Source organism: Rhinatrema bivittatum, chromosome 6, assembly GCF_901001135.1.
Source record: "Rhinatrema bivittatum chromosome 6, aRhiBiv1.1, whole genome shotgun sequence".
In the NCBI taxonomy this organism is placed as follows: domain Eukaryota; kingdom Metazoa; phylum Chordata; class Amphibia; order Gymnophiona; family Rhinatrematidae; genus Rhinatrema; species Rhinatrema bivittatum.
In genome coordinates, this window is record NC_042620.1 from 352,220,032 (window position 1) to 352,364,210 (window position 144,179).

Below are 144,179 nucleotides of genomic sequence, written 5' to 3' on the forward strand. Positions count from 1 at the left end.
TCTCACTCTGAAATGATGAAAACCTACTTCAGGCATGTTAGAAACAAGTTTTCAACTATTTTGGACATTTCTGAGGTGAAAATGCAAGTTTTAAGTGAAACCTTAGAAAAGTGATTTTCTCACTCTGAAATGATGAAAACCTACTTCAAGCATGTTAGAAACAAGTTTTCAACTATTTTGGACATCTCTGAGGTGAAAATGCAAGTTTTAAGTGAAACCTTAGAAAAGTGATTTTCTCACTCTGAAATGATGAAAACCTACTTCAGGCATGTTAGAAACAAGTTTTCAACTATTTTGGACATTTCTGAGGTGAAAATGCAAGTTTTAAGTGAAACCTTAGAAAAGTGATTTTCTCACTCTGAAATGATGAAAACCTACTTCAGGCATGTTAGAAACAAGTTTTCAACTATTTTGGACATTTCTGAGGTGAAAATGCAAGTTTTAAGTGAAACCTTAGAAAAGTGATTTTCTCACTCTGAAATGATGAAAACCTACTTCAGGCATGTTAGAAACAAGTTTTCAACTATTTTGGACATTTCTGAGGTGAAAATGCAAGTTTTAAGTGAAACCTTAGAAAAGTGATTTTCTCACTCTGAAATGATGAAAACCTACTTCAGGCATGTTAGAAACAAGTTTTCAACTATTTTGGACATTTCTGAGGTGAAAATGCAAGTTTTAAGTGAAACCTTAGAAAAGTGATTTTCTCACTCTGAAATGATGAAAACCTACTTCAGGCATGTTAGAAACAAGTTTTCAACTATTTTGGACATTTCTGAGGTGAAAATGCAAGTTTTAAGTGAAACCTTAGAAAAGTGATTTTCTCACTCTGAAATGATGAAAACCTACTTCAGGCATGTTAGAAACAAGTTTTCAACTATTTTGGACATTTCTGAGGTGAAAATGCAAGTTTTAAGTGAAACCTTAGAAAAGTGATTTTCTCACTCTGAAATGATGAAAACCTACTTCAGGCATGTTAGAAACAAGTTTTCAACTATTTTGGACATTTCTGAGGTGAAAATGCAAGTTTTAAGTGAAACCTTAGAAAAGTGATTTTCTCACTCTGAAATGATGAAAACCTACTTCAAGCATGTTAGAAACAAGTTTTCAACTATTTTGGACATCTCTGAGGTGAAAATGCAAGTTTTAAGTGAAACCTTAGAAAAGTGATTTTCTCACTCTGAAATGATGAAAACCTACTTCAGGCATGTTAGAAACAAGTTTTCAACTATTTTGGACATTTCTGAGGTGAAAATGCAAGTTTTAAGTGAAACCTTAGAAAAGTGATTTTCTCACTCTGAAATGATGAAAACCTACTTCAAGCATGTTAGAAACAAGTTTTCAACTATTTTGGACATTTCTGAGGTGAAAATGCAAGTTTTAAGTGAAACCTTAGAAAAGTGATTTTCTCACTCTGAAATGATGAAAACCTACTTCAGGCATGTTAGAAACAAGTTTTCAACTATTTTGGACATTTCTGAGGTGAAAATGCAAGTTTTAAGTGAAACCTTAGAAAAGTGATTTTCTCACTCTGAAATGATGAAAACCTACTTCAGGCATGTTAGAAACAAGTTTTCAACTATTTTGGACATTTCTGAGGTGAAAATGCAAGTTTTAAGTGAAACCTTAGAAAAGTGATTTTCTCACTCTGAAATGATGAAAACCTACTTCAGGCATGTTAGAAACAAGTTTTCAACTATTTTGGACATTTCTGAGGTGAAAATGCAAGTTTTAAGTGAAACCTTAGAAAAGTGATTTTCTCACTCTGAAATGATGAAAACCTACTTCAAGCATGTTAGAAACAAGTTTTCAACTATTTTGGACATTTCTGAGGTGAAAATGCAAGTTTTAAGTGAAACCTTAGAAAAGTGATTTTCTCACTCTGAAATGATGAAAACCTACTTCAGGCATGTTAGAAACAAGTTTTCAACTATTTTGGACATTTCTGAGGTGAAAATGCAAGTTTTAAGTGAAACCTTAGAAAAGTGATTTTCTCACTCTGAAATGATGAAAACCTACTTCAGGCATGTTAGAAACAAGTTTTCAACTATTTTGGACATTTCTGAAGTGAAAATGCAAGTTTTAAGTGAAACCTTAGAAAAGTGATTTTCTCACTCTGAAATGATGAAAACCTACTTCAGGCATGTTAGAAACAAGTTTTCAACTATTTTGGACATTTCTGAGGTGAAAATGCAAGTTTTAAGTGAAACCTTAGAAAAGTGATTTTCCAATCCATCTAGAAATGTTAATTTTCCAATCCATCTCAGAGACATCTATGTTAATTTTCCAATCCATCTAGTCTATTTTGCAGATATCTTATTCATACTGATTCTTTTAAATCGCCTGTATATAACATGTCTATTACTACTGTTGTTTTTAATGTTATTTGTTATTAGTATTTATTCAATTTTCTCCAAGTTCATTTTCCTGTTCCATGTAAGACTCGCATGTTAAGTCACTCCAATGTTACATGTAAACCGAAATGATTAGCAACATTGTTGCTAGAATTTCGGTATATAAAAAATGTTAAATAAAATAAAATAAATGTCATCATTCACTACTATACATTCTAATTCTCCCATTTTACTTCTTAGACTTCTGGCATTAGCATACAAACATTTCAAAGTGTGTTTTTTGTTTGTATTTTCATTTTGCTTTTTAATTGATAGGGATAATTTAGAATTTTTTAGCTCAGGTGAGTTTTTAGTTACAGGCAGTTGGACTACTTTTCCTATTATTGGAACCTGACTGCCGGGATGCCCTAATTCTAATGCATCATTAGTATCCTTTGAAGATATCTCCCTCCTAACCATGCACTGCTGAGCGACTGTCGGCTTTCCCCTTTGATTTATAGTTTAAAAGCTGCTCTATCTCCTTTTTAAAGGTTAGCGCCAGCAGTCTGGTTCCACCCTGGTTAAGGTGGAGCCCATCCCTTCGGAAGAGACTACCCCTCCCCCAAAAGATTCCCCAGCTCCTTACAAAACTGAATCCCTCTTCCTTGCACCATCATCTCGTCCACGCATTGAGACTCTGGAGCTCTACCTGCCTCTGGGGACCTGCGCGTGGGATCATTTCAGAGAATACTACCCTGGAGGTTCTGGATTTAAGCTTTCTACCTAAGAGCCTAAATTTGGCTTCCAGAACTTCCCTCCCACATTTTCCTATGTCATTGGTGCCCACATGTACCACGACTGCCGGCTCCTCCCCAGCACTGTCTAAAATCCTATCTAGGTGACACGTGAGGTCCGCCACCTTCGCACCAGGTAGGCAAGTTACCAACACTAACTTCTGTTTATTAGCTGCCTTACTGACTATTAAAAGCACAAACACACTAAACAATGTACCCCAATAGTTTAGTTCTCCCCAACACTTAAAAAAAAAAATAATTCCCAAGGAAAACTTACTGATTCCTTTCAGCCACCAGCAAGGTGATCCTCTCCTCTCAGTGCTCCCACTGGATTGTAGAGAACAGGCTAGCAGAGGCCAGAGGAGGGGAGGAAAGAAGAGCCATTTGGGAGGGATGGAGTTCCCTTGTGAGCGCGCAGTAGGAGAGAAGTTAATAGTAAAACCATACTAATAAAAATGGAGAAATTACTTACCTGATAATTTCGTTTTCCTTAGTGTAGACAGATGGACTCAGGACCAATGGATATAGTGTGCTCCTGATAGCAGTTGGAGACGGATCAAATTTCAATCTGACGTCAGCCCTAGTACATATACCCCTGCAGGACGCCATGCTCTTCAGTATTCTCTTTGAAAAGCAATTGTGGATATATGTGTGACTGAATAACTTGATTAACTTGGTTAACTTTGATTAACTTGCATAACTTGGTTAACTTGATTAACTTGAACTGGTGGTTATAGCTGGAGACTGCCAGTGCACTCAGCCGAGAAATGCTGACACCCGGTAGGTATGGGAGTCCTAATTAGAGGGAAACTTGGCTTACCCGTGTTTGTCTTGTTCTCGGGGATTGTCACCCAAGGTTTCCGTGATTGTCGGCAGCCGTGGGCAGGATGGTGAGTCCATCTGTCTACACTAAGGAAAACGAAATTATCAGGTAAGTAATTTCTCCATTTCCTAGAGTGTAGCAGATGGACTCAGGACCAATGGGATGAACAAAAGCTACTCCCGAACCGGGTGAGAGGCTGCCCGTGGCCCACTCAGTACTGCCCTTGCGAATGCTGTGTCCTCCCGAGGCTGAACATCCAGGCGGTAGAACCTAGAGAAGGAGTGGATAGAGGACCATGTCGCCGCCCGACAAATCTCGGTGGGTGATATCCACTTGGTTTCCGCCCAGGATACTGCCTGAGCTCTAGTGGAATGGGCCTTGACTTGTAGAGGTGGCGGCTTGCCTGCCTCTACATAGGCCGCCTTGATTATTTCTTTGATCCAGCAGGGTATGGTTGCCCGCGAGGCCACTTCCCCTTGTTTCTTCCTGCTGTGAAGGATGAATAGGTGGTCCGTTTTTCATTAAGATTCCGCCCTTTCCAGGTATCGGACTAGGAGTCTGCCGACGTTAAGGTGGCGAAGGCGGCGAGATTTTTCTGAGTCCTTATGCTCTTCTGGCGATGGCAGCAAGACGGCTTGGTTTAGATGGAAGTGAGAAACCACTTTTAGGAGGAAAGAGGGGACCGTGCATAACTGTATGGATGCCAGTGTGAACCTGAGGAACGGTTCTTGACAGGACAGTGCTTGAAGCTCGGAGATGCGACGGGCCGAACAGACTGCCACTAGAAATGCAGTCTTTAATGTTAATAGTCGGAGGGACAGACCGCGGATGGGTCTGAAGGAGGTTCCCGCTAGGAAGTCTAGGACTAGATTGAGGTTCCATAGATGTACCGGCCACTTTAGGAGTGGTCGGATCTGTTTGACCCCATTCAGGAAGCGGGAGACGTCCGGGTGAGAGGCTAGGCTGCTGCCCTCCACCTTGGCTCTGTAGCATGCTAACACGGCCACCTGCACCTTGATGGAGTTGAGAGACAACCCCTTCTGTAAGCTGTTCTGCAGGAATTCCAGAATTGTGGGAATATTGACTGTCCGCGGGAGGATGTTGCATTCTTCATACCAGGCTTCGAATATTCTCCATATCCTTATGATTGTTAGAGATGTGGAAATCTTGCGTGCTCGGAGCAGGGTGTCAATCACTGCCCCCGAGTATCCGCTCTTCTTCATGCAAGTCCTCTCAATGGCCAGACCATAAGAGAGAATCGAGTTGGGTGTTCGTGGAGGATTGGGCCTTGCTGGAGCAGGTCCCTGTGCGAAGGTAGAGGGAGAGGGCTCCCTGTCAGTAGTCTTCGCATGTCTGCATACCACGGCCTTCTTGGCCAGTCTGGGGCCACTAGAAGTACTGGTCCCTTGTGGTGTTCTACCTTGCGGGCTGATCCTGCCCAGTAGCGGCCACGGAGGGAAGGAGTATAGCAGGGTTTCCTGTGGCCAGGCCTGGACGAGGGCATCGATCCCTTGGGATTGTGGTTCCTGTCTGCGACTGAAGAAGTTGGGAACTTGTGTGTTGGACCAGGTTGCCAGGAGGTCCATGGCTGGTGTTCCCCAGTGGTTTACTATAACCTGGAAGGCTGAGGCTGACAGCTTCCATTCCCCTGGGTCTAGACTTTCCCTGCTGAGGTAGTCCGCAGTGACGTTGTCTTTTCCCGCGATGTGGGCGGCTGAGATCTCTCGTAGGTTTGATTCTGCCCACGCCATTAGGGGATCTATTTCTAGGGACACCTGTTGGCTCCTGGTTCCTCCCTGGTGGTTGATGTAGGCCACTGTTGTGGCGTTGTCCAACATGACTCTGACTGATATGCCCCGGAGTCTGTAGCTGAACTGTAGGCAGGCTAGTCTTGACTGCCCGTGCTTCCAGCCAGTTGATGTTCCATCCCGATTCTTCCTTGTCCCATTGTTCCTGGGCGGTCAGTTCCTGCAGTGGGCTCCCCACCCTCGTAGGCTAGCATTCATGGTGAGAAGGATCCAGGTCGGCGGGGATAGCCTTACTCCCTTGCTCAGATGGTCTTCTTGTAGCCACCATTGTAGCTGGATTCGAACTTCCTCCGGGAGCTGGAGGCGGACAGAGTAGTTCTGGGACATCAGATTCCATCGAGACACTAGGGAACGCTATAGGAGCTCTTGCCCATGGAATCACTTCCAGTTTGGATGACATGAGACCGAGGACTTGGAGGTAGTCCCACACCTTGGGGCGAAGGCTGCTTAACAGGTTTCGCAATTGGTTCATCAGTTTTGTTCTCTTGTAGGAGTTAGGATGACCTTGTCTGGTATCGAACTGGACTCCCAGGTATTCCAGAGATTTGGAGGGCTGCAGACAGCTCTTGTTCATGTTGACCACCCTCCCAAGGTTCTCCAATAGAGTTTATCTCTGGTGGTCGCCTGATGACTTTCCTCTAGGGATTTTGCCCTGATCAGCCAATCGTCCAGATATGGGTGTACAAGGATTCCTTCTTTCCTCAGTATCTCAGCCACTACCACCATGATTTTGATGAATGTTCGGGGCGCTGTGGCTAGCCCGAAGGGTAGTGCCTGGAACTGGTAGTGGTGGTCCAGGATCGCGAAACATAGAAAACGCTGATACTCATGGTGGACCAGGATGTGCAGGTAGGCTTCTGACAGATCCAGGGATGTGAGGAATTCTCCCGGCTGTATCGCTCTTATGACCGAGCATAGGTTTTCCATGCGGAAGTGAGGGACCCTCAGGTGGTGGTTGACGGACTTGAGGTCCAGGATGGGTCGGAATGTACCCTCTTTCTTGGGAACGATAAAATAGATGGAATAGTGCCCAGTATGTTGTTGATGCGTGGGCACCAGCGTTATGGCCTTTAAGGCAAGCAATTTGGTCAGCATGGTTTCCACTGCCATCCTCTTGGAGGGGTCATGGCAGGGAGATTTCACAAATTTGTCTGGAGGGATGTTGTGGAAGTCCAGATAATATCCCTCTCAAATGATGGTTAGTACCCACTTGTCCGAAGCTATCTTGACCCATCTTTGGTAGAATAGGGCAAGCCTGCCCCCTATGTCTTCTTCCTGTGGATGGGCCAGCTGATTTTCATTGCGGGGTGCTGCTGGGGCCTGGACCAGAGCCGGCTCCCCCTTTTGTTGTGCTTGTTCCGAAAGGACTGGTCCCTGCCTGCGGGGCAAGGTGTTTGATATGTACTTTTGTATGGTTTGAAGCGCTGTGATCCCCTGCCCTTAGATGTTTGGGGAGAGGGGTGCTGGCTTCTCTTGTTCTTGTCCTCCGGTAGCCACAGTAGTGGGGATTCGCTCCATTTGTCGGCTAACTTCTCCAGTTCGCTTCCGAACAGGAGGGTTCCCTTAAAAGGCATTCTCATGAGTCTCGTCTTGGATGTCGCGTCGGCTGACCAGCTTCGGAGCCAGAGTTGTCTTCTGGCTGCCACAACAAACAAAACGCCCCTGGCTGAGGTGCGTACCAGGTCGGAGGTCGCATCCGTGAGGAATGATACTGCTGGTTCTAGTGCTTCGATGGGCGTGGAGGCGCCCGTCGAAGCACTAGAACCTTCTTAGATAAGCAGGCGCATGTCATCACGGCACAGCAGGCCATGATCTGTAGTGACATAGCTGAAATGTTGAATGACAGGATGGAGTCCAGATGTCTGTCCTGGCATCCTTGAGTGCTGCTCCTCCCTCGACTGGGATGGTAGTGCACTTTGCGACCGCGCAGACCATGGCATCTACTTTGGGGAATGCCAGGAGATCTTTGGCAGCGGGGTCCAGGGGGTTACATGGCTATCAGGGTCCGCCCCCCTTTGAACGTGGCCTCCGGAGACTCCCATTCCAAGTCGATCAGCTGTTGGACAGCTTGTAGCAAAGTAAAATGGCGGGAGGCTTGGCGGAGTCCCTCTAGGAGGGGTTCATCTTAAGTTCCCCTGTGGCACTTGTGCCTGGGATAGCGAGCTCCTTCAAGCTGTGCGCCACGAGGTCTGAAAGCTCATCTTTGGCAAAGAACCGCCTCATGGTTTGGTAAGGTTCTGTCCCTGGAGGGATTTTTCCTTCCTCCAGGGAGTCTTGATCCTCGTCCGAGGTGTCCGTGTCCCCAATGCTGGGGCTTTTGGGCGGGCGAGGCACTTCTCTGGATTTAGAGGGTCCCGGGATGTTAGGGTCCTCTGGGGGAGGCTGTGGCATCGGGGGCGCCGGTTGCATGTGGTCAAAGGTATGTAAGCCTTTGAAGAATTCTACCCAGGAGAAAGATGCTGGGTCTAAATTGAGAGGCGCTGCATCCCCGGGGAGCCCCATTTGAAGGAGGCTCCCGCTGGGGGTAGTGAGGTCCGGTGTACTGTCGGTGGATCCGGATCCCAGTGGATCCGGATCCCAGTAGGGGAGGACCTTGGGCTGGATCACCCAGAGCCTCCTCGCACTGTATATACAGGGTCGTGGCCTCTTCGTGCTGCGCAGCTCGCATGTGGCATGCTGGGCAGAGGCCCTGAGCTTCTTGTCTGGTGGTGCCATGGCTTGTGTGTAGGATTGCACAAACCTCCGATTTGTGCATTCAAGACTACGCCGGGAGGCTTAGTTGTGTGCTCGAATTTGTGCGTGTAGGTCGAATGCATGCTCAAGAAGATGCGCGTGCTGCTGTGCGCACGGGGTTTACTTATGCTCCCGGCACAGTAAAGCATGTGGCTGTGCGCCCGGCGCCCTCGTGCAGGTCGCTGTGCACACGGCACTTATGCGTGTGCCGGTGTGCGCACAAGAGATTTTGTGCGCATGGCTCGCCTGTGTGCGCATGGATTGAATCAGCGGACAGGGCAGCGATCAAACAAAAATGGTGACAGCGACCAAGCAAGCAATATGGCGACCACCCTGGTCCGATATGGGAGGACCCTCATATCGGACCAGGGTCTAGCCCGTAAAAGGCTGATCAACCAGCTGCCGGACCGAGGCCTACCTCTGAAGGATCACGGAAATCACCTCAGGAATCTTGACTGGGAGAGGGACCCGTAGGAATCAACACAGGAGAGCGGGGCTCGTCTGTAGAAGTAAGATTTCTTCTTGTTTTGGATTTCTTTGGTTAGAATACTCTAATGCTGTGCGTGTCTAGAGTCCCAAACTGTTATGGAGACGGAAAATACTGAAGAGCATGGCGTCCTGCAGGGGTATATGTACTAGGACCGACGTCAGATTGAAATCTGATCCGTCTCCAACTGCTATCAGGAGCACACTATACCCATTGGTCCTGAGTCCATCTGCTACACACTAGGAAAGAATGGAGAAATTACTTACCTGATAATTTCATTTTCCTTAGTGTAGACAGATGGACTCAGGACCAATGGGTATAGTGTGCTCCTGATAGCAGTTGCAGATGGAGTCAGATTTCAATCTGACGTCAGCACTACATATACCCGTGAATGAGGCTCTGTTCTTCAGTTTTCTCCTCGAAAAGCAATTATGGATATATGTGTGTTTGGATAATTGATTAATTTGGTTAACTTGATTAACTTGAAACTTGATTACTCGGATTGGATGACGAGGTTTCTAGCTGGAGACCGCTAGGGCATTCAACCAAGAAGCGCCGACACCTGGTAATATGGGTATCTGAACTAGAAATAAGGTTTGGCTTACCCATGCTTGTGTTGCACTCGGGGGGGGGGGGGGGGGGGGGGGGGAGGTTCCCCCGGGACTTCTTGATTGCGAGGCAGCCATGGGCGGGGTGCTGAGTCCATCTGTCTACACTAAGGAAAATGAAATTATCAGGTAAGTAATTTCTCCATTTCCTAGCGTGTAGCAGAAGGACTCAGTACCAATGGGATGTACAAAAGCTACTCCTGAACCGGGCAGGAGGCTGCCCGTGGCCCATTTAGTACTGCCTTTGCGAATGCTGTGTCCTCCTTGGCCTGAACATCCAGGGGATAGAATCTCGAGAAGGTGTGGATGGAGGACCACGTTGCCGCCCAACCGATCTCTGCGGGTGACAGCATCTTGGTTTCTGCCCAGGACACTGTCTGGGCTCTTGTGGAATGGGCCTTGACTTGTAGGGGCGGGGGCTTGCCTGCCTCTACGTAGGCCGCCTTGATTACCTCTTTGATCCAGCGGGTGCTGGTTGCCCGCGAGGCCACTTCCCCTTGCTTCTTTCTGCTGTGAAGAACGACAGATGGTCCGTCTTTCGTTCAGGCTCCGATCTTTCTAGGTATCAGACTAGGAGTCTGCTGACGTTCAGGTGGCGAAGAAGGCGTGAGTCTTCTGAGCCCTTATACTCATCTGGAGATGGCAGTGAGATGGTTTGGTTTAAATGGAAGTGAGAAACCACCTTTGGCAGGAAGGAGGGTACAGTACGCAGCTGTATGGATCCCGGCGTGAATCTGAGGAATGGCTCCCGGCATGATAGTGCTTGAAGTTCGGAGATTCGTTGGGCTGAGCAAATTGCCATGAGGAACGCCGTCTTAAAGGTCAGGAGCCATAGGGACAGACCGCGAGTTGGTCTGAATGAGGCTCCCGCTAGGAAGTCTAACACTAGATTGAGATTCCATAGGGGTATCGGCCACTTTAGAGGTGGTCGAATGTGCTTGACCCCTTTTAAGAAGCGGGAGACGTCTGGGTGGGCTGCTAGACTGTTGCCGTCCACCCAGGATCTGAAGCTGGCCAGGGCGGCCAGCTTCAGATCCAGGGTGATGGAGATGAGAGACAACCCTTTGTTCACGCCATCCTGCAGAAATTCCAGGATCATGGGGATTTTGACTGTTCGTGGAAGGATGTCGTAGTCCTTGCACCACGCTTCGAATATTCTCCATACTCGTATGTATGTTAAGGAGGTGGAGAACTTGCGGGCTTGGAGCAGTGTGTCAATCACTGGTCCTGAGTATCCATTCTTTTTCAGGCGAGACCTCTCAATGGCCAGACTGTAAGCGAGAATCTTGTTGGGTCTTCGTGGAGGATCAGTCCTTGCTGGAGTAGATCTCTGTGTGGAGGTAGGTGTAGAAGGTTTCCCGCCAGAAGTCTTCGCATATCCGCCTACCACAGCCTTCTTGGCCAGCCCTCTGTGGTGTTCTATCTTGCGGATGATTCCACTCAGTAGTGGCCATGGAGGGAAGGCGTACAGTAGATCCTCCTGAGGCCAGGTCTGGATGAGGGCGTCAATTCCCTGGGACATCAGTTCCTATCTTTGGCTGAAGAACTTGGGAACCCGGGCGTTGGACCCGGTTGCCAGAAGATCCATTGCTGGTGTTCCCCAGTGGTTTACTATCTGCTGTTGTTGACAGTGTCCATTCCCCTGGATCCAGACTCTCTGCTGAGGTAGTCTGCCGTGACGTTGTCTTTTCCCGCAATGTGGGCGACTGATATCCCTTGTAGGTTTGATTCTGCCCACATCATTAGGGGTTCTATTTTCTGGGACACCTGCTGGCTCCTGGTTCCCCCCTGGCGGTTGATGTAGGCCACTGTTGTGGCGTTGTCTGACATGACTCTGACTGATTTGCCCCGGAGTCTGTGGCTGAACCGTAGGCAGGCTAGTCTGATTGCTCGGTCTTCCAGTCGGTTTATGTTCCATGCCGACTCTTCTTCGTTCCATTGCCCTTAAGCCGTTAGCTCCTGGCAGTGGGCTCCTCATCCCCGCAGGCTTGCGTCCGTGGTGAGCAAGGTCCATTCCGGTGGGGATAGGCTTGTTTCCTCGCTCAGGTGGTCTTCTTGTAGCCACCATTGTAGTTGGTTCCGAACCTTTGCCGGTAGCCGGAGGGGGGCAGAGTAGTTTTGAGACATCTGGTTCCATCGAGACAGTAGGGAGTGTTGTAGGGGCCACATGTGGGCCCATGCCCTCGGGGCGACTTCTATGGTTGATGCCATGAGTCCGAGGACTTGGAGATAGCCCCATGCCGTGGGGAGATTGGAATTCAACAATGTTCATAGTTGTTCCATCAACCTCCTTCTCCTTGTGGGGGGAAGGGTGACTCTGTTCCCTTTTGGTGTCAAACCGGACTCCCAGGTATTCCAGGCATTGGGAAGGCTGCAGGTGGCTCTTGGGTGTGTTGACGACCCACCCGAGGTTCTGCAGTAGTTTGTTGACTCTGGTGGTTGCCTGCTGGTTTTCCTCTGGTGATTTTGCTCTGATCAGCCAATCGTCCAGGTGTGGATGCACAAGGATTCCCTTCTTTCCTCAGTGCTGCCGCTACTTCCACCATGATCTTGGTGAATGTTCGGGGAGCCATGGCCAGCCCGAATGGTAGGACCTGGAACTGGTAGTGATGGCCCAATATCGCGAAGCGTAGGAAATGCTGGTGGGCGCGATGGATCAGTATGTGGAGATAGACTTCTGACAGATCCAGGGAGGTCAGGAATTATCCCAGTTGTTCTCCCTTTATGACCCTTTATTCTCCCGGTTGTTCTCCCTTTATAACCGCACGCAGGGTTTCCATGCGGAAGCAGAGTACCTTCAGGTAGCGATTGACAATCTTGAGGTCCAGTATGGGCCAAAAAGTTCCCTCTTTCTTGGGCACGATGAAGTAGATGGAATAGTGCCCCGAATTTTGTTGGTGCAGAGGCACCGGTGTTATTGCCTTTAGGGTGAGTAATTTTATTAGTGTGGTTTCCACTGCCTTCCTCTTGGAGGGGTCGTGGCACAGAGAAATCACAAACTTGTCCGGTGTAGCAGCAGAGACCGGGAGTGAAGTGCTGTTTGCAGAAGCATTGCTGACAGTAATTGACTGTACATCGGATGAGAAATACACTACTGAGATTTTTTCATAACTGTGGAGTGTTGAAGCCCCTGAGGCAGCAGTTTTTGAACCGCGAAACTTGGCCTGAGTTGGGCGATTTTTTAACACGTCTCTGCTTAATAAACATTTGGAAAAAGATCAGGCATCTATTGTTTGTGTTTACCATCGCCAGGCAGGCGCGTGATACCACGGCACAGCAAGCAGCGATCTGTAGGGTCATAGCTGATACATCGTAAGACTGCTTGAGGATGGATTCCTGCCATCTGTCATTGGCATCCTTGAGGGAAGCTCCACCCTCGACTGGTATGGTGGTGCGCTTTGTGGTGGCGCAGACCAAGGCGTCAACCTTGGGAAACATCAGGAGTTCCTTCGTCGCAGGGTCCAAGGGGTAGAGAGCTTCTAGGGCTCGACACCCCTTGAAGGTGGCCTCTGGGGCGTCCTATTCCAGGTTGATCAGTTGTTGTGCGGCCTGTAGCGTAGGGAAATGGCGTGAGGTTTGGCAGAGCCTGACCAGGAAGGGGCTCGCCTTGGACTCTGCTATGTTGCATGTGTCTGGAATGGCCAATGCCTTCAGGCTCGTGGCTACGAGATCTGATAATTCATCTTTTGGGAAGAAGCGCGTCATGGTGCGATGCGGTTCCGTTCCTGGAGGGAGTTCCACTTCTTCCAGGGGTTCTGGTTCCTCCTCTGAATCATCTGTGTCCCCTAAGGGGAGGTATTTGTCCAGGGGCGGCTCATTTGGTGGAGGCTGGGAGGGCCCTGGGAGGTTCTGGGCCACTGGTGGGGGTTGTGGTTGTGCCGCTGGTGGTCCTGTCTGTGCGTGGATGTAGGATTGTAGTTCCGTGAAGGATCCCGCCTAGGTGAAGTTGCCTGAGACTGCATTGGGTCCGGCGGCGCTCCCTGAGGGGCCCCACTGAGGGGAGGCCAAGTCGGGAATAGAGAGGTCCGGGGTAGTCTCGCTGGTAGATCCGGAGTCCTCTACAGGCTGAGGTGGACCTTGTCTTGGTTCCCCCTGAGCTTCTTCGCACAACAGGCACAGGGCGGAGGTCACCTCGGGCTGTGCCGCTCTCAAGTGGCATGCCGGGCAGAGGACTGGGCCTTTAGCTGTCTTGGACGGCGGTGCCATGATTTGTGTGTGTATCTTGTACAGATGCACATGCCGAGAGGCCTGGTTATGTATTCCGGGTGCATGGGCCTAGTTGTGCACTCAGTCCCCTTTATGCGCGGCGCTGTGCGCACAAGAATTTTATGTGCCCGGCTCGCTGCTGTGCGCACGGCTCAATTGTGCGGACAAGCATCGACTAAGGGGGGGAAATGGCGCCGGCGACCACGCGGGCAAGATGGCGTCCCCCCCCCGAGGGTCTCCATGTGGGAAGACCCTCGAGCTGGATTGGGGTCTAGCCCGGACGGGGCTGCTCAACCCGATTAGACAGAAGCCGGCGGGGCAATCTGTGCGGTTATCCGAGCCTCGGAGACCAGAGACTTAGAGAAAAGTTCTCTACCTTACGTTGTCTCGGCGCTTCCCAATCTCTTGCCGGGTGGTCTCCGGCTGCGGGAGGAGAGGGGAATACCTTCATCGCCGCGCTCGGTCTTGCACCCGCTGCCTCTCAGCTGCTCCCTTTTCAGGGGGCTAAGTCCATGCCGGGTCAGCGATCGGACTGAGGCTGCCTCTCAGCCGCTCCCTTCACCGGGGGTTAAGTCCACGCCGTGACCGAGGCTTACCTCTGAGGGATCTCGGAAATCACCTCAGGAATTCTCAACTGGGGGAGGGACCCTTAGGTATCACCACAAGAGAGCGGGGCTCGTCTGTAGGTAAGATTCTTTCTTTCTTCTTTGAATTTGGAGTTTGGTTGTCTAATGCTGTGCAAGCATGTGTGAAGTCCTGAACTGCTATGGAGACGGAAAAAACTGAGGAACAGAGCCTCGTGCACGGGTATATGTAGTGCTGACGTCAGATTGAAATCTGACTCCGTCTCCAACTGCTATCAGAAGCACACTATACCCATTGGTCCTGCTACATGCTAGGAAATAAATATTTCAAAACAGTAGACATCAAACACCACTCAATAATTAGAACCAATAAGGATAAAAATAAAGTTCCCCACTCCTCATACCTGGGAACTTTTGATTTCTAATTACCCTGTGATTAGTGCAGGGGAGGAGGTGGAGAAGGTACACAGACCTTCTCCTCTCTTTCTCATATACACATACATTTGTTCTCTCGCACACACAAGCTCGCATTCAGGCCCAGCCGCTTCCTCTCTTTGGTTGCAGACATAAAGAGCTCCGCCAGCAGCCGCAGAGCCTCTTCCGCTCTTCTTTGGCTACCAGTGGCCTCAGGGCCTCTCCTATTCATCAGCTGCAAGTGGGCTGGGCTCTGTCTGACAGACCCTGGGGCCTCTTCCTACTCTTCGGTCTCCGTGTGCCAGGCTGCCAACCTCCTCTGAGCCACCGCCCGGGACAAGTACACGGTTTGTACAGTGGATCCCGCCGGCCCTAGGCAGCGACCAGATTATAATGTAGGTGGGAATGACCAATGCAGGAGGGTCGAGGCAGCAAAACTGAGTCTGCGGGTCAGCAGCTTGGTAAAAGTCTTTACATTAGTAGAAGGAAGTAAACCCAACTGACATTACTCTACTAATACTGGACTGTCCCGCTTACAAGGATCAAGGAAGCTCAGAAAAGAGCCATTAAACCATGGGGCCTTTGGTATGGGAAGGCTTTGTGTCTTATGCTACTAATGAGTGCATCCACAGTTCACGAACAGAACAAGACTGTGCCACAGCCGATAGTCTACTTTATGACCTGCTTACTAAATCAGGAGTCCAAATCAGCTCTGTAACCTCTTCCGTTATCTGGAGCCCTTTGGGGATTCTCCAGCCAAGCATTTGGGACACAGCATGCAAGAAGCCTATAGCCTAAATGGTCACCTCAGTGGGTTTGCCAGTGTGGGCTACTGCTTTTGTGGACTTTCCTGGAATTGGGTTGAGGTAGTTTGAGCTTTGTATGAATCTTCAAGTACTCCTTGTGGAGGTTATCCTTGGAGGCAGAGTTGGGGAGTGGTTGCCATTTGCACATCTACTTTTGCATTTTATTTAAAAAAGCACACAGGTAATTTCTTCTGGAAAATTTCTGCCCACAAATGAATCAGTGTAATTATGGGCAGGTATGTTTGGTGGGGTCATTTTCAAAGCAGATTAGGCACAGTCTGCTTTGAAAATGTGTATTATTAATGCATAATGTTACAAAATCCCAACCCTCCCCCCAGATATATGTGAACAATCTTGCACATAAGAAACTGCAAGGCTCCTCCTTTTGCATCCATGTAACACAATGATGGCAGAAAAAGATTAATGGAGTCCAGAGCTATTTAAACCCAGACATTCGCTTACTTATTAAGGCTGGTTACAAGGCTCCGAGATTAGAGCATATGAAAAACAGTTGCTGCCCGCTGAATAAAGTTGGTTTATTAATAGTGCAGCTCTGACTATCTCTATCTACATCCACATACAGGCCTGGGAAAATGCCTGTAGCCAGGTATCTAATATTCAGAAGCACAAAACATAAAAGTAAAGGAAAAGAAGCAAAATATTTAAAAAAAATGTAAAAAAAACCCCCCCAAACCCCAGAAAAAAATGACAGAAGTCAGGAAAATGAAGTCCCTGGCTCTTAACGATCTTTGCTTGGGACCTAAGCTTCCTAAATCTATTTCTAGCCAGGACTACAAAGTCCTTTTGTTAAAAAGCCCTGGTCCTGCTCACTCCCACACAAGCTGACAGCGATAGAGAGCATGCATGCTGAAGGAGGATGGGACCGCTCCATGTCACGCCGCCTGTGAAACCTGCAAAGCAGAGCAGAAGAGTCTTCGAATTTATTTAGTTATTTATTTATTTATTAAAAACATACAGAAAGATAGGGAGACAGTGCTGGTTCTCTCACGACATGTAAATATATATATTATTGTCATTCACACTTTCATTTGTAAAAAGGAAGATAAATAAATACAGGGATTGAAAAACATGTAAGCAATGTTTAAATTAGAAGTTAAGAGGGAAAAGGAAAGCTATAACCAAATGCCAGAATGGGCTTTTATTATCCTCACATTGTAGCTCCCTGTCTTGTAAATATACCTACATGCAATCGCTGGCTAAAAAGTTTAAAAAAAAAAAAAGCAAGCAAGGAATGGTTTATTGATGCGAGAGCTGCAGGTTCCCCTGCCAGAAGTGGTGCCTCAGTTGCAGCCCCGTCCCCTTCCCGCTAGCCAGGGCTGACCTTAAGAGGACGCCGAGCCCCCGGGCCAGTGAAATTGAGGGTGTGGGGGGATTGCGCCCTCTCTACCACCCCCTACGGGCCGCCCTACCCCTAGCAGCACGGACAGCTCTCGCTCTGCAAGTGCCAAAGGAAAGCAGAGACCCTTGGCCACGCTGCACGTGCCCCGGGGAATCAGCAAGGGCCACCCCCCAGCCCATATTCTGGCATGAGGCAGCTCTCAGTTTATTTCTTTTAACAGACAGAAGGCACTGCACAATGCAGGGAGCTTCCCTGTAATAAAATAAGGAGGTACAGGAACTTGCAGTGTCTCTTTAAAAGGACAGAGGACCTTGCATGGTATTTTGATGGGTTTTTTAATATATATTTTATTTATTTATTTATTTTAGTGGCATTAAGATTGCTCCCCAGCATCTGAACACTGTCACTTTGTGTTAAGTGCTGTGTAACGCACAGGGTGAAGGCAGATGCAATTTCACCTTTCGCTTTAGTGTTAAAAGGCATTTCTTAGTCAACTGAAAAATCAACTAATCTATAGTATAGCATCCTACATTCCCTAAAGGAGAAGGTACAGTGCCTTGCTAAAGTCTTCATTCTGCTGCTAAAAATATACCAAGAAAAAGGCATTGGAGGAGGAGTCTGTTTCACCTATCTGCACAGCATACTCTTAAGCTTTCATGGTGAAAGAACAATTACCGAAATATTCCAAAAGGTAATTAAGAATACAAACAGAAAACTTCTGACTGTGTTAAGTCTTCACAGTCCTTAAATGGAATACTTAGTGGAAGCCCATTCTGCAGCGGCAGGAAGCATTGCAATACCGTGTGCAGCAGCTAGCCCACGGCTTAACACGCAATTGGATGTGCGTCCATAACCCCTGATGCAACACGGGGGATTAGTGCGTCCAAACCAACACATCGCTAATAGCGCTCATCACCTGTAATTCCATGAGGAAGTTGGGGGGGGGGGGGGGGGGGGGAGAGAGAGAGAATTCTGGATGCCCAATAGACACACACAAGATACATGGCCAGGACTTGTGTGTGTATCTATGCCGGTAGAAGAAGAACACTGACAGTCGTAGATTCAGTGTCCGTTTTCCTAACCCCTATTTACAGCCGTCTCCTATGCACCACATGCAGAGGAGGCACTAGGGATACGTAATTTTCCCTGGTGCCCCCTTTTCAGAGACACCCCTCATTTAAATATTGCATTGCTTACTGGCTGGACCAGTATTAGGAAAATGGGTGCTCAACAGTGAACGCTCATTTTCTGCACACAAATATTGCATTGGCTGCTTTGGGCATTCTTTTTGGCAAAATAACTGGATTTTTTTCCTCTGGCTGGGGATTGTCTGTGGTTTGGAGTCTTCAAATCCTGCCACGGATTTTCTATTTGATTCAGGCCTGGGCCATTCCATTGCTGCCTTTGCTTTGTGCTTAGGATCACTGAGTTGCCAAAAGGCGACTCTTCTCCTAAGGCCCTGGTCTATGGCAGACTGGAACGGGTTTTCCTCCAGGCTGTACTTGGATTTTGCACCATCTACCTTTCCCTTGATCTTCACAAGTGTTGCCATCCCCGCCACCGTGTTTTAGTGTAGGGATGGTGTTAGCAGGCCATCATACAGAGTTTGTTTTTCATCACACAGATCGCTTAGGATTAAGACCAGAAAGTTCCACATTGGCCTCATCAAACCTCAAAATCTTCTCCCACCATGCATGCAGTGTCCCTAAGTGTTTCTTTGCAAATGCTATGCGGCACATCCCATGGCTTTTCTTCAGCAGTGGCTGCCTTGTTTAGGGAGTAACTCTGAAACTGTTAACTGTCAGCCAGAGACATTCAAAGTTCTTCTAAAGTAATCTTAGGCCTCACAGGGATCTGCATATTAAGAACATAAGAACTTGCCATACTGGGTCAGACCAAGGGTCCATCAAGCCCAGCATCCTGTTTCCAACAGTAGCCAATCCAGGCCATAAGAACCTGGCAAGTACCCAAAAACTAAGTCTATTCCATGTTACCGTTGCTAGTAATCTTATCCTAATTGTAACTACTGTATATAGCTCCTTCTGTAAATAAGTTCCTCCTATTTCTTATTTTGACGGTTGTTCTTTACTCTCTCTCACACTACCTATCTTTCCCTCTCTTCTCCTGTCTCCCTTACCCCCCCCCCCTTTTTTCTGGCCTGCTCCCATCCCCTGCCCCCTGTTTATTGTAATTTCCTCCTTTAATTGAGTTACTTGTAAACCGGTGTGATGTGCTATACGAACGTCGGTATATTAAAAGTTGTTAAATAAATAAATAGTAATAGCAGTGGCTATTTTCTAAGTCAACTTAATTAATAGCAGGTAATGGACTTCTCCTCCAAGAACTTATCCAATCCTTTTTTAAACACAGCTATACTAACTGCACTAACCACATCCTCTGGCAACAAATTCCAGAGTTTAATTGTGCATGGAGTAAAAAAGAACTTTCTCCGATTAGTTTTAAATGTGCCACACGCTAACTTCATGGAGTACCCCCTAGTCCTTCTATTATCCGAAAGAGTAAATAACCAATTCACATCTACCCGTTCTAGACCTCTCATGATTTTGAACACCTCTATCATCTGGATATCCTGACAACCCGAGTGGCTGTGAGGCACAGGTTTGGGAAATCCTGGTGCAGAGTATGCTGTATAGCTCAGTGAAACAAACTCCTACTTTAAGAGATTTTGATTTGTAGTTTTAGACAGCAGAGGGTGTGAAGACTTATAAAGCCTTGTAACTTATTAAACTTGATTTTCGTTTTATTTGAGGCACTCAAGATCAGAGCACCCTGTAACTGTGCAGCCTTCGGACATGCTTAAAGAGGTGTTAAGCACTACTGCAGACAGACCGAGGACTCCCTTGAGAAGACCCAGTCCCAAATCATGGCAAAAAAGCTTATGTAAAGAAAAAATAAATAAAATCTTCTTCTCCTTTTGGAGATTGCATAGTGATATAATTCAAACACCACACTATGCCAGGAGTAGGCAACAGCCCTGGAGGGCCACAACCAGGACCCCCACCATGAATATGCATGAGAGAGATTAGCATGCACTGCCTCCACTGTATGTAAGTATCTCATGCATATTCATCGTGGATATCCTGAAGACTGGACCTGTTTGTGGCACTCGAGGAACGGAGTTGCCTATCCCTGCACTGTATCTTATGCATGGTTAGGAAAACATATTGGTGCTATAAACTCATAGGATGGCTGTTTTACCATTGCTGCGCTGAAGATGCCTCTAAACACCCCCTGACCAGAAAGTACCCAAGAATTATATGCTGCAATTTAATTTTTCTAGTTTATTAATATGCATTAGATGGTAGAAACCAACATGATCACAAGAACTGACAGCATTTGACATCCACATAAACAGCTGGAAATGAACCAATGAGAAAACTGTAGCGGGGGGCTCAGATTTCAGAGGTTTGACTCTGGACACAAAACCTAGGACCCATCACATTCACGTCAGGAACCTGGAAAGTCACCGCCCTATTATTCAGGGGCTACCAGGGTTGAAGGAAAAAAAAAAAAAAAATCAAAGTCAACCCAAGGCTGTGTAAATAAGCAATATCGCTAACGAAAAGCCAGGTGCGATTTCCTTGTGCTCTTCCTCAGTGCCATCCATAATAGAACTAGTCTTGTTGTAGAAATATAAAAACACCATCACTTAACACACATCATGCCAGCTGGACACAAAACTGCTTTCCAAGGCCTTAACTTTGCACTAAAGGCTTTTTTCTCTCTCTCTCTCGTTTGAGTCAGACAAAATTCAAAACCCACCCCCCACCTCACCCCCATTCCCCTTCTTCTACAAGTTGCTGTCCTCTCGTTCAGATACAGTGCAGCAGGCGAGGAGACATTAAAAGAAGCTAAAGAAAGAGAGAAAACATGGAATTATCAAAAAGGTGAAACAGACACAGAAGCAGAGGAAAAAAGACAGAGCACAGTGAACCCCAGCAACAGGGAGCAAACGTTAACCGCACCAGAGCGAAGGTGCCTGGAGCACTTTAAGAAAACCACACGAGGTAGAAAAGCTTTTAAAAACGGCTTTTAATAGCTTTTATAGGATCAGACCAGCAAATGAATATTCTTTAATATGGCAAGTGAAAGGCGGGCTTTACTCCTACTGCACAGGTAACAGCTGACAAAATGACACAGGCATTTTCCAAGACATACTCGGCAATTTAACCACAGCAACATCTGTACATTCTTTACTCTGAAGATAGGATTTTTTTCACCCGTTATGCCCTTCATTTAAATAGGCTTCCTGAGAAACTCCATAAATATGACTAATACTTTAAACACCTCCATGAAGCCGGGCCTCTGTGGAGGACTGGCTGACCCTAGCCACCCCCTCCTCCCCCCCCCCCCCAGAGTCATTGATATTTGCACCCCCAGACCAACCGTGCTCTGGGCAAACATCTTGGGGCCTGCGACAGGCGACTCCGGCAGTTCTACAAGGTTTAACATTCTGGGTCAGGATTGATTTGTACAAGTTGAAGGATCCTCATCCCAAAATTCACATCCTGAGCTCGGCTTCTCTGTAGCTTGGAGTACAGCGAGGAAAGAGTCTATATGCTTTTGGGGTGCTGGATTAGCTTGTCAGGTCTCTGTAAATGTGCTTACCCCAGCTCCTTGAAACTCCTCACATGATGGGGCGCTGTGCTGTACCCACCTAGAATGTAAGCTCTCTAGGGAAGGGACTTGTAAGTATCTGAATTATTAATGATTCTATAAACCACTCTGAGCATCATTTAGAAAGGCAGGCTAAAAATGCAAAAATTAAAAATATGTAAAATAATGACACTGCTGCTTAAAACATCACTGCAGACATGTCAGTTTTACTTTCTTTTTTTAGGTATCAAAACATGATCGCATTATATTCTTCTCTGATTAAGCCTTAAACTTCGGCATGAGCTTGGCTGGTTTTGATTTCCAAGGAAATCAGTTTACTTCGAAATCCATCTGCAGCCAAGCAGTTGTTTGTACCCTACATTTTGATTTTAAACTAGAAATGAAACCTATCTGGGAATAGGTCAAGGTGTGTGCTGTTTCAGAAAGCTGGAGGTCAGGATAATGAACTTTTCTAAGTGACCCACAGTATGCTTCACAGTGTTCAGAAATCATTTGAAACAATATTTTTCAGCAAACCTCCATTAATCCATAATTAAAAACAAAAAGGTACTGTTGTCTTTATAAATCCTCTAAATAAATATATCTTTTGCAATGCATCATCATTTTGCCAGCAAAAAATAAAAGTAGTAAATATTAACATTTTCACATTAAATTGCTAAAAAACAAAAAAAAAATGACAATAAGAGAAAAATGCTGGAGAAAACAAAATAAGAACGAGACCTTCATTGATACACAGTGAAAAACAGTTTCAAAGGGAAGGGGGAAAAAATAAACTGGTTGGTACGGACAAATCACTGCTGTAAAAGACCGCTCAGCTGAAAAGCCAGCAGACAGCTGGAAAAATTAGCAAAAAGCAGGTCTGTCCCATCACACTGCGGCAAGGGAAATATTATTCAGTACACAGCCAGGGGTTACTGAAAAGAAAAGTGCAAAAAAAAACAAACCAAAAAAAACAAAACACAACAGAAAACAAAATAAAATGTTAACAATACATCTGGAGCAAACAAAAAAAAGTAAACAAAAAAAAAACAGGCAGAAAACATGCAGCTGTACCCTCTCATAATGCCAGTGCACTTCAGAGCTCCTGAAATATATATGTCTTACACTAAACAAACCTCGAAAACCCAAGGAGAGTAAAACAGCAGAAACACGTGTTTATTTTTAGTACATTTTAATAAGCTTTCTATAATGCTTCTGTATCAGCAATATAAAAGATTTTTAAAAAATTATAAAAAATATTTGGTAAGAAATACTCAGAAGAAATTATTGAATTTAAGCAGTGAAAAATCCATCTGACTGCACCAATGCCAGACAGGCCAAAATTGGACAATGCAAATCAGATCTGAACTCCAAAATAGCGCTGCGTTAACAACTTGTATGAGTACATGGAAAAAAAAATGTTTAAAAAAAAAACAAAAAAAAAAAAAACCCATGAAAGTTGTAAGATCTCTGCCCATCTCCTGAACAGTTTCGTTCACCGCAGGCACAAGTGATGGATTTCACAAGCCCTTAACCATGCAGCCGTGCTACCAATGAAAAGGCCATTGTGAGGGACCCAGTGGGAACAGTTAGTTCTGCAAACCAATCGCACCGCCGGCATGCTGGGGATGAAATGTAAGATGGCATAGCAGCTCTTGCCAGTTCCATGAAAGGTTATTGCTGGTTTCTTCACCAGAAGGCTGCCAGGATTTGCAGGATCTGAATGCCTTTAGTGCATGGTGAGGGGAGGGAAAGGCAGGAAGAGGGCAGGGGAGCAAGCACAGTGGCACAGGCTACATTAAGGGGGATGTGGGGGAAATTCATTTCAGACGTGCCAAAGGAAGGGTCTACAGGAAACCAGAACTGAAAAATGAAAGAAAAAAAAAAAAGGGTGGATTAATGATTTCATGGACCCATTCAAAGCAAAACATCTATGGTAGTGCTATTTACTTTTGGCCCTGGAGGGACAGGGTACCCCTAATGCATATGCATGAGAGAGATCTGCATGCCAATCCCTTTCCTGCATATTCATTAAGGATGGTCTGAAAACCCAACCCATTTACAGCCCTCGAGGACCGTCAGTAAACACCACTGATCTATGGTCACAAATGCATCAAGAAACAGAAATAGTCGCCATCTTGGTTAGTAAAGCTGGGCTGAAATGACTGCACAGCGATGGTGAGGTTACACATATGCATGGGCACACACACACACACACACACTTGGCAGGACTGGCCAGAAAAACTTTCCTAAATTTCTACACTACTGGCTCCAAAGCCTGTCCAGAGGGACACCCAGCCAGCCGGGATTTTCAAAATAGCCACAATCAAAAACGCACAAGAGAAACTTGCATGCAGTTGAGGCTATGAATGCAACTCTCTCCTGTACCTTCACTGTGGCTATCCTGAAAATCCAACCAGCTGAGGGGTCATCCGTCCCCGCCCCAAGGACAGGTTTGAGAAACACGATTCTAAAATGTTTAGAACTCGCGTGCACGCTCTCCCCTGGGGACCAGCTCGGTCTGAATTTTCAAGAAGGCTCATCACCCAGTAAGAGAAACATGGGGGTAACCTGCACGGCACGGCAGATACTACCATAAGGCTTTAGGCCAGAAACGGAAACGAGGCTCCACTACATCAGGGTAGATTTTCAGGCTAAAGGGGTGGCACTTTTTTTGTCCCATTTTAAAAAGGGAAACTTTACATACTTTGCAGACAATGGTTACACCTTTAATAGCATCATAGGAATAAGTGGCAGTAAACATGAAGATGCAAACATGTGCATTTTTCAAGATGAGCAGATAGACAGAGATGGAAGCTCAGATTACATCAAGCCATCAAGAGCTTTGGAATTAGCATTAGATGCCTTTCAATAGCACTTTCCTAAAATGACGTGATTCACAAGGGTGCGAAACCCTTAGGGGGCCCCAATGCAAGAATACCAATTAACGGGGAAAGTTAATTCTCAGTAATGACATTTTATATAGAAATAAAGTACAGATTCTAAAAGTTAAAAGGGGAAAAAATGTTACTTGAAGTGATAAAGAGCTGCCCTGAGTTCCCAGGACGTGCCCTCCAGCCTCGCAGCGTAGCGAGCAGCTAAGGCCGCGCAGACCAGAGATGCGCCACGAGCCAGAGGGAGGATCCGGACGCACGTACTTCCCCTTGGGCTGGGCTCCCGTAGCTCCAGCTTTTTTGCTGTTGGAAAGCGGACTGAGGGGGTTTGCAGACATTCGCCAGTCCTGCCTCTGCCTTCTCCTCGCTGCAAAGATCACAGCTCAGGGCCCCAAGAATCACAACACCAAAAGCCACGCCACAGAGCCCAGTGCACGCTTACAATGAATGCTTACTTTGAATTAAAGGATATGCACAGCAAACATTTATGTTCTGAGAACCTTTAGGCAGATATCTATGACCTGCAACAAGCATCTCTTGCATTCCATGAAGATGTAGGATCGTTCGGACTGCCCAATTGGAAGTAGTTAATGAAGCTTACCAGGACAATGTACCCCATGCAGCATGCAGTTAAGAGCAGTGTTAGCTGTAAAACAGTACATAGGAAATGCAAATGAAGATGACATGAACCATTAAGATCCCAATCACCATGAGCAGCGCCAGGGGCAGAACTAAAAAAAATAAATAAAAACCAAACATCGCAAGTGTTCTCCGAACACAAATTGTGTAGGGTTTAAAGGCATGGTTTGCAGACATAGAATTATAGACATACCCGCTTAGCCGAGAGGACGTACATACCGAAATGCGCACACACACGTTCACGGAGCGTGCGCGGACACACAAAAACACATCTTGCCAGGGTGAACAGCACCAATTTGGATGAAGACTTTTACAAGGTCTCATCTCTTCTCGAGGTCACCATTGCTCCCAGCCTCCTTCTCCCCGTCAGGCATGCGGAAGGCTGGGACCCAAACCCAGCCCTCTTGTGACTGCTACATGCACTGTCTCTTTGTGGTCCCTTCTCCCCCGTCCCAAGACACTGCACGCATTTTGATTGGAATCTCTTCAGGGAAAACATGATTGCCCAATTTATTCTCCCCTCTCCTTGCCTGTGAGGAAACCCTCTGATAAAAACCTTAGTAAAATGGACCCAAACAAACAGGAGCCAGGTTTTGCTTTGTTTAAGAGTCCTCTCCTGAACGCTGAGGGCCAGTCAGATTCTCTGTCACCAACAGTGCCTGTAGGACGTTTTGTCTCCAGGACATTCTGCATATTTTGGGGGATTTATTTCTTCCCCTACTCTCCTCCTCTGCTGTATGATCTTAAAGATCCCTTGGACCAACAAGCAATCTTCTTCCCTGGCTCTCTAATTCCCCTCTCCCCACATACAATCTCTAAGATCTGGAAACCTCTCAGATGTTATTTTGCACTTATGAAAAATATGGTACAGAGAGCATTCAGAAGACGCTCTCTCTCTCATGGTTCTATATTCCAGATGCTAATCATGAAAAAAAAAAAAAGCAGGCATGTTTTGGGGGGGGGGGGGGGTTCCTAACAGTTCAAATATTACGGCAGAGATGAGAGCTTCCTGTTGATTTGGCTCATTGCAGGGTCCCTAAGAAACCAGGCCTACTCAGCACAAAATTAAAGACCGCTTTGGTGCTTTCATTTAAGACACTCGTCAGCGGTGATTAAACCCCTGAGCCTGTGACAAATCGTCTGTTCTCCCCACCCCCAATAATCATAAATTCTTAATTTCTCAGGCAAGTGCACGAACACCACTAAGCGGAATGTACTTAACATGCCAGGCCCGTAAAAAAAAAAAAAAAAAAAAAATTTCAGAGGATGGGCCCAAGGGCACGGGCTTGCTTGCCTACTTACTTTTTCCTCTCTTTCTCTCTCTTTAGAGTCTGCGAGCCCCCGGCCTGCTGGGCTTGGGACTGAAGTAGCTCGGCCGCTGTTCTCCTCTGCTTGAAAGCATTTAACTCATCGTCAAGAGATTTCTTCTTCTCCTCCAGCTTCTTTTTCTCATCCTGGTGCAATTTCTTCAGCCGATCAAATTTTTCGTGCAGCTGAAAGAAGGGGGGGAGGGGGGAGGGCGAGGGCAGACACAGAAGCCGTAACGACACTGCACCTTTAACCCTGGGCAGATCAGCTCAGCGATTCAACTCCTCCAGGGATGGACTCAGCGGCAGCCAAGTCTGGTTTAAAACTTCCGGGTCTGTGCAGTTACAAGACGGGGGTGGGATATGAGAGAGAGCGCTGAGAGGGTGTAAGGGGTCTGAACCCCCACAACACACACACAGAAGGTGGCACCCACTCTGGAAAGGTTTTGTTCACCTCCCAAAGCTCTGGTGGCCAGGCTTCCACTTCTCCACTAAACGCCACAGTCGTGAAAGTTTATTTACCATTCTGTGCGCACCCGGAAAATCCTTACAGCTGGGGCCTTGAGTTAGTCATCATGATACACTGGGCCCTACCTTAAAAGTGAGTTTACATCTTGCTCGTAAGCAAGGAATACGTTCAGCGAGAAGCACATCTGAAATTTCCAGCTGCACACACAAGCTCCAAACCTTCCCCCAGCCCCTTATACCTGACTGCGTTAGCTAAAGAGCCTCCTGATCCCAACATGAGTTCCCCAAACCTGACAGTACTCTGTCCCTCGGCCGGGCTTCCTCACTGCGGCCCACCCACCCTTGCAAACCTGGAGCAGCCACACCTTTAAATCGCTTACACAGCCCTGATGAGCAAATTCTAAGAGCTAGCAGAGCCCCGCTCCCCTGTCCAGAGACCTCCAGCGCAGCTGCACCCGTGCCCCGCACGCCCACTCCTCTGGGGGTGCCACCAGCAGTACACCCCCACCCTCCCGCTTACAGGCCCACAGCAGCAGCGCAGCCCCATTTCTCACCCTCCGGTCCTGCCGCCCCCGCCCACCCAGGTGCCACCGGCCATGCTCGCTCCGCTCTTACCTCTTTCTCTGCTTCCTTCAGCTCGGCTTCTTTCTCTTTGACCCTCTGAACAAACATCTGCCTCATCTCCTCCTCTTTCTTCTGCAGTTCGCCCAGAAACTCATTCCTTTTGGCCTCATACGTCTCTTGCAAGCTACAGGAGGTTAAAAGCCACTGGTAAACGGCCGCCAACCCAAGAAGCGACTGCGGCACGCAGCCGCCGATAGCCATTTTATTCCCCTGTCTGACCCGCTTGGCATCAGAACCAAGCACAGCAGGCAGCCTCCAAAAGGGGAAGTTTAGAAGGGGTTTTGTTTTTTTTAATTCTCTAGTTTTCCCAGCTCAGTGATGCTCATGCACGTACCTGAAAGGTTTGCTGTCCGGATCAGTATCCTTAAAGCCCATTTCTTCCAGTTTGCACCGGCGATACAGCTCGTAGTGGCGCGTGTGTGTCTGCTCACGCAGATCCTCCATATTCACCCGAATCAGCATCTCTCGGAGCTTCACAAAGTCACAGTGATTTTCGTTTTCAACTAAGTAAAACAAAATTGACAAAACCTATGGCTGGAACAAGAGCACGTGGAGGGTGGGAAGCCTCAACAGACCATTTCCATAAATCAGCACTGTAGAGATCGCAATCAATTAAGTAACCGCTAGGCCTATTTAGTAAGATTTATTTTTTTTATTTTAAGATGCGATTAGAAGTAGAAATCGGCACTCAATGCGCATTAAACACACATCATCATACGATATTGGTATTTCTACATTAATAATCGCGTAGGAAAAATCGGAAGCAACACGCGCCAAATGCATGCAGAGCAGCTCATTAATATGCAAACAGGTTAAACGTGGATCATGAAAAATATGTTGCGGTACACATTAAGCTGGGCTTACCACCACCACAAATGGTCCAGCTAGCCCTGCTTCTGCTGACATTTAAATTCACATCCAAACTACCCCAGCACTACCACTCCTCTTTCAAAATCCACCGCAGGCCTCCCCTTCACCACAGCCCTACCCCCAACCAAAATGTAAACCGCCCCCCCCCTCCTTCCTGAACTCTACCCCTACCTGCAAGTGCCCCCAGGTTGATAATGGGGTAGAAGTGATGCCCAGCTGTTCCTGCCCCATTGATGCATTTGTCCAAAATGACAGCAGCTCACCTTACACTTCCTTTGCTCTTCATAGGAGTTTTGAAAAGGGGGGCGGTGTGCGTTTAAATATTGGGGGTGATTTGGAACTCGGGGCTTCAGGTCCCTATAAGCATAACCAGGTTACAGGGCATGCCCAAGAACATCTGCAGGCACATTAGCTTGATCTTAAGATGTCTGGTTAGCCCTGCCAGGGCTCTTGGTGGAAGCTAACTACACATCAGGAGATCTAGTTAGCTTCAGTTTAATGTACACTGTGACGTTTATCATGATCTGTTTTAACTCCTTTTACATATTATTGAGTTCTTTTGCACGCATTGCCATGTAATGCAACTCATTCACTTTTGTTTCTGCTGGCAGCATCCACACTTTCCTGACCATGGTATTCACTAAACCATGGTACTCGACTGCTGCAGTTAAGACAACACCACGGGAACAAACCTGCATTAAAACTGGGCATCAACGCAGTTTAGTGAATGGGCCTCTTATGATTCAAATCCGTGATTACCACAAATATCAGTCCAATAACTACAAACAGCAGCAGCGGAGAATGCCACAGAGCACCTAAATTTTATTTCCAAAGTTCAACCGTAACTAAGAGCCGCATTAAAGACATAAAAGGTCAAATCTGCACACGACAGGCAATGAAAAATGGACATGAGTCTGCAGTGCTCCCGGTAACAAGCTGCACACCTCCAGCTGAGAAGGAAACCATGACCGAACCTTCAGTTACATGTTCAAGAGATCCAAAGGAATACAAATTTACTGGCAATGTTTATTTTTTGCCCATTCTATTAATCGCACGGCGCTACATCACACACAAACAATATAAGCAGGTTCCAAGAGAAAGCTACCACAACCTTCAATCTGCATTTTGTATTATTTGTATTGCTCCTCTGACTCAGTTTCTGATGCTGCACTCCACAATAAACAGAGAAGACAGAGCAAATCCACAAAAAGCACGTGTACGATCCTTATTTAGTACTGAATTCCAAGTACAGGAGCCTTCTTTGAGCTTACTGCGCTAACTCAGGAGAAGTCCGTTCACTTATGCTATATCACTACCCTCCCTGCTCCATCAAATTAAAAAAAAAGGTGAGCCACTAACTGCACAAAAGCACCGAGACACAGGGCGGTGATCAGCAGCCCCGCAGCTACGTTACCACAACAAGGCACAGCTCGCAGGAGGGCTGCAGGAGCCCACTCTGCCACAGCCTTGGGGCAGAGCGAGGCACAGGGAAACAGGCGAAGGCCGGAGCTTGCTACTGCGCCTCCGACCTCGGGCAAGTCACTTTGCGCCCTCCACTGCCTCAGGTACAGACTTGTGGGCCGATGCAGCAAGCCATGCGTAAAAACGAGTGCACAGCCACATTCCCTGGGCGCCCAATGCAGTATGTAAATGAGGGGCTGCGTCTTTAAAAAAAAAAAAAAAAAAAGAAGGACGCACTAGGGGAGAACAGATCTTTCCTGTACCTCCAATACATTGGGCGGGCACTCAATACGAGCGTCCGTTTTTATCCCACTTCTGGCCAATTCTGCAGAGGTTCTTGGATGCCCCCTAGCTAAGCACCCCTTGCTATTGTGCTGTAAATTGTGCGTCCAGAATATATATATATTTTTTTTTTTTTAATGAAGCCCGTATACCTTTATTTTTCCACACTGCAAGCAGTAAATTTAAGTGTCACAACAATAGTAACTAGGAGGAACAACAAAGGACTGTATTTTTAAATTTCTCATGAGCCCTTGACTCGCGGATTGACTTTACGCCTCCTCCGGGGATGCAGTTAAATTTGAAGCATTAAAAAGTGCGCGTTGGGTGCCCAACAATTTTCTGCATCGGGGGGGTAATAGCAGCCTCATCTGCATGGAATTTACATGTGATGAGCGCTATCGGCCACGATTTTGTTTGGGTGCACGTTTTGGACGCACTAATCTCCTTATTGCATCGGGTCCTAGTCTAGTGTGTCCAAAACGCGCCTCTAACCACCCGTAAACCTGGGCGCACTTCACTGCATCGGCCCCTTAGATTGTACACTGTCCTGGGCAGGGATCTCTACTCAACCGTACCCGAGTTTGTAACTTGTCTTGAGCTTGGATTTGGAAAGGTTGGTAATTAAATCCAAGCTTAAAGATAATTTCTCTCTCTAAAAGTTCATCTCTGATATAACACAAACTTCAAACCAACACAGAAAACTGGTTTTTGTTGGGTTGTTTTTTTTTTTAAAGCTGTAAAAGTTTTGCTGCATATTTGCAGTACAATAGAGAGAAGACGAGCAATCTCAACGGGCAAGACCAAGGGACCCTGGGTTCACGAGGCTGTGCGCTCTCAGCCAGTACCCCCGCGCGCTCTTGGAGCATCGTCGTCACAGTTGCCAAGCAAAGGAAGCCAGGGTAGAAGCGGCTGAACCACCAGACCAAGCTCTCCACCTGTTAGGACTCACCCTGCACGGTTCCCCAGGGATACTGACGGGCTTTCATCATCTTGTTTCCTATCTTAAGCTCCTCCGTGCTGCCGACCACAGCAAAGGGCAGGTGCGCCTGAAAGAGAGAGAGTTCAGGAAATCCAGGTCATTCTCCGGTCTTACACAGCTTCTTCTGACTTAACTACAAGGGCTCTCGAGTATCAACCCTTCCTTCCAGCAGGGACGGCCATCGCTGGCTCCCAGGAGCTGCAAAGTAAGCTGGGGCAGCAAGATACCCAGAATGAATATTTATGAGACGGATTTGCATACGTTTGTGGTCTGAGCACCTGCTTCATTTGCATAGGTTGGCTATGCTGAAAGCAAGCGCCATCTGTTCTGTACATAGCGCGCAAAAAAAAAAGTGCTGTATGATCACAGGAAGTAAAATGTGGCTTTTCATTAAAATTTAGTAGGGTATAGTGTGCTACATGAACAACCTGTACTGGCAGCAGCCCTGGCTGAGATCTAAGTGTAGGGTTAGCCTATGAGCTGCCCTTTGGGCAGAGACTGAGAACCTGTACAATGTGAGGGGGTTAATATCCTGCTACCTGACTGCACTCAGGGCTGGCTCTAAGGCACATGGTGCCTTGGGTTAAAATGACTGGTGGTGCCCCTCCCCTCCCCCCCCCCCCAAACTGAGTAAGCATGAGAGTGAGAGCCTCTGTGTGTATGTGTGTGAGCCTGTGACATACAGGCTCTCGCACACCCACACAAATTGAGCCGCCACTGGGCCTCCCTGTTGCCGTGGGCTGGGTGATGCTGGCAGTGCCCAGGACACCCCTCAGCTCATGTCAGCCCAGGTGACCGCCCGACTCGCCCACCCCAAAGACCAGCTCTGATGGCATTATGACCTCCTGCTAAAAGTCAGAACAGTGCTATACATCCTGAGGAAAAAAAGCCAACCTTGCTGAGTCACATTAGAAACATGATGGCAGAAAAAGACTGTATGGCCGCCTGAGCCTGCCCATCTGCCCAATTAGTTGAGCTTTACAATTCCCATCATCCCCTCTAAGAGGAAGCTTCAATGGCAGTTAAGCAATGTACACTGAACAGTGCCACATTGGCCTCGATATGTTGTTATTAACCAGATATAGTGAGCAGGGGGAGGGGAAACCTCGCAGGCTTTTTTTTTTTAATTTACAAAATTTACATAATGAAGACCTTGAAAAAGAAATAGCACATGGAACACCAAATCAATAAGTTGAAACAAAACGGCAACCCTAAACACCTTGCTGAGCTGACAGGATGGATGTTCTTTGTTCTTCATCTGCCATCATTTACTATGTTTTACTACAAAAAAAAAATTTACCACTGTCTATTACACCTCAAATTTGGAGGGATCCAAAAGTAAAATATTAACAGTGTTCTATCCATAGCATACAAGCAGACTCAAGATCTTCTAAACAGCCAAACCAACAACTGGCATCAATATGGACTTCCAAGTTGTCAGACCTAGTCCTACCCTGCAAAAATCTATGATGCTGATCTGACTCATAGAACCCACAATTGCTGCCTCTAGCTTAATTTCACATTTCCGAGGGAATCTAAGCATAAAGGAGGCGCCAAGAGCAACCAACTCATATTTTCTATCACCACCTTTGTGGTGTTGATCTAGATAGATCATCATCGTTTGTTTATTACACGCCAACAGGGAGTTCAAAGGGAGTTACAAATTGGGTTGACAAATCAGGTACACAACATAATTAAACTGTTTAGTGGCATCCAATGTGGTGTTGAAGAGTTTGTTTAATTTGAATAGTAGGGGTAAAGTACAACATAGTTGGTTAAGATGAGGAAACAACATAGCCACCTCACGACCACGAAACATGTTTTATTTTGTTGTGCAAATCTAAATTTTTTAAATTCAATTTTTATCTGGCTCCAGAGTAAAGGCAACAAGTAGACCTGGAAGTCACCTGAATAAGAGTTTTGCAAAAGGCCAATAAGATCTAAAGTATCAGTAGAGCGTTTAGCTCTTTCAAGTGTATCCTGTTCATGTCCCCCTCCTCCTCCCCTAGAGTCTACTAGGCAGGTAACATATTTTGATAAGAGAAGATACAAAGTTTAAGGGAACTTTCAGACTTTGATAACGTTACTTTAGCATGTCCATTGTCGTCATCAGTGGAGATCTTGGGAGCAAAGGTTGAACCCCTTGTTTCGATTCTCAAGAATCTCCAATTTACGATGGACATGTTTCTTTGATCAGTGCAACATTGCATCTCTGCAAATCTTTACACAGATTTTCAAACCCATCTAATCTAATCCCATAGTCTCCAAATCACCTGTTCTTAACTGCTCCCTTTGTATAATTTAGCAGGTGTGGTGACACACAGTCAAGGCCTTCTCCACACAAACAGCAGCACTCCATGAAGTGTTTAGTGTTTCTAGGAGGGCCATAGCCTCTTGTTCTTGTGCAACCTGATGGGGGGCAACAAACTACCTCTCTCCAAACACAGTGCCAGGGGCTCCAAAGGTATTTCCTTGTCATTCGATAAAAGAGGAGAAACTTCAATTGGATCCTTCACTTGATATCAGAGGTCCTGGACTGAAACATCCTACCAACCCTGGAGGGACACAGCTGTCAGAACTAAGCAGAGCCTTGGCCTCACTAAGAGCAGCTGCTCCAATGCTCAGCCCATATATTCCCAACAAAACTCCTTGAACTGAAGGCATCACAATGTTCTCTCTAATTCTGGACAGGCTATGAGCACAAAAATGTTTTATAAACCAAGTTCAAATGTATGCACTACAAGCCAGTATAATCAAACATCATCAGAATTTCTTATGCACTGGATTCATGACCTGTGGGGATGTGCACAGCTTAAAGGAAATAGTGGTCACAAAACTATCAAGTGACGTCTACCTACCCCAGTTAGTGAGATAGAATGGACTGACGGCTGGGTCCGAACATGCCCTTTCCTCCTCTTACCCATGCCAGGTATCACAACTGACAACCTTGCAAAGACTCGCCTCATACCACCACTTTGGAAGCTCGGGATGCCTCAGGGGTCCAAAATCAAGGGCCCTCACATCTCAACCCACACGCCAAGCTCGAATTCCTCAGCTCTGCCTCCGTGCTACCAAGGAGCATGCACCTTTTGCTGCCCGCTGCTAGCGGTAGCAAGCAGTGCTGAGCAGGCTCAAGCTGACTGCATCATCCAGGATTGGGGTGAAGCTTTGGGCCCTGCCTCCCTCCCTCCCTAGCTGAAGGAGCAGAGCAGGACAGCAGCTGCAGGATATGGCATTTCTGGGTCCCGCCTCTCCTCTCTGGATCCTTGACTGTAGCACTTCCATTAGCTTTTTAAGATGGGGACACACCAGACTCGTGATTTTTTTTTTTGTTGCCACGGTATTCTGAACTTCCACAGTTTTTTGCAAGAGGATGCAATCAGACCCAATCTCTGGCTGGAGATTTTCGGCCAGTCCTTGTTGACCTTATATCCCAGGGTATTCTGGTTTTTGTAGTCCTGGTTGCCGCATCTCAAAAAAGATAGTTGCGATGGAGAAGGTACAGAGAAGGGCAACCAAAATGATAAGGGGAATGGAACAGCTCCCCTATGAGGAAAGACTAAAGAGGTTAGGGCTGTTCAGCTTGGAGAAGAGATGCCTGAGGGGGGATATGATAGAGGTCTTTAAAATCATGAGAGGTCTAGAACGGGTAAATGTGAATCTGTTATTTACTCTTTCAGATAGGGGGACCTCCATGAAATTAGCATGTGGCACATTTAAAACTAATCGGAGAAAATTCTTTCATTCAACGCACAATTAAACTCTGGAATTCGTTGCCAGGGGATGTGGATGGTGCAGTTAGTGTAGCTGGGTTTAAAAAAGGTCTGGATAAATTCTTGGAGAAGTCCATTACCTGCTATTATTTATTTATTTTATTTAACACTTTTCTATACCGACCTTCATGGTAGAGACCATATCAGGTCGGTTCACATCGAACAGGGGAACTGAACCAAAGAACAGTAACCAAAAACAAAAGGTTGAACATGAAAAAGCAAAGTTACATTCAACAGGGAAACCAAACTTGGAGGCATAGACTGCTGGAAGGAAGGAAAGGCTAGAGATAGCGGAGACATTATTAGTATAAACAGAGCAGTCAGGAGGCTCTTATTCTGGTCTTAGGGGTAAAATGGAAATCCATTGCTCCTAAAGGAAGTTCTGTCGACTATTGTGTATTAATCAAGTTAATCTGTCGACTATTGTGTATTAATCAAGTTGACTTAGAAAATAGCCACTAGCATCAGCAGCATTGGATAGACTTAGCTTTTGGGTACTTGCCAGGTATTTATAGCCTGGATTGGCCACTGTTGGAAACAGGATGCTGGGCTTGATGGACCCTTGGTCTGACCCAGTATGGCATGTTCTTATATGCTTCTTCCAATTTTTTGCAGTGCAAAAAGGGCCAGAACTCAGGCGTGGTCACTAGCATCCCACCAGAGACTGGTCACGTTACCCCTGCTAATGTGCTACCCACAGGCAAGAAATCTACCTTGCTGTTTGCATGGTCCGATTTAATTTTGTCTCAGCTGTTAATCACCCATAGCAGTTGTTAAAGAAAGAAAAAAAAGCTCAAGAGCACATTTGGTTTCATGTGGCTCTTCATGCAAAATTCTCATTCTTCAACTCCAACAGAGCTCAAGACAGTATTTGCCTTTTTTTTTTTTTTTTTTAAACTTCCCAGTAAGATTTCCCATTGCTATTCAAGGACAAAGCACACATTCCCATTCCTAGGAAGAACGTAAGGGCTCGTGCTGCCGGAGGTGGGGCGGGAGGGGGGTTCATGTAGGCACCACAGTATAGCAACGGTCTTCAATTATTCCTTATTGTTCTGTCATCATTCTAATCTCAGTTCTGGTGTGACTGCACCACTTCCTCTTGCTACAGGCTCCCATAGTGCTTTGGTGCCCATTAACCAGTAATGATGACAATGATCGATGTAAGAGTCTCGTCCTCGAGTCTGTCCCAGGCTGTAGCTGTTCTGCTTGCAGAGCCAGGAGGAAGAGAAGGGGCACAGGGTCCTGGGTTTGTCAAATCCAGGCTAGATTTCTATTGGACAAAAATTCAAGGACCCCCTTTTCTTTTGATACAAAAACTTACTTTGGTCTCTCACGTGATACCACTGCACCGCAGTAATGATTTTCTAATTATAAAATATAGCAGCGTGCTGTGCTAAAAGGGCTGGGCTAGTTGAGTTTAGTAGGAAAAGCCCCAGGATTCTGAACTGGGATCACTGCTTTAACATTTACAAATGACCTAGAGATGGGCATAACGAGTGAGCTGATCAAATTTGCTGGCGATGCAAAATTATTCAAAGTTGTTAAACCACAAAAGGTTTGTGAGAAATTGGAGGAGGAGATTGGGAGACTGAGCATCCATTTAATGTGGGCAAGTGCAAAGTGATGCACTCAGGGAAGAGTAACCCAAATTATAGCTGAATAATGCAAGGCTCAACATTAGGAATCACCACTCAGGAAAAGGATCTAGGTGTCATCGTGGATAACACTGAAATCCTCTGCTCAGTGTGCAGCGGCAGCCAAGAAAGCAAAACAGAATGGTGGGGGATTATTAGGAACGGAACTGAGAATGAAACAGAGACTATCATAATGCCTCTGTACCGCTCCATGGTGCCACCTCATCTTGAAGATTGTGCGCGGTTCTGCTCACAACATGTCAAGCAAGGTATAGCAGAATTAGAAAAGATACAGAGAAGGGCTACCAAGTATGGTAAATCTTCTGTTAATTATTTACTTCTTGCATTTATTTGGGAGTGAGAGAGGAGGAGGGAAGATGAATAAGGAGTACCAGAGTGTGAAGGAAAGGGAGAGGAGGACAGAGCTAAAAATGGGGAGTGAGAGGAGAAGAAGATGGTTGGAGTGTTAGGGAAAGAGTGCAAATACTCTACCACCTTCACACACACACACACCCCATCCCTGCATCCTCCCAAACACACCCATACCCACACCCTCCCCTCCAGCATCTTTATCTGGTGGAAATTTAAACCAGATCGTCAACGCAATTAAAGAAGTAAGGACGGACTCTCAAGTGGATGCTACCGTCCACCTGGGACCAATGACCTTTCCAGAGACGGCATCCAAACAGCACAGAGAAGGAGGAGATTGGGCGCATTGCGAAGACTCTTGCATTTTCAGAAGTGTTACATGTTCATGGAAAGGGGGTAGAAAGGATAAGCCATATAGACAACTTCAATACATGGCTCAAAACCTGGTGTAAGTCAGAAGGTTTGGATCTATTGGGAGCTGGGGCCTTGAATGGAATGATAAAAAGCTATGTGGTAAGGAAGGCTTACATTTGTCTGTGGCAGGATAAAGGAAGCTAAGGGAGAAATTTATATCATATGTCATAAGACATTTAAAGCAGAGTATGGGGATAGCAGAAGGACGTTGGAAGGTCACCCCTTACAGAGTTAGATTAAAGGGCAGGTCAACCAGGCAACCGACTGGGACGCCTATCAGCAGGGTCCTGAAATCTGATCGTCTCCCGCAGTCTGCTCTTGTTGCACAGAGCCTGTGATGCTTACCTACCGTTGTCATCAGGAACAGTGCTGCCCCACTAGAATCTACAGCAGGACTGGTGGGGCCTTAAAAGGAGGAATAGTACCACAGCCCTGCCAGAACCACCCGTGAGGCTTTCAGAAGAAAAGGCACGCCATGGCTTGCTCTGCAGAAAGAAGCGCTAGGCCAGAGCTGGGTCGGCCCTGTGGCCCAAGAAGGAGTAATCCCATTGGCCACAGGAGCTGAAGGAGACTGCTGCTATTTCAAGAGGGGGAAAAGTAAGAGAGATGTGTGTGCAGGGGCAGATTGGCCTATAGAAGCTTCGGGAATGCTCTAGTGGGTCGGTCAGCCTAATCACTTACGGGCAGATACAGTACAGTGTGCTCCTGTTAACCCGCCATTGGACGCGCGTTTGACGCGCTAGCGATACCCCTTATTCCAGTAAGGGGCCGAAAACGCGCGTCTAATCCCCCGAACCTAATAGCGCCTGCAACATGCAAATGCATGTTGATGGCCCTATTAGGTATTCCCGCGCGATTCAGAAAACAAAATGTGCAGCCAAGCCGCACATTTTGCTTTCAGAAATTAGCGCCTACCCAAAAGTAGGTGCTAATTTCTTCGGGCACCGGGAAAGTGCACAGAAAAGCAGTAAAAACTACTTTTCTGTGCACCCTCTGACTAATATCATGGCGATATTAAGTCGGAAGTCCCAAAGGGTAAAAAAAGTAGAAAAAAAAAATTTGAAGTCGGCCCGCGGCTGTCGGGTCGAAAACCAGACGCTCAATTTTGCCGGCGTCCGGTTTCCAAGCCCGTGGCTGTCAGCGGGCTCGAGAACAGACGCCAGCAAATTGAGTGTCGGCTGTCAAACCTGCTGACAGCCACCGCTCCGGTCCAAAAAGGAGGCGCTAGGGACGCGCTAGTGTCCCCAGCACCTCTTTTTGCCTGTTTTTACCGCCGGGCCTCATTTAAATTCAGAATCGCCCGCTCTCCCGCGGACTTTACCGTATCGGCCCGATGGTTGGTGTTTTGTCACAGTGGCCCCACGCCTGCGGACTCACTGTGCCTACCACCACCCTGTAGGAACTCTTCTTTCAGCACAGAGGCAGCACGGGCCTGGATATGCTCCCTGCGTTCCTCCCCCACCACAGCACTGCGGCAGTGGGAACTACTCTGGCCGCTTCTTCCTGCGGCCTGCCTCTGCCTTCCACGCCATTGTGGCTGAAGAAAAGAGCTGCTCTGCTGTGAGCTGCCAGGACTGAAGGCAGTTGCTACAGGCTGCCACAGGAGACTAGGCCAACTGGGCTGAAGCATGGGAGCTGCTCAACTGGGGGGCTGCTGGCAGGCCCCGCACCAGTTTTCTGTGTTTTGTTTTTTCAGCTCCCCGAGGCTCTCATTTTTTGGATTCACGAGGTAGAAATAAGGTGGCTACATGGGCCTGCGCTTGCTTCTCTTCTTTCCTCCCACTGCCTCCCTCACAGCTGCCTTGCTTTCTGTCGCTTGCCAGAGACAGAAATGCACAAACCTCCCAGGACTTCCTCACCGGGGACTGAGCACTTCCTGCTGCTCCCAGACGTGACTGCCTTCATGCTCAGCCCGCTACAAAAAAAAAAAAAAAAAAAAGAAGTTACTAGCACCCTCCTTGCCAGCATCTGGGCCTTCCAGCCTGCCCCTACCTACAGGGATCACTACCTACTGGAGTAACAGGGCGCCTACCTAGACCTATTCTTTTGAAGCCCTGCCTGAATATCCCCTGACCACCAATGTAAAAAGTCAAATATAAAAAAAAACAAAAAACCCCACTTATTCACAGGCAGAGTGAGAGCGAGTCAGTGAGCGCATAAGACAGTATGTATGAGAATGAAGATGTGTGTTAGAGTGTGTGTGTGTATAAGTAAGAGAGAAGAGTTTGTGTGCACCCCTGCGTCTGCCTGATCCACGACAATCTCAGGATGATAGGAATCAAAAGTTCCCAGGTATAAAAAGTGCGGGATTTTTAATCATTAAATTATTAAATGTTATTAAACGTGTCTGCTTTTTAAAAATATTTTATTGGATGTTCCATTTCTTAGTTGTTTTGAAATGTGTGATATGTCAGATCGAACGTCTGTATATAAAAATAAATAAAATGTTCTTTTTTTTAGTATGGTTTTACTATTATGGTTGAAGTTATATTTTTTCTGATTTTGTTTGATATTTTATGAGGAAAGATGGTGATTCTGTTTTCCTATTGTTGCACTAGCTTGTTGTGGTTTCCCATTTAGTTTTTGTCTGGATGTTTCTCTTTATACCTTACGGGGTTTTTTTATGTGTTTGAAGGTCTGTTTGTGTTCTGCACATGTAACAGAGGTGAAGTATTCTGCTAGCATGTAGATTTTCCTTAGGGTTCTGTAACAGCTTGACTTGTTTTAGTTTCCCAGAACGAGGTGTATCGGTGTTTTAGAGTCTGGGGTAATATTTACTGTGTTGCCTTTTTATATGTATGGCTGTAACTGATTGCGTGCTGGCAGTTAGGGCTGTTTTGGAATGGAGATTTACTGCATTGTAATTGTAATTCAGTTTACCCAAGGCTTTCTGAGGTCTAGGCCCGCACCCAGCATGCATTACAATAGGCTTTAATGCCATAAGAAGTGCCCTGCTGGCTCAGACCAAGGTCCATGAACAGTCTCCTGTCCCTAAAAGATTCAATGTCTTGCTGCTACCTCCCTGTGACAAATGGTGGTCTCTGAGTCACCTGGTTAATAATTATGGACTTTTCTTCCATGAACTTGTCCAAACTCTTTTTAAATTCAGTTATGCTCGCTGTTGTGATCCCATAACTGGATTGTGCATAGAGTGGAAAAAAAAAAAAGAGAATTGAGGCAGGATATGATTGGAGGTCTACAAAATTGAGAGTGGAGTAGAACAGGTAAATAAGGAACAGCCATTACCCTTTCAAATAACACTAGAACTAGGGGGATACTCGCTGAAACTAACAATGGTGGTTTTTCATAATGCAGAATCCATCACTGTGTATGCAAAGTTAGGGTTATTTTTCCCTATGTGCATTGTTTTGCTTTTGTCCACATTAAAGTTCATCTGCCATTTAGATGCCCAATTCTCCAGTCTTGCAAAGTCCTTCTGTAGTTCCTTATAATCTGCCTGTGTTTTATTTATCCTGAATATTTGTATTAATCTGTAACTTGGTTCACCTCACTCGTCACTCCCTTTTCTAGATCACTAATAAAATGTTGACCAGCCTGGTCCTAGGACAGATCTTTGGGGCACGCCACGATTCACCTTTTCTCCACTGAGAAAACTGACCATTTAGTCCTCCGCTGTTTCCTGTCTTTTAAGCAGTTACCGATCCACATCAAGACAACACCTCCTATCCCAAGACTTTTTAGTTTATTGAGGAGAAATATGGGTTCCATGTCTTTTTGTTTTCTGTTTTTGGCGGGGTTTATTGGTTGGCACTACAGCAGCACGTGTAAACATAACATACATGCTGTGATATTTTTACCTCTGGAGGCTATACTTTGGATGTCCTTCATGTAAAATTATTTATAAATGCATAAATATTAATGGTGTATGGGGAGGGTGGGGCTGGAGGGGGTGTAAGGCTGTGAAGTTTATCTATGGTGCCTAATATTCTTACACCAGCCCTGACTGCACTGGCTCCACATGGGAAGGCATGAGTCCATCTGGAGCTGGGCTACTCTGGGTGTGAGTCTAACACAGACACATACACTCTCTGTCGCTCAGACACACTCACATACTGAGAACAACAGAATGTATAATGTATGTGTCTTTGTTTCAGAGCAAGAGAGAGTGTATGTGTATGCCTGCCACTGGCTGGCAGTGTGGTTGTCTCAACTGGCAACTGACTCAAGAGCTGATTGGTTAGCAAGTGACTAACACCAGACCAGGAAACCAGGATGGATTTATATATATATATATATATATATATATATATATATATATTATATCCAGAAAAAAAAATTGAACCACGGGAAAACGAAATTTCCCGCAGCGAGCCGAATCCGAAGCCCGAAACAAATATTTTACCCGATGCACTTCTCTACCAAGTAGTAAGCACTTTGGCTGTTTAGGGAGAGGGAGGAGGGGAAGTGGGACTGCAACACTGGAGGTCTGGCATTGTCACTGGTGGGGGGGCAGGACTGGAAACGCTGCAGGTACTTTGGCCCACACTGGCTCCAGCACTTACTAGCAAGCCTTGAGATGCTGCAATTCAAACTCTGGAGCCGCTGGGTTTTTTTATTTTTTTTTTAGTTTAACATTACAAAGCCGTATTAAATGACAAAGCAAAGGTTAATCAAATAAAAATATTTCTACAATAGAAATACTTAAAAAGAAAAAAAAAAGAAATACTGTATTTTTCGGACTATAAGGCACACATAAAATCCTATGATTTTCTCAGAAATCGAAAGTGCGCCTTATAATCCAGTGCGCCTTATATATGAACCTAGACGCCTTAGCAGGCACTCATTGATAATGCGCCTTATAATCCAGTGCGTCTTATGGTCCGCAAAATACGGTACATAGCCTTAGCCCACAATGTCAGGAGGAACTGAGTACAGGCAGAGGGAGCATAACAGAAAGATCTGTAAAAGGAAACAGTCTAAGTTCTTAATAGTTTAAACACCTACTAAGGGTGCTGAAGTTAGAGATTTCTTCTGATCTAAGGAAAAAATAAATCATATCTATTACCAGCAGAAGTGAATGCATTTACACGGGTATCTGAGCAAAAAGGTAGCTCCCAAAGACCAAACTTTGACACATAGCAAGGAATAGCTTCCTTCTCCCTAAGTAGATTTAACAACATCTGGATAAATCCAGGTGCATTTCCCATAAAAGAGAGCATGAGCTTTGCAGAAATAAAATTTCAAAATCATATTTAGATCTTGCTCTAAAATAAAAGAAACCAAAAAAGAGTTTCTCTTTCTTCAACGGAGCTCTCTAGAACAGCGGCCACATCCGATTGCAAATCAGAAGCCAAGAGTCGGCCATTTCCCTCTCTTCTGCAGGAGGACAGAAAAAGTATATCGATAGATGCTGTTCAATTTTCTTATGAATAGCATTTTTATCTTGTATTAAAGCAGCATGGACACTTGGGATATCTTGCACTTGCTTTTTTACGATAGCCACCTTTAACTCAAATCCTTGGAGTCTTTGTGAGTGGACTTCTCGGAGCTCAGAATTTGATTTCACCAACAAACCAACATCCGAGACACAGTTAGTTATAGCAGAGTCCACCCGCCCCAAAACAGATCATAAGGTGTCCAAAGAGACTTCAGCAAGTCTTACCAAGGGCTGTAAAAGGCGACTCAGGAGAGAAGAAGATCCATCTCGAGCTGCAGTGCTCCGTGGAGAGCCGTTCAACTGCAACATCTCTCCATTCCCTCCAGAACTGCTGTTGTCTACGACCCCTCCTGCCACCGTAGCAACAGCTGCATCATTTTCCTGCAATGGCACCTCGCTCTCACCAACTGGGGTGGAGGAAGGTGCTCAGGGGAGCTAAGAGTTACGTTCAGCACATCCAACACACCCTTGGTGGAAACCGCAACGGACCGCTCTCCCCCATCTACCATTGACCGGCCAAAAACCGAGACCAGGGATAACCACAGGCTCTGAGGGGAATTGCCTGGTTTCCTGTAGGAGGCATAATGAAAAGAAGGAAACTGCAGAGGTAAGGTACCAGCACCCACGGAGCCTAGCAAGCTGCCATCTTGGCTCCTCCCCCAAGATTTGCTGTCTGGAGCTGCTCTTTAATCATCCTAAAATTAGGGGGAAAATCGGTTTAAACCAATTGTCACTTTTGGAAAAATCCGGGAATTTATGGGTGAAAATCTGTTTAAACTGAAAACAAGAGACCCTACAAATAGTGCAATCACATTTTTGAATATAGCTGGCTAACTTAACTCTTCCTAGCTACGCCCCAGGAATGCTCCCAACTTAACTGGCTAAATTTTAGTACCTAGCCTATTAGCTGGATAAGTTCCCAAATCTTCATTTAGTTGGATAACTTCCAAGTTATCAAGCTAAATGCTTTTGAATATGAACTTCTACATTTCTTGATTTTTGTTGTTTTATGAAGAATGGTGAGGTTTCTATTTTTCCATTGTTGCACCGCATACAGAATTTGGCTTGTAGCAGTTTCCAGTTTAGTTTTTGTCTTGCACATTGAGATTTATATTTTATGGTCTCTTTATTCTGTTTTTGAGGGTCTGTCTGTCCGTGCAACTAAAGTGAGGTATTCTGCTAACGTGTAGTTTCTCTGCAAGGATCTATAACAGGCTGGCTTGTTCTGTTTTCTTAATAGGAGGTGTACTGGTGTTTTCTGGCCTGTTGTAAGATTTGCAGTTCTGTCTTTTCATAGGTGGGGGTTGTTATTTTGAGTGCTGATTTGATATAGAAAGTTGATTGCATTGTAATTCCGTTTTCTCATGGCTTTCTGAGGGTCAAGCCCATGCCCTGTAGTAGTAATTCTAATACCATAGTGTCTCGCTGCTTTTTTATTGCAGGTTTCTGGTTGACACCACATCTGTAAATGATCTTTTAATTATTAAAATATTTATAGGCCACATTTTTTACCTCAGAAGGCTGTACTTTAGGTTTTACATGAAAAAGGCCACCTATTATAAATGCAGAATTTTGAAATGGGAGTAGGGAGGGATGAGCGAGGTGGCTGCAGATGTTTTCCTTCTCCTCCACACTTCCCTACTCTATTAAAAGAATGGATCACAATTCTCATCTCTTTGGGGTTTTTTGGTGTGGGGGGGAGATTTTTAAGTATTCAGATTGTACCTGTTGTAACTTTTTTTTTAATTTTTATTTTGGAGTGCTGTTTTAGGAGGGCGCCAAATTACTAGCCTGCCCTGAGCGCCAACATGCCTCAATCTGGCCCTGCCCATGCCACTAGATCCCTACCCCAGTGTTGATTGAACGGGAAGCCCAAAACAAGCAGGAAGAAACTGCTGGACACCCCCATCCCCCCCCCCCCCCCGGCAAAAAAAATTATATAGTTACATGGCCTTTTCACATTGTCAAATTAACACTTGCTAGTAAAAGCCATCAAGTTGTCCTAATCCCTGAGTAATTAAAGCTGCCTCAGGAGACCAGTTATATCAATCCGGTCAACGACTGACTTTCCTCTTACCCCTGGATTCATCATTCCGCTATAAATATAACGGTATGGTGAGCCACGAGGAAAAAAAAGGGGGCAATAGCAGGCGGGCACATCGCCCCCATAGCACCAATGAAATATCTGTAGCTATTTCCGGCGCTAATGCGGGCAATAATGTGAAATACATTATCGCCCAAAGTGCTACAGGCCCCTAATTTTCCTAAGCCTCGCCTAAACTCCTCCCCTTTCCCTAATTTACATTTTCGACTCATGATGCGGTAGTTATCGCGATTTGAAGAATGACCCTCTTAGTGCTTTACGCCAATCAGAACATGCAAGAACGAACAAAAAGCATTCCAGGGCTTCTGGATTTCATGTGTCAATTTTGACTTTAAAAGATTTTTTTTTAACTAAGAATTACTTCAAACTATGTAATTCTCCCATTATTAGTAAGAAAATGCTTCCAGTATAATGATGTTATATCGATGGTGCTTGATCAAGTCATTCCTGGAGCATCGCGCTCCAGCAGCATCAGGCACTGAATTCTGAATTGCGCGATTCTGGGGTAATGTCGGGAGCACCTGAAGCCAGAAACGCTCTGTGCAAGATGCCCTCTTCCAGAATTCGATCCTCAACACGCTGAGCATACAACGTATGGGAGCCAGAGCCAACGCAACCAAACCAAGCCAACAAGCCTTTTGTCCTCCCACCCAAGCCATTCAGCAACGAAGGCAGGGAGTTAAGGAAATGCTGCTGACAGAGACCAAATCCTGATGCCTTTACTGTTTTTAAATCAATAGTCTGATCTGAACAGACGTTTCAAGATTTCTGAATTATAGTCTGCTCCGTATAATCAGTTGGACATTTACATATCTCCTTACGAGAAAAGCTTCTATGACACGGGAGATCTCTTTGAACTCTGAGATGGTATTGACCAAGTGCAGAAGACGACTTACGTTCATGGTACCGTTGATCTCCGCCACCGTCTCATCATCTGTGGGGAACTGATAGATCTGCACACCATTGCTCACGAGCTCACTTGTGATCTTAATCTTAAATTTTGTCAGTTCGCTTTTGGAAATGGCATCCGACTTGGCGATAACAGGAATGATGTTAACCTGGTTGGGGAAAATCAGCAATTAAGTTTGCAAGGGAAAAGGACTGCAGTATGATTGTTTTTTTCCCACTTAGAAAAGACAGAGGCAAGATACGGTGGGCTGAGAATATCTAAATATTGTTCTAGTAAACAGTCTGTTCAAAATACATACAAGGCCGCCCACAAGCACATAACCTTGCCATCAAGAATCCAGCACGGTTGTCCTTGAATAGTAAATTATGTCTGTATTTACTAACTGTGGTGGACGTTGATAAAATATTTGATCCTAGATTGTGCCTCTCTGCCCAATGCAGCCTACATTAGCAAACATACTTTTTTTTTTTTTTTTTAAGGTCACACACTAGACTGCTTGATAAATATTTATAAGAACCAAAATTAGTAGGAACAGGAGAAGGAGCCTGAGACAAGGCCTCAAAAATTAGCTAAGGAAGTGTATAGGCTCGCTCATCTCACCAGATATGATGCGACGAAACATTTTATTGCCTGCTTACAGAAGCAAAAACATGACATAGCCAGACATAGCCTTCTGTGTGTGAAAACCAGTACAAAGGTCTTGATACTCGTAATATACTCCAGAATGCTGTTGTAAGCCTGCTCATAAACTAGACCATCTCACAATATAGTATGTTCTCTGAAACAGTACTGATATGCATTAAACCAGCTTTTAAGATTTTACATGTAATGGTCTCCCTTTGAATTCACTGGCAATAAAGCTGAACTACATTATTCTGCCATCTCTGTGTCCTGTGTCTGGTTTTATCAGGGCAGCGAGGGAGGGCCTAGCAGTTCTGGGTCTAACATTGTGTACCCTCTTCTGCAATACCTCTCTTGCCCTACTCAGCGAGTTTCACTAAGAAGTCAGCGCAGTGCGCTCTATGGTACATTTAAATTCTTCCAAACTACACCAGTCAGTTCCCCCATATCAGACAGCTGCCCACATCCATCCATCAGGATACCAACTGCCAGGCGAGAGAGTTTAAAATACATGGTGGGGGGGGGGGGGGGGAACGGACGGATGGACGGACATGATTCGTTGTCTGCAAAAGATTAGAACAGTCAAAATTCCCAAAATGGACGGAGATGTAAATGTGTGACCAGGAGGAGACATCCAGACCCAAGGAGTAGGCTCTGGCATGAAAGACTCATGTCAGAGTAATAATCACAAGCAAAGAGCTCAAATTTATCAACGCCTTCCTCCTCCCCCCGCCAGGCTGCATCACAACTGAAAAGCACATTCAAGCAAATTATTTGGAGAATGGGCTGCAGGATGGTGTAGGCGCCTAAGACAAGGGAAGATCAATCAAAACCCAGAATGTAGACTGCTGACCAGATTCCAAAAAGAAGTCGTGAGTGTAAATAGTCCACACCACCATCCACAATTAACTGAAAAATGAAAAGCAGGCACACCCTAAAACTAACGAATAATCCTTTGTGAACCCGCACCCACTGTTTCACTGTCTAGATTGTGAGGTTGGTCCTGTTGGTAACATTGTAAAAAGCCTTTTCCAACCTCTCTCATCTATCTCCAGAGAGAAAGCACCGCTGCCTCGATACTCGGTCACAAACCGAGCATCTATTTCTTCACCTGGGGATTATTCGCCAGGTTATGCACGGGGCAGCTCCTACGATCCAAGCAAACGCTACCTGTCCGCTGGTCACCGTCTTGCTCTTTCAGGGATGTGAAGCCCTTACCTTGCTGTCCAGCTTCTTCATGGTCACCAGATCCAGGGACTTCAGCGAGTGACCTGTGGGAGCTATGAAGTACAAGCAGGCGTGGATCCGAGAGTCATGGTAATTATGCAACACCCGCTTTATCTTCAGCTCCTCCTGCAGATAGGACTCAAACTGGGCATCAATGAACTCAACGATGGACGTGTAGCTTTGAGGGATGGAAAAGAATCTCTGTAAGATGTAACATTATCTGTGACCTTAAAGATTAACCATCTTTACACAAAGCCCATCTAGCCGGTCCACCTTCCCTTCTGTGGTAATCTTGCTGACTCCACGTTCTCTCCAGTTTCACTTATTTTCCCCGTACTAAGACCCTCTGGGTTTCCCTCGTGCTTGCTTGAATTCAGTTTCAGTTTTTGCCTCCACTGGGAAGCTGCTCTATGCGGATTTTGTATTTTGTTTTAATCCTGTTTTTAGTGCATTGCTCTTTTCTAATCATTATCAGGTCTATCCAGTACCAAGCGGTAGGAAGAGCTGCGTTAGTGCCCGGCGCACCCGCGGTTGCCGCACGCACAGTGCAGCTCACCTACCGCTCGATCCTGTATGTAAATAGCTTGCAAATGCAAGCTGCGTCTAAGAAGCGTCCATGAAGCGTTAGGCCTGCGCAACCCATTTTACTGGATAGAGTGCCTATACAGTATCCTGGGTGCGCGGGCCTAACGCTTCACAGCCACGCTGGTATCTCATTTCAAATGTCATTTGAAATGACAGATACCAGGAAGTCGTGAAAAGCAGCCTTGCTCCGGGAGGAGGGAAGAAGGGACTGGCAGTGTAAAGCGACGAAGCGACTTACTTTTTGCACCCCCCTCCGGACATCGGACGACCTCTCCTGCCTCCAGCTGCTCGCGAAGATGGACGCCTGCACGGCCGCTGAAGACGTGACGTCACGACGTTTGGCGTCACGGCATGTGATGTCACGTCTTCAGTGGCCGTGCAGGCGTCCATCTTCGCGAGCAGCTGGAGGCAGGAGAGGTCGTCCGATGTCCGGAGGGGGCTGCAAAAAGTAAGTCGCTTCGTCGCTTTACACTGCCAGTCCCTTCTTCCCTCCTCCCGGAGCAAGGCTGCTTTTCGCGCCCTGCTTCGGGAGGAGGAGAGAGGGGACTGGCACGGGGGAAGCCACGATGTCCGGAGGGGAGCTGCAAAAGTAAGTCGCCGAGCGTAGGATTGCCCGTCCTCTCCCCTCTCTCTCTTGCAATTTTTTTTTTCGCTTTTTTTTTTGCTTCGGGAGGAGGGGAGAGGACTGGGGCTGCCCCGGAGCCAGCATCCATGGACGCAGCCAGGGCAGGTGAGCGGGGGCTGGGGGAAAGCTTACCGCCTACCCTTACCCCTGCCTCTAACACAGGGGTAAGGGTAGGCGGTAAGTTAGCAGGTTAAACGCGCGGCAAAACAGCAGGGTAAAATAGCGATAGTCGGGGCGCGGGTTACTGGATGCTAGGGAATAGCTAATTCGCTCGTTTGCATGCAATATACATGCCGCGTGCGGAAGGGGTTGCCCGGGGATTTTAGGACGCGGTAAGGGTAGGTTAAAGGGAGTTGTGGATCGCAGGAAGGGCTAACGCGGCCGGAAAGTGAGTAGAATGCAGGTTAGGAGCGGGGTAAACGCGGCTGCACTTTAAGTTTTAACATACAGGTCTATCCAGTAAATTCGCACTGAACACTGCGGAAGCTGCGGACTATAAGAACTTTTAATAAATAAATCACAATTTTTAGGAAGAAATGCTTCCTTATTTAAGCCTCAAGACTACCCCCTTTACATCACCGAGTGGACCCCAATCCAGGCCTACAAGACCCCACTGGTGTGGTTTCAGGATATCCACAATGAATATGCCCAAGATAGATTTGCATACAATGGAGGCAGTGCCAGTGGATCCCTCTCATGCATATTCATTGTGGATACCTTGAAAAAGACAACTGGCTAAGGGGATCTTCTAGAACCGGGCCGAGGATCACTTGTTCTAGAACTTTCTTTCCATTGAAAATGCTTGCCTCTTGTGCACAATTTATGCATTTGAGGTGTTTCAATTGATTTATAGAACCACAAGTCACGACTAGGACATTTCTCAGTGTAACATCATTAACCTCACATTTAAATGAACATTCCCACTCTATAATCCAGTGGTCCCCAAACCTGTCCTGGAGGGCCACCAGCCAGTCGGGTTTTTGGGATATGCACAATGAATATGCATGAGAGAAAATTTGCATGTTATGGAGGCAGTGCATGAAAATTCTCTTTCATGCATTTTCATTGAGGATTTCCCAAAAACCCGACTGGCTGGTGGCCCTCCAGGACAGGTTTGGGGACCACTGCTATAATCCATACACTTCCCTTTGTTCCCTTCTCACTATTTCCCAGTAACATCTCTTCTTGAGAGTCAAAGAAAACATGGTGCACATCTTAATGTGCTCCAAATTATAAAAGAGAAACAAACAAACAAACAAAAAAAAAGCATCAATTCTGCGCTTAAAGGGGACTTTGGCTGGGCGATTTGTACAGCCTCATGTGTGTTTCAGAGCAGCAGCTGCTGGCTACCTGTCGTCTTTATTGATCTGGTCCCCGAAGCCCACACTGTTCACGATGGTCAGCTTCAGGTGCACGTTGCTCTCCTGGAGGTCATAAGAGCTGGACTTCAACTGAACCCCGGGCTGTGAATGCAATGTGGGGTCCCCTTCAAACTTGGTGTTGAACAGGGTGTCCATCAGAGTGGATTTGCCCAGCCCTGTTTCTCCTGAGAAAACAAAAAAAAACACAAGACAGAGTGCTCAAACAATTTACTTGTAACTGAGATACTAGATGGATTTGCTCCTTGCCAGGTCCCCCCAGCAGTAGAAGTCCTAGTGCCAAGGAGAGCAGAACCGGTGGGAACACACAGGGGGAAAGAATCCTGGGAGGAGGAAGCGGCAGATGTGGCCAGAGGGAAAAAGAGCAAAGAGATAAACGCAAGAATTGGGACAGAAAACAGGCAAGGGACAAGGAAAAGTCTAGGAGACCAGCCCCTCCCAGTCAGCAGCAGTGTGGAACAGAGAGACGCCTCGGTAGATAACTCGTTACAAGCCATGCCAGCTCAAATCTGTTCTCGTTCCGGCCTTCTGCCTCCATTCACAGTCCTGAAGGTCTGCGTTATTACAGGCAGCAGATTCGCTGTGACACGCGAGTATTCATGGGACCTCTCTTCCAGAGGTCAAACCTCTTATGAATCCTCAGGCATGTGAAAAATAAGACTGTCTATACAGTTTAGTCTCAACGGGGAAAAAAACCCCAAATCCTTTCCATCCATGGCATTCAGATTATGCACGGGGGTCAGTACCTTTCAGATTTCCTAAGAACGAGGCCGTTATCCAAACCTACGTTTCCCACTCAAACCCAGGAGAGACTATAGACTCCTTTTACATTAACATGGTCACTGCCATTCTCATCTCTTTAGCTTTCTTGCAATAAAGCAAATTTTTAGTTTTACTGAAGATTTACATTGAATAATGCTATTCAACTGTCCAAAATGTTGATGATTTGAACTGAACAGATAGTTTGATGAACAATCTTCATTAGGAAGCTCTTTATCTCTATTTATAAAGTGAGAGGAGTGATTTTAAAAAAAAATAGTACTGCAGAAAGAAGACAGTCGTTTAGAGGGCCACAGAGGTTTCATTTTGGTTTATTCTATTTTTTTCACACATGAAAATTCACAAACCCCGGCACATGCTGTAGGGTATGCAGTGAAAGGAATGCAAACAGTAGAGACACGTGGTCAGAGGGCTCTCCCTCCCGTCCATCAGGGAGGGCAGAATTTCTCAACAAAGCAGTCACAGATTAATTACCCTTGGGTGCTTTGCCTCCTAATTACTGTTACGTCTGCCACTACTGCTCCTTGATATTACTGACGGCCACCTCCTTTCCTGACAAGGCTTCTAATCTGCTATGCTGCTTTCCCCATCTACAGATTTACCCGCTAATATAACGGCCAAGAGTTGTATGGGGTAACTTTCATTCACTACCCACTTCTGAGATAATGAATATTTTGATCACTTTAATACCTGCAGCCAGTGATTTTTTTTTTTTTTAACTTTAAAAATAAAAGATTGTGCTAAGAGGTTTGGACAAATTCCTGGAGGAAACATCCCTAGCACATTATTAGCCACAGAGACTAAAGAAAGCCCTTGCTGTCCCTGGGAGTGAGCAGCAGGAATGAGATGTGCCGGGTGCGTGTGACCTGGATTGGCCCCCGTCAGACACAGGATGCTGGGCTCGTTGGACCTTGCTCTGACCCAGCATGGCTTGTCTTATCTTCCTTGCCAATCTGGGTTTCGCTAAGCACATGATACAGAAACTTTACTTCTTTCAACTCTGGATTTTTTATGGCAAGGCTTAGACTACGGGAAAGTCTAATGATTTTTCTTAATATTTGAGCAACTTTTGATTTTACTAATTTTACTTACACTGTTAGCTGAATTAGTACTACCCATTCTTAATTTTTTTTAAACCATTCACAACAAACTAGAATGGCCTCTTCCTGTTCTGCTTTATTTGCTGATCTTTTTAATTTTTACACATACATACATGAGAGTTGGTGGGTACACGGGGATAGCTTGGACAGGAGAGGTGGGCACTATGGAAGCTATGGTGTGTACTTCAGAGTGTGATATGGGTCAGGTGGGTGTACGCGGCAGCCCAGGCCTCCTTTCATCTTCGGTCGCTCGTGGGTGGAGCACCCCACCCTGTCCACAACCCTATAAAAGGGACGGGAGGGAGTGGCAGCTGGATACGGCTTATGCCCCCCCCCCCCGCCCCCCGACCACAGAGAGAGAATATTCGGTGGCACAAGCACATAAGATAGAAGAGAGATGCTTCCTCTTGTGAAACCGCTTGCTGTTCGGGATCCACTGCAGTTTGCATGCAGCTGATACCCAGCTCGTTTGGTTGCTCTGCCTTTGATGTTCAATTGCTTGGTGCTTGCATGCAGTTAATCTTAGCTGTCTGAGAATAAACTGGCTCTTAATCCAGATAGGTTGAACTCCAGTTCTTCTAGATGACTAGCTGAACATCGGGCAGTATTACCATTCATACTTACCAAGGCAGTTATTATACTTGATGCACAGCTATTGATGAAATTGCAGATAAAAGCAGTTGCTAAGAATGTTTCTCCAAGATAAGGCTGCTCTGGCATGTTGTACCTTTCCTTCTTTGTTCATGACTTTTGGACTATAGCCACTCTTTATTCTGTCTCAAAGGGACTACTTTAACTCTCTCCTTTTGCAGTTAGCGCACATCGCTGCAGCGCCACATCATGACCATATCACCCCCAGCTTACAATGCTTTACACCGACTGCCCATCACCTGGATCACTTGCTCGGAGATTCTTCCCTTGGTTCTCCAGTGCGATGTTCCTGTCCATCTGTCCTCTCTTTACACTCCTGCCTCCAACAGGAACGCGGCCTCTCACTGTGACCATTCCCAAGGCCCTCCATTTAGCAGAGGCCAGAGCTGGATCGTTTGCTGTAGCCTCTCTGACACCGTCAAACTCTCTTCCAGTTGAAGTACACCTTCAGGGGTGGTTTTTGACCTTTCAGACACTATTTAAAGGCCTGGTTTTTCAAACAGGCCTTCCCTTAATTCCATTAGGTGAGATCCTTGCTAATTTTTAAATAAGGAGGTTTTTAATTTTTATGTCTGTCTATACCAAGAACTTACTTATGAATTGGCAAAATACGAAGGTTACATAAAGAAAGAAAGTGTGGAAGAAAGGCTGTTATCACACCCGGGCAGCAGAGCAGCAGCCTATGCACACCGCGAGGAGCTTCCTTGCGCGCCATGATGCACGTTGAAGAGTTCTTTCTGCCTCTGGGGTGGGTCGGCTAGCCAGGACACCCAGACTGGCCCGGGGAGATTATCCCAGAGAGTGGGAGAGATCATGATGTGGGGAGAATGGCAAGCAGAGAACATAAGAACACGCCATACTGGGTCAGACCAAGGATCCATCAAGCCCAGCAACCTGTTTCCAACAGAGGCCAATCCAGGCCATAAGAACCTGGCAAGTACCCAAAATTTAAGTCTATTCCATGTTACCATTGCTAATGGCAGTGGCTATTCTCTAGGTGAACTTAATAGCAGGTAATGGACTTCTCCTCCAAGAACTTATCCAAACCTTTTTTGAACCCAGCTATACTAACTGCACTAACCACATCCTCTGGCAACAAATTCCAGAGTTTAATTGTGCGTTGAGTGAAAAAGAACTTTCTCCGATTAGTTTTAAATGTGCCCCATGCTAACTTCATGAAATGCCCCCTAGTCCTTCTATTATCCGAAAGAGTAAATAACCGAATCACATCTACCCATTCTAGACCTCTCATGATTTTAAACACCTCTATCATATCCCCCCTCAGCCTTCTCTTCTCCAAGCTGAAAAGTCCTTAGTTAAAAAACCAGAAGAACAGAAAATACTTCTACACAAAGGGGCTGGAGGAGAGAGACACTGATTCCAGAATCTCGTGCCAGCAAAGTTCACGTAACTTCCTGACATTCAATTTTCTTCTAACACCACGTCCGTGGAGTGAAACTCCTGTTATCCAATTTCCTGCTGAATGATTGCTGGATAACACTTGCCAAACTCCTCTCATATGTTTCACAGTCCATTTTTTGAAAATGCAAAAGAAACCAAAAATTATTCAGAACTGGACCACTAGTGCTAGAAATGCCTGGTGCTACCCCTTGTGTCTTGCAGCACGAAGCAGTTCCGTCTCACCCACGTCCGGCAGAGAGTACTGCAGGAGCTGCCTTCTCTAAAGGACTTTTAAATGCAGAAGAGAAATAAAATGCCTAAGAAACACACTGGCAGCACTAAGAAAAAGGAAGAAAAACTGAAGGCTTGCACTGATGGCGCATCAGCTTGCAAGCAGGGTTACTAAGTTGGCAGAACGGCACTTGTAGTGAGGGCAGCTTTAGATTCAGCGCAGAAGCCTCACTTCTTTATACTAAAGCTGGCTGGCAGAGCTTTCAGCGCTGCAACTGCTCATCAGAAGGCAGGGCGCTACCCAGACCACCTACCGTACAGCTCTTACTATTTCCTGCACGCATGTATGGAGGAAGCGTGTGACCCGACAGTGCCCTGAATTGAAAAGGCTGGAAAAAAGTGTTCATGGATTTGGCTCTTTCCCCTGGTTATACGTTGCCCACACCGAGAAACGTGCCTCTTATCCTGCAGAAAGCTGCTGGCCGTACAGGAACCACCATTGGCTTTTTGCCTTGAATTTGTATTCAGATTCTCAGCTGGTCCAGACCAGCCCCGGCCTCGCTTGTGCCTGGAACCCTCCAGCCCCGTTATCTTCTCATCCTTAGTGAATCATTCTTTGGGAAACAAAGAGGGTTACTGTTTTCTCACCGAACAGACCCAGCCACTTTATCTTTCCAGATAATAGAGAACAGCAATACAATGCTTCACCACCCTGAGAAGCTCTCAAAACAAATACAGGGGACCAATACAGACTCAAGTCTGGATGCAGGGAATACCCACGTGGGGGAGGGGAGGAGAGGAGTTTCTTCCAAGGGGGGGGGGGAATCATATTTTCTAGAGTTAATTTTTTATTCAGGATCCTCACCACTGAAGAGCTATGGATTTGATGCATCAATCTGATGGCTCAGTTATTACAGCAAAAGGTCAGCTGTTCGGAATTACCTTCTGCACTCACCCAGTCCTCATCCTGGGAAGCATCTGGTGTAGACAGAATGAGAGAAGGGCCAGGACAGGATATGATTCAGGAGCTTTCTTTGGAAGGGACGCAGTCAGAGATGACAGAATGAGCAGGTGAGCACCATGGATATTCGGCTCAAAGTGAGGCAACACTGAACCAGTCCCACCCCAGCTGCTCCAGAGCCCCTCCCCCATGTCGACCTGCATTGCTCTGCTGCTGCGCCACAGCTGGAAACGCACCAGAAATTCATTAAGCTCTTTGCAGGATCCAGCTCACCGGTTCCATACAGTTTCACTAATCCGATGATTACTGTGCTTTCACTTTTTCTTGATTGTTCTATTTTAAGTTTCTTGGCTTACTGTCTGTGCAGAACGCTTTGTAAGGAGAGGCTGAAAGCCACTCACATGGCTAAAAGATGGGTCATACATAAATTAGATGGCAACAATTAAAGCGGATAATATGCAAAGAGATCAAACTGCAATTTTGGTAACCACCAGCCACTCTAAGCCGAGCTCTCATACAGAAAACTCAAGAGCCAAAGCCTGCTGATGTCATTTGCTGCTGTGCCCACAAAGAGACTTCCATATGTTCAATAAAAAACAATTTTCCAGCAATAAAAAAATCTCTCTGCAGCTACATATTTGGCCCAGGACACAGAGAATTCAAAAAAATTCCAAGGAAAATCCTTAGTACTGGCTGGAGCGCTTCAGAATGAGAAGAAAAGCCAGGGTTCAAACATGGTGGCTCGGCATTTTCCCCAACTGAGATCACCAAACCATCAAACCCCATTTACATTCTCTTCACAATTCACATGCATGACTTATCTTCCTCCAGTGTTATCCCAACCACGAAGCCTCTCTTTAAAGTCACTGCAGTGGCTTCCCCCATACACAGCTCAATCTTATCCACAAGTGCCTGCATTCTTCAACTCATTCTCTCTCCTCTAGCTCTCCCTACATCCCTCCTCCTGACTCCATTCATCAAGAAAGCTGCTCTGATCACCAGTTCCAGAGTCTGTGCTCTCCACCTTGCTGCACTGCGCACCTGGGACAGCTTTACTGAATTGGTGAGTCAGGCTCCCTCTCTGGCCATATTCAAATCCCACCTAAAACCTCATCTTTACTCATGCTTTTAGATCTTAAGAACATGGCCCTTCCTTATCATAACCTTCTAGATTTTAATCATGTGCAGATGACGACCATATGGCCCATCCACATCCTCCACTTAGCTTTGTGGTCCAGTCCCTTCCTTTCCCTCAAAGATTCTCTGTGCTTGCTCCATTTCCTTGAATTCTGACACAATCCTCATCTCCACCACCTTCCCAGGAGGGCTGTTCCATGTGTTACACCATCCTCTCTGTAAATAAAATATTTTCTTCAGTTATATCCAAGGCTATGCCCTTTCACTCTCATCCCACGACACACAATGTTTTTATTCCATTATTTCTATAAACCGCCAGGAACGAGCAGGTGAAAAGAATTGTATAAATGAATAATTGCCACAAGCTGGCAGACTCTGTTACATGGAGGGGGCTTTCATTTTCCTTTTGACCCAGCAAATTTCTTCCTACTCCTTTGGACTTCCAGCTCATTCGGAACCAGTACAAACATGGTACCATAAGCCTTCATTCAAAAATTGAACGGGAAACACCAAGAAGCCGGACTCTGCATGCTGTGCAACACCAGAGAAATAAAATCAAATACATTTCTTCCTGTATTGTGCAAAATAAAAGATATCATGAGCTGCACATTCCCAAAGTTGACACAGCCTATTTACTAAACTGAATGTAGCAAGCTACTAAAAAACCAGGTCCCTGCCCCCATGAGCTTATGTGTTGGAGCCTTACAATGTGGACCAAGCTGTGTCTGTATCAGAGTGATGCGTTTTCAACCTGTCAAAAATGGTTTTTCAGCTCTGCAGAGAATGCAAGCTGCCGCAGCCAAGATGAAGGAATATAAAAATACATCAAAACCCCCTGTGTGCTCTCCTGTGAATGACAAATGTTCTAAAAGAACCAGCATCCAGCACTCACAGAGTTAATAAGTTGGGGAAAAGGGCTGTACTGTTTAGCCTGCCCAGAGAACAGCACCACACAGCCAACAGAGGAGGAAGCCAAATAAATACTGGGAGACCATTTAAGGTAGAAAAGGCACAATTTGGCTGGCTGTGTGCGGGGTGGGGATAGCCAGGAGTTGGAGAGGAGTGCATATAGCAGCCCTGCAATCAGTTCTTCTCTTGAAGACCTAATTATCGAGAGGGAGAGACAGAAGCCTGTGCTCTGAGGAAATAGACAGACAGCTGTTCTTGTTTCATAACCAAGCTACATGTAAAATCCCAACAAGGGACAGAGGAGCCAGGAGCTGAGAGACTTCCTTTCCAGAGATATCCAGGCCCAGGAACACATGGATGGATCATCCTCCTAAGAGACTGAGATAAGTAAACTTTGCACAGAGTATCTTAGAGGAGGGAGAAGGTTTATTTCTTTACTTTTTGTCCCCAAATTCAGTATCTCATCTTAACTGCTTCAGCCTTTCAGTTAAAGTCAAGCATAAACCCTTGCCACAGCCTCACAAGATAGGGCTGGGACAGAGGAGCTGATGGACAGTGGTCTCTCTGTAAGAGACTGAAACCAGACCAGCTTTCTGTTTAGTACCAAGTAAACCTTTAGGGGAAGCTCCCCAGGAGAGAAAGACCTTTCACATCTGCTTCAGTTTGGTTTGTAATCCAGCCAGCTCCATCAAGAGGGACGACTTCATTTTCTTGATTTTTTTTTTCACACAATTTTGTTTGTGACAGGGGATGCTCTTTACAAACTGGTGACATTGGGGTGAATACGTTCCCCTTCCCCCTCTTGAGTACTCAGTGGTAAAGAATTTTTTTTAAAGCTGTGCACTTCACTGCTTTTCCCTCCAACCTCTATTAGCATTCCTTGTTTTGTTTTTTTTACTGTCCATATGAGTATGTTGGCTGCCCTGGCTATCAGGCCATCCCCAGTGTTATTTCTGCATTGCCTGATATAAAATAAGAAAACTGCAAGTTTATATTATACTTCACTACTATACTTTATTTATTTAAAACATTTTATATACCGACTTTCACAGACAAAGTCTGACCAAGACGGTTCACAACTTCAAAATATAAGAAAAACTAAAGATAATTAAACAAAAAAACTACATAATAAAGTAAAAGATGGAAAAAAAATACAATGTATAATTATAATCCCTAATTCTTTAACATAACTTATGCAAAAATTTATAACTAAGAAAACAAGAAAAGTCAGAAAAGGTTAAGAAACCAGAGACCAGTGTTATCCCATTTAATGTTCTGTCTAATTACACAATACTAGTAAAAGGGTTAATTACTGTTTTACTCTGGTGTGATGATTTTATCTGGTCTGTGGTACCACAAGTGAGAGATTGTTTGGGAAGGGAACAGGCTTGTGGTATCAGGGTGACCGGGACCCTGTCTCATCCTCCACACAGGCTACGAACCCGAAGATAAATCGTATTTGTCAATATAATTTCTCATGTGGTACTCCCCACCCCAAGCATAGGGGTAATTCACAGTCCCAACCAAGGGAGGGGCCAGGAATATAAAATGCTTTTTTCTACCCCTGCTGTCTGGGCATTTTATTTTTCTAATCACGTTGGTCCTCATCTCTTTATACTGCTTTCCTTTTCTTGGTCTCCTAACTCCTTTACAGGGTCTCCTGTTCATTTTCTATTTCATCTCTCTCCTGTCTTCTTCAGTTCCTTGCCTACATCTCTTGTCTAATAATATTCTTTCCTTTCTCTTCATTGTCTTTATCTCTGCCTCTCTATCCACTCATCTAGATTCCATTCCCCCCCCCCCTTCTCTGTGCCAATCCTACATCTCCCCAACTCTCCCTATTGCCCCCCTCTCAGTCCTCCATCTCCCCCTCAGGGAGTTGATTTTACCTCCAGCTATCAGGCCGCCTTGTCCTTCCCTCTCAACTTCAGCTTCATCCTCTTGTTCTCTTCAAAACTCCTCACCCCCAAATCCTCCTTCTCCCTCTTCACCCTTTATCACCTTCCAGCTAATCACACTTTCCACCCCTTCCCTAGGGCCAGTGTATGGGTATCAGCAGTGGCGTAGCCACGGGTGGGCCTGGGTGGGCAGGTGCCCACCCAACTTAGACCCAGGCCCACCCAACTAGCACCGGAACTGCAAGGCTGTCGCGGGATCCCATCCCCGCGACAGCGAACAAGAGAACCCACGCCTCGCGCGCCATCACGGCACACGTGGGGAAGCGCTGCTGCGGCCGTATGGCCAACCGGTCTTCCTGTATGGGGGGGGGGGGGAGCGGAAGCGCCGCGCGCAGCTTCCGCTTCCTCCCCCCAATGCAGGAAGATCAGCTGGCCTCTCCTGCTGCCACCCGTTCCTCCTGCTATCTTCGGGTCAAACGGCCCGCCGAACTTCCTGTTTGGGGGAGCGGAAGCGCTGCGCACAGCTTCCGCTTTCTCCCCCAAAGCAGGAAGATCAGCTGCCTCTCCTGCTGCCACCGGCCTCCTGCTATCTTCTTTGGGCGTCAGGCCGTATGGTCCGCCAATCTTCCTGCTTGGGGGGGGGAGGAAGCGGACGTTGTGCGCTGCGCTTCCGCTCCCCCCTCCCCCCCCCGACAGGAAGTTCGGCGGGCAGTACGGCCCGACGCCCGAAGATAGCAGGAGGCCGGTGGCAGCAGGAGAGGCAGCTGATCTTCCTGCTCTGGGGGAGAAAGCGGAAGCTGTGCACGTGCTTGAATGTGTATGTGTGGATGAGAATGGGAGTGTGTGTGGGTGAAAACTGGAGCCTGGGTGTGTATGTGGGTGAGAATGGAAGCTTGAATATGTGGGTGAATGGGAGCTCGAATGTGTGTATGTGTGGTTGAGAATGGGAGCCTGGGTTTGTGGGTGGGTGAGAATGGGAGCTTGAATGTGTGTATATATGGGTGAGAATGAGAGCCTGGGTTTGTGTGGGTGGGTGAGAATGGAAGCTTGAATATGTGGATAAGAATGGGTGCTTGAATGTGTGTATGTGTGGGTGAGAACAGTACCTTAAATGTGTATATGTATGGATGAGAATGGGAGCTTGAATATGTGTGGGTGAGACTGGGAGCATGGGTGCCTGGATGTGCGTCTGTGTGTGCAAAAGAATATAAGCCTGGGGAGGGGTGAGAAAGTGAGAACTTGAATGTGAGCTTGTGGGGGGGGGGGGGGGGGGAGAGCATATGAGAGTGACAGCTTGAGTGTGTGAGAGGGAGTCTGTGAGAGAAAGCGTGTATGTGTGTGTGTGTGTGGAGGGAAGAAGACAGTAATAGAAGAAAGACACTGAAAAGGAATTAGGAAATGAGCTATAAGGGAAAAAATGGGAAAGAGAGACCAGGACCAACTGATTAGAAAAATACAAAGGTCAGACAACAAAGGTAAAAATATATATCTATATTTTGAGATGTTAGCAATTTAAATATAAGCAACACAACCGCTCTCTCAAAATTTATGGACAGGTAGGAGCCGTGTATAAAATCGTAATAATAAGAAGGCTAAAGTACCACAAATCACCATGAATTATGTTTGTATCATTAAGTAAGCCTCATACTTAGGCGTAGATGTGAATGCTATGCTGCATAATTTGGCATTATTTATCAGTAAAAAAACAACTAGTAGACCTGCATGCCTACAGCCCACCCATGTTAACCTTGTGCCCACCCAAAAAATCAATTCTGGCTACGCCACTGGGTATCAGGCACTCTAGGTAAATCTTACAGACCTGCATCCCTCTCCTCCCTAGTTGCCCCCTACACACACACACACTTAAAAATTATGCATTTATAATATTTATTTATTTTATTTATTTAAGGGTTTTTATATACCGCAGTACGTAAAGAGATACATCACCGCGGTTTACATTTAACAATAACTTAGCAACAGGCTTTACATTGACATTATTAATAGGTATTACATATACTAGATATGTAATATAATACATATAATAGATTTTACCTGAACAAGGACTTTGAGGTAAAAATATCAATTACAGCATGTATACTGTATTTATATGCACTGCTATAGTGCCAACCATAAAACGCTGCAAAACAAAACATTTGGAACCCATATGGTATTAGGCCTGTGGTAGTGTGTGTTCAGTGTCGGCTTGGCCCTGGGAATGCCATGAGTAAACTAAATTACAGATGGAAAAAAGTAAAACCTCCCATACCAAAAACAGCACTAACTGCCAGCACTCAAACAGTAACAGTAACTACCTATGAAAAGTCAACACTGCAAATGTTACACCAGTCCCTAAAACACCAATACACCAGAACAAGTCAATCTGCTAGACTCATACACAGAAGCTATACACTAGCAGAATGCCTCACCTCAATCACACATGCAGAACACAGACAGACCCTCACCAAATAAAGAATAAAGAGACTATAAAGTATAATTAGAAACATGCAGACAAAAACTGAAATGGATCTGTATGCAGTGTAACAAGGGAAAACAGAAATATAACCAATCCTTATGAAATAAAGAGATGTGAATCATTTTTTGTGTTTGTGTTATTCTTTGGCTGCCGCGGGAAATTTCATTTTTTTGTGGATTGGAGGGTTTTTTTGGGTTAGCCCGCACTAAGAAAAAACGTTAGATTTTGTTACTTTTTGTTAGTGCGCACTAATGGGAGTTAGCGCGCGCTAACCCGAAAAACGATTTTTCACGAAAAAACAGGAAAATCCCGATCGTTTTTAGGGCTCCCCGAAACATGCCGAATTGGACAATTTTGTTTAAATTTTCCAATTCGGCAAAAACGAATGCACATCTCAGAAACTATATAAAACATCAATTATTAATAGTACAACCAAACTAAAAGGAAATATTTCAAGATAGCATCATATAAAACTTTTCCAAATGGCATTAAAATGTTTGAAAGCAGCAAACACAAATAACTCCCAATAATTAAAACTAACCCTTTCCATACCTGGGAACTTCTGATTTCAAGATGCTCTGTCATGGATTAGCAGGGATAGGGGAGGGGTTGTTGCATACCAACTTTTTCTTCTCTAAACACACATGCTTATTTGCACTCTGTAATTCAATTATTTCTGATTACTTTGGCTGAAGATTATTTAGGTTGTATGGATTTAGATTTCTCACCCGACCACAGGCCTTCAAACTGAGTGAACTCAGTTACAGTTTTGCACTCTGAAATGTTTACGAGTAGGCAAGAATTTGAGAACTTAGAGCCAGTAACTCTATGGTAAGAAAGTAAGCAATTAACTGATACTAAACTCAGAGAGTGAAGGCCACAAACCTGCACCTGAAACTGATAAGAGCACAGAGAGCAGGAACACTGCAGCTCTCCCAAGCATTTAGTGTATAAGAAGAAATAACAAGAGAAGGAGAGAGTGTTTCCGGATTTGATAGCACAGACTGATCCTTTGGAAGCATGTAAGCTTTATAAAGAAGTAGTAATTGTTATCTGCAACTAATTCTTCTGTTTGATCTGATTTTATTTGTTCTAACCTCTGATTGCTCAAACTTACTTTCCTAAATATCTGGAACCGTGATTATATTAAGTCAAAGTTTGTGTGGGGAATAAGCTCCTGGGTATAATCCCAGTAATTGTGGGTGTTTACATTGGGTAAGCCCCGGAAGCAATCCTGTGTGCATGTAGGTGGCAAGCCCCTCAGGTAACTCCCAGTGTAGACCCCAGTGAGATTAGTCCCCAGGTCAGAACCCCTGGGACGAATGCCAGTGTGCACGGTCTGAACCCAGAATACACACACACACACCCCCACTTGTCCCCTCACTCGCTCACACACACACATCCCCTCACTCGCTCACACACACACACGTCCCCTCACTCGCTCAATTCAGTCTCACATACACAATGACATGCTCATTTGCTCTGTCTCATAGGCACAATCATACACAGACATGTTCACACATGCACACACTCATTTGCTTTCTGTCTCACTTGCACAATCACATACTTGGGCTCATTTACTCTCTCACATACTTTTCCTCTCTCTCTTTTTCACACTCATGCTCAGTCATACACACCTACGTTTGTTCATACTCTCTCTCTCTCTCTCTCTGTGGTCTGTGCTCCTCCTAACAGCCAGTGAAGGGAGGGGGGGGGGGTCATGGGAGGCCAGTGTTTTTCTTTAGTCTCTGCTATTCCTAACTGCCGAACAGTGGAGGAGGCTGACGCTGCTCCGCAGGCTGAGGTCCTCCTGAATTCCAGGGGTGGGAGGCCAACGTTTAGGCCCCGCTATTCCTAAATGCCAGGGTGTGGAGGAGGCCAGCGCTGCTCCATGTGCCGTGCTACTCCTGACTTCCGGGGGTGGGAGGTGGATGATGCTGCCTGCAGCTCCACGGCCGCACTTCTGACTGCAGAGTTGGAGGCAGAGGCTTCTGCTTTCGGCCCCATGGGTCGCCCTTCTCTTGACTGCAGAGGGGGAGCGCGGCCTCATTTGGCCTGCTGTCCCCCCCCCCCCGAGACAGCTCTAAGGGTAGGTGAGACACCAGGAGCAGGCTCAGTCGCTTCTTGTACTGGATGGTGTGGAGGTGAGATGGATCTTCCAGGACGTTATAAGAGAAATGCTCCCCTGGTGGATGGCGCCTTTGGCCTCAGCCATAAGCTAGCTACGGCTCTGGCCTTTTGACAGGCAAAGTCCCCGGCTCTGTGGGTCAAGAGGGAGCCATGTGCCTCTTTGCTCCGTCCAAGAGGAGAGAAAAAAAAGTGTCTTAATCTGAGATTTAGATGTTCACCAAAAGGGAAGGAAGGTGTTTTTCTGCCACCCTTCCTTGCCTGAAGCTGGAAGCATTGCTTTCGGTGGCCGACATTTCCTCCCAGAAGGCTGCATTTGCATCTGTTTTGACGAGGGGTTCAGACGGGGAAAATAGGAGGACATCCAGAGACCCACAACAATGTTTCCACCCCGAGACGCAGGACACTGCCAGGTTGGAGTGCAGAATTCTCCATGCCCCTCCGGTACTGGGTGGGTGTCCATCGTGGTTAGGACATCCCAGCGCACTTACTTGTTCCATGCATTGCAGGATAAGCAGGTTTCAAGCCCCTGCCTGAAAGGACACATCCACAGGAGGTAGAGATCAATTAAATCCTGGCTCTTGTAAACTTAAGGACCCTGGATGTAACTGGACATTTTATTTGCTGCACCTCTTGATTATTCTGAACACAATCCAAGTAAACTTTAAGTTGAACACCCAGCCAGAGAGTCCAGCCAGGTTTGTAAGTGTCCATGTCCCAAAGAGGAAGGGTAACACACAGCTTTGGGATTCTACACAACCCCTGCCTGGGCCAAGGATTTCCTTCACCCTTGGGAAAAAAAGATGTGGGCAAGAGCCTGAGGAGCGAGCCACGGTTAATAAATTCTTTTATGGCCCTTTAGGATTTGTGCCGTCCGCCACGCACACCTCAGACTCCAAGCCCACAGTATCTTAGAGGCCAAGGCTGGCCGGGAGACCTTGAGAAGTCTGGGTGCTGCGGATTATGTTGTTGCTGGCTTAACAGTGGGGATATTTTTTCCCCCTTCTCCTGTGGCATTAGGAGGCACTTTGCCGAGGCTGCAGCCTTTCCGAGGAACGAGGACGGAGGGTCCTGCGCATCTCAAAAATCCCACTGCACTTTATGCAGCGCTAGGGACGTTACACTGGCTTTCCACACATGCTGTGAACACTAGCACCAGCCCCATCCCCCACCCCCTAACCTGAAAAGAGCAGAGGTACGGGCACAGAGCTATCACCTTTCCTGCCCATACCCTTCATTAGCTAATCATGTGGCACTACTGAGGAGCCAGTGATCCAGAAACAGCTAACGAGGACTGGGGGGGGGGGGGGGGGGCGTCACTAAATGAAAATGCAATGAAAAGTTAAAAAAAAAAAGAGAACCAGGAAGACAGGTGATGGGTGCAGTGTCCCAGTAACACCTGGTTTGCTTTGAGAGCTGCTAAAACATCTAGGAAACATTTTGTAATTGTAAACACCAAAGGTGGCTTTCCAAAGCTCAGATGGGATGTGAAACAGGATCTGGCTAGCTGACATCCCCTCAGCCCCCCTGCTGAGGGGATGCTGCGTAAGAAAACGTCAAGGGGGGGTGGGGGGGGGGGGTAAAGGCAGAAATACGCGCACAGCGCCACAATCTGGACTCTATCCGGCCCTTACTGTAATGCATTCACAAGCTCGTTCTCAAGCTTTCAGCTCATGCTTTTTATTTGCAGCTTCAAAGGTGTTCCCGCCTGCCCGCCTCGCCCCCCTACATTTCCCACACGCCCAGCCGCCGCCGCCACAGTGATGATTCTCCAAGAGGCCAGCCTCCAGTTTCTGGTGGAGCCGCGTGCAGGCAGGCTCCATGGCCTACCAGAAGGCATCGGTGTGGCGAGGCGATTCGGCCTCTCTCCCAGGGGCTGCAGACGCCGCCTCCGCAGCCCAAGGATCAAGAGCCGGGCAGTGCAAGATGCTGCTGGTCCCTTCCCCCCCTCGCTGTAATCACCCATATCAGCATTTACTTTGTATCAAAAATTTCTGTGATCAACCCCCATATGTTTAAATATGACAACCTGTGCACGACTCACCTTCTCAGCGAGGAGCAGTGAGCTACAGTGCGATGAGCAGCGAACATTAACCAGACCTTAGATAACTTTGTGGTGTCCAATAGACCAAACCCAATTTGTTAGCTACCAGACTATGCTGCTGTAAAAATACTCACCCACACACAGGATGTTGAAACAAAAGCCATGATTAATGGATTTATTAACCAGCTGGTCGGGCATGCTGTCAAACCCTACATGCCCCAAGAGGGGGACAGTGCGGCAGCCATCACCCTGTAAGAAAAACAAAGCAAAAAGAATCTGAATCCGGGACCTCAGACCACACAGGCAGGAGGTGCAACTTCCTCATTCTGCTAAACCGGCCCAAATAGGGACCTCGGCAGTATCGTGTTTATCTCTTCCCTCTCCTCGCTGCGCACTTCCCCCGGCATCACAATCGTCTTCAGACCCAATGGCGTCAAGCCGATGCAGACAAAACCTGGTGCTCCATTTGGCAAAGCTGCATCATGGCAAACGAACCTTTAGCTCGGCTTCAAAAAAAAAAAAAAAATCCCTTTTGTAAACACTCTGTGCTCTTGCCAGGCCTAGGGAGCTCGAATCCACCACAAACAGCGGAGAGACAGTTTAATTCCAAGTAACTGCAGCATCCACATTCACCTTTAAAATAAACAAGCTCTCACCAGCTCTAAGGGAAGGGTTTTAAACATCCACCATGCCCCCCTATTGCATCTCCTCTCTCACTGCAGTGGGCAACCATCAGAGCTGGGATCGCTCTGGCACGCACACAGTCCACCTTCCCACGCTGGATGCAAACACTTCACAAAAATGGATATTTACTTGTTTGAGTGTAATGTTATACTACACTGCTAGCTATATTAGTATTCTACATTTAATAAACAATTTCTTTTTTTTTTTTTTTTTTAAAGAGAGAAAAATCAGTGGATTCTTTTACCCCACTGATTTTCTTCCAGTTTTGTTTGTTATATTAAAAAAAATGATAAATCCCCAGGAAATAAAAAAAAATAAAACCGAAAAACAAAGTTATTGGTATTCCTCACCATCAGTGCATGAGAGAGACGCACCACAAACACAGATGAAGCACTGTGGAGGGTTAAGGGCCAAGCACTAAGCATTGAATCACCTGAAGACAGATTCTCCTAATCCCTCAAGACAGAGGAGCACAAACTCTGTCCTGCAGGATCAGAAATGGGTTTTGTTTTCCCCAAGTTAAAAAAAGAGAAAGAAAGAAACACTATGTAAATTAACCCCATCCTCAAGCCAACTGTATGCAAATATGCTCAATGAATATTCATCATGGCTATCCTGAATATCAGACCAGGACTGTGCGCCTGTCGCTTGCACTAGTCTGTGCGATCTCATCGAATGGCATTGCCCCTCCACCCACCCACCCCCGTTTCTCTCTCCAGTTATTTCACCACTAGCAGAGAAAGAGCGAGCCCCCCCAAGAACTGATCTATAAAAGCAATATACAGCAGCCCTCCACTGCAAATCTTACAGGGACAGAACAATATCGTCTGCCACCAGACTCGAGGCAATCTGGATCTGTCATGTGCCAGCTAAGATAGACACATAAGAAGTGCCATGCTGGATCAGACCAAAGGCCTTCGAGCCCGGCATCCTGTTTCCGACAAGTACCTGGCAGATCATGTAAAGCAGATCTATTGCCTTGTCCTCTCTCCCAGCGAGCGCAATAGCTTTCTTTACTCTACCTGGCTAATACTACATTGAAATTACCTAGTGGCATGGGTTTAACATGCCCTATTTGAATGATTCAAGAAGTAGCTTTGGGGTTGCCAGAATGAATGGCATGTAAAGAAGTCCTAGTGGAAACGCAGGCACGTATGCAGCTGTCTCTGCCCAAAAGACTACACGGGAAACCTAAGAGGCCAGCACAGTCAACAGCCATGCTAATATCGGCCTTTAGATCGCAGAGCCTTGCAGTTAGATGTGGGAAGAGAGGGCTGCTGGGTGTGAAGTGTGTGGGGAGGTGGGGAGAGAGCGAGAGAGTGAGATATCTGGTGTGTGCATCGGCCCACAGTAGCAGAATACCAAGAACAGCAATATAACGAGAGACATCAGGCAGTGTGGCTGGCAGCTGGGGTATATCCGTGGCAGAGGGGACAGAAACCCAGGGACAGACTGGATGGATCTACTGTGTTAGGACGCCACGTCGATGCTCAGGTAAAACACCAGCAGGTGCCTTCTGCTGCAGCCTCCAGGCTGATACTTTTCCCAGAGATTACACACAGCGAGAAACCAAAAGAAAAAAAGGCAAAATAAGAGGGAAGGGGGCCATCTTTAGAAAGGGAAAGAAAGAACGCAAACAGCAGTTTTTCTTCGATCGAAAACTAACCCACTGCGAACGCCGATACAGATTTCATTCAGTAAGAAGCGCAGAGTAGTATTTCAGCAGAAGCACGCTCCTTGCGGCATACATGATCCCATCGCTTCCTCGCGGGCCCTCTGGATTCTGCCCCCTTCGCTGGAAAGGCTCCGAATAAGAACAGGAGCAGCCGCACATGGCAGGAGCAAGGTTTCCAGCACTGCAGAATGAATTTGGCAGCTCACTTCCTGCTGCTTCCTTTTCAAGTCACCTGTGGTTTTGAGATGCTGTTAGGCCGCAATTCTCCTCCTCGGCAGGCAGGCAGGCATGCATCTGCACTCTACCATCACCAGCACACCACTTTAGATCAATACCGCTACGTAGGCCTGATCAAGGATTAGGTTTAAAAACCTGCTCCCCCAACAAGTCTGTAGCTGCAATAGTTCCTAGGTTGCGATATCTTTTAATGCTGATCCAATTATAGGTATTACATTCCCAGGGCTTTTGAGGGCATGCAAGTTTTCTTCAGACCTCTGGCTTCTGTACTCCTGGAAAGCCGGCACAGTACTAAAACCCATCAAAAAAAAAAAAGAGCAGCTTACACCTAACACAATCAATTACTTGTTATGCAAGCTAACTGGGACAGCCCATCACTGGTTCTAATGATATAGCATTCACCAGACCGGGAAGCTTTTAAAAAAAAAAAAGGCTGCATCTCATATCATGCATACACGAACAAGCTGGTCCCTTGTCAGACCGCCTAAGAAACAGGAGGATAATCTCTGCAGCTACCTACCACCCTTAACATCGAATAATTCTTCCCTACAGAGGCAGAAGGAAGGCTGGCCAATGTGAATTTTGGAATGATCGCCACTTCCTTGCAGGTCTCTTCTAAGTAAAGCCTCAGTGGAGTTTTAACTTTAGATCCACAGCAGGGGTGCCAGACAGCCAGAAATGGCTTTCAGTCAAGTTCTAAGAATACTAGGGGTGAGGAGGAGGAGGAGTCGCCGCATTAAGGGATTTCATATATGCATCTAGCCAGACTGGATGGCCCATTTTGGTCTGTAATCATTTACTATGGTAGCATATGATTCACAATAATCGTAAAAGCTACCCAGCACAAAAAGATTACAAATACTCGGTACACACAACCAACAATTTAATCCCATCACCTCCAGGATGGCCTCCAACTTCTTGTGCAGCAGGGCAGAGTAACCTAGTACCTCAAAACATATTGGATGCCATTTCCAAATATATTAATGGGCAGAAATGTAATGGTTCAGTTGAATATGTCAATAAGATATACTTTTAAGAAAAAAATTAGAAAATCTCAAAAATAAAAGAAAAAAACTACATAAACAAAGCTACATGATCCATGATAAAAGGAGATGCCATTCCCATCAACCAACAATACACCCCCAACTTCCAGAAACATTCTCCCTAGAAGGCCCTCTTCCCAAACACAAACTGGCTGAAAAGCCACATTTTCAAGGCCCTGCAAAGCTGCAGATAATAGAAACATAGAAATGATGGCAGAAAAAGACCAGTCTGCCCATCCAGTCTGCCCATCAAGCTCCCACACTTATTTTCCCATACTTATCTGTTTCAACGACCACCAAGTTCAGGGCCCTTGTTGGTAACTGTTTGATTCAAATTTCCTGCCATTCATGCAGAGAGTAACGTTGGAGTTGCATCAAAAGGTGAGCATAAGGCGTAATGGTTACGGGTAGTAACCACCGCATCAACCAAATTACCCCAATGTTTGTTTCCCCAGACTGCACAGATCCATGCCTTGTTGGATGTTGTCTGAATGTAAATCCTCTTTTCCACATTTCTCCCTGGAGCAACGCTGTATTTGCAAAGTGAAGTATCAGTCTTAATTGGTTTAGTGTAGTAACCGCTGCAATAAGCAAGCTACCCCCACACTTGTTTACCCAGACTGTGTAGTTCAGTTCTTGTTGGTTGTTGTCTGAATGCAAATCCTCTTTCCCACATTTCTCCTTGCCATTGAAGCAGAGAGCAATGTTGGAGTTGCGAAGGCTTATTGAGTAAGGGTAGTAAATCAACAGGTAGAAGTCTCCATTCCAGCAAGCCATCCCCATAGCTCTTCTCTTCATTCCCATCTTCTAGCCTTTATGGATTCACAGTGTTTATCCCATGCCCCTTTGAAATCCTTCACAGTTTTAGTCTTCACCACTTCCCCGGGAAGGGCATTCCAGGCATCCACCACTTCTCCAGCTTCCAGAATATTAAGGAACAGTTGATTCCACAATAATGGAGCCATACGAGTAATGATCAAGCCCATAGTCTGGAACCCTGAGTATTCTGACTACAGGACAAGCGACCATTTTTCTGCATGAAACGCAATGGTCTGGCTGGAATGCAGCATCCCAATTTACAAGCAAGCTAAGAGGGACCCACCAGTTTCTAAGCCTCAAAGGTCAAAATGTAACAGCTTAAAATGTATATGCAACTTAAATGGGAGCCAATGAAGGGTAAGAAGCAAAGGGTCACTCTCTCCCACGGATTCTTTCCTTCAGGATCCTTGCTGCAGAATTCTGAACAATCTGAAGTTACAATAAATCAAGATATTGCAAAACAACCAACTGTATAATCACTCAAATCAGATGAAACCAACAGTGGCTGAAACCCGTCTTACTGGCTGCAATTTCACCCGTGCCTTCCTGACATCGTGCGGGCTGAATCCAGTATCACCCCCAAACTTTGGACCTATAGGAAAACAGCCTAGTGCAGAGGGCAATTCACAAAAATAGAGGGACTTGAATCTCAGTGTCCCGGATAAATTCCACTCTCTCACACTCCTCTTCTGTATCAATTCAGAAAAAGATGTGACCTGATTACACCCACTGGAGTGGCTGCTCATTTCAGTGGTCACTGTTTTGAATTTTTATGAGGAGAAGAGGAACACCTCCGATCCCAAATATTATCCTTCCTCCCAAGAAAAGCAGCGTGGCTGGCCTGCAAATCCACTAGGATAGAAAGAAACGTGTTGACTTTTCTGCATATTCAAAATGAAAAGAAAACCTGCGAGTCACGGCGATTGCTGCCCTAGACATTATTGCACGACCAGCCCAGAGCAGAAGCATTTCAATATTTATTTATTTATTTATTTATTTCTTTCTTTTATATACCGACGTTCGATCGAGTATATAAAACAATATTGCACCTGCCCGGAGAGCTCTCATGGAAGTGATTGCAAGCATCCGCCCAGCTCCTCCTCAGCCATCAGCTCTGCCAAGGACAGTGCCCAGGAACCCCAATGCCCGAGAGAAGAGGGCCTGGGACTTCCGTCTGATGCAAACCACCATTAGAAGGGGCTTCACCTCCCATGGCCATTCATTCACTGACATTGGGAAACCGCACTATTGCAAAGCCCCTGGAATCTGGCTTTAAATCCAGTGAACCTGCCTGTGTATGTCTGCAAATGTAACGGAAACAAAGTGACACGAGCAGACCGAGCTGGGGGAGGACGGAAACATGGTAGCCAGGTAATGCCAGGCCGGATCAGGCAGGGATGGGAGGTCAGCAACGCCCAGTCTCTAAGTCCAAGCCAGGCCACAACCGCCAGGAGCCCCCACAGCCCCTTGCCCTGCCCAGGAAAAGCTCTCCGGACACCCTGCCCTAGAAGAGCAAATGCATCCAAGCCCGGGCAATGGCACGGCCCGTCCTCTCCCCCCTCACATGCACGCCAGTCTCCCCGAAACGTATCTGCACCCTAAGACAAAGACCCCCACCCAATCCCCCAAAAGGAAAGTCAACCCACCCCCCAGCCAGTTAAACCCCAGCCCTCGCCGCCGATCGCACACCCCTTGCACCCTGGCACGAAACCCAAGCGTTCCTGGCCGAGCCCCCGGTCCCCCTGCTCTGTGACTCCCGCCGCCCTGCCCCGGGGAGCTGCCCGCACACTCACCATCTGGCGTGCAATCTCGGTGGCCGCCATGCTCACTGCTCCGCGGCCAGAGACTCAGCCCAGGAAGCGGCCGCGCGCCGCCGACAAAGGGAGCGGGCTGGATGCTGGGCGCGACCAAGTCCAGAGAAAAGGGGGGGGGGGGGGGATAGAGTGCCTTACAACCCTTCAGTCTGTACCCTCCGCCCCTCTCTGTAAGGCGTTTCAGATCGAGTGGCTCTATACAGGCCAAAGGCCGGTTGCTGCCTTTCGGTTTTATTCACCCAAAAATGGAGCATTAGAAAGGCGCTCCTCTGAAAGGAAGTGAGACGGTCTTTAGCTACCCCCGCCCATCCTCCACCATTGCCGGGTCTGGTGGCGGGGATCGAGAACTGCAGAGGTTTTATTGTCAGCCGAAGGGCCGGTGTTAGCTTTTTTTTTTACTGCCCTGTGCGAACAATTATTGTACTGCCCCCCCCCCAATTCATTCAGTCTCTGTCCTGGGCCCATCAAAAAAAAGCACAGCTCCCTCCAGTAAGCTTTATTTTTTAAAATTGACACCCCCTGTCCAAATGGAGCCCATGCTCAAGGGAAACCCTGTAGATACCCTAGGCAAACCTTACAGCCTTACACACACTTACACACCCTCTACAGATGCACACACACACACAAATTATGAATTTATAACAGATTTTACATGAAAAAAAGGACATTCAAAAGCACAGTTTTCTGATGCACAAGTATCACTTATAACATGCAGATTATATTTACATGCACTTCTGTAGTGCCAACCAGAAAATCCTACAAAAAAGATACTTGGACTTCCTATGGAATTAGACTTTTTGTAATGCTTGTGTGTGGGCTTGGCCCTCAAAGCCAGGAATAAATGGAATTGCCATTACAATATAATAAATCTCCCATACCAAAACAACCCCAACAACTTTATCTGTGAATAGGCAACACTGTACCAGGTCCAAGAACACCAATATACTTCCTATTAGGAAAACAGAACAAATCAGACTGTTATAGATCCCTACAGATAAATTACATGGTAGCAGAATACCTCACCTTAGTTATACAAGGAGAACACAGACAGACCCTGACCAAATACAGAATAGAGACCAGAAAGTATAAATAGAAAGATGCTGACAAGAATTGTACTGGAACCCACAACTAGCCAGCCTCAATATGCAGAGCAACAATGGGAAAACAGAAACATTATCATTTTTCATTTTTCATAATTCATTAAATAATAAAATCATAATAGTAAAATCATATTCATAAAAAGAATAAATATTTCAAACCAGTTAATAAATAGAACATAAAAAATTTCCCAAACACCAATAAAGTATTTCAATACATCCAATGAATTAAAAATAATACAATAATTAAAAAAGTTCTATTTCCCCCAAAAAAGTATTTCAAAACAACAGAAACATCAAATTACATCCAATAATTAAAACTAGTAATGATTAAAAAAATCTCCTGCTCTCCATATCTGGGATCTTTTGATTTCCAATCACTCTGAGATTGCCATGGATTGGGGAAGGTAGGGCCGCACAAACTTCATCTCCTCATACACACAAACAATAACACATTCATTCACTCACATACTCCCTCTCTCATTTATTTATTTATACAATTTTATATACCTTCGTTTAGAAAGGTTCCATCACAACGGTCTACAAATATCATAATAATAAACATAAAATCAGTAGAGCAAAAGTAAAAAACTTAAAGAAGCAGATATTAACTATTGTTATACTTCAAATCAAAAAAAGACATTAAAACATGTTAATAAAATATCTACCAATAACAATGCATCAAAAAAGTAAAAAATAAATAGTTAAAAAAACCCTAAAATATAACATAATAAAAAAAAAAAGATTAATATACAGTTGTAACTGGCTAAACCATCTGATTCTGCTAGTTGTGTCCATTGTAGGCTTTGCAGAAAAGCCATGTTTTCAGATCTTTTTAAAAGTTTTTTTCATTTTGCTGCATTCTAAGGTTGTCAGGTAGCGCATTCCATATCTTTGGTCCTGCGAGAGAGATGACTCTATTTCTGACTTGCGTTAATTGTGCTGATTTTACTGAGGGATTGGATAGAAGAGCCTTATTACTTGATCTTAGATTTCTTTGGGGGATATGTAATCTGATAGAGGCTTTTAGCCATTCAGTGCCTTCACCATAGATTGTTCTGTGTAGGATGCAGAGGGTTTTATATTCTATGCAATATTGTATTGGGATTCAATGTAGTGAGATTAAAACCGGTGTGATATGATCATATTTTTTTGTATTGGTTAGTATATGTGCTGCAGTGTTTTGAAGAACTTGTAATGGTCGGATTGTGCATTGTGGTAGAACTAAGAATAGAGCATTACAGTAGTCTATACTGAGAACAGTAAAACTTGAAGAACTGTTCTAAAGTTATTGTGATCCAGTAAAGGTTTTAAACGTTTAAGAGTTTGTAGCTTATTGTAACCTTTAAGTTTCAAATTAATATGTTTATTTAGACTGAGTTCAGAGACAATTATCACTCCTAAATTGCGTGCATTACTTCTAATTTCAATACCTAAGCTCTAACACACACTCCCTTTCTCTCACAGACACATTATGGGCCGGATTTTAAAAGCTCTGGGGCGGATTTTAAAAGGCCCACGCGTGTAAATCCTTCCGGATTTACGCGCGCAGGGCCCTCGCGCGCCGGCACGCCTATTTTGCATAGGCCGCCGGCGCGTAAAGCCCCGGGACGCGCGTAAATCCCGGGGCTTTCGAAAAGGGGCGGGAGGGGGCGTGTCTGGGGCGTTCCCGAAATGACGGCGTTTCGGGGGCGTGCCCCGGCGTTTCAGGGGCAGGCCCGGGGGCGTGGCACCGGCCCGGGGGCGTGGTCGAGGTCTCCGGACCAGCCCCCGGGACCGGGGCTGCCGGCGACGTGCGCAAAGTTACGCCTGCTTTCAGCAGGCGTAACTTTGCCGACAAAGGTAGGGGGGGGTTTAGATAGGGCCGGAGGGGTGGGTTAGGTAGGGGAAGGGAGGGGAAGGTGGGGGGAGGGCGAAATCGGAGCGGCCTCGGAGGGAACATGCAGCTCACGCTGGGCTCGGCGCGCGCAGGTTGCACAAATGTGCACCCCCTTGCGCGCGCCGACCCCGGATTTTATAAGATACGCACGGCTACGCGCGTATCTTATAAAATCCAGCATACTTTTGTTCGCGCCTGGTGTGCGAACAAAAGTACGCGCTCGTGTATTTTTTAAAAATCTGCCCCTCTATGCGCATAGAGTACCTTGCATACACCGGGCCTATTTTCAAAAGGCCTGGCGATGTGCATAAAGCCCCGGAACGCGTGTAAGTCCGAGGGCTTGCAAAAAGGGGTGGGGAGGGGGCGGGGTCAGAGGTTCCCGGCACAGCGGCCATTTGCTGCTCGGCCGGCACACGCAACTTACTTCAGCCCCAGGGCTGAAGAAATGTTTTAAAACAAGAAAAAAAACCCGAAAAAGGTAGGGGGAAAGGGCAGGGGAGGGAGGGGAAGGGAAGAGAAGGTAGGGTGGGGGGTAGGGAACGGGGGAAGGCAACACGGCCTGGCATGGGCTCGGTGCACGCAAGGTGCACAATTGTGCACCCCTTGCGCGTGCCGACCCCAGATTTTATAACATGCGCACGCCTGTGCACACATGTTATAAAATCACGTGTCCATGTGTGCACGCCGGGTAGCACACGCACATGGACGCGCTCGCGCAGGTTTAAAAATCTACCCCTATGTGTGTGTGTGCATGCCTGTGAGAGCCTATATATATGTGATACATAGGCTCTCACAGGCACACACACTCACACATGCTGTCACGTAAACACACACACACACAAGCTCTGATACAGACACGCATACACATCACACAGACTCACACAGACACACTCACACATGCACATGGCCCCTCTTTTCTTCAGACCACGGTGGGATGAGCTCTACCACAGCCCGCGGGCTTGTTTTGCTTCAGCTCTGCTGGTCTTCCTGCAATGGGATGGGAAGTAGTCCATGCACATGCACAGTGAAGAAGGAACACTGCTGCAGCCTTTCCCCATTTTTGGCCACCGGTGGGTTGAGCTCTGCAGGCAACTTGCCTCTCTGCAGCCTTTGCCTATTTTTTGTCACCGGTGGATTGAGCTCCGCTGGGGCCCTGCAGCCTCTCCTGCTGCTGCAGCCCCCCCCCCAGATATGTCGCCCCATGCAAATGCATTGGGCCTGGAAGGGAGGCAGCTCTTGGTTCAGGGGGGGCATGTGTTCATTTTTGGATTATTATAATTTATTAAGTTTACATTATGATACATTTATTGTATGATTATATATAATACTGTATTTTTTTGTATTCTGCTGATGTAATTGATTCCGTATATTGTTGGTGTATTTTATTGATGTATTTTATTGTTACTGTAATACACATTGGGTATAATCTAAAGACTGTAGAAAGGGTGACCCAAACCAATAATAGAACAGAAGAGATCCTGGCATGCCCTGTGCCCGAACCTGGCTGCTTTTTCTGTCCAAGCTCCATGATGTGCTTTCAAGCTCTCATCCCTTCAAATAAGGGAAGGACCCTGCTGCTTAAATCAGGGGTGGGCAATTCTGGTCCTCCTGGGCTGCAAACCAGTTGGGTTTTCATGAGAGGAGGCTGGAATCTACAGGCCAGTTAGCCTCCTCTCAGTGGTGGGAAAATTAATGTAGACAATGCTGAAAGAAAGGATACTGAACTATCTACAGTCTGGTAAGTTGCTGGACTCGAGGCCACATGGATTCACCAGAGGAAAGTTCTGTCAGACAAATCTGATTGATTTTTTTTGATTGGGTGATTAGAGAATTGGATAGAGGAAGAGCTCTCGAAGTCAAGGAAAGACTTCAGTAACCCACAATCCAGTGGGAGCACTGAGAGGAGAGGATCATCTTGCTGGTGGCTGAAAGGAATCAATTAAGTTTTTGCTTGGGAAATTTTCTTTTTTTAAATTATTGGGGCAACGTTAACTATTTCGGAATATTATTTAGTGTATTTGTGTGTTTGTGCTTTTAATAGTCAGTAAGGCAGAAAATAAACAGAAATTAGACTGTTTGTATTTTTAAATAATCAGTCAGTAAGGCAGCTAATAAACAGTAGTTAGTGTGTTTGTATATTAAAAACAACAACAACAAAAAAAGTAACCAGAAGCTAGAAATAAGCTAGGAGCAGTATGTACCTAAGTAAAAAAGTTGAATAGTTCAGCTCAGTTACTCACCTTGGAAAGGTGTTAAGGTAGTGTGATTTGGTTTGATTAGGTACCAACATTTGTTAATCAAGAGAGCAGTGAGTCACTCTGGCTGACTAACTGAAGTTAGACTGTTTCTGTTTCCCAACCCTCCCATCCTTCACCCACCCACCCTAGCTCATCATTTAATTTATAGGCAGGTGCCACTTTCACAAAAAAAAAAACAAAACCTTATTGAAAGTTTGATCATTCCCCTATAGGCCATTACCAGACATATAGGGGCAGATTTTCAAAGGGTTACGCGCGTAACCCCCGAAAAGCTGCCCCTTCCACCCCTTGAACGCGCCGAGCCTATCTTGCATAGGCTCTGCGGCGCGCGCAAGCCCCAGGATGCACGTAAGTCCTGGGGCTTTCCTGGGGAGGCGTGTCGGGGGTGTGTTGCGGCCGGCGCGTCATCAGGGGTGTTCCGGGGGCAGGGCCCTGGGCGTGGTTCCGGCCCAGGGGCGTTCTGGGGGCATGGCCGTGGCCTCCAGACCAGCCCCTGGACCGGAACATGGCATGCTGGCAGCGGGCAGGCGTAACTTGTAAAATAAAGGTAGGGGGGAATTAGTTAGGGCTGGGGGATGGGTTAGATAGGGGAAGGGAGGGGAAGGTGGGGGGGCCGGAAGGAAAGTTCCCTCCCAGGCCGCTCTGATTTTGGAGCGGTCTCGGAGAGAACGGAGGATGGCTGCGCGACTCGGTGCACGCAGGCTGCCAATTTTGCACAGCCTTGCACATGCTGACCCTGTATTTTATAACATGCGTGCGCGGTAGCGCACGCATGTTATAAAATCGGGAGTAGATTTGTTCGTGCCAGGTTGCGCGAATAAATCTACTCCCGCGCGCACCTTTTAAAATCTACCCCATAGTGAATTCACTAATACATTTAAAGGACATTAATTAAACAAATTCCTGCTCCCATAGCAACCTAAAACTTAAGTAGGAATTGAACAAATTTATAATGAACTCAGCAGTCCAGCAGCAAGAGGGAGGGTTCCCAGTCTTTTGCATCGAGTGTCACATGTATGATTTTTTGCTCGCCGGTGAGAAATTGTACATGTGCATGCGATGCAGAGCTCCTGGCTCTCAGAGAACGAGTCCGATCTCTGGAGGCTAGAATGGCAGACCTGGAGGAGCTGAGGCAGACAGAGAGGTATATAGATGAGACCTTCAGGGACATAGTAGTCCAGTCCCAACTTCAGACTGGCAGCTCTGGTGCTGCCTTGGAGGAAAAGGTCTCATGATTGGAGAGCATCAACCAGGTGCAGCAGGAAAGGATCCTGTAGCAAGGACCTGCTCTCCAGGTGGTGCATTGTCCTTTCGCACCGAGGATATCTCCCCAAGGCCTACTGCCCAGGAGGGAAGGATTAGGTTGGCCGTCATAGTTGGTGATTCGATTATTAGGAATGTAGATAGCTGGGTGGCAGGTGGGCGTGAGGATCGCCTGGTAACATGCCTACCTGGTGCGAAGGTGGCGGACCTCACGCGTCACCTAGATAGGATTTTAGACAGTGCTGGGGAGGAGCCGGCAGTTGTGGTACATGTGAGCACCAACGACATAGGAAAATGTGGGAGGGAGGATCTGGAAGCCAAATTTAGACTCTTAGGTAGAAAGCGTAAATCCAGAACCTCCAGGGTAGCATTCTCTGAAATGCTCCCTGTTCCACGTGCAGGCCCCCAGAGGCAGGCAGAGCTCCGGAGTCCCAATGCGTGGATGAGACGATGGGGCAAGGAAGAAGGATTCAGTTTTGTAAGGAACTGGGGAACCTTTGGGGAAGGGGGAGTCTCTTCGAAAGGGATGGGCTCCACCTTAACCTTTAAAAAGGAGAGAGAGCAGCTTTAAAAAGGAGATAGAGCAGCTTTTAAACTAGAACAAAGGGGAAAGCCGACATTCGCTCAGCAGCTCATGGTTCGGAGGGAGGTATCTTCAAAGGATACTAATGATGCATTAGAATTAGGGCATCCCGACAGTGAGGTTCCAATAATAAGAAAAGTAGTCCAAGTGCCTGTAACTAAAAACTCACCTGAGCTAAAAAAAAATTCTAAATTATCCCTATCAATTAAAAAGCAGAATGAAAATACAAACAAAAAACAAACTTTGAAATCTTTGTATGCTAATGCCAGAAGTCTAAGAAGTAAGATGGGAGAATTAGAATGTATAGCAGTGAATGATGACATAGACTTAATTGGCATCTCAGAGACATGGTGGAAGGAGGACAACCAATAGGACAGTGCTATATCAGGGTACAAATTATATTGCAATGATAGAGAGGAGCACCTGGGAGGTGGTGTAGCGCTTTATGTTCAGGATGGGATAGAGTCCAACAGGATAAACATCCTGCATGAGACTAAATGCACAATCGAATCTTTATGGGTAGAAATCCCTTGTGTGTCGGGGAAGACTATAGTGATAGGAGTATACTACCGTCCACCTGGTCAAGATGGTGAAACAGACAGTGAAATGCTAAGAGAAATTAGGGAAGTTAACCAAATTGGTAGTTGTTGGGTTTATAGCATATTTGTGGACTCTTGGTCAAAGTGGTGATGACTCCTCCCATGAGGAGGGGCCCTGTGGGGAACCACAATGATTGGCTAGACTCTAGTAAGCAGACACTGAGGAAAGAAAGCTTTATTATACTGCTGTTGATAATCTTGCCCAAGGAATGGACAGTGCTGTAGTCCAGCGATATCACAGTAGGCTCAGACAGTCTCTGTAGATGAAGGTCTCACCCAGATGTAGCAAAGGTCAGGTAGTGTGCCGCAGCGTGGGATAAGCCGTGAATCTGAAGGGTGGAATAGGAAGAATTGGAGCGTAGTGATACTCACAGAGTGGCAGTGCTGATAAACTTCCTTTGGTAGTAGAATGAAGAGAAGGACCCATGGTCTGAGGTGCAGGATACCCTGAGCAGAATAGGCCCTTGAGGAGCAAGTACCTAGGAGCACCGAGGGTTCCTGAAAGAAAGCAGACAGGACCCCCGAGGAGCGGGTGTCCTTAAGGTTAGGCAGTTGAACCCCGAAGGGCAGGTAGAAGCGAGAGGCTCCTGAGGAGTGGTTACCCAGAGCTTCCATAGGAGTGAGATACCCCGGAGGGTAGATAGGAATCCAAGTGAGCAGCTTAGAAGCGGTCAGAGTAGCAAAACCGAAGTCCCTGCTAACTCGTTGTATTGGAGCAGAGCGGAGGTTTAAATACCCGGAAGTACTGATGTCATGTGGTGGAACTGGCCCCGAGGTTCCCGCCATGACACATTCAAAAACGTAGGCAGCATGCGCACGCGTGCATGCCCTAGGAGGCCTCAGGAAGAAGCATGGCGGACGGGGACCCCCATGCTGACTCTGAGAGGCTGAGGATTTCGGCAACCAGCAGCGGAGGCAGCCATCCTTCCAAGGGAGGAAGAAAAGAGTAGAAGAGAGGTGAGGCAGAGCAGTCGCAGCCGTCTGTCTGCGACCAACGGACACAACACTAGTGCGATAATAATGGGAGATTTCAATTACCCCAATATTGACTGGGTAAATGTATCATCGGGACATGCTAGAGAGATAAAGTTCCTGGATGGAATAAATGACAGTTTTATGGAGCAATTGGTTCAGGAACTGACAAAAGAGGAAGCAATTTTAGATCTAATTCTCAGTGGAGCACAGGGTTTGGTGAGAGAGGTAACTGTGGTGGGGCCGCTTGGCAATAGTGATCATAATATGATCAAATTTGAATTAATGACTGGAAGGGGGACAGTAAGCAAATCCACGGCTCTAGTGCTAAACTTTCAAAAGAGAAACTTTGATAAAATGAGAAAAATAGTTATAAAAAAACTGAAAGGAGCAGCTACAAAGGTAAAAAGTGTGCAAGAGGCGTGGTCATTGTTAAAAAAATAGCATCCTAGAAGCACAGACCAGGTGTATTCCACACATTAAGAAAGGTGGAAAGAAGGCAAAACGATTACCGGCATGGATAAAAGCGGAGGTGAAAGAAGCTATTTTAGCCAAAAGATCTTCATTCAAAAATTAGAAGAATCCAACAGAAGAAAATAGGATAGGGGTAGATTTTAAAAGGAGCACGCGCGGCCTACATGTGCGCGTGCTCCTTTTAAATTGGGTGTACATCTGCTCCAGCGTGTGCACATGTACACCCAATTTTATAACTTGCACGCGCACATTTCTTTCCAAGAGATGCTTAAAGTAGTGTCATCTTATGCTCACTGGAATTTTAACCTGAACAAGAGAGTTTTAGTTCTGGAAAGTGGGTCAAGAAATGCATTAAGTACAACTAATGCCCAGAGGTTAACTGAGATCATAGCATTAGCTAGGCAAGAGAAGAGGAAGGGCCTGATGGTAGCCTTGCATGAGGAGAAGGCTTTTGATAGATTGAGTTGGCCTTTCCTGTTTAAAGTACTGGAAAACGTAGGGTTTCCAGAGGAGTTCAGATCTTGGGTTGGGGCCCTGTGCTCACACCCCCGAGCAAGAGTATTGACTAATGGAGTGGACTCAGATCCCTTCCCGGTGCTCCGGGGTACTCGGCAGGGGTATCTCCTGTCACCCTGGCTGTTTGATTTGGCTATAGAGGTGCTGGCAGCTAAGATACACTCAGTCTCAGAGATTTCTGGATTTAAGACGGGAGGAGTAGAACATACTATCTCTTTGTGTACGGATGATATTCTTCTCTTTCAGACATCTCCAAAAACATCAGGCCCATAGCTGCTGGCTGCTTTAAAAGCCCATAGTCGATTCTCGGGATACAAGATCAACTATATAAAATCAGAGGTGTTTCCTATTGGGGCATATACAGCAGATGCTATACCCCCATGGTTTTTCAAATTTCAAAATGGCGCGAGACGGGATTGAATATTTAGGTATCTGGGTAACAAAAAAGCCTTCAGACTTGTATAGACATAATTATGCAGTAGTGGTGGACCAGATTCAGAGAATTTTGGGGACTTGGGCTGACAAATTTCTTTCTTGGTCCGGAAGAATTAATGTTCTTAAGATGAATATACTTCTTAGGCTGATATATTTATTTCAGCATGTTCCGTGTTACTTTCCGGATGGGGTCTTCAAATCTCTGGAAGGGGTATTAGGGAAGAAGAAGGCGTGCATTAAATCGAGTATGCTTTGGAGGCCAAATGAGGCAGGGAGGGATGGGATTTCCCTGCTTGCAGGGATATTGCTGGGCAGCAGGGTTAATGGGTGCCTTGCCCCAATTCCACCTGGTATTCACTGGAGGTTCAGTTGATGGGTGGGCAGGACCTCTCAATGCTCTGGTTGCAGGCAGAGTTGAGGGATGGTGGAGGTTGGATTCCTTCAGGAAATCCTCATGTTTCGCACACTATTAAGGTCTGGCATACCTTGCATAGGAGCTTGGTCCCACGTCCAAGCTGCCAGGTGCTTCTTTGTATAGAGGAGCAGCTGAAGGGTGGAAGCTGGGGGTCAAAGTTTCGGGGGCAGCTTTGGGAGCAGGAGGATGCGTAGCTGCGATCATTCCAAGATCTTCGAAAGGATTATGAAGTGTCAGGGGAATCAGAGTCTCTTTACCGGGAGGCTGGTGGAGGAATTGGAAGCACATAGGAGAAAGGGGTGAGAGTGGAGGATGTTCAACCCAGTGGAAAAAGTTATTGTTCATGAAGATATGCCACAGAGAAGTAGTTCTAAGTTTTATAAAGCTCTGTTTGAGTGTCAAATGGAGAGAGATCCCCCTCTTAGACTGGAAGAGCAATGGAATAGGAATCTGCACCTAAACTTGTCTGCAGAAAATAGGAAAAATATTTGACAAAAGGCACATAAGATTTCTGTGTGTAATAAGAGGGTAGAACTAATGATAAAACTCATTCCTAGGGTATACAGGTTCCCAGTATACTATACTAAGTTTCTAGCTAGTCATCCGATCTCTGCTGGAGGAGATGTGTGCAAGTGGGTACATACCTGCACGTGTGGTGGGAATGCCCTATGGTGACAGATTTCTGGAAGCAGGTGGGACATGAGATGGGGTGCATTTTGGGTGGGAGAGTTAACTTGGAACCTCCCTTATGTTTGCTGGGAAGATGGGGTGATCATAACTTAAGCACGCCTAAGACGCAACTTGCGGGTCATTTGATTCATGCAAGGTGATTTACAATTGCGACCCCATGGAAGGCTGCCCCTGCAGTTGCGTGTTGGCGCCGACAGGTGCATGATATTAATTTGGTAGAAAAGCTTACATATATGCTTAGAAGGCAGTCCCTCCTTTATGATAAGGTGAAGGCTCCTTATTGGTCATATTGGGTAGCTCCGAGCTGACTGGAGGGAAACCTATTTGTAGGGTAATAGATATTTGTTGAAATGCCTGATCTTAGAATCTTGTGGGAGAGGGATAATTTTGATGTCTCTATGATGGTAACCCCATGAGATAAAAATGTTATTGCTTGGCGGTTGATGCGGGATATGTTGTATTTGTTTGTTTTTATGGAAAAATGTCAATAAATCGAAAGTTACAAATAAAAGAAATGTATTAAGTTACTTCAATAAAAAGGTATCTCCTGATATATATATATATATATATATATATATATATATATGTTTTGTTTTATTAGTTAGCCTTTATTTCAAAGGGTGCTTAAGGTACCTGTGGCACTCAAGTGATCAGTGGTGAGGATACAGCCAGAGGAAAGCACACGGAAACTCTGGCTGTGCCTAAAGTGCTCTTTATTTGCAGTGATCTCAAAGACACACAAGTGGCAGCAGATAATAGAACAGACTCCTCGAACTCAGGCAGTGTAAGCTTTAAGTACAAGTCGTTTACCAGCCTTACAGAGAAGGCCTCAGTCGGTACACTGGAACTCCATCAGCTTCCCGAGGCCTGTCTACTCTGTCTACGCCCTTGGATTTTATGCTCGGATTGGACTCCTCCCTCCTCCCAGGACACCTCAGGGAGCTCAAGCTTAAGGCAGACCGGGCGGGATATCTGAGCCTGGTCCTTCAAGGTAGATTGAGGGAGACTCCTATATACTCCCTCACAGCAACTTATAGCAAATAAAGTGACGTCCCTGCTGCTTAAATAATAATAGTTTGAATCTTTATTCCAATGAATACTTAAGGCAGCTTTTAGCATTACTACAATTCACTTAAAAAGAACATACAGTCTAAATGGAAAACTGAAGCAAGGGGAGATAAAGTGCATGGCCCAAGGGATTTGAGCTCTGGTTTCCCCTAACTCTCAGTTCATTGCCGTAAGCACTAGGCTGCTCCTTCTCTCTTATACTATATAAAGCAATAGAGCTGAAGGGGCATGAGAGCCCTAAGGGACAAAAGCACACCACCCTACCCCATAGGCCAATTATAATTCTGGCTGTTTGCTACCAACATTCAGGCTGATACAGTAAAAGTCGCGGGACAGCAGGCAAACGCCCGCTCTCCCGGCACGCACACAGGCCACTCTCCTGTGCACACGATTTTGTATTCAAATGAGGGCCCACGGCAAAAGGAGGCACTAGGGACACTAGCGCGTCCCTAGCGCCTCTTTTTGGACAAGATCGGCGGCTGTCAGCGGGTTTGACAGCCGACGCTCAATCTTGCCGGCATCGGTTCTCAAGCCCGCTGACAGCCACGGGTTCGGAAACCGGATGCCGGCAAAATTGAGCGTCTGGTTTTCAAGCCGCGAGCCGATTTCAAATTTTTTTTTTAACTTTTTTAAACTTTCGGGACCTCCGACTTAATATCGCCATTATATTAAGTCGGAGGGTGCACTTTCCTGGTGCCCGGAGAAATTAATGCCTATCTTTGGGAAGGCACTAATTTCTGAAAGTAAAATATGCGGCTTGGCTGCCCATTTTGCTTTCTGAATCGCGCGAGAATATCTAATAGGGCCATCAACATGCATTTGCATGTTGCGGACGCTATTAGGTTCGGGGGAGTTGGATGTGCGTTTTCAATGCACTATTGCCCCTTACTGAATAAGGGGTAAAGCTAGCACGTCGAAAACGCGCGTCCAATCGCGGGTTAACAGTGTGCTCCACCGGAGCGCACTGTACTGTATCAGCCTGATTGCTAGATAGTTTTACTTCTTCTAGTGACTCGGCGCACCATAAGGACACATACAAATTAATGAATAGACCTTGCTCATATTTTATATGTTCTTGGGTAGTGACGAGGGTTGGAGTACTTTTTACAGTTTCTATGTGCAACATCCCTATTTCCAACACCGAAGAATGTAAAATTATTCTCATGACCAGCACAAAAGCCTCTTTCATCCCCACCAACCCCGCCCTACACCCCTCTTTTCTGGGATTCATTGGAGGGAAGCCTAATCCATGTGTTGGAGTGCCATGCACCTCATTAATCAAGCCCTTCACATTTTTATTGAAGACGAAGAACAATTACAATCCAAAGAGGTCTTAGAAATATGTAATATTAAACTAAGCATCTATGGCAAAGATAAATCTATCCAATAATGATTTTTATGTCCTTTAGCAGGCTTAATTCTCCTGCTTTGTCCTGGGCTATAACATCATTGAGTGTCCCGTGGATTCAGGTGGAAGGACACTAAACCCCCATACTGTAAAGGTCTCAGCCAAAAGGCCAAGAAGGGATTATCCTTAGCTCACAGCTCAGCCCCTGCACTTGGGCTTCAGCCAAAAAAAAAAAGGCTGAGAAGGGTTCATGGTACTAGCTCTGAAATGACAGTTTTGACTGCTTTATGACAGAAAAAGACCTTACAGCCCATCCAGTCTGCTCATCCACATCGTTCACTCAGCTTTACAATCCCTTCCTCTTTCTCAGAAATCCCTGGTGCTTGTCGCAAGCTTTCTTCAATTCTGACACTACCCTTGTTTCCACCACCACCACCACCACAGGGAGGCTGTTCCATGCGTCTACCATGATTTCTGTAAAGAGATATTTCTTTAGATTATCCCCTTTAGTCTATCCCCTTTCACCATCATCCTCCCATTACAGAGCCCCCTTTCCACTGAAAGAAGCCCACCTTGTATACTTTGATTCCTTGGAGGTATTTAAATGCCCCTACCATATCTCCCTTTCCCTCCTTTCCTCCAGGATATACGTTTAGATCCTTTTAGTAGTGATCCTCTGGACCATCTCTGTCTAGTTTATATCCTGCACTCTCCAGAACTGTACACATACTCCGAATGAGGTCTCACCAGAGATTTATACAGAGGCAAAATCACTTTAATTTTTCTTCTGGCTAGTCCTCTCCCTATGCACCCAAACATCCTTCTGGCTTTTGCCGTCGCTTTGCCTGCTTGGCCACCTTAAGATCTTCAGATATGACCACCCTCAGATCCCGCTCTTGCCCTGTGCAGATAAGAACTTCACCCCCTAGACTGAACCACTCCCTTGGGTTTTTGCAACCCAAATGCATGGCCCTGCATTTTTCAGCATTGAATCTTAGCTGCCAGATTCTAGACCATTCTTCAAGCTTCACTAGATCCTTCTACCTTCCAGGGTGTCTACCTTATTATAGATTTTGGTATCATCTACAAAAAGGTAAATCTTTCCTGATAACCCTTCTTCAATATCGCTAATGAAAATGTTGAACAGAGCAGGACCGGGGACCCATCCCTGTGATGCACCAGAGTGAACTCCGTTTACCCAAACCTTTTGCCGCCTTCTACTTAATCTGTTTCTAGCTCAGTCAGCCACTTTAGGGCCAGACCTAGGGTGCTAAGTTTGTTTATAAGTTGCTTTGGCGGAACCGTGTCACAGGCCTTACAAAAATCCCATCTAGTTCTCTCCCATGATCTAACTCTGGTTATTAGGCATAGAGATCGATAAGATCAATCTGACAAGACCTACCTCTGGTAAAACCATGTTGCCTTGGGTTGTGTAATGCGCTGGATTCCAGAAACTGCACTGTCCTCCATTGATTTTACTCCCTACCAAGCTCAGACTAACTGGCCCTGTGGTTCTCAGACTCCTTCCTACTTCCACTTTGGTGAAGAGAGACCACATCTGCCTGTCCTCCCGTTATTTGGAACCAGTCCTCCTGACTCTGCAGAAGCGCTGTAAAGTTTACCCAACAGCGCTGCGAGAACTTCCCAAAGTTCGGACGTAAACCGTCAAGCCCTATTGCTTTTTATCTGCTTTCAGTTTTGCTCAGCTTCTCGCAAATGCAGAAATGAAAATTCAGTGAGGTCTACGTCCCTTCCATTGCTATTTGTGCTCCTATCCCAGCCTCTTCCTCAGTGAATGCTGAACAGAATTGTTTGTTAAGTAATTCCAGTTTATCTCCTTGTCAGTCTCTCCATATTCCCCCGTCACCTTTCGGCCTTACTATCCCAATTTTGCACTTCCTCCAGTCACTGATATATCTGATAAAAAAAAAAAGTCTCGTCTCTCTCTTTTACTGCATTACTGTTGCGCTTCCCGACCGCGTCTGCTCTGCGGCCGGGCCTGCTCTCCTCTCTCTCCCGTCCACAAGCTCCGGGCTGTCCTCAGCCACAGCTGCAGCCAGTTCACGGTGTCCCTGGCTCCCCCGCTCACCATCTCCGATGCCGGCCTCACAGCGCTGAAATGCCTTTGTTGCAGGAAGCAGAAGCTGATGCTGGTACTGTGACCACAACACTCAAAGATGTGGGGGACACGGCACTGTCAAGATCTTAAATGCCAATATTGAAATGTTGAAAGTGCAGCCCAATTTAATAGGTAACCAATGGAGCTTCAGAAGATGTGGGGGTCGCTGGTGTCCACCTTGGGTAACCCCAAATAACCCTGGCAGCTATGTTCTGAATCCCTTGTAGGAGCCGGATAATAAAGTCCAATGAATTGGATTGCAATAGTCAATTAAAGCTAATACCAAGGCCTAGGACACAGATTTTAAGGCCTGAAAATTCAGAAAAGGTTGTAACTGCCTAACTAATCTGATGCAAATATAAGACATCTTAACGACTGCCGATATTTGTTGTTTTAAGTTCAAGTGGCCATCCAGCCTGACACCCAAAGACTTTACAACATCAGCTGCTGTTACACTGGATCCCTCAGTAGACGATGCTGCACGGCTGCACGGCTGCACGGCTCACCTTTCCAAAGGTGAGCCGTGCAGAGGAGACGCAATTGGGAAAGCCAATTCACAATTAAATTCAGAGAACAGAAGGGAAAGGCCAGACGCCGTGAAGGGAAGCCTCCTACACCACGCGGTGAGTTAACCGCGCCCCCGGCAAGGCTCAGGCCTATCAGAAGGCTCGCTGAAGCCCTTTAAATATAAGCTACTCACGGCGGCCTTCCTCTTTACGCTGCTCCTTCGCCCGACGTCTCCAGCTCCTCTCCCCTCCTCTGCCGGGGCTCGCGCAATCGGCGCCGCCCATTTGGGGCAAGAGCCCGCTCACCTTTCCAAAGGTGAGCTGTGCAGAGGAGACGCAATCGGGAAAGCCAATTCACAATTAAATTCAGAGAACAGAAGGGAAAGGCCAGACGCCGTGCAGGGAAGCCTCCTACACCACGCGGTGAGTTAACCGTGCCCCCCGGCAAGGCTCAGGCCTATCAGAAGGCTCGCTGAAGCCCTTTAAATATAAGCTACTCACGGCGGCCTTCCTCTTTACGCTGCTCCTTCGCCCGACGTCTCCAGCTCCTCTCCCCTCCTCTGCCGGGGCTCGCGCGATCTGCGCCGCCCATTCGGGGCAAGAGCCCGCTCACCTTTCCAAAGGTGAGCCGTGCAGAGGAGACGCAATCGGGAAAGCCAATTCACAATTAAATTCAGAGAACAGAAGGGAAAGGCCAGACGCCGTGAAGGGAAGCCTCCTACACCACGCGGTGAGTTAACCGCGCCCCCGGCAAGGCTCAGGCCTATCAGAAGGCTCGCTGAAGCCCTTTAAATATAAGCTACTCACAGCGGCGTCGCGCGCCCGAAGGAGCGCGACCTAAGGGGCCTGCCCCTTAGCGCGCCCCTTGGAGTGCCCCAGGTCCAGGGCCCACCCTTTTAGAATTGGAACAACTTAAGATCTTCTCACCTCCGACTAACCCACCGGCCTCTCACGCGGCGTTACACCTGAAGGATGACCCGCTAAGGGAGCTGAAGGGAAGAGCCTCGCAGCCGACGCTAAGCACATCGGGGTAAGGCGCCCTCGCTAGGCTCTTTTTACTCTCACCCCAACCCCGACGGGCCACGTTAGCCCCCTCTCTTACACCCGGGAAGTACACACAATCTACAACCGACGGCTCAGACAACCACAGACTCTGACATTTCACCAGGACTATAACATTCACTCAACAACTCCAGACTCAGACAATCAAACTTCACAGACGACTTAACACTCTGACAACTCACCAGGACTCCAGCATCCACTCAACAACTCCAGACTCAGACAATCAAACTTCACAGACGACTCGACACTCTGACAACTCACCAGGACTCCAGCATCCACTCAACAACTCCAGACTCAGACAATCAAACTTCACAGACGACTCCACACTCTGACAACTCACCAGGACTCCAGCATCCACTCAACAACTCCAGACTCAGACAATCAAACTTCACAGACGACTCGACACTCTGACAACTCACCAGGACTCCAGCATCCACTCAACAACTCCAGACTCAGACAATCAAACTTCACAGACGACTCCACACTCTGACAACTCACCAGGACTCCAGCATCCACTCAACAACTCCAGACTCAGACAATCAAACTTCACAGACGACTCCACACTCTGACAACTCACCAGGACTCCAGCATCCACTCAACAACTCCAGACTCAGACAATCAAACTTCACAGACGACTCCACACTGACAACTCACCAGGACTCCAGCATCCACTCAACAAATCCAGACTCAGACAATCAAACTTCACAGACGACTCCACACTCTGACAACTCACCAGGACTCCAGCATCCACTCAACATCTCCAGTCTCACCAGGATTCCAGCATCCATTCAACAACTCCACTCTCAGACAACCAAACTTCTCAGACGAATCCAGCATCCTCGCTGACGACACCTACAATTAAAATGGATCAAGCCTCTAAAATGCATCCAACCTTCCCAATCCCAATCCTACAACACTGTTTCTCACAGAAAAGAAATCTAAGCAGACAAGCATACCATCGCAACCTAAAAACACTCACACCAATCCTAATAGCTCCGATAACCCAGCTACTAGGCCTCACCCTATTTACCCTATCGCTATTCAATGCGCAATCTATAACCAAAAAATCACTAATCCTCAATGACTACCTCACTGACGCTAAGCCAGATATTTGCGCAATAACAGAAACCTGGCTGAAACCCTCAGATACTGCAATAATAAACCAACTACCGACGCTAACTTATGACATCTTCTCCCTTCCTAGACTGAAAAAGAGGGGAGGGGGAATCCTCCTTGCAACGAAAAAAGACCTCAGATTCTCACACCATCCGGTCCACTCTGATACCAAACTTGAAATTGGCTTCTTCACATCACACCAACTTCAAATCCTTCTCGTCTATGCTCCCCCGGGACTCTTAGAATCTGATGTCTCACCCATCATCGAAATAACCACAACACTCCTCAACCTGGACACCCCAGCAATAATATTAGGAGATTTCAATCTACACATAGACAACCCTTCTATCTCCCCCAGCTGCCAAACACTACTCCTAGCCTTCTCAGCGATGGGTTTTTTCCAAATAGTCAATAATCCTACACATAAAGCAGGTCATACGTTGGACCTGATCTTTATCAACAAAGGCATAAAATCGTCTTCCCCACCGAAAAATATGAAGGTACCCTGATCGGATCACTCCCTGATCTCTACCGCATTCTTGCTGGAAAAATCTAGGGCCCCTCACACACCCTCTCCCTCCTTTACCTACAGGAAATCTTGCCACCCTGATGACCTCACCAATCATTTGACCAAACTCCTGCCCGCTATAGTTCTCACCGATCCCAACACTGCCCTCCGCTCCTGGAATACAATCACAGAAACCATAGCCAACAAGCTCTGCCCTCTATCAACAAAAAAATCCCACCCAGATGCCTCCAAAAAACAACCCTGGTTCACCAACGATCTAAGAAGGCTCAAACAAAATTTAAGACAAAAGGAATCTAACTGGCAGAAAACTCCAAGTGCAAGCACACTCTCAGCCTACAAACTCACGCTACAACAGTACAAGGCCTGCACCTCCAAATCAAAAAGAGACATTTTTGCTTCCAAAATTCACAACTTGGTCTTTGACGTGAAAGCTCTATTCACCTATGTTTCCACCCTCACCCAAGTACCCTCACCAGAATGCCCTAGTAATCAAGCTCAAGCTAAAGCAGAAGAACTCGCTCTCTTTTTTCATGGTGAAACCGCACCTTGAATACTGTGTACAATTCTGGTCGCCGCATCTCAAAAAAGATATAATTGCGATGGAGAAGGTACAGAGAAGGGCTACCAAAATGATAAGGGGAATGGAACAACTCCCCTATGAGGAAAGACTAAAGAGGTTAGGACTTTTCAGCTTGGAGAAGAGACAACTGAGGGGGGATATGATAGAGGTGTTTAAAATCATGAGAGGTCTAGAACGGGTAGATGTGAATCGGTTATTTACTCTTTCGGATAGTAGAAAGACTAGGGGGCACTCCATGAAGTTAGCATGGGGCACATTTAAAACTAATCAGAGAAAGTTCTTTTTTACTCAACGCACAATTAAACTCTGGAATTTGTTGCCAGAGAATGTGGTTCGTGCAGTTAGTATAGCTGTGTTTAAAAAAGGATTGGATAAGTTCTTGGAGGAGAAGTCCATTACCTGCTATTAAGTTCACTTAGAGAATAGCCACTGCCATTAGCAATGGTTACATGGAATAGACTTAGTTTTTGGGTACTTGCCAGGTTCTTATGGCCTGGATTGGCCACTGTTGGAAACAGGATGCTGGGCTTGATGGACCCTTGGTCTGACCCAGTATGGCATTTTCTTATGTTCTTATGTTCTTAAACAAAATCACAAATCTTCTTACTCAGCTTCCCTCTAAGATCGCCCCCCTACCATCGGCTCTAATGCCTCACATCAAAAACATTCAACTCGAAATGTTTGAACCTACCTCTTCCTCTGAAATCCAAACCATCCTTAAAAGAATGAAACCATCTTCGCACCCAGCGGACCATATTCCCACAAAACTTCTCCTCTCAATCCCAGACACCATCTCCAAAACATTGGCGGACATCATCAACTGTTCGCTCTCCCACGGTTCCTTCCCAGAAGACCTCAAACAGGCCTCACTCAAACCACTTTTAAAAAAACCCAACTTGGAACTAAAAGACCCCAACAATTACCGTCCAATAGCCAATCTCCCTATCATAGCTAAGATTATGGAAAGGCTTGTGAACTCCCAACTATCGGACTACATTGAAGATAACAAACTCCTATCCGCCTCACAACATGGATTCCGCAAAAATCGGGGCACAGAATCCCTACTTACCTCCCTAACAGACCTCCTCATCCTAGGTACAGACAAAGGCCAATCCTTTCTATTGGTCCTTCTGGATCTTTCAGCAGCTTTCGATACCGTCAATCATGCTATCCTCATCAACCAGTTAGCTGCGATAGGAATCTCTGGATTGGCGCTCTCCTGGTTCAAATCGTTTCTAACCAACAGAGGTTATAAGGTAAAAATCCAGAACAAAGAATCATCAAGCCACGAAGCGGCCATTGGAGTCCCACAAGGTTCCTCTTTATCCCCTACACTCTTTAATATTTACCTCCTACCACTCTGCCAACTCCTTACCAACCTCAATTTAATACACTTTCTCTTTGCAGACGACATCCAGATCTTGATCCCCATCAAAGAATCATACTCAAAAACCCTCGACTACTGGGAATCTTGTCACCTAGAAATCAAAAGCCTCCTCAATAGCCTAAATCTGGTACTAAACTCCTCCAAAACTGAAGTATTACTCATAACCCCAGATAACAATCTCACAGCTTGTCTTCCAACCAACCTACAAACCACTCATGTGAGGGATCTAGGTGTGCTAATCGACAATAAACTGAACTTCAAAGCCCACATCAATAAAACTACCAAAGACTGCTTCTATAAACTGCAAGTTTTAAAAAGGATAAGACCACTCTTCCATACCAAAGACTTCAGAACCATCCTCCAAGCCCTCATTTTCTCTAAATTAGACTACTGCAACTCTACTTTACTTGGCCTCCCTTCCTCATATACAAAACCGCTCCAAATGGTTCAAAACGCAGCGGCCCGTCTACTAACAAACACCAGGAAAAGAGACCACATCTCCCCAGTCCTAAAAGACCTCCACTGGTTACCAATACATTTCAGAGTCATTTACAAATCCATCACCTTGATATACAAAATCATTCACCAACATACCGTAATCGACCTACAAATTCCTCTCCGTTTACACAAATCTACAAGACCGACCAGAGAAGCCTACAGAGGATGCCTCCTTGTTCCACCCACCAAAACCACTAATCACAGCACCTTAAAAGACCGGGCCCTTTCCACAGCAGGCCCACCTTTATGGAACTCCATCCCCCCAGATCTCAGAAATGAGCCATGCCTCCTAACCTTTAGGAAAAGACTCAAGACATGGCTATTCAGGCAAGCCTTCCCGAACGCCACCTAACACGCACCATCAATAAATTCTCTACACAGAAGCTGTATATATTGGACTCCATATATATATTGTACACTTGTATATAATTAACCTCCTCTATCTCTCTTTATTTCCTCCAACCCCAGTTCATTAGCCCCTGTTAATTGTAACTGCATCTCTTCATCACGTTTATTTATGTTCTTGGTTGTATTCTTCGCACCCCTGTTTTTTATGTAAACCGACATGATGTGAACGATTTCATGAATGCCGGTATAAAAAAAAACCTTAAATAAAATAAATAAAAATTTCTAATGCCTCTCTAGTCTGTAACACTTCAGTCTTCTTAGAATTTAGAATTCATTTACTTCTCTTCAACCAAGCACTTACAGGGCTCGTACACAATGTAAATTGCTGTGAACTCACAGAGGTCTCCTTACCCAAAGGTATCAATATCTGTACATCATCTGTGTGAATATACGCAGCAAGGCTAACGGAGCAAATGAATTTCCCTAAAAGGGTAAAAAGTACTGATGAAAGGGAGGAATTGGGAGGGACCCCCCCCCCCCACCCATTTCCACCTTCCAAGATGAGGGGCATAACCCCTCAAATTTTCGCTGTCTGCGACCGATCTTTCAAAGAATGAGACCCCCGTTGTAAGGCAGGGCTGGTAACTTTCAAACCGGCGTGCAGGCATGCGTGCATGCATTTGTGGGCCCGCACCCCGGGACGCGGCCATTTTATAACGTGCACACATGTATGCACCAGGTTGTGAAATAGCCCGGCCATGCGCACATGGACGTGCAAATCCCACTGCTACCACACAAGTGGGGGGATTTCTGAAGGAGAAGGCTGTCACAGAAGACTGAATATTCTTTTTCATGCAAAATCTATTATAAGTGCATCATTTTTAACCATGTACGTGAAGAGAGCAGGAGGCAGGGTGCAAGGGTATAAGATTTGATTAGGGTACCTAATACTCTTGCACCAGCGATGGGCTCCGGGGCAGGGGGCTGAAGACCCGGAGGGTAGAGGGTGACAGTTTTAAAGTTTAGGTTGCTGGAAGGAGCTGGGCTTTTTTTGGCAGGTCCGAGACAGAGAATGAATGACATGTGGTGGGGGGGGGTGAGCACAATAATTGTTCGCACATGGTAGCAAAAAAGCTAGTACCGGCCTTGAACTCACCATACAAAAAAAAAGATATTCTGATTCTGGCGGCCATCTCAATAACAGCATCCAAACCCCCTCTACTACTAGGTGCCTTGTAAAATAATACAAACAAAACCCCACTCTGTACTCGTCTAGCAAACCTGCCATACCTCAGCAGCACTAACGCCAAGAAATGAAACAGCAATAGCCCTACCCATGAAAGGCAGCAGTTATAATATTGAGAAAATACAACAAATAAGGCTGATACATCTCAGTCACACACATACAGAATACAGACAGACCTACCTTCACCTAACATAGAATAAAATACCACAAATTACAAATGCAGAGACAAAAACTGGAATGGAAACACCAAGACTCCTTCTGCATGCTCTGCAAAACTGGAGAACTAGAACTAGAAATATATTTCCTCCTACAGTAAGCAAAGTTCAGAGAGAGAGAAGAAATGCATATTCTGAAAACTGACATAGGGGCCGATGAAATCATTTTTGCGGAAACTTTCTTAAATGCACGCATGGCGCCCGCAAGGGGGGGCGCCATGCAATAGGCAAATTAGGGGGTCACGCTAGCAAGGAGGTGCTTGGGTCGCTTGCGCGACCTTACCACCTCTTTGCTAACACGACCCCGCGGCGGTTGCCGGTTATGAACACCGACGCCGAGTTTACCGGCGTCGGTCTTCAATATCTCAGTGGTCTGCCAAGGTATTTTTTGTTTGTTTGTTTTTTTACTGAAGAAGTACAGAAAAAGCAGTTTTTTTCTGCTTTTCTGTACTTCTTTTACATGCGCTCAGCTTTTAATGCCTGCTTCAGGCAGGTGTTAATATCTGAGCGATAAATGTGCATCTGAGACGCACATTTATTTTTTTGAATGCGGAGTGAATGAGTAATAGCCTCATTCATAGGCATTTGCATGTGATGCGCGCTCTCTCATTCACTCCACGTTGGACGAGGGTTAAATAGGCACTAATCCCCCTATTGCATTAGGGGGTGGATTAGCGCCTATTTAACCCGCGTCCGACAGCGGGTTAAACAGTGCGCTCGAGTGAGCGCACTGTATTGCATCGGCCCCATAGTATGGCCCTTGTACCCAGTCACTCCTCTCCATGCCCCCCTCATTTCTCCCAACTACTCAGTCGTCCCTTCACAAGCTCATATCCCTGTCCAACATTTCAGACACCCCCACCCCACATCCTCTTCCCCGTGCTCAACTCTCCCTGCCCTTCCCTCTCCCCTTCCCTACCCAGCAAACCTCTGACCATCTCTTATCCACCCTTTCCTACTTAGCACCCCCTGACCTCCCTTCTCCTCCAACCTGGCAGGCCCCACACCTCCATCTCTGCCTCCACTTCCATCTCTCCTCCCTGCCCAGCAGCCCCCAGCTCCTCCTTTCTCCACATCTCCCTACCCAGCAAACCCAACCTCCTTTCCCCCCACCTCTTCCTATCTAGCAAACTCCTGACTCCCTAACTCCCAAGGCCTTCCTGCCCAGCACATTTCCCCCTCCTCCTGATTCCCAGCCAGCATAAAAGTCTTCACTCCAATCCAGAGTCTCCCTCCTGCTTTACCAGCAGCAGATGAAAGCAAGAAGCACTGAGGAGAGGAAGAAGATGAGGCAGCAGGAGCGGAAGTCAGCAGTGGATCTATAGAGCATTCACCTCTCTCCCTCATGCTCCTGCTTTCATGTGCAGGCCCCATGGTGTGAACTGAAGACAGCATCAGCAGCCTCACTGCCAGGCCAGGCAGAGGAAGATAAAGTTGGTGTCCTGCCGGGCCGATATGAACAGGAGTTGGTGATATCTCACTCTGATCTGATGAAAGAGAAGGGAACAACAACCTCCAACTGGGTCAGGAAGAGGAGAAGGAAGCAAGAGCAGCTTCCTGTCATACCCAATAAAGGAGAAATCAGACAACTCCTGCCCAGACTGATGAGGAAAGAGCAGCCATCTGCTGCGTCTGCGACACACCTTCCAAGACCTCACGGCACACTAGTGTGTCCCGACACACCTATTGAGAACCGCTGACCTAGGGGATACAATTTGTGCTAATTTTTGTTTTAATCTGTTTATAATTTTTAAATAAACATCAAACAGAACATTTTGATACCAGAAAAAGAAACACCATCTTTAAAAGGAAAACTGAAGGAAGAGAGCAGAGAAAACCAATTAAAATGTCAAATCACTAATTAGCTCGGCGATTCCCTATGAGAATGGATAGAAGCTGGAGAAAACATTTTAGATTGAAGTAATGATTCAAGCTGCTTAGGATCAAAGAACATAAATCTGTCATTCCCAGCCCTTATTAGACATTTACAAGGGAATCTTAACAAAAAAGAAAATCCTAAAGAAATCACCCTACTTCTATATGTCAAAAAAGCTTTCCATCTTTGTTAGGTAACTCTTGAGATATCTGGAAATAAAGCCATCCTATCACCCATAAAAAAACATTATTCTGGAGATGAAAAAATTGTTTCAATGTCCAATCCCTGTCTAATTCTAAAACAAAAACAACCAAAAGCATAGCTTTGGAATCAGTCCCAGAATTCTGCAGGAAACAGGTCACATCTAAACCTTCTAGCTGGTTTCCCTCTTCTTAAACTCTGCTCAGAAACAAAAGATGCAACAGGAAGATAATAGGAAAAGACTGAGCTGGAATTTGTAATACTTCAGAATAATATTTTCTAAGGAACTCCAATGGGGAAATTAAACAGGATTGAGGAAAGTTAATAAACCTCAAATTAAGTCTCCCAAGATGGTTTTCATAATTTTCCAATCCTTGAGGGGAAAATTCTTTGTCCTTAATTAGGACTCTATTACTCTCCTGAAGCTCCCTAATATTCCCAGACAATTCTTGAGTTTTATTTTCACAGTGAGAATATTTTTGAGAGTGAGAAGATACTGTTACAGATAAATCATTTACTGAAGTCAAAACATTCTCAATGCTAGAAGTAAGAGAATTTTTCAGTCCAACTATTGCTGACCATACAGTTTGAAGGGTAACTGAAGATGGTGAGGACCCAGCTAGGTTGAGGAACCCCCACAGGAACAATCCAAGACTACAGGGCAAGACAGAACTAAGCCAGGGAATCTTCGGTCTATACCAGCCTCCTTCCCTGCAGGTTGAGCCCTTTGGTTCTGGCGGCCAGCAAGACTTAGACAGGGGCTTGGACTGAGGCTAGTGCTGGACTGGAGACTGGAGCCGAGGCAAGGCTGGAACCAAAGGCTAGCCGTGGAACTGGAGTCTGGAACCAAATGAAGGGAGACGTGGCACACTGAAGCAGGCTGAGACATTGGAACAGGCTGGAACACTGGAACAGGCTGGGACACTGGAAGAGGACAGGAAAGACTAGACCAGACTGTTGATACAAAAGGCCTAGGAAGGCCACTGACCAAGGCAAAAGCAAGCAGCTTGGGAAAGCCACAGAGCCGAAGCTGGAACAGAAGGCTTAGGAAAGGCACAGAGCAAAACTCAGAACAAGAAGGCTTAGGAAAGATACAAAGTATTCAGTCATGGGGCTAAGCAGGGAACCGAGCAGATTTGATGACAAGGCCCTGAGCATAACCAGAGGCAGGGTTAAATAATCTGGACCCTGCTGAGTCATGGGATCACAGTGACTATGAGTGGAGAGAGAGTAAGAGCAGCTCCTCAAGGGCCTCTGGTGGTTGGGAGGCTGCAAAACAGGCAGAATCACAACAGAAGATGGTTTAACAGGAGGATATAGAACAAGAGTTTTCCAGATGGTATTGGGAGTAGATGACATCTTACCCATTACCATTTGAATAACTGGTTCTTCTCCACTACAGATAGAGAGACTTGGGCACTTTGGGGCAGTATTGCTCCAGCTAGAGAACCTGTAGGACCCTCAGCTCCTGGTTGTGGATTGTGGCGAGCTTCAGGACTGAGTGAAACCAAAGTCTCATTCTGGACGGTGGAAGAATAAATCCCCCCACATCGCTCAGGTCCTGGACCAGAAATGGCTGATGTCATAAAAGAATCTATGGTGGGCTGGACTAGAGAGGGAGATGAGACAGTTCCAGGTGAAGGAAACCAAATTCCTCCCTTTTCTTACCCATCAAACAGCAAAAAGTCTAAAAAGGCCAAGATTTGCTCATGGTAGCAGATTCGCCAGCGGGAGAAATGTGCACAGGGGGGCGCACAGCTTCAGCAGCGTGCCACAGCTTGCCGCTCTTTGGAAGGAGGGGGTTCTGGGCGGGGAAAGCAGAGCCACACAAATCCTCCAAGCGGGTTGGCTCCCGCAGCTGCCTCGCACACCGGCGTAGGACCCTCAGTTTTCACACACTACCTTCCCTCCTGAATGATGCTGAGATTGGTAGTAAAAAAAAAAAAGGCTTTTTTAAACTGAGAAAATTAGATCATTTAAAATATATTTTAGAATGAAATGATTTTAAAGCGATCATTCCAGTATTTGTACTGTAGACACTCGATTACTTCAATGTGTTGTACCCAAGCGGTCTTTGTAGGAATTCTGGAATGCTGCGGCATACTTGGTGTCTGGTTACCCTACTCAGGATCTGTATTGAAATTGTTATATTGGCCTCCTGTTGACCAGTGGATAAAATTAAAACTTGTTTTTTTGTTTATTTTCAAAGTTATAAGACATACAAAACATAACCAAATATACAAAGCACTGTATCCAATATAAATACACTAGCAACTGTACCCGTTCTAACGCCCGGGCGGCGAGCCTTTTTATTGGCACATATGCTCTTGTATGGAAGCGTTAGCTTGAAAAGGAAAAAACTAAATTATTTTTATTTATTATTATTATTATTATTATTATTATTTAAAAACTTTTATATACCGACATTAGTGGGACCACATCATACCGGGTTTACATTTGAACTGACAGTAGGAAAATACAATGAACAAGGGTGTGGGAGAGGGCAAATTAAATATTAAGACAGAGTGGAAATAAAAGGCGAACAACAGTCAACTTCGTAATATATCAAGTAGTAACGAAATATACAGAAAATACAATGTATGTACAGGGGTACATACATTGTGAAAACAATGTACATAAATTGTTTTCACCCAGGGCAGTGGGTAAAGTGGCGGCACATTTACTAAAGCCAGGGCTAGCAAAGTTTATTTACCAAGCTGTCTCTCGCACTCCCCCACACCCCCTCTCCTCATCTCACACACACATTCTCTCTCACCAGCATCCCCCGCCCCTCATATAGGCTCCCTCTCTCTGAAACCCACACTCAAGCATCCCCCCACCCACCCTCTCTTACGTCCCATGCTCTCTCTCTCACACCCTCCCCACCCCCTTCTTACCAATCATGCTCTCTGTCACCCCCCCCTCTCTCACACACATGTTCTCTCTCACCGGCATCCCCCCCCCCCCCATGCTCTCTCTCACACCCTCCTGCTCTCTCTCTCACCCTCCCCTCCCCGACACACATTCTCTCTCACCGGCATGCCGCAGGACCTGCGCCGTTCGAGGCGAAGATGAAGGCCCGGGGCACCGTTCGCGGCACACGTGGGCCTTCCATTTTCGCCTTGAGCAGAAAATAGCAGCGGAGACCCTGGCATGCCGCAAACGGAGCGCGTCCCGCAGCAAACACTCCATTCGCGGCAAAGATGAAGGCCCAGGCGCGCCAATCGCAGCACACAGGGGCCTTCCCTTTTCACCATGAACGGCACACCGGGCCTTCAACTTTGCCGTGAATGGAGCGTGTGCCGCGGGACGGGCTCCGTTCGCGGCATGCCAGGGACTCCTCTGCTATTTTTTGCCTGTCCCGCGATGGCCGCTGTCCTTCCGGTTTTGAAGTCTTCCGGCGAGGGAGGAAATTGTTGAGGTGTGAGAGGAAACCTGCGGGAAGGAGGAATTCTGCGCAAAATCTGCATTCCGCAGTAGCGCTGAATTCCCCCAGGAATACCTCTTGTAGCAGTTGTTGTGACATGGCCGCTGTACGGCGTGTTTGAGTCTCCAAGGCGGCCAGGGAGCCGCCTGCGCCATCTATCGGTGGGCTGGGGAACATACGCAAGCACTGATGGACACACTATCAAGCCCAATATATTGTGGATTGGGAAAAGGCATCCAATGACATTAGTAAAAATTGCTAAGAAATTATCATGTCTCACAACTAATATTCAACAAATAGACAGGAGAGAATGGAAGCGTTCCAAACACACATATGACAGCCATTCATCCTTCATACGTTCACAATGAAAATATCATAATGCCTCTATATCGTTCCATGGTGAGACTGCACCTTGAGTACTGTGCACAGTTTTGGTCACCGCATCTCAAAAAGATATAGTTGTGATGGAGACGTTACAGAGAATGGTGACCAAAATGATAAAGGGGATGGAACAGGTCCCCTATGAGGAAGGCTAAAAGAGGTTAGGGCTGTTCAGCTTGGAGAAGAGTGGGCTGAGGGGGGATATGACAGAGGTCTTTAAAATCATGAGAGGTCTAGAATGGGTAGATATAAATCAGCTATTTACACTTTTGGATAATAGAAGGACTAGGGGGCATTCCATGAAGTTAGCAAGTAGCACATTTAAAAACTAATCGGAGAAAATTCTTTTTCACTCAATGCACAATTAAACTCTGGAATTTGTTGCCAGAGGATGTGGTTAGTGCAGTTAGTGTAGTTGGGTTAAAAAAGGTTTCGATAAGTTCTTGGAGAAGTCCATTAACTGCTATTAATCAAGTTGACTTAGGGAATGGCCTCTGCTATTACTGGCATCAGTAGCATGGGATCTTCTTAGTGTTTGGGTACTTGCCAGGTACTTGTAGCCTGATTGGCCACCTTTGGAAATAGGATGCTGGGCTTGATGAACCCTTGGTCTGACCCATTATGGCATGTTCTTATGTTCACATGAACAAAACTAAGGAAGTCTCAACGCCATTGAGTGGTGAAGCCCAGCCACCTCTGGTGCTCTTGAAATGTGCTGGATGAAGAATTATTAAAAAAGACCCCTGCTTGTGTATAATCCTTAGACAAAGGTCTATGCATAAATAACATGTCCAACTTGTTGATATGCATCCAATCATCCATAAGGCTCAATCAAGATGCAAAAGGAGGCGGCTAAGATTGAATCCAAAATTTTAAGATACAAAAAAATATATATCATTAACGAGGCCACGGAAGTAAATTTCATTATCCCTTATAAGAGAATAATGAGGAACCCAATACACAGCATTCACAAGATGCCCGCACACTCGTGAGGTTTTGAGTCATAAGAAAAACATCTTCCCAAAAAGAAAAAATGTTGTGACATAAATGGAATGTATGAATTAGTGAACCTTTCTCAATCTTGCATCTCGGACGCAGGTCCAACACAGAAAGCCTTAATGCTGCTGATGTAGCTATGAGTAGAATTTTAAAAAAGAGTTCTCGAAACTTAGCATCTAAAGAAACCTTAGTACGATGGTCAAAAAGCATAATTTCTTCAGTGGAAACCTTGAGACCTACAGCCTGTGACCAGTACTGGGCAATATCATGTTAGTAAGGTAACATAATGTGGATCAATTTAATTTTATACCACGCAAAGAATTTGTTTATCCTTTTTCCCCTCAGCGCAATATTGCTACCCAGGAGTCTCACTGGAATAAGCCACTAAAGTTTTTTTGCAAATGTAGTATGTAATATCTTGCCCACAAATAAGCATAAAACTGAGAGTGAGGTAAATGATATTGTTCACATAGCCATTCAAAAGAGAAAATACATTTAGTACAAAAACAATAAAAAGAAAAAAATATCTACAGCTCCTTTTGTCTGCCAAAAGGAGTTGTAGATAGTTGTGAAATCTGGAAAAGAATTCAGAGTTAGCAGCTAAAGGAAGTAATCCCAAAATCTCTGCTGAATTGCCCCAGTATTTACACAAATACAGTCAGACTAGCAGCACTGGGGCAGCGTGCTATCAGACACATGTATGCACCCCAAGAGAGAGGAAGAGGCTACCTTCACAGCAATCAAATCAAAAGTACAAAATACATGTGTAGAAGAAATCCATGCCCCCAAGAAACGCAACTGGCAAGCAACACTGTAAAATCTAACATCCGGGAGATCGTTTAGGGCATAGTAACTTATCTACTCCGCACGAGCTCACTTCCCTCACCAGAAAAAGTGTCCCAACATTGATTTTAAATATGCCAGATCCCTATTATTTATTTAAAAGATGTTTTTATCCCACTTACTTATAATACTCTAGGTAAGCTATGAGGGTTACGATTCAATTAAAAAAAAACCAATATTCACATTAAAACTATATCCATTTTATAAAATAAATGACAAAAATCTGAACCATGTTAGCAATGTAATGCTCCTAACACAGGCAGTTAACTACTGTTTACATTTATTTATTTATTTAAAATTTTTATATATCGACATTCATCAGTGATATCACATCGGTTCACAGTGTAATGCAAACAGACGCCTGGGGTAGCGCTTTACATCGAACAATTATAACAAGTTAACAGAAGAGTAATTGAGGGGGGGGAGATATAAGGGGGAGTATAGCACTAAATGTTATAAACAAGACCGCTTCTTATACATCCCCAAAGGCTTCCAGAAACAGTAAGGCCTTCACCTTTTTTCTAAAAATTGTAATTTTATTAGAAAGCCAACATGGGACCATTTGCATCCCATACAGCATAAGAACATAAGAAAATGCCATACTGGGTCAGACCAAGGGTCCATCAAGCCTAGCATCCTGTTTCCAACAGTGGCCAATCCAGGCCATAAGAACCTGGCAAGTACCCAAAAACTAAGTCTATTCCATGTAACCATTGCTAATGGCAGTGGCTATTCTCTAAGTGAACTTAATAGCAGGTAATGGACTTCTCCTCCAAGAACTTATCCACTCCTTTTTTAAACACAGCTATACTAACTGCACGAACCACATTCTCTGGCAACAAATTCCAGAGTTTAATTGTGCGTTGAGTAAAAAAGAACTTTCTCCGATTAGTTTTAAATGTGCCCCATGCTAACTTCATGGAGTGTCCCCTAGTCTTTCTATTATCCGAAAGAGTAAATAACCGATTCACATCTACCCGTTCTAGACCTCTCATGATTTTAAACACCTCTATCATATCCCCCCTCAGTCGTCTCTTCTCCAAGCTGAAAAGTCCTAACCTCTTTAGTCTTTCCTCATAGGGGAGTTGTTCCATTCCCCTTATCATTTTGGTAGCCCTTCTCTGTACCTTCTCCATCGCAATTATATCTTTTTTGAGATGCGGCGACCAGAATTGTACACAGTATTCAAGGTGCGGTCTCACCATGGAGCGATACAGAGGCATTATGACATTTTCCGTTTTATTCATCATTCCTTTTCTAATAATTCCCAACATTCTGTTTGCTTTTTTGACTGCCGCAGCACACTGAACTGACGATTTCAATGTGTTATCCACTATGACACCTAGATCTCTTTCTTGGGTTGTAGCACCTAATATGGAACCCAACATCGTGTAATTATAGCATGGGTTATTTTTCCCTATATGCATCACCTTGCACTTATCCACATTAAATTTCATCTGCCATTTGGATGCCCAATTTTCCAGTCTCACAAGGTCTTCCTGCAATTTATCACAATCTGCTTGTGATTTAACTACTCTGAACAATTTTGTGTCATCTGCAAATTTGATTATCTCACTCGTCGTATTTCTTTCCAGATCATTTATAAATATATTGAACAGTAAGGGTCCCAATACAGATCCCTGAGGCACTCCACTGTCCACTCCCTTCCACTGAGAAAATTGCCCATTAATCCTACTCTCTGTTTCCTGTCTTTTAGCCAGTTTGCAATCCACGAAAGGACATCGCCACCTATCCCAATGACTTTTTACTTTTCCTAGAAGCCTCTCATGAGGAACTTTGTCAAACGCCTTCTGAAAATCCAAGTATACTATATCTACCGGTTCACCTTTATCCACATGTTTATTAACTCCTTCAAAAAAGTGAAGCAGATTTGTGAGGCAAGACTTGCCCTGGGTAAAGCCATGCTGACTTTGTTCCATTAAACCATGTCTTTCTATATGTTCTGTGATTTTGATGTTTAGAACACTTTCCACTATTTTTCCTGGCACTGAAGTCAGGCTAACCGGTCTGTAGTTTCCCGGATCGCCCCTGGAGCCCTTTTTAAATATTGGAGTTACATTTGCAATTTCAGGAACAGAAACATTTGTACAATGCACAGCTGCCAAACCATGAAAGCGGTGAATCTAACCAGGCCTGCAACTGGAGTCGAAATTCCGAAACTACAGATTGTATATTGAGCTGAGAAAGCAAAGTTTTATCCCGTGGGACCAAGATACCCAAATATTTAAGCTTATTGTGCGTCCAGCTCAGCGGAAACTCCCCTTACCACGTAGTCCTAATGATAATCATCAATTGCCACGCCTGCGGCTTGGTGAAATTTATTTTTAATCCTGCAAAATTAGCAAACATACTAAACAACATATTCAAGATGCGAAGCAAAGATATCTGAGGATTACCTAAAAACTAGAGATGTGCATCGTTTTTTGTGTTCGTGTCATTCTTCGTTTTTCGGCCGCCATGGAAAATGTCGTTTTTTTTCGGTTCGGGTCATTTTTTCGCGAAAAATCAATTTTTAGTTAGTGTGCGCTAATTCCCCATTAGTGCGCGCTAACTCCTCCATTCTCTCTCACCGGCATGCCGCAGGACCTGTGCCGTTCGCAGTGAAGATGAAGGCCCAGTGCGCCGTTCACGGCGAAGATGAAGATAACTCCTGTTAGCGCGCACTAACAAAAACCGTTAGATTTTGTTACTTTTTGTTAGTTTTTGTTAGTGCGCACTAACCGGAAAAACGAATTTTTGCCAAAAAACGGGAAAATCCTGATTTTTTTCGGGCTCCCTGAAACATGACGAATTGGACAATTTTGTTGCAATTTTTCAATTCGGCAAAAACGAATGCACATCTCTACTAAAAACATATTTGAAACCCTGAGGGCCCGAACATTAACCCTTGAATTACCAAAGACTATTTAAGCTTAATGGCAAGCAGCTCCACAGTTAATAAACACATAACAGAGGAGATAATGGATACATCCTTGTCGAGTACCTCGATATAAAGGAAAGAAAGCAGAAATCAAACCATTGTTTCGAAACTGTTTGAGGAGATGCATACAATAAACGTATCCAACATAAATAAGGGCCATTGATTCCCATATCTTTCCAAAGCCCAAAACAAGTACTGCCATTGCACTGTAATTTGCTAAACTGATTCGTTAACACGGCTTATCCGTATCAGCTCTTCCTTAAGCGCCGCTAAAGATTGCTCATTTACAGACGCCTTTTTTATTTAGGGAGCCTTAGCTCCATCTCCCTCTTTCTCTCTCTAAGTACACAATCGGGCCGATACAGTAAAAATAGTGGGAGACCGCTCTCCTGTGCGTGCAATTTAGTATTGGCCCGCATGTAAATGAGGGCCCACAGTAAAAAGAGGCGCTAGGGATACTAGCGCTTCCCTAGCACCTCCTTTTTGACAGGAGTGGCGGCTGTCAGCGAGTTTGACAGCTGACGCTCAATTTGCTGGCATCGGTTCTCAAACCCGCTGACAGCCACAGGTTCAGAAACCGGACACCGGCAAAATTGAGCGTCCGGTTTTCAACCCACGAGCCGCGGGCCAATTTTAATTTTTTTTTTTATTATTATTTTAAACTTTTAGGACCTCCAACTTACTATCACTATGATATTAAGTCGGAGGGTGTACAGAAAAGCAGTTTTTTCTGCTTTTCTGTGCACTTCCACGGCGCCAGCAGAAATTAACGCCTACCTTTGGGTAGGCGTTAATTTCTGAAAGTAAAATGTGCGGCTTGGATGCACATTTTACTTACTGAATCGCGTGGGAATAACTAATAGGGCCATCAACATGCATTTGCATGTTGCGGGCGCTATTAGTTTTGGGGGGGGGGTTGGACGCGCGTTTTCGACGTGCTATTACCCTTACTGAATAAGGGGGTAACGCTAGCGCGTCGAAAAACATGCGTCCAAACACGGGTACTGTATCGGCCTCTGAATGCACGTGCTGATAGTACAGGAATCCACTTTAGAGCTCTCTTCTGACTAATAATATGGTGTTATTTGGATGTGAAGAAAGGGCGTAAGGAAAAAAATTAAGTAGGCCTTCACAGAACCCACTTTTGCAACCTCTCAGTCAGCCCACATGACTGGAAGTCCAAAATTTAAAGTTTTAATGTTAACCTTTCGTGTTATGTACGACGATTGTTCTAGATGCTTGTGAAATTTGCTGAAATGGTACTGTCCTTTCAGGGGATTACGCTCTGGAAACTGAATGCTTCTGGAGGTACCTGGTATCAAAAATGTCCATTTGCAGGAAACATGTGAACGTGCTTTTTCAAGAATTGCCCCTAGTCTATGGAAGAGTCTCCCTTTGTCAATACATCAGACTGAGGATTGTACAACTTTTAGGAAGCTGTTTGAAAGCACATTTAATTCTGGAAGCATTTGCAGTAGTGCCATGTCTTGGTTCTCTTCTTACCTCTCCCATCGCACTTTTAGCGTTTCCTCTGGTGGTTCTTCCTCTACTGCCATCCCACTATCAAATGGTGTGCCTCAGGGCTCCGTCCTGGGACCTATTCTCTTCTCACTATACTAATTCCCTTGGTGCTCTGATTTCCTCTCATGGCTTTTTATGCTGATGACTCCCAGATCTACCTTTGTACCCCATAAATTTCTTCAGAAATCCAGTCCCGGATCTCAGCCTGCTTATCTGACATTGCTGCCTGGATGTCCCACTACTACCCAAAACTCAACATGGCCAAGACCGAGCTCCTTATCTTCCCCCCATGCCCACCTTCCCTCTTCCTCCTTTCTCTGCTTCCGGTCAACTCAGCCCATAACCTAGGAGTCATTTTAGACTCCTCTCTCATTCTTCATGCATATCCAGACTTCAGCTAAAATGTGCCCTTTTTTTCTCTGTAACATTGCGAAAATCTGTCCCTTCCTTTCTGAACACACTACCAGAACCCTTATCCACTCTCTCATGTCCTCCCGCTTAGATTATTGCAACCTGCTCCTCACAGGTCTCCCAGCAAGCCATCTCGCTCCACTGCAATCTGTCCTAAATTCAGCTGCGTGACTTATCTTTCACCAAAGTCACTATGCTCACATGCATCTCTCTTCTGAAGTCACTGCATTGGCTCCCTATCTGCTCCTACATACAGTTCAAGCTCCTCTTTCTCACCTACAAATGCCTTCACTCTGCAGCTCCTCACTACCTCTCCTATCTCTCTCTCTTTCTCTATACCCCCTCCTCGTGCACTCCACTCATCGGATAAGTCACTCCTATCTGTGCCCTTCTCCTCTACTGCCAATTCCAGACTCCGTGCTTTCCACCTGGCTGCACCGTGTGCTTGAAATAGTCTTCCTAAACTGGTGCATCATGCTCCCTCTCTTGCCATGTTTAAATCCCATCTAACGACCATCCTTTTTGAAACTGCTTTTAAATCTTATGCCTGATTGTCTGCTTTTAGTCTTGTTAACTAACGTTCTTTAACCATTGTCTTGCTTTAAGAAATGCCCAAAGTCGCTTGTCCTGTATGTTTGTCTAATATTAGATTGTAAGCTCTATTGAGCAGGGACCGTCTTTTTGTGTGTTTGTACAGCGCTGTATATGTCATGTAGTGCTATAGAAATGCTAAGCAGAAGTAGTACTAGTCAGTAGGTGACTAAGCAGTATGAATATTTTCATATTTATTTTGTTTGTCTGTTTTTATCCTGTATTGTTTATATGAGAATTGTATTTTATGATTTTTGGAATCTGCCTAGAACAGGTCCTGGTAATAGGCGAAATATGAATTATTGTAAATAAATATCAATCAACCACAGCTTCCTTGCAGTGGGCAGGGTGCAGAGTGTAGAAGAAAAATTCTGAGCAGACCTAGGACGACGTCAGCTTCTGCTGAAAAAAGGTTAGATAGAAACAGAAATACCTGACTATCATACTCACCTGTAGCACACAACCATCATTACAGCATCATGCATAATCAAGTCCAAGCCAACTATTTCTCCTTGAAATATTACTCCTGATATAGTGGTGGTAAATCCACATTAAGAGCAGATTGTCTTATTTTATTATTTATTTATTATCCGCCTTTTGGAATAAGAAAATCACTCTTGACCTATCTGCATTCATTCATTGCAGAAGTTAAGTATCCATATTGAATACAGATATCAAGCAATGCTTAATTGTGAATCCCAGTCTTCCTTCTGGTAACTCCTTGCAAATAGCTGAATGTATTAAAGTTCTCCGACTCTACTTGCTCCATAGAAGGCAAAAAGATTCTGGCATCTTGTTAAGGTGATTGCACTTAATCTGCCTGCTCCGTGTTTCCATCTTTGCCAGGCCTTCTTGAGAAGCTCTCTACTACTGCAAAAGAAATCTTTTGATTATGAATGCTTTTTCCTTTCTTTTCACTTATTGACGGATGTCAAATTTGAGCTCTTTTACATGAAAGTGATAAAAAAGATGAAATTCTGCATTCCAGAGCAGGTCATCAAACTGCAAGCACATTCCAGGGTTGCAGGATTGCAGAAAACTAGGGCAGCTTGAGTCTACTCAAGGTCTGATGGAAGAATTTAACCCTTAGCTACCCTAGCCAGCAACATAACATAAGAACATAAGATATGCCATACTAGGTCAGACCAAGGGTCCATCAAGCCCAGAATCCTGTTTCCAACAGTGGCCAATCCAAGTCATAAGTACCTTGTAAGTACCCAAACATTAGATAAATCACAAGCTACAGTTGCTTATCAATTACCATATTAGCAGTTTATATACTTTTCCTCTAGGAACTTATCCAAATCTTTTTTAAACCTAGTTACACTAACTGCCGTAACCACATCCTCTGGCAATGAATTCCAGAGCTTAACTATGTGCTGAGTGAAAAATAATTTTCTTCAATTTGTTTTAAATGAGCTACTTGCTAACTTCATGGAGTGCCCCCTGTCCTTCTATTATCTGAGAGAGTAAATAACTGATTTACATTAACTTGTTCAAGTCCTCTCATGATTTTGTAGACCTCTGTCATATCCCCCATCAGTCGTCTCTTCTCCAGACTGAACAGCCCTAACTTCTTTGGCCTTTCCTCATAGGGCAATATCATTGAAACATCATATAAGGGCCTATGCACTAAAACTTTGTCTCCCATTTGAGCCCTATGTGCTAAGCATTTTTCCTACAGACACAAAATGGGGGACAATGTTTAGCACATAGGCCTCTTGTGCCTATGGGGAACGCAGGGCCCATGGTTTTGAATTTATATGTATGCCCAGTGCAGGGCCGGTGCAGGGGTATTGGGCACACTAGGTGATCCTTGCGCTGCCGCCCCCTCCCCTGAGAAGCACACAGTGTCGCACCCCCCCCCCCCCCCCCACACCACCACCACCTGTTTCGGTGCAGACTGTGTGCTTCTCAGGGCCGTGAGCAGCCCTGAGAAGCACAGTCTCTATTTCTCTTTGCCGCGAGCGGTATAGACCCCACTTGCAGCACCACGTGGCTGCTCTTCAGTGCTCCCTATGGCTCGGCGCTCTAGTCGTCCGCCGAAGTTTGCCTAATGGACTCGCGGTCCTGGCCCAGTGTCATTCTTCTTCCTAGAATAAAAGCCCTGCAATTACTACAAAATGCAGCAGCAAGACTGATGCTTGGGTGAGCCATGCATGACCATATTTCTCCAGGTTTGATGGAACAACATTGGCTCCCAGTCCATGAAAGGGTTCTCTACAAAGGTGCTATTCTAGCTCATAACCTCCTTTCCATGGGTGAATGTTCTTTTCCAAGTTCACAGTCCTACCCGTCATCCACAATCCTGAGAGCGCAGGCTGCTGGAAGTTCCATCCATTCGCACTGCTCAGTTTACTGAGACTCGGCAGTGCGCGTTTTCAATTGCGACTCCATTTTTCTAGAATTCTCTTCCCTGGGAATTGCACCTGCTGTCCTGATCAAAATCTTTTAAGAAAATATTAAAAATGTACTTGTTTAATTTTGTATTTGGATGATATCCTTTTTATTAATTAGTCAGGAATTTTATGTATCGCTGCCTTCATTTTATGAGGAGTTTATATTTATAAAATGTTTTATCGATTTTATTATTATTTATTGAGATATGCTTTTAGCTCATTTTATCATTTGAATGTTTTTAAGCAGAGGCAGAGGGCAGTATATAAATGTAACAAAGATAAGGATGTGAATAAAGGATAAGCTATCTCTGATCCAGATTAATATAAAATAGGGGGAGACAAAATGGCCGCCCACTGAGAAGCACGAGAAAGTCCTGCTCTCATTTCCCCAGAACAATGTTCTTCTTTTTTACTTGATCTATTGCTGCGACAATACCATGCCCCACACTAAATGAAAGCAAAGTTGAAGGGAGCGATCCCTCATATTTCTATGTCGGATTCGACGCAGCACAGCATAGCAGAGTGCTTCGGCCTACCCCCAATGTTAACTCCAGTTGAGATGACCGCAGAGGAGAGGGACCTTGAGCGGGGCCTCTCTCTTCAGGTTGACGAGATCTCCCTGAGTCCGGGATCGCCGGAGATGCCGTCTCCTCCGGGTCCTGGCATGTTAAAGTCAGGAATAAGACCGGAAGACCCCCGAGAGAATGCACCAGAGTGGAAAGAACAGCGACAGACAGAGGGAAAATATGAAATATTATCAGTGATGATGTTTGGAATACAGGAAATGGATGGGACGCCATTTCGCGGGGCCCCTGGAATGATTTCCTCAACCCCTGTAGACGAGAGTACACCGTTTCCTTCTGGCTCTGGGATGGTCATCATGCGAGACTCGAGAGAAAGTTCCAAGGCCCAGGTTGGTAAAATTAAAGTTGTTAAACCAGCCATTATTACTCTGGATACGCTCTGGAATGCTATAGTGAGACTGAAAACCTCAATAACTTCACTAACTGAAATTGTGGTTGAAACTAATAATGCTCTTAAAACGAATACTCATGCTTTAACAAATCAAGAGGGGAAAATATTGAGTTTGGACTCTCGAATAAAGGCAGTAGAGAAAATTCAGCAACATCTAATACAGACAGAGGGGGAAGTTTCAAGGAAAATTGAGAACATTGAAAATTCCATTCGTGTGTTGAATTTGAGAGTACTTAACTTTCCAATAATTAAACAACTGGCTCCAGTCGAACTTTTTAAGAACTATGTGTCTCAGATTCTAAAATTCCCAGCTGCCTGTATGCCAGTGATCATAAAGGTGTTATGCTCAGGCTTGTGGACCCTTGGGCCAACGGAGGATGGAATACCTTGGGATGATGGTCCGTAGGTTCTCCCGTCGGGTGGCGAGGCGGGAACAGAAGATGCGACCAGCTGACCCTCGGCACAGGAGACAGAGGCGACTATGAAGGCAGACGAAGAGTGGTGAGATGAAGAAAGGAAGCATGTCTTCGCCACTGGAAGTCTGCGATCCCCCCAGGAGGAGCCCGTAGGGACCCAGACCGCTGGGACTTAGGTGGACCTTTGAGTGGTCAAGGAATCGATGCAAGGGCTGACTGGAGCTTCACCCTGGAAACCCGCGGTCCCCCCGGGAGGAGCTCGTAGGGACTCGGACCGCTGGGACATAGGCAGGCCCTTGGAGACGGTAGTCCGGAAGAAGGCCAAGGTCAGTGCCAGAAGGTCGTCGCTCACCAGTCCGAGGTCACACACCGAGGGATCACCACTTGCCAGTCCGAAGTCACACACCAGAGGATTACTGTCAGCCAATCCAAAGTCAGGAACCAGGAACACCAAGACGAAACAGGGACAAGGATCCGAAGCACAAGGAACTCACCGAAGCAAGCAGACTAGACAGCACTGGAGAACATTGCCAAGTCACTGACAGGCCGATACAGTAAGGAGCAGTAGGAAGAGCTGCTTTAGTGCTGGGCGCACCCGCGGTTGCCGCATGCCCAGTCCGGCTCACCTAACGCTCGATACTGTATTTAAATTGCTTGCAAATGCAAGCCACGTCCAAGAAGCATCCGTGAAGCGTTAGGCCCGCGCAACCCATTTTACTGTATAGAGCGCTATACAGTAAAATGAAATGACAGGTACCAGGAAGTGGACGGTTCTCCTACGCTCGAGTTTGCCAGTCCTCTCTCCCCTCCTCCCAAAGCAAGGCGCGAAAAGCAGCCTGCTTCGGGAGGAGGGGAGAGAGGACTGGCAGTGTGTAAAGCAACGATTTACTTTTTCGCAGCCCTCCTCCGGAGACGGTCATCGGCGGAGATGGACCGCGGCTCCCCTGCCTCCCGGCGAAGATGGATGACTGCACAGGCGAAAGTGGCCCCTGTGCGTGCAATTGGGCCGCTCAAGACGTGACCTCACATGTCATGACGCCAAACGTCGTGACGTCACGCCTTGAGCGGCCCAATTGCACGCACAGGGGCCGCTTTCGCCCGTGCAGGCATCCATCATCGCCTCCGGAGGCAGGGGAGCCGCGGTCCGTCTCCGCCGATGTCCGTCTCCGGAGGAGGGCTGCGAAAAAAGTAAGTCGTTGCTTTTACACTGCCAGTCCCCCTCTCCCCTCCTCCCGAAGCAAGGCTGCTTCACGCGCCTTGCTTCGGGAGGAGGGGAGAGGGGACTGGCAATCCCGAGCATAGGAGAACCGTCTATTTCGTTGCCACTTTTTTTTTTTTTTTCGTTTTTTCAGATTTTTTCCGCTTTCGTTGCTTCGGGAGGAGGGGGGGAGAGGACTGGGGCTGCCTCGGAGACCAGCACCCATTGACGCGGCCAGGGTAGGTGAGCGGGGGGCTGGGGAAAAGTTTGCCACCTACCCTTACCCCTGCCCTCTAATGCAGGGGTACGGGTAGGCAGTAAGTTAGTAGGGTTCAACGCGCGGCAAAACGGCAGGGTAAAAAAGCGATAGTCGGGGCGCGCATTACTGTATGGGACGGGAATAGCTAATTCGATCGTTTACATGTAATATACATGCCGCGGGGCGGAAGGGGTTACCCGGTGACTAAAGAGGCGGTAAGAATCGGTTTTTTATAAAGGGGATTGTGTATCGCAGGAAGGGCTAACGCAGCCGGAAAGTGGAAGTAGAAAGCGGGTTAGGAGCGGGGTAACCGCACGCCGCACTTTACTGTATTGACCTGTGAATGAGCAGAGGAAGCCTCCCTTTATACTTCCCCTGCTTAGACTGATCAGGAACAGGTGAAGCTGGTTTAAGGGATCAGGTCCCTTTAAATCTGTGAAGGAGGCGCGGCCTCACACCTAAGGAATGGCGGGCGGCGGCCATCTTTGATTTCCCCCGCAGAGAGAGAGGACGCTGCTGGACGCCGCGAGGGGGGAGCAGGGACGGCTCCCCCTGCAGTGAGCAGCGCCGAGGGCCATGCCGGAGCGACGGCCCTGAAGTCAGTGCCCTCCCCTGGGGCTCCTGCGGGCGGGGAACCGGCACGGGCAAGGTAGGGGACTGCGGTCGTGGCCTGCCACGGCTGCGGAACACAACAAAAGGCATATTATTTACAAGTTAAGAGCCAAAATCAGTCTGGAGAAAGTAAAGAAGAAAATCCTCCTTTGGAGTCATCGGTGAATCTATCTGACTTGCTTCAAAATTCCCAAGAGATGGAAATTACACAAAGAGGGACACTTCTAGTCACAATTGCCTTTTCATCTGATAGGGACAATGTGTTAAGATTTTTCGAACACATTCATTAACGTTTTATGGGCAAAACATCTGGGTGTATCCAGATCTCACTAAGAGTACACAGATGCGCCGGAAAACATTTCTTGCTCTTCGACATGAGGTTTTATCTAAGGGGGGGTACTTTATGTTAAGATACCCCTGTAAATGTTTGGTTAAGTATAACAATGCTAATTATGTGTTCTTTGAACCAGACCAACTTAAAGTGCTCTTGAGCGTTTCATCTTAAGTTACCCGGGGAATATAAAGTAACTGGGGTTTCTCAGTGTTTCCTTTTTTTTTTCCCGTGGATATTTCTGCTCTAATTTTCTATGTCTCTCCCACTTTTTCTTGTATTATATGGGGTTGAAGGGGTATTTCTTAAATGATTTGCAGATGTTGTTTGTATTTCTATCTAACATCTTGTAAACCTCATTTTTCTGATGCAAGATTCTTCTTGTTAATTATGTTAAATTGCAATTAAAAACAAATAATAATAATAATACATGTTCCTGCTCCTCCAGGCCTGGTGTGTGGCTTGTTTTGAAGATGTTTACATCTTAAAACCTATTTAATTACTTTCTCCTTAATGGTAAATATGCAGTCATTTGTCAGCAACTTATTTTGGAAATAATAATACATGCATTCAAGGAATGAGTTGTTAGATTTTACTTTTTGTTTTTCTCTTAAGGTAAGGTTATCGGTACATGTGGTAATAAAATTCCGTTTCTCATTTTTAGGGGAAAAAAAATGCATACACATAGGGCTGAATTGGCACAGGTTTGAAACATGTGTGCTCTACCACCAAATAATCAAAGCTTCAGTCTTAGCTACCAACATATTCATGATTCTTTCATAAACATTCATATCCAATAACCTGAAAAAAAACAAAAAACAAACAAACAAATGAAAATACAAAAAAATACAAGTTAAATCTTTCCTTTCATTCCCTCACCTGATGCTTGGGTTGACAAAAGTGAAGGCGGGGCTAGATTGGTGTTGGGTTTTTAAAGGCAAAGTTAGGACATTTTGATATCAGTAAGGAACGGAGGTTTGGAATGGAATGTGGCAAATCTTAGGGACAGGGGAAAGGAAGTTCGGGAGGTTTAGATGAAAGATACACGCATGGCCAGTGGCCACGGTAAGAAGCCTTGATGATGAGCTTCACGGCTCACAAGTTTCATCCTGGCTGCACTGGAATCGGACTTATGAATGACCATGAACCTGAGAGAGTGAAAATCACTAATCAGCCTAACTCTCTCACAGAAAATTGCTTAAGGTTAGGAACCTGTGACGAGCCCCGTAGTCTGCTGGATATGGACATTTTTCTTTGCGACATAGGTAGACACTGCTGTGCCTAAGCCGGAAACCTGTTTCAGCGTGCACCTGGCTCTGGTATGCTAGTGAATATTAATGGAGATGATGATGATGATAAGGATAAGTATGTGCAAAGGAAAGCAAAGGCCCCTTGCTGCCTTAGGATATACAGCATAGGATTCCTTTCCTAAAATGGTGCGTTAAATGTTGGTTCTATTTCTAGCAACAACAACAAAGACAGAGCATTCCACAAAAAAAAAAAATCGGTTCGTTCTCACTATATGTAGCTATCAAAATGTAAATGTATGGAAGGAAGGACCATCATAGGAAAGCACTAGTGAAAATGTAGCAAAGGCGAAATAAGTCACAGCCTCTATGGGCTCCTAACTTACAGCCACGAAAAGCTAGCAAAGTTATAACCATAGGCCCACAGCCTATATTAGCTCATTATCAGGAAGGCTGCTCGCCCAGTAAAAATGTTAGCAGTAATCTTGTTATGGGTTTGACAGTTGCTTGGTTTTGATTGTTAATATTACTACCCTTAACATAAGGCTTGGAGCAGCAGTTATTTTATTTATTTAATATACTGCTTGTAAAGCAAGTTAACCAAGCAGATGTACAAAGTAAAACATACATAAAAGCAGTTCATAAAAAAAATAAATTAAAACTATATATAAGGCAAATTAACCAAGCAGATGCAGCAAATAAAACATACATTTAAAAAAATCATAATAAACATAAAATATATATATATTAATAACATGCAAATCAACTGGAAAATTACATCATGAGGAACTCTTACATGCCTGTGAGTAAAACCAAGCTTTTTCTGCCTTTCTAATTTTAAATAATTACCTTTGGAACAGATTTCCAAAGGTAAAACATTCCAAAGAAACAGTGCCTAGTAGCCAAATGACGACTTTCTTGTGGCTTCTAAACATTACTGATAATGGCCCATTTGCGAAGAACAGAGGGATTACCCCCCTAACAGAAACATGGGGGTAACCTGCACGAAGCAGCAGTTACTACCATAAGAAGCTTGCAGGGCAGTCTGGATGGACCATTTGGTCTTTTTCTGCTGTCATTACTATGTTACTATCGTAGTAATTTTCAAAAGCCCACGTACATGTGTAAAGTGCATTTACTCATGTAAAACTCAGTTTTAAGTAGGTAAATCCTTTTGAAAATTACCCCCTTAGATTGTAAGCCATGTGGGGAAAAGGCAAAATCTATAGTACCTGAATATGACACACCTTGAGCTATCAATGGCAAGGTGTGACCTAAATACAATTATCCAGTCTGCTAAGAGCAGAATCTGTGTAAATAAGCATAGGAATTGTCTTAGCAGCCTCCCGCTGTCTATTCATGCCCCCTAGAAAGAATTGTTGATATTTCTTTTTGAAGCAATGGCTCTGGTAAGATAGTTCTTTACAGAAATGAGATTCTTTGATGTGAACTTCATTCTTTATGGGAGAATTAAATCTCTCTCAGTACAGACTTTGGCAGGCTGGAGGAGGAGTTTTCAGGGTGACAGTTAAATAATGGTACAGCACATATTGAACAATGGTTTTGAAACATTTGTGGAGCTCTAGAAATGAGAAAATCTCTGGAAACATCTTTGCAATGTTTAATGTTCCAGGAAAATGCTTCATTGTTTCAGTTTTAGCATTCCAGAACAATTTCCTTGTTGCAGACTTAAAAAAAAACCCAATGCAAATGTTTCTTGGCTCCCAAATACTATTACTCTTAACATTTCTATTCATGACATATGCAGCGCTGTACAAACACACATAAAAGACACACATAAAAGACAGTCCCTACTCATTTGTATTTTGTTTTTGTTTCTGTTATTAATGTTATATTGTTATATTGTTTTATTGTATTTCCCGCCTGAGTTCTTTGTAAACCGGCATGATGTGTTTCACGAATGTCGGTAAATAAAAAGTTAATAAATAAATAAATAAATAAATAGAGCTTACAATCTAATAAGACAAACATACAGGACAAGAGACTTGGGGCATTTCATAAAGCAAGACAACGGTTAAAAAGAAAATAAAGGCCAGGATTCATCAAATTCTCGCATGCAAGGGGGCGTGTTTTATGGTAATAGCTTATCGCAAAGTGCGCTATCTTAGCGCTTCGCATAGGTATTACCGCAAAGTATGATAACATTTTTCGCACTTTGCGGTGAGAGAGAGAGAGAAAGAGAGACTAGCTATAGGGCTCTCATAGTAGTTAGGTATTTATACCTCTATAGGAGGCCCACCTAGTTACGCGAGGTGAAGTGAGGTTTAGGTATTAGTGTAGGCAGGGCCGGTGCAAGGGTATTAGGAACCCTAGGCAAACCTTACAGCCTGGCGCCCCTCCCCCCACCTCCCCATACACAATTTTAAATTATGCATTTATAACAACATATTTTACATGAAAAATGACATTCTGAGGTAAAATTAATATACACGTTGTTGTGATAATTTCATGCACTGTTGTGATGCCAACACGAAAACTTTGCATCTTGGAATTCATATGGCATCATACCTATTGTACTATGTTTCGGCTTGGTCCTCCCGTATCAACACAGTACTATCTGCCATAGACTGCCAACACTCAAAGAATAACAACCCTACCTATGAAAAAGAATACCACAAATATTACACCCAGAATCTAAAATACCAATACACCTCCTATCAGGAAAACAGAACAGGCCAAGCTACTACAGATCCCTACAGAGAAACTACATGCTAAAAGAATTTCATCTCATTCTTTGCATGCAGAACACAAACCCTCACCAAATATGGAATAAAGCCACCATAAAGTATGAATAGAAATGTGCAGACAAAAACTGAACTGTAAAACGCAACACGCCAGACTCTATACAGTGCAACAATGGAAAAACAAAAATTTCACCATTCCTCATGAAACAATCAATAAAATCAAAATATATAAATCATTAATCATAATAGTAAAACACCAAACACCAATAAAATATTTCAAAACAGCAAACACAGAAACACTACTCAATAATTAAAATAAGGATAAAAAATATCCCACAATCCATAGCTGGGAACTTTTGATTTTCAGTCTGAGCTCGTCATGGATTAATGAGAGGAGGCGGTGGCTGCGATACAAAGACTTTCTCCTCTCTCTCAGATACTCGCTTACTCAAACATATTCATACACACTCTCATTCTGTCCCCCACATGCTCACTCACACACACACATATGCTCTCTCCTCCATATACTTTCACATACACATACACTTTCTTTCTCTCTCTCTCTCCTACATGCTCTCTCTCACACACACACACGCGCGTTCTCTCTCCCCCTCATGCTCTCTCAAACACAAATGCTCTCTCCCTCACAGGCTCTCACCCCACACTCGCTCTTCCTCACATTGTTATGCTCAGGCTTGTGAACCCTTGGGCCGAAAGGAGGATGGAATACCTTAGGAGGAAGATCCGAAGGTTCTCCCGTCGGGTGGCGAGGCAGGAGCAGAAGATGTGACCAGCTGACCCTCGGCACTAAAGACAGAGGCGACTGTGGAGGCAGACAAGGAGTCGAGAAGTTTGAAGAAAAGTGTGTCTTCGCCACTGGAAGCCCGCGGTCCCCCCAGGAGGAGCCTGTAGGGACCTGGACCGCTGGGACTTAGGTGGGCCCTTGGAGACAACAGTCAAGAAGAGTCTGAGGTCAAGTGCCAGAGGGTCATCGCTCACCAGTCCGAGGTCACACACCGAGGGCTCACCACTTGCCAGTCCAAAGTCACACACCAGGAATCACCGCTTTCCAAGCCGAAGTCAGGAACCAGGAACACCAGACGAAACAGGAACAAGGATCCAAAGCACAAGAACTCACCGAAGCAAGCAGAACTGACTAACCAAGGAAGTTGCCAAGTCAAGGAATGAGGCAGAGGAAGCCGCCCTTTATACTCTTCCCCTGCTCTGCTGATAGAGAACAGCTGAAGCTAGTTAAAGGTGATCAGGTCCCCTTTAAATCTGTCAAGGAGGCGCGGCCTCGTGCCTAAAGATGATGTGGCCATCTTGGATTCCTCTGCAGAGGAAATCGCTGCTGGACGCATGCGAGGGGAGCAGGGATGGCTTCCCCTGCAGCGAGCAGACACAGGGAACCCGTGCCGGAGCAACAGGCCTCGAGTCAGGGCCTTCCCCGAGAATCCCACGGCGGTTCGCCTTTGTGGGCAAGGTAGGGGACCGCGGTCATGGCCTACCACGGCCGCGGAACACAACATCACATGCTTCTCTTTCACAAACACATTCTCTTTTTTCCCCCACATGCTCTTTCTCCCCATATACTCTCATATACACATGCGCTCACACACATATATATTTTTTACTCTCCATCCTAGGTGTAGACAAGCAGCAGCAGCACTTTTTGCTTGGACTTCCATGGCATCAGGAGGCCTCCACTGTCTCTTCATTCAGCAAAGCTGCTGCCTCTTTTCTGCAGCGTGCCCAGCCGATCCTGCCTTTCTCCTGCCACGCAGCCTGGCTGATTGGTGCCTCTCTCCTGATGCGTGGTCCCAGCCGATCGCTGCCTCTCTCCTTCTGCACGGCCCAGTCAATCACTGCTTGCTCTTCAGCCATTCAGCCTGGCCGAACCTGCCTCTCTCCTCCAAGCAGCTGACTGATGCTGCAATCGATCCTGTCAGTCTTTTCTTCTGGCCACTCCTTCCAGCTACAACCAATTTTGCATCCTTCTTCCTGCCCATGGGGCCACACAACATTTTCTCTTCCGGTCCTCAAAGGCTAGAAGGAGATGTTGCGTCGGAGGTGGACCCTTGGGGCCGAGGTGGGGTTTGACCTCAACCCGTAGGTAAGGACCTAAGGGGGCCCCACTGTCGGCAGGTGGAGTGGGCTGATAGGCAGAGGCCGCTGGAGCTTCACCTATACCAGCCCTCGTTCCCCACGGGTTGAGCCTTTGGGTGCTGGGGCTGGCAGGTCTTAGGTGGGCCTCGAGGTAGGATAGTAAGAGAAGCTGGTTCAGCCCAGAGACAGCAGGCAAGGGATGGAGTAGTCCTACTCCGGATTGGTAAGGTTCTGGAAACCTGGGCGCCAATGAGACAAAGGCAGACTGAGGGCGCTCGAGCAAAGATAGGCCGAAGCCTAGTAAGTCCATGTCCAGGGAGTAGGTAGAAGAGGCGTCCAATGGTAGGCTTGAGTCAGGGCCGGTTGTGGCAAGCAGTGCTGAGGTCTGATCAAGGAGATAGTCAGTAGCGTAGTCAATCAAAGCTGAGGTCAAATCGCGGAGAAGTCAATAACGTAGTCAGACGAAGTGGTGGTCTGGGTCTGGAGATAGGCAATACGTGGTCAGGCAAAGCAGAGGTCTGGGTCTGGAGATAGGCTGTAGCATAGTCAGGCAAAGCGAGGTCAAAGTCCGTGTAATCAATCCAAAGCATAAGTAGGGCAGGAACAAGGAGTACAGGATCAGGAATAGAGACAAATGTCTAGCAGCAATGAGTACTCGAGTAGCGAGGAGACCTGTTGCAAAGCCAACGCTATGGAGCGGGGCCTGAGCTTAAGTACTATGCAGAGGTTGACGTCATCATCCGGGGCCACGGCCAGGTTCCCACCGCGGTCCCTTCATAAGGATCAGCAATGCACCGCGTGCCTTGGGAGGGGCGCAGAGCGAATGGTGGCATCTCTCTGCGGGTGACACGGAGAGGCCAATGAGTAGTGGCATCAGGACCGGGAACGCTGGAAGCTGCAGTGGGGCCGGAGGCACCGGGGGAGGCCTGAGGACGGAGCTGGCGGCCCACCGCCACCAGCGAGGAGGAACCAGAGGCTGGAGTCCTTAAGAAAAGGTGAGAGGGCCATGCTGCGGATCTGCTGCAGCTGGTACGCGTAACAGGAGGTTCCAATCGCCTAGGTCCTGGCAACTGTCACTAGTGTCGGGAATCGGGACAAATGTTTTTCACAATTCCTGAGGCAGGTCCGATGGAAGCAGTAGGTGCTGCTGGGTCGCCCCAAACCTGTGGCACCCTAGGCGATTGCCTATTTCGCCTAGTGCTTCCACCGGCCCTGAGTGTAGGGGTTAGGGGCCACTTTGATATTCAGAGAGAGACGTACGAACAGAACAGTAGACTCTTGTGATGTCCTTGGAATGAGGAAAACTCAACCAAAGATGAGATTTGTACAATGTTCTCTCAACCTAGGCTTGATGGACTCTCAACTTGGGTACCCCAAAGTTAGTCAATGAGGTTAAAAGCAGACAATCAGGCCTTTTAAAAGCAGCCTCAAAAGTTGGATTTAAAACAAATCTGAAGTTTTAATCCCTCATAGACAGGCCGATGCAGTATCGGTATGTGAAAAACGGGTTGCTCGTGACTGAGCGCCCGTTTTCCTAACACACGCCCATCCACCTCTCCCAGGCACGCAAATCAGTAGACAAATAAGTCGCTGAGTTAAAAAGGGGGCGTCAGGGGAAATTGTGCATTCCTAGTGCCTCCTTGGCATTGGGCATCCAGGAGAGGTGGCTGTGTGTGGGTTAGGAAAACAGGTGCTCAATTTTACAAGCATCTATTTTCCTAACCTGTGCACAGCCATGGGTTAAGAAAATGGATGATCCATTTTCCTAACCTGACCACCAGCAAGACTTTTTTATTTATTTATTTTTTTAATTACTCCTTTTTTTTCGGGTTCCTCCAACTTAATATTGCCACGATATTAAGTTGGAGGCACTACAGAAAAGCAGTATTTTCTGCTTTTCTGTTAACTTTTGGGGTTCTTCAAGACTTAATGCCAGCTCCGGGCTGGCGTTAACTTTGAAAGTAAAAATGTGCACATTGAGTACACATTTATTTTTTATATAAGGGGGGAATAGCTAATAGTCTCATCAACATGGCATTTACATGTGATGAGCGCTATTAGCTACACACTGGTTTGGACGTGCTAATCCCTTTATTGCATAAGGGGTTATGGACGTGCACTAGCCTGAGCACACGGTATTGCATCAGCCTGAGAGAGAAGAGGGTCTGTCATGAAGGTTACTGAAGCACATCTATTAATAAAAACCTCATTGCCACTGGCCAACAGTTTTCCTGGAAATACTATTGAAATCACATTGATCTGATACGAGATCTTATGCAAAGTCAGATCCTCCAAAATACATGTTTTACAGTATAAAAATGAAAATTCATCACACACACTCTTTCACTAGCACTTATTACTGATAATGCCTTATAAATATACAAATATATGCAGGACATGCAGTAAGAAAATGGAGAAAATTACTTACCTGATAATTTTGGTTCCTTAGTGTAGACAGTTGGACTCAGGACCAGGGGGTTATGCTCCCCTGCCAGCAGATGGAGACAGAGGCAAGCTGCTGACACAGTATATAATAGTCCTGAAATGACCCCAGCCTGCCAGTATTTTCTTCAAAAAGCAACTGTGGACAGACTAGCAAAAAACTTGATTAGAACAGATAACCAGAAACTGTACTCAACAAACCATAAACACTGACTCACATAAGATTCGTAGGTCCCCCAGCTAGGGACTGGATGAACACTTACCAGTAATCCTTGGGACCCATAGCCTCACAGAAGGACTGTTGACACAGCATTCAGCAGCTGAGAGTGGGAAGCTGAGTCCATCTGTGTACACTAAGGAAAAACGAAATTATCAGGTAAGTAATTTCTCCATTTCCTAGCATGTAGACAGATGGACTCAGGACCAATGGGATCTACCAAAGCTAACTCCCCAACAGAGTGGGAGACTGCCTGCGGTCCAGTCACTCCGTTCGTGCAAAGGCTGCATCCTCCTGGGCCTGCACATCCAGACGATAAAACCTGGAAAAAATGTGTAAGGAGGACCACATCGCAGCTCGTCAGATATTGATGGGAGACAACAGACTAACCTCCACCCATGACACTGCCTGAGCTCTAGTGGAATGAGCCCTAACCTCAGCAGGCAACAGCTTTCCAGCATCCACATACGTGGCCGTGACCACCTCCTTAATCCACTGAACTATGGAACTATGCATGTCGATAGCTCCCCCCGGACCCCATCATGTGATGCCATACTCGATTCACTAAATGCCCTAGGCTACAAGCAATCCATCAATTTCCCTACTCACAAGGCGGGCCATACCCTTGATCTCCTCTTCACTAATGCCCTCATTCAAACTGATTCTCCTTCCTACACTCCCATCTCCTGGTCAGATCATCACCTCATCAATGCATCTCTCTCAATCAAGATACCTACTCACCTTGACAATACTAATAAAACAATCCATTACAGAAAAAATTGTACCAGAGATGACCTTATCTCAGCAGTCTCAAATAAACTTGATCACTTAGACCTCTCAAATGCAGACACAGCACTTGCTTCTTGGAATGACATTACTAATAATATAGCCAACTCTACGTGCCCCCTACAAGTCAAACTCATCTGCTCACAAAACAACAACAAAAAGAAACCTTGGTACTCCCAAGAACTAAAAAATCTCAAACAACACCTTCGAAAATCTGAAAAGATCTGGCGCAATGATCCTTCACATAAACACCAAGCACAATTTAAATCCTCTTTACATCTGTATAGAGAAAAACTTAATTCAACGAAACGAGACTTCTTCGCTAACAAAATACACCAATTCCAATTCAATCCTAAAGTGTTATATGAGTACGTTAGTTCCCTTACCAAGTCAGCATCCTCGGACATCCCAGATGATGTAGCTAAACCTAAATGAGAAGAACTTGCCACCTTTTTCCAAACCAAAATAGACAATTTGTTATCCAAGTTCACTAATGCCCCCTCCATTCCTATCAAACAAATAAGGACTAGTGACAATACTAAAACTCTCTCCTCTCTAGACTGCACTTCTACACTAGAAATTGAAATTCTTATTAAAAAAGCCAAACCCTCCACCCATCCATCTGATACTATTCCCACTAAACATCTCCTCTCAATACCTAACCTCATTGCTAAACCCTTAACTAATATCATCAACTTGTCCATTAACTCTGGACAGGTACCTGCCCCCCTCAAACAGGCAATCGTCAAACCTATACTAAAAAAACCCAAACTGACCCCTCTGATCTAGCCAATTACCGCCCCATTTCCAATCTTCCTTTTATTTCTAAACTCCTTGAAAAAAACCGTTAACAACAACTCACAGAATACCTCGAGGATAACCACAATTCTCGCCCCTGCTCAGTACGGTTTTCGGAAAATACCACAGTACTGAGACTCTTCTACTTTCCTTGTCAGATCATATATTCAAAGGATTCGAGAAAGGTCAATCTTATATTCTTGCATTTCTTGATATTTCTTCTGCATTCGATACCATCAGTCACTCCATTCTTATACAGCGGCTATCTGAAATTGGCATCACAGGGGTTGCCCTCATTGGTTCAACTCCTATCTCAGTAACAGAAACTTCAAAATTCAGCTAGGAAACCATGTATCTAAAGCTATCCCCCTCAAACAAGGTGTCCACAAGGCTCATCACTCTCTTCAACCCTTTCAATATCTACATTTTACCCCTCTGTTACCTCCTTTCCAGTCTCAACCTCCCTCATTATATATAGCCGACGACGTTCAGTTGCTCATCCCCATCACTGACTCTCTTTCAAAAACCATGGATATCTGGAAGGATACTCTCCTATCCATAAACAATCTCCTATCTTCCATCCACTTAGCTCTTAATACAACTAAAACTGGAAATTATGCTTATCTCACCACAAACCAACTGAACCCCTACGTTTTCTCACATCCCCCATTTGCCCAACAAGTCCGTGATCTGGGAATCATACTCGATGGTCCATTTCACGATGAAGAAATTCATCAGTAACATACTAAAGGATGGTTTCTTTAAAACGTCACACCCTAAAGAAACTTAAACCTCTACTTCATCCACCCGACTTCCGCACTGTTCTACAAACCATCATCTTTGCCAAAACTGACTACTGTAATTCCCTTCTCCTCGGCTTACCAAATAATGCCATCCACCCCATTCAAATACTGCAAAACACAACAGCTCGGATTCTGACCAACACACACAGACATGACCATATCACACCGGTCCTTAAAGATTTGCATTGGCTCCCTATAGCTTCCCACATACAATATAAGGCTCTCTCTCTTGTTCATAAGGCCTTATATAATCCTGAATTGAATTGGTTTAATGACACCTTCCGATTTCACCAATCTAATAAACCTACCAGACAGATTCACCTCGCCACCATGCCTACCACCTCGCCCAAACTCTACAAACTTACTTCCACTAGAACACGTGCCATTTCAATCGCCGGGCCAACCCTCTGGAACACAATGCCAGTCGAATTAGACAAGAAGAATGCCTAAAAACCTTTAAGCGAAAGCTTAAGACCTGGCTCTTCTCTAAAGCATACACGTAAATTCTCCTCGCTCTCATCCATGTTCCCTTGCTAGACCTGGCTCTCCTCTAAAATATACCCTAAACTTCCCCTCACTCACTACTGTGTTACCCTAACCCCTTTCCTATCCCTCTTCCCCCTCCCTCCCTCCCCCCCTTTTCTACACAAATGATACATTATATGTTATCCCCTTTTACTGTATATATTGTATATAATTGTAATCCTAGCTTACAATAATTTAAGGATTAACTTAATTCTCAATTCTCCTTCCCATTTCCCCCTCCCCAGTCATTTATTCTCTTGTTAATATGATATTTTACTTATGTTCACCTTTATATTTCCCCCTCCTTTCAATTATCCTCTTGTTTAATATGTTATACTTGTTTATTGTTAAACCTGTTCGATGTAAAGCGCTCTCCAAGCACTAGTTTTATGTTACGCTGTGAACCGATGTGATATCACTGATGAATGTCGGTATATAAAATCTTTAAATAAATAAATAAATGGAAGCCCGCGAAGCCAGAGCGCCCTGCTTACTCCCATCATGGAGAACAAACAGGCGATCTGTCTTTCAAAAAGACTCAGAGACCTCCAGATATCTCACAAGATGCTTAACATCCAAGGAGCATAAAAAGCAAAACTCTTCCACATCCTTGACCTTATCCAGGGATGGCAAGGAGATGAACTGAATCAAATGAAAGTCTGAGACTACCTTGGGCAAGAAGGAAGGAATAGTATGCGGTTGTAACGCCCCCCCCCACCCCCTGGAGTCACCTGAAGGAACGGCTCCTGGCAAGACAAGGCTGCAACTCAGAAATCTGACACCAAGAACATATAGCCACCAGGAACACAGTCTTCAAAGTCAACAACCATAAGGAAAGGCTACGCAGTGGTTGGAATGTAGGCCACGCAAAAAAGACCAGCACAAATTAAGACTACACAATGGAACCAGTAACCTCAATGGCCAGTAACTCCCTTCAAAAAAATAGGCCACATCAGAATGAGATGACAAGGAAACACAATTCACCAGGCCTCTGAAATAGGCAAGAGCCGCAACCAGCATCTTCAAGGAATTAAGGGCCAAGCCTTTATCAATCCATCCTGTAAAAAATCCAGAATGAGAGGTATCTTAATTGAATAAGGAAGAATACCCCATTCCTCACACCAGGCCTCAAAAACTCTCCAAACCCGCACATAAGCCAAGGAAGTGGGGAACTTGCGAGCGCGGAGTAAAGTGGTAATCACCGCAGAGGAATAACCATAGCTTTAACAGGCGAACCCTCTCAAGGGCCAAACCATAAGACAGAATCAAGTTGGATCCTTGTGAAGAACCGGTCCCTGCTGAAGCAGATCCATGTGCAGTGGAAGACGATGAGGGGCCTCTACCAGGAGTCATTGCGAATCCACATACCATGGACACCTGGCCAGTCCATGCCATCAGCAGTTCTAGCCCTCTGTGGTCTTTGATCTTGTGAATTATCCTGCCTAGCAAGGGCCATGGAGAAAAGACATAAAGCAATTTGTCTTCCAGCCAGACCTGTATGAGAGCGCCTATTCCCAGGGACCACGGATCGCTCCTGTGACTGTAGAAGCGAGGAACCTTTGCATTTCAAGAAGTCACCAGCAGGTCTAGGAAAAGAAGACTCCAGAGATCAACAATCAGGTGAAATGCCTCGGCTGACAACAACCGCTCTCCTGGGTCCAGACTCTCCCTGCTGAAAAAGTCCACTCTTACGGTGTCTTTTCCTGCAATGTGAGAGACCAAGATCATCTGCAGATAACCTTCCGCCCATTCCATCAGCTGGTCTATTTCCAGCTGTTATGGGAACGCTGGAGGCGGTCCCATTTCTGGGATTTCGTGTACCCTTCGGCCAGACGCAACCACAGAGGAGCTCCGAGAAGAGCCGAGGCAGGCAAGGAGTGTACAAGCACAGGTTGGAGATGCAGGACCCTGGCCTCTGCCAAAACTGATTGCATCAAAGAGACCAAGCAACGCAATGTTGGTTTCTGGGGTAGCCCTCCGGCCACTCGATAGCCCTTATGTATCCTGAGTCTTCGTCTTCGTCTGATGTCTTCGTCTTCAACCTCTGTCCATCCTGTTGCATTTGCTGTTCTGTACGACAGGTCCGAGAGGGCTAACTAATGGCCGGAAGGCTACCCCCAGAGACCAACATTGCGTTGCTGGGTCTCTTTGATGCAATCAGGTTCGGCAGAGGCCAGGGTCCTGCATCTTCAGCCTATGCTTGGACATTCCTTGCCTGCCTTGGCACTTCCCGGAGCTCCTATGTGGTCGAAGGGTACACAATCTCCCAGAAATGGGACCGCCTCCAGCGTTCCCATAACAGATTGCGAAGACCATGTGCCCGGCGAGTGTGTTCTTGTTATGGCCCACACTCTTGGACTTTCAAAGTTCTTCTTGGAAAATTTTTTTTGGGTTATTTATTTTATTTATTTATTTAAAAACCTTTCTATACCGTCGCTAAGTTATATACCATCGCAACGGTTTACAAATAGGCACAAAAATAAGGTATGTATAGGTAGGTTATCATACATTCTAACAGGTGCCAATTAAGTATGGTTACAAACTCATTAATAAAATCAATGTTTGAGTAGTGATGGTCTAGTCCAGGTGTATTATTGAGTTACTCTTTATTTTTAGTTTTACTTCTTAGTTGTAGTATCATGCACTCTTAGTATTGTTGTTGTGTTCATTCTCATCTGCGCTTCTCTGTACTTACTTTCTCCCTACCCTCCTGTCTCTTTAGGAAAGGCTTGTTTAAAGAGCCATGTCTTTAAGGTTTTCTTAAAAGATTTGAGATCACTCTGTAATCTGATTTCAGTGGGCATTGTATTCCATAGAATGGGCCCTGCCAGTGATAAGGCCCTTTCTCTTACTTGGGTTAGTTTTGCTGATTTTACTGAAGGAACTGTTAGTAGTGCTTTGTCAGCTGAGGAAGGTTTCTTTGTGGGACATGGACTCGTAGGGCTGTGTTTAGCCAGTCTGCTTCTTTATCATATATTAGTTTGTGTATGGTGCAGAAGGCCTTGTATTTTATCCTGTATTCGATGGGCAACCAATGTAAGTCTGCTAAAGTTTCAGTTATATGGTCCCTCCTCTTTTTTTCCCGTCAGTATTCTGACAGCAGTATTTTGAAGTATTTGGAGTGGTCTTATTGATGTGTTAGGGAGTCCTAGTAAAAGTGCATTGCAGTAATCAGTGCTGGAATAAACAAGTGTTTGTAACACAGTTCTGAAGTGGGCAGGTGTGAGTAATGGTTTCAATCTTCTGAGGATCATAAGTTTTGTGTATCCTTCCCTTACTTTTAAGGATATGTGTTGCTTTAGATTGATTTCTGAATCCATTATTACTCCCAGATTTCTTACTTTTTCGGCTAGTTCTATTTTCTGGTTATTTCTTAGAGTTATTGGGGTTTGAATAATTTCAGTATGTTTTCTTTCAAGGTGTAGGAATTCAGTTTTGTATTGACAAATTGTTAATAACCAGTTCCATTTGGGTTAGTATTGTTTTATTATGTCTAGGTACATGTTTGCTAGACCTAGTGTTTTTTCAATTGTGTCGTCTATTGGTAGAATTAATTGAATGTCGTCTGCGTAGATGTAATGTATTATCCCTAGGCCTGCTAGCAGATGGCATAAGGGCAGCATATATATGTTAAAGAGGGTGGCAGACAAGGCTGAACCCTGAGGTACTCCTGTTTCGAGTTTAAATTTTTCTGACAGTGTGTTTTTTATCTGGACTTGAAAGAACCTATTGCTGAGGTATGATCTGAACCAGTTTATTCTTTTGTCACATAATCCAATTTCTTCAAGTCTTTTTAGTAGTGTTTGGTGGTTTACCGTATCAAAGGCTGCGGACAAATCTAGCATTATAAGGATGTAGTGTTTGCTGTTATCAAAACCTCTTAAGATGTTGTCTGTTAGTGAGAGAAGTAATGTCTCAGTTCTCTAGTGTTTTTGGAAGCCGTGTTGTGAAGGGTATAGTATGTTATTATTGTCTAGGTGTTCGGCTAGCTGTTTCTGTACTGTTTTCTCTATTAATTTAGCCATTAAAGGGAGGTTTGAGACTGGGCGGTAGTAATTGAGAATTAGAGGGTCACTGTTTTTCTTTTTGATTATTGGTTTTATGATTGCCCCTTTCAGTTTATCTGGCATTATTCCTTCTGTTAGGGATAGGTTTATGATATTAGTTAATGTTGGGGCTACTACCTTGGTCATTTTTTTAAATCTCTGTTGTTGGTATAGTATCAATTTTGTGAGGAGCGGGGTTTGTATTTTTTAACATTGATTCTACTTCTAGTTCTGATATTTCTATAAATGATGACCATGGGTTAACATCTCTTTTTTGCATTACGATTGCTTGTTTGGTGTTTTTGGGAGTTTGTTTCTTAAGTTTAATATTTTGTCACTAAAAAATTTGGCTATTTCATTACATTTTGTTTCAGGAATACTTTGAGGTGATTCTTGCTTGTCGTTTGTGAGATTTGTTACTATGGAGAATAGGGTTCTTGGGTTATTGGCAAACTTTTCTATTTTGTTACTATAGTATTATTTTTTAGTATTAAGGATTAGTTGCTTGTAGTAAGCTAGGTGTTTCCTGGATTTAGTTAGATTTTCAATTGTTTTGTGTTTTCTCTAGGTTTTTTCGAATTTTCTGAGTTTTCTTTTTGCATCCTTTATTTTTACATTATGCCAGTGGTTATTTTGTTTTGTTTCTTTGATATGTTTTGTTTTAATGGGGTTTATCTCATTGGCTATCTTTTCTGTTGAGTCTAATCAAAGTTTTGTAGCTCAGCAACAGTCTTTAAGTGTTATGTCTGTTAGTTCTTCTTCTAATTTGTCTTTTAGTACATCATTGTTATAGGGTGGTCGATATTTAAATTCTATGGGATTTTGATTTAGTATGGTCTGAGGATAGAGAATTTTAATGTTGGACTGAATAAGGAGGTGGTCAGACCAAGGAATTTGTGTGTAGCTAGTTGCTAGGTGTTCTAAGTATTTATTATTTATGAAAGTTAGGTCAAGAGAGTATCCGGCTCTGTGTGTTGGTTTATCGGTTATTAGTGAAAACCCTAGGGCTGTCATGGCATCCATTAATGTCTGGCATGTGTTAGATAGGAGGTGGGTGTCCATGTGTAGATTAAAATCACCTAACACTATAGTAGGTTTTGAGGTGTTTAGTTGTGTTGTAAGGAACTCGATCAGTGGTGAAATATTTAGATCTAGTAAACTAGGGGGACAGTATATAAGGCATATTTTATATTGTTGGTATTAAAGATGGCAATTCATGATTTGGTGGTGGCATTATTGGGATTAGTTTACATTTCAAGGCTTTTTCGATAATCAGTAGTAAGCCCCCTCTGCGTTTGTTTATTCTGGGACTGAGAAGACCTCATAATTTTGTGTGTGCTATTTGATTTTTTAAAACTACATCAGATTTTTTTAACCATGATTCTGTTATTGCAACAAAGTTGGGTTTGTTGTCATACAGTAAGTCCAAGATGTTTGGGAATTTTTTTGTGATTGATTGTGCATTTACTAAGATAAATGTAAGCATTAGTAGGTTATTTAGAGTTGTTGTGTTTGGTTTGGTGATTCTTGTTATCTGTATCAGACTGTTATTTTTAAATGAGTTCTGTGAATCTTTTTTGCTGTGTTTAGTTCTACTCTCTTTGTGATTCTTGTCATATTTCAGGCAGACTGATATTGGATGCCTATACGAGCGTTCTCCTTCCATTTCCATGCTTCAGCTTCGCTACATTTGTTGTGTGGTTCGGATGGTTGATCTTAGTTTCTTTGAAGTGTGAATGGGGGTGCGAATGGACGTACGAAGGGGCGGACATAGGGGCGTGCCCCTTTGTTGCGCCCCTTTGGTGCGCGACGCCTCGGGTCCTTCTTGTGTTTTAAATCCTCCCTCTTGGCCGCGCTCCCGGCGTCGGTGACGTCAGCCGCGTCAGCCAAGGGGGAGGAGTTTGCTGGTCTTCCAGTTTCCTCGGGCTTCGCTATCCAGCGCCAGGCTGCAAGAGAAAAAAGCAGGAGGAGGGAGCAAAAAGGCAGAAACAAAAGAAATAAGAGGTTAGTGAGCTATAGGGGTAGAGCGGGAGAGGAGGGTAGGAGCGAGCGGGAGGGTGGAGAAAATACAGGGAGCCTGTTGGTCTTCAGGCAGGCAGGTTGCAGGTCGTCCGGCGGCAAGTTATATGATCTGCAGGAGGCGCCTGCACCCAGAATTCCACTTCAAGCTCCTTGAACCCTCCAAGTCTGAGGATAAGACTTGGGAGGGCCCTTGAAGGGGGGGGGGGGTACTGTTACGATTCTGCCCATAGCCGGAACCATGGGCAGCCTCTTACCTCTTTTTCTTCCTTTTTCCCGCGGCTCGGAGGCCGCCGACACTTTCCCTGCACGGCTGGAGCCGTTCCCACACAGCCCTCGTGGCCAGGAGACCATCAACAGTGTTCTACGCGGCCCAGAGGCTGCTGACCTTCTTGTGGCCGAGCCGCGGCAGGCTGCCGCCGCCACTTCCATGCAGTCCGGAAACCCGATGCTCCTGCACTGCCCAGTGGCAGGGAGCCGCTAGGGTGCTGCCCTTGCGGCCAGGAGGCCGTCGACAGCATTCTCACGTGGCCAGGGGGTTGCCAATGTTACCTTGTTCCCTCTGTGGGGAGGGGCCTTCATCTTTGGTCTTTTCTGTGGCAGGAAGCTGCCCTCACTGCTTCTACGCAGCAGGAAGCTGCCTCCAACGTCGGGGCCTGTTCTGTGGCCCAGCTCTCCTCCTGCACTGTGCACTGGCAGGGCCGCCGCTCTCCAAGGTCCTGCCATCCATCTCCTTAGGTGCAGGGCCGCGCCTCCTTTCTATTCTTAAAGGGGCCAACGTGGGAGGTGGTCATCCTGTTGATATCATCGTGGGAGTCTCCTCTTCAGCCCTATAAAAAGGGCCTGTCTTCATTGCTTCTTTGCCTTTGCAAGAAGCCAGTCCTCCTTAGGACTTCTCTTCATCCTGCTTCTAGTTGGCACTCTGTTCCATGTTGGAATTCCATGTCTTTATCTTCATCCTCGTCAAGGTCTCTCATCAGATCCTGTGTCTTCTCTGTCCAGTTTCTGATGTTTCGTCCTTCAGAGTTTCTGAAGTCCTGATGTCCTACTCTTTGGATCTCTTCACGTCCTGATCTTCCGTTATCCAGATGTCCTTTGCTTCGGCAGCGTAAGCCTCCAGAGGATTCCGGCTTTTAATCCTCCAAGCTTCAGGTTCCATACTCCAAGTTAGCTCAAGCTCTGCACTGAGTCTTTTACTCCGAGTCCCTGGATCCTGAGGTTCTTCTCCTGTATCCTGTCCGGGTCTTCGGAGCCTCTTGCGTTTGCCTTGCTCACATGAATGAACTCTGCATAAACCTGTACTGTAGCAGTGTGGTCCGTGCCTTGCCTTGACTGGCTGTGGAGGGCACACCTCGGTGCAGACTGTGTCAGAGTCTTTGTCGTGGAATCTCCAAGTAACCTGAGTTGGGAACCACCAGCATGGTCCATGACCTGCCTTGATTGGCTGTATAGGGCGCGTGGTGTGGCAGTACCTATTCAAAACTCGACTTGTGACTCCGTCTGAGTCCTTCAAGTACCTTGGAATACTGTCTCAGTTCTTCAAGCAACCTGAGCTCTATCTCAGATCTTCAAGCAACTGGAGTCTTGTCTCAGTTCTCCAAGTAACTTGAGTTCCATCTCATCTTTCAAGTAATCCTGAATCTTCAAGTAACTTGTGACTCCGTCTGAGTCCTCTACGTATTTTGAATCTTCGGGCTCATCCTTCAAGTTTCCTGAGTCTTGTCTCATTCCTCAAGTGTCCTGAGTCTTGTCTCGTCCTTTCAAGTATCCTGACTCTTCGTGTGAAGCCCTCACGTATCCTGAGTCTGATGTCTTCACCCTTCAGCCTCTGTCCATCCTGTCGCATTTGCTGTTCTGTACGTAAGGTCTGAAAGGGCTATCAAGTGGCTGGAGGGCTACCCCAGAGACCAACATTACGTTTCTGGGTCTCTTTGATGCGATCAGGTTCTGCAGAGGCCAGGGTCCTGCCTCTTCAGCCTGTGTTTGGATACTCCTCGCCTGCCTTTGCGCTTCTCGGAGCTCCTCTGTGGTCATGTCGTGGTCGAAGGATACACAATCTCCCAGAAATGGGACCGTCTTCAGCATTCCCATAACACCAGCGACACTTGCTGGCTCCTGGTTCCTCCCTGGCAATTGATATAGGCTACTGTTGTTGCATAATCAGACATCACATGATCTGCTTGATTCCGCACTCTGTGGCTGAACTGCAAGCATGCTAGCTGTACCACCCAGGTGTTATTAATCTGCTGCTTGGAGTTAGCAATCTGTTATCGAGCTCCTCCTGTAGAGGGAGGAGTTGGCAATCTAATATGGATCTCCTCCTGAACAGGGAGGAGTTAACAATCTGTTGTCAATCCCTGCTGCTAGGAGTAGCAATCTATAGGAACTGCTCTCCAGGGGTGGAGTTAGAATCTGTAATACCTTATCCCGCCATGGGGAGGCATTGGCAATCTGTTATAAGTCCATCAGGGAGTTATCAATTGGTTATGGATTACCCTGCCAAAGGGAAGAGCTAACAATTGTAATACTCCGTAGGCGGAGTTAGTGTTCTGTAGTGGGCTGGCTTCCCACAGAGTAGCAGTCGTATAATATCGCTCTAGTAGTGTGAGGAGTGAACACTTGAGGTAAACTGGTGAATCCCTGGGCTGATGGCAGATGACAGCGCCCTCAAGAGGATGTCCTGAGAGAGACCATCGGCTAGGCTGGAGTATGGAGACAAACACAGATAGTTCTTTATTAGACAGGAAGCAGAACCACCAGAGGTGGCAGTAGTGAGCTGATGTGCCCGGCAGGACTGAAGTCCTTCTGATACTGGAATTGCGGTCTCTGGGTTACTGAGCTGTAGAGAGAGACTTTAGATAGTGAGTAGCCAGGGTATGCTGGATACATAACAAGTAGTAGATGATACACTCACAATTGTAGATATCTGTAGTGGCTTCTATGCAACAGAGAGTCTTCAGTATATTCAGGAACAGGAGCCATAGGCGAGTGCTGGTTCCTATATGCAGTCTGGAATGAGAACTCACAATATCTGTGTGAGATGGCTTATGGAATAGAAGAGAGTCTTTGGAGGGTTTTAGGAACATAGGCCCCTGTGGAGCGAGTACCGGTTCCTATCTGCAATCTATAATAGCAATGCACAGATATAGATATATGATAGCTTCTGATATAGAAGAGAGTTGAGAAGGGATTTAGGAACATGGGCCCTCATGGAGCGAGTACCGGTTCCTATCTGCAATTTATAATGACTCACGATCTCCGTACCTGCAATAACGTCTTAGACAGAAGGGAGTCTTCGGAGATTAGGAATATAGGCCCTTGTGGAGCGAGTATCGATTCCTATCTGTAATAGAACTCACTGTGTTCATGTCTGCGATTGCTTCCAGGTAGTAAGGAGTCTTCTGAGATTCAGGGACGTAGACCCTCGAGGAGCGAGTACCGGATCCCGTCTTAGCAATCTGAAATCAAGAAGAGAGAGTTGGGCCCCTGAGGGTACCCCTAGATAAGATGGTGGAGGCAGAGCAGCGGAGGATGAAGCAGGTCGGAATGATCCCCGCAATCAAACCCCTTGCTAACTCAATTCGTAGTTGCAAGCAAAAAACTTTTAAGGTGGAAGTGGATGACGTCACTAAGGGGGTTCGCCCCCGAGGTTCACGCCCTTGCTGGTACAAACTCTGGAGCGCGTGGGCCCACACCCTTACATCATCAGGAACATGGCGGATCCGCAGTGTCAGACCAGCCTGGGGATTCCAGGAAGTAGGCGAGGAGAAGCCGCGGCAGCATCTGTCCGTCAGACCCGAAGGGAGTTGCCACTAAGGTAGAGAGGGTTGAGCGAGGGTGAGAACAGGCACGAATGCAACACCAGGCCCCCAGGTGACTGATATTCCAGTGGGACTCTTCAGCATTCCAGTGCCCCTGGGCCGTTAAAACTCCAAACAGTGAGCCCCCCCCCCCAACTGTGGAGACCCGCATCTGTCGTGAGCACCAACCAGGCTGGAGAGGACAAGGGAACTTCCTTTCTCAGATGATCCTCCTGCAACTACCACTGGAGGCAAAAGCAGATTTCCATTGGCAGGTGGAGCTGAACCGCATAATCCTGAGACTGCGGGTTCCAACAAGATAGCAGAGTGCGCTGAAGAGGACGCATATGCACCCTTGCCCATGGCACCACTTCCAGGGTAGCTGCCATCAAGCCGAGTTCCTGTAGGTAGAATCATACCGTCGGGCATATGGTGTTCCTCAATTGATGCACTTGAGATATCAATCTATGGATCCAAACTCCTGGTAGAAAAACTCCGTCCTGTCCCATGTTGAACTGGACCCCCAGATACTCTGACTGGAATGGTTGAAGATTCCTCTTGGTCAGGTTTACCACCCAACTAACCTCCTGCAATAAGGAGATCACCTTGTGTGTCACCAGGCAACTCTCTTCCTGAGACTTGGCTTGAATCAGCCAGTCGTCCAAATATGAGTGCACCAGGATTCCTTTTTTCCCCAAGGCCACCGCTACCACCACCATAATCTTGGAAAAACTTCTTGGAGCGGTGGCTAAACCAAAAGGAGCACCGAAACTGATAATGGCGCCCCAACACCCAAAGCATAGAAAGCACTGGTGCTCCAGTTGGATGGGAATATGAAGGTAAGCCTCTGACAGATCCAAGGAGGTCAGAAATTCCCCCGACTGCACCACCATTATTACACAGCATAAGGTTTCCATTCGAAAATAAGTCACCTTTAAGTGATGGTTGACCCTCTTGAGATCCAAGATGGGACGATAGGAGCCCTCCTTCTTAGGCATAACAAAATAAATAGAATATTGCCTCATACTTTCTTGAGACGTGGGCACCGGAACCACAGCTCTTTGTCTAAGGAGCCCTTGAAGCGTGGACTCCACTGCCTGCTTCTTCTGTGGGGAGTGGCAAGGGGACACCATGAACACGTCCCGAGGAATACTGCAAAATTCCAGTGTATACCCTTCACGTATCACCTCCAGGACCCACTGGTCCGATGTGATCTTGACCCACCTCCGATAAAAGAGAGAGACATCCCCCTATTTCCTGTTTTGGAAGGTGGGTCAGCTCAGGAAGGTCAGCCACCTGAGCCCACACATCTCTTGGGCTGTCAGGGATGAAAGGACTGAGACCTACCGAAAAGCTGAGTCCGCTGAAAGGTCGTCCCTCTGTAGGGATGAAAATGCCTGGAACCCCAGAAATGACTCCTCATAGCAAAGAGGCACTGTAATTGTTTCCATGCCTCTGGCATCAGAGGCACCAGAGACTCATTCCACTTACTGGCCAGTTTCTCCAACTTGCTCCCAAACAAGAGTGAGCCTTTAAAGGGCATCTTGGTAAGATTGACTTTGGAAGCTTTGTCAGCCGACCAATTTCACAACCAGAGTTGATGCCTGGCTGCTGTCACCAAAGCCACTCCTCTGGCCGAGGTCCGGACTAAATCACAGCCTGTGTCCGCTAAAAAGGCATCAGCAGGCTCCATAATTGCTCTGGAATTCCCTCCAAACTCATCAACCTCCTGAGAGAGAACAGACTAGATCTCACCACTAGGGCAGAACACTGGATGGCATCCATTATCGTGAAAAAACAAGAGGCTTTAAGTAGGAAAATCAAAATGGGATTCTTCCTCTGCTCAGACATGGCATACGAACCAGGGACACCCAGCTGTTTCAAGGTCTGGAAAATCAGGGCCGGCAGCTTTTCCCAATGGAAGAACCGCAACACTGTTCGATACAGTTCCAGCCCTGGAGGAATTTCCCCATCTTCTAGGGAACCAGGATCAACCTCATCATCAGTGCCATCCAGATTTCTGTCAGGAACACCCACAGGGAGCTGAGGTGAGTTCCGGCGATTAAGCATAGAACTGGAAGAGGGAGGAGCCATCAGCTGAGAGTCCGACTGGACAGAAATAGGGGAAGCAGAGGACTGCACCTGAAACATAGAAACATAGAAACATAGAAATGACGGCAGAAGAAGACCAAATGGCCCATCCAGTCTGCCCAGCAAGCTTCACACATTTTTTCTCTCATACTTATCTGTTTCTCTTAGCTCTTGGTTCTATTTCCCTTCCACCCCCACCTTTAATGTAGAGAGCAGTGATGGAGCTGCATCCAAGTGAAATATCTAGCTTGATTCGTTAGGGGTAGTAGCCGCCGCAATAAGCAAGCTACACCCATGCTTATTTGTTTTACCCAGACTATGTTATACAGCCCTTATTGGTTGTTTTTCTTCTCCCCTGCCGTTGAAGCAGGAAGCTATGCTGGATATGCGTGAAGTATCAGTCTTCTCCCATGCTGTTGAAGCAGAGAGCCATGCTGGATGTGCATCGAAAATGAAGTATCAGGCACATTTGGTTTGGGGTAGTAACCGCCGTAACAAGCCAGCTACTCCCCGCTTTGTGAGTGCGAACCCTCTTTTCTTCTCCCCTGCCGTTGAAGCAGAGAGCTCTGCTGGATGTGTGAAGTATCAGTTTTTCTTCTCCCCTGCCGTTGAATCAGAGAACTATGCTGTATATGCATTGAAAGTGAAGTATCAGGCTTTTTTGATTTGGGGTAGTAACCGCCGTAACAAGCCAGCTACTCCCCTCTTTGTGAGTGCAAATCCTTTTTTCCACATTTCCTCTTGTTGTTGAAGCTTAGAGCGATGTTGGAGCCACAGTAAGCATGTGTATGTTTATTTAATAAGGGTATTGACTCCAGGCAGTAGCCATCATTCTGGCGAGTCACCCACTCTTCATTGGCAGCATCTTGACTTTATGGATCCACAGTGTTTATCCCACGCCCCTTTGAAGTCCTTCACAGTTCTGGTCTTCACTACATCCTCCGGAAGGGCATTCCAGGCATCCACCACCCTCTCCGTGAAGAAATACTTCCTGACATTGGTTCTGAATCTTCCTCCCTGGAGCTTCAAATCGTGACCCCTGGTTCTGCTGATTTTTTTCCTATGGAAAAGGTTTGTCATTGTCTTTTGATCATTAACACCTTTCAAGTATCTGAAAGTCTGTATCATATCACCTCTGCTCCTCCTTTCCTCCAGGGTGTACATATTTAGATTCTTCAATCTCTCCTCGTACGTCATCCGATGAAGATCCTCCACCTTCCTGGTCGCCCTTCTCTGTACCGCCTCCATCTTGTCTTTGTCTTTTTGAAGATACGGTCTCCAGAACTGAACACAGTACTCCAGGTGAGGCCTCACCAAGGACCTGTACAAGGGAATAATCACTTCCCTTTTCTTACTCGATATTCCTCTCTCTATGCAGCCCAACATTCTTCTGGCTTTAGCTATCGCCTTGTCGCATTGTTTTGCCGACTTCAGATCATTAGACACCATCACCCCAAGGTCCCTCTCCTGCTCCGTGCACATCAGCCTTTCCCCCCCCCATCGAATACAGTTCATTCGGATTTCCACTCCCCATATGCATGACTTTGCACTTCTTGGCATTGAATCTCAGCTGCCATATCTTCGACCACTCTTCCAGTTTCCTTAGATCCCGTCTCATTCTCTCCACTCCTTCTGGCGTGTCCACTCTGTTGCAGATCTTAGTGTCATCCGCAAAAAGACAAACCTTACCTTCTATCCCGTCCGCAATGTCGCTCACAAAGATATTGAACAGGACCGGTCCCAACACCGATCCTTGCGGTACACCACTTAAAACCGCTCTCTCTTCAGAGAAGGTTCCATTTACCATCACACATTGTCTTCTGTCCGTCAACCAATTTGCAATCCAGGTCACCACCTCGGCACTCACTCCCAAGCTTCTCGTTTGAAGAAAGGCTTGTAAGCCTTGAAAAAATTCCACCCAAGAAAAAGCAGTCAGGTCCAGACCAAACCCAGAAGGAACTGGAGGTGGTCCCGCAGAACTGCCCTCACCAGCAGAGGAGCCTGTCAAGAGAGAACCAAGATCTGGCGTCCCCCCAGTCATGCCCATGACCAACCCATCATCAGAATGGGAAGAACCAGGCTTAGCAAAATCCGAGGAAGACAACTCTCCCTGAGCAGCACTGACATAGGTTAGAAGTCAGGTCAGGCTGAGAAGCCCTAATATGACAGGCAACACAAATAGGAAGATGCTTAGGCTTCTTGCTTACTGGCGCCATTGCTGTGGTAAATGTGCATCAGAACGACTTGTGCTCAAAATGAAATGTACCCAAAAAATATGCACCTAGAAGAAAGCACAGCAAGGCACACACACAAACTGTGTGCCACGTTTAAGTGCAATTAAAAGGTTTATGTGCGTAAAAAATGCACCCAAAAACTGAGCACAGAACGCGTGGGCAGAGCCAACACTCTATGCACACCAACAGCCTACAGAGGGACAACAGAACACGCACAACAGCGTGCAAAAATGGCCGCCGCAACCTACCACGTGGCATGCAAGAAAAAAGCATAAGTGCTGGGCCTAGCCCACCAGGAGCCGCTCAACCCACTAGGCTGCCCAGTTCCCCAACCCTAACTGGGTTGGGAACGGAGACCGGAGAAAGTTCTGAAAACCCCCTGTCTCTGATTCAGGTAAAACTTTCTCTCTTTTTTTTTTTTTTTAAACCTTGCCTGAGCTCAGCGCTTACCGGCTGAGTACAGAGACTAGCTGCAGGGGGAGAGGCCATGTGCTATCACTGCCTCGCTTGGCCTCCTGCACCCGCTGCCTTTCAGCTGAACTAGCAGCTAAGTCCATGCTGGGAACCCAGCTACTGGACCAAGGCACAACTCTGAGGGACCACGGAAATCACCTCAGGAATTCTCAACTGGGAGCGGGACCTTTAGGTATCACCGCAGGAGAGCAGGGCTTTTGTTTCTGAATTTAGAATTTAAAATTTCTCCTTTCAAAAAGCACGAAACAATCTCCATAGGGAGATGCACTTCCACCATCTCCTGGAGACGGAGAACACTGGCAGGCTGGGGTCACTGCAGGGTTATATATATACTGTGATGTCAGCTTGCTCCGTCTCCATCTGCTGGCAGGGGAGCATAAACCCACTGGTCCTGAGTCCATCTGTCTACATGCTAGGAAGTTAGAGGTTGCTGTGTTGTATGTGGAAAATTATTTTATTATTACTTTTTACAGGAGGCTGGTCTTGAACTGGTGGTTGCTGAAAGGCTGGCGCCCTGCCACAGGAGAACCCGGTGGGAGAGCCATGAAGCCTTTTAGGGGTAGAAAGTTTTCTGCATGTTTGCCTGAAGGAAAGGAACCGATTCCCTGAAGATTCTGATCCCAGAGCAGCCTGTGGGAATAACGTGAACTGGGCTTGTATCTGGCAGCCTGGCAATGTTGTGCGACACCAATGGGACTCGTGTTTATGCGTAAGCCAGGACATTCCTGTTGTGTTGCTATTGTGAATAAAGCCAGCTTGAGACCCTCCCATTTTGTGGCTTGCATTAGCAAAGGCTCAAAACCTGACAACAATGACCGTAGCTTCGTTGTGTCTCAGTGTGGTCAGATCGCAGGGCCTTAACCTCCCCCCCCTCCCCCCCATAATAACATATGTTTTCAGACTTAAGCCAAAAGGCCAGGAAGGGAACCATCGTCAGCTTGGGAGTCATGCCCTGCACTTGGATCTTAACCAACAAGAGAGCAAGCTGCTTATTCTGCCAGGGGGAGGGGGGCGCTTTAATGTTCATTATCTGCTCATCACGGAGGCTTTCCTTCTTTTTCTCTAGCACGCGGAATTTGCTTTCATTTACATGGTGCTGCACGTCTACAGGAAGACCCAAACAGACCGAAGCTGTGAGGATAACGCTCACCTATGGTCCTTCAGCTCCATTTCTGGGCCTCTGAGGCAAAAAGCTCCCATTCGCCGTCAATTATCCTGTGCGACTGAGCCACGTTCATGGCCCTACAGGGCAGGGTTAGGAGATTTGCATACCATGCATGGCTGCATCTAATCTACCGCAAGAGCAGCTGAAACCTTGCTATTAGAGGAGCAGAAAATTAGGATATGCAAACAAAATAATGTTTGTCTTCTTATCTGGCTCTTTTGCCACTGCCCTGGTGTTCAAGAGAGTCCTAATCCATGTCTTCAGTCTGAAGGCCTGCTTTGGTCACTGTTGTTCAGACTGGGATATACACCCCCTTTTAGCAGACTATTACCCTGGCCTCTCCTTTCTGCAGCAGCATCTGTACTGAACAGCCATTTTCTCCACTTACTGAGCTCTTTTGTCCAGGAGACTGGAAGCGCTAAGAAAAGCTGGTAACTGTGCCATGGTTTTAAGAGCAGAAGAGGCACTCCACCCCCACCCCCAGCAGTGGAGTCCACAGTCTTCTTATTGTATTGGATCTTAAATACTAATTCAGAATTAGCAGATGTGTTCTTTCTAAGTGGGTTTTTTTTTTTTGTTGTTGTTGTTGCAAAAGTAGATCATTTGCTCCTATTTTCCAAAAATCTTCTTTCTTCGCAGTCACTTTGAGATCAGCTGACACTGGACGAGCAAGTTGCTTGAAAAGAAACACGGAATTGGGTAACAAGCTCCTTGTTGCTGGCCTGGAATCTTGGGCTGACCATTCCCTTTACTTATGGGCATGCTCTATCCTTGGTAACGTCAAATCTGCCCCCGATAGGGATCTGACAACTCAACATAATTCTAAATGCATGGATGAGCGATTTATGCACTTGGGGGTAGATTTTCAAAGGGATATGCATGTAACTCCTGAAAACTTACCCCTGCACGCGCCAAGCCTATTTTGCATAGGCTCGGTGGTGGGCACAAGTCCCGGGACGAGCATATGTCCCGGGGCTTTAAAAAATGGGCATCTGGGGGTGGGGCGGGGTCGTGGCGGTGGTTTGGGGGCGGGGATGGGGCCGAATCATCCAGCACAGCGGCCTATGCCGGGGGATGGCGAGCCGGCGCGTGCAAATTACGCCTGCCAGAGGTAGGACTGGGGGTAGGGGGCTGCAAAGAAAAAGTTTCCTCCAAGGCCGCTCTGATTTTGAAGCGGCCTTGGAGGGAACGGGGAAAGCCATCAGGGCTCCCCTTGGGCTCGGCGTGCGCATTTTATAAAATTGGGTGTACATTTTTCGGCGCCGGGTAGCACGCACAAATGCACCCCGCATGCTTAAAATGTAAAATCAGCCCCTTGGTGTGATGTAAGTGTCCACCTCTTTCAATGTTTCTGGGACCCAGGACCCAGCTGAATGCAAGGTGTTTGTCTTACTCTGGCGTTTATTTGTCAATACATTAAAAATACAAAAATAAATGGATTTAGAGATGAAAGGCTGGATGCTCCTTTTTTTTTGGCACCAAAGTTCCTCCTTTTCCTTCCAGCTCAAGCAGATCCTGCTTCACTCAGAACTACCTGGGGGGCGGGAATTTCCCTGTTTTAATAGCCCCCCCCCCCCCTTCTCCTGTGCTCAGTCTGGTCCTGAAGCTGGGAGCCAGAAATTAGGATTCCTTCTGGAACCCTCTATCATGGGCTCTAAATTCGGCCACTCTTATTGATGGCCACGACTCCCTCCCCTTCCCCAGGGGCTGTGGAACACTGCTCCACAGCCTCCCCCAGCTCTGGCTGATGTAGGATATGGAAGACTCAGTCTGGGCATTAAACTGAGGACTCTGCATAGCAATGCTTAGCACTACCCCTGAGCTCCCAGGGGTGGACGTTATAATTATCTATAGCAGCGGTTCTCAACCCAGTCCTCAGGTCACACCTAACCAGTCGTGTTTTCAGGATATTCACAGTGAATGTGCATGAGGTAGACTTGCCTAAAATGGAGGCAGCACATGCAAATCTACCTCCTGCACATTCAGTTTGAATATCCTGAAAACCTGACTGGCTACATGT

The 144,179-nt window shown here is 45.9% G+C and overlaps 1 protein-coding gene across 5 annotated transcripts; it reads right to left on the reverse strand.

Annotated features, from left to right (window-relative positions):
- Positions 1–19,436: 19,436 nt before the first annotated feature.
- On the reverse strand, positions 19,437–72,422 carry SEPTIN6 (septin 6). 5 transcript variants are annotated; one of them, XM_029607823.1, is made up of 11 exons: positions 72,097–72,421; positions 65,980–66,094; positions 50,105–50,300; positions 47,536–47,722; positions 45,683–45,844; positions 31,065–31,161; positions 27,837–28,005; positions 27,494–27,626; positions 26,406–26,596; positions 25,066–25,110; positions 22,721–23,433 (listed from the first exon to the last, which is right to left on the reverse strand). In XM_029607823.1, exons 1-10 carry the CDS (start codon positions 72,124–72,126, stop codon positions 25,107–25,109), a joined length of 1,284 nt encoding a protein of 427 aa, XP_029463683.1. In that variant the 5' UTR covers positions 72,127–72,421; the 3' UTR covers positions 22,721–23,433; positions 25,066–25,106. The 5 variants fall into 5 exon arrangements, with proteins under 5 accessions (XP_029463681.1, XP_029463680.1, XP_029463678.1 ...); XM_029607821.1 differs by lacking the exons at positions 22,721–23,433; positions 25,066–25,110 and adding an exon at positions 19,437–20,459 and having other exon boundaries at positions 72,097–72,422; XM_029607820.1 differs by lacking the exons at positions 22,721–23,433; positions 25,066–25,110 and adding an exon at positions 20,476–20,825.
- Positions 72,423–144,179: the final 71,757 nt, after the last annotated feature.

What these genes read in the sequence shown, in the direction of transcription:
- SEPTIN6 (XM_029607818.1), bottom strand. Translation starts at nt 72,126, where the DNA reads ATGGCGGCCACCGAGATTGCACGCCAGATG. An exon ending in CCGGACAGCAAACCTTTCAG is followed by an intron (nt 27,627 to 27,836) that starts GTACGTGCATGA and finishes AACCTCCTGTAG; the next exon opens with CTTGCAAGAGACGTATGAGG. An exon ending in AGAGAGAAAGAGAGGAAAAA is followed by an intron (nt 22,506 to 26,405) that starts GTAAGTAGGCAA and finishes TTTTCTTTTCAG; the next exon opens with TAACCCCTGGCTGTGTACTG.